The 125,187-nt window shown below is 42.0% G+C and overlaps 4 protein-coding genes across 6 annotated transcripts in view; 2 read left to right on the forward strand and 2 right to left on the reverse strand.

The window, feature by feature from the left end:
* rybpb (RING1 and YY1 binding protein b) overlaps positions 1–5,961 on the reverse strand; it is a 20,910-nt gene extending 14,949 nt beyond the window's left edge. The window contains exons 1-2 of the mRNA XM_037776859.1: positions 5,731–5,961; positions 4,952–5,077 (exon numbers count right to left, since the gene is read on the reverse strand). Coding sequence (XP_037632787.1) covers positions 4,952–5,077; positions 5,731–5,756 — 152 coding nt within the window. The 5' untranslated portion in view covers positions 5,757–5,961. The remainder of the gene's footprint in view (positions 1–4,951; positions 5,078–5,730) is intronic.
* A 27,442-nt stretch (positions 5,962–33,403) lies between these two features.
* Positions 33,404–74,254, reverse strand: shq1 (SHQ1, H/ACA ribonucleoprotein assembly factor). 3 transcript variants are annotated; one of them, XM_037782465.1, is made up of 12 exons: positions 74,111–74,254; positions 73,044–73,210; positions 72,814–72,878; positions 69,241–69,368; positions 68,993–69,151; positions 67,796–67,908; positions 67,602–67,699; positions 58,936–59,093; positions 58,410–58,463; positions 53,123–53,246; positions 46,738–46,858; positions 33,404–34,221 (listed from the first exon to the last, which is right to left on the reverse strand). In XM_037782465.1, the coding sequence occupies exons 2-12, from the start codon at positions 73,184–73,186 to the stop codon at positions 33,618–33,620; spliced, it is 1,767 nt and encodes a 588-aa protein (XP_037638393.1). In that variant the 5' UTR covers positions 73,187–73,210; positions 74,111–74,254; the 3' UTR covers positions 33,404–33,617. The 3 variants fall into 3 exon arrangements, with proteins under 3 accessions (XP_037638393.1, XP_037638385.1, XP_037638377.1); XM_037782457.1 differs by having other exon boundaries at positions 68,993–69,156; positions 69,240–69,368; XM_037782449.1 differs by having other exon boundaries at positions 68,993–69,152; positions 69,236–69,368.
* Positions 74,255–78,690: 4,436 nt separating this feature from the next.
* gxylt2 (glucoside xylosyltransferase 2) lies at positions 78,691–107,237 on the forward strand. Its single transcript, XM_037784603.1, has 7 exons — positions 78,691–79,197; positions 92,494–92,692; positions 94,944–95,075; positions 101,048–101,299; positions 101,638–101,761; positions 102,856–103,028; positions 105,999–107,237. Exons 1-7 carry the CDS (start codon positions 78,887–78,889, stop codon positions 106,173–106,175), a joined length of 1,368 nt encoding a protein of 455 aa, XP_037640531.1. The 5' UTR covers positions 78,691–78,886; the 3' UTR covers positions 106,176–107,237.
* A 2,989-nt stretch (positions 107,238–110,226) lies between these two features.
* ppp4r2b (protein phosphatase 4, regulatory subunit 2b) lies at positions 110,227–120,448 on the forward strand. The gene is made up of 9 exons (XM_037779471.1): positions 110,227–110,380; positions 111,482–111,563; positions 112,658–112,828; positions 115,013–115,106; positions 115,200–115,237; positions 115,348–115,422; positions 115,552–115,692; positions 115,794–116,095; positions 118,880–120,448. The coding sequence occupies exons 1-9, from the start codon at positions 110,344–110,346 to the stop codon at positions 119,257–119,259; spliced, it is 1,320 nt and encodes a 439-aa protein (XP_037635399.1). The 5' UTR covers positions 110,227–110,343; the 3' UTR covers positions 119,260–120,448.
* The last annotated feature ends 4,739 nt before the right edge of the window (positions 120,449–125,187 follow it).

Genomic DNA, 125,187 nt, shown 5'->3' on the forward strand with positions numbered 1-125,187 from the left:
TCGCCAATACCTGATCCCAAATTTTGGGCAGTATCGAACACATTTCCAATACTGGTATCGGTATTGGAACAACTCTAATCTCTATTCGTCAAACTACATTCACTGCATGTTAAATATAACATTACAACAGTGTATGAACAACCTTAAACATACATTAACTTTTATTGGCATTGTACCTGACACCTATGTGAAGAAACCCCTATATCTCACACTGCTGTATAATAGTATATCAGTTGCAATGGTTCAGGTTCTGTGTCCTTTCAGCCGTCTGTGCTTTAGATAAATTGGGGACAATTTAAGCTTGTTTATTTAATCTAGTTGGAGCGCTGCATTTTGCTAACCAGTGAGAGACACCCATTTGTTCTGTTTTATATAAAGCACAGATGGAAGCTACTTGAAATGGTTGACAACAGAGCAACAGCGCATAGATAACAGCACAGCAGTCAAAGACTGAGGTACCTCAAGACTTCCTGTGATCCCCGCCATCAATCAACTTTAGAGGGCTCCTAATGGTTTCTCCCTGGGCCCCGAGGCTGACAGAGGTGCATACCAAACACCACCACAAAGCAAACTGATGTACAGCAACACGGTGTCACGTTCACGCAGCGATGGGGTTCAGACGCCAGAAACATTTAAATATGATAGTGTGCGCCTCACAGGGGATGCTAATGCAAGCCCCTTCTCCAATTACCAAAGAAGCGGGCGCTGAATGCAGAAGGCTGAACACTCGGGCTACTTGGACTTGTAGATTAGCAGCGAGGTCAGGTGCAAAAAGCCGAGTGCTTTCTTGTTTAAGAGTCAGGAGTGGCAGAGGCTAGATTTAGCCTCCTCCAGTATCATGTTACATCACTGAGTTGGACTGGGTCAACAGGTTCGTTAGGCTGCGCTGGGCTTGGGAGAACGGGGCCTCTCCCTGCATGCTGATGCCACGGCCAGCGTTTCGCCCTCGTTAACACACATTCTTGCCTCCATTTGCGCAAATCAGAGCGGCGTGACCCACAGTTACCTAGCTTACCTACCGCTGGCAGGGGGGACAAAGTGCAGTTCAAGCCTCGCTGTCAGCGTAGATCATGTTAATTGCGTATTCTCCATCAACACCTGTAGAAACAGCTGGTGTCTCGATGACTCAGTGCGCGCGGAGAGGGATGGATGTATCGAGCTCAAGGGGGAGGAAATATTCATCTGATCTTGAATATCACGTAGGACAGGTAGGTAGACTCTCGATGACTCAACCTGCAGCTATCAGCCGCGTCACTGCACTAATGTTGGCTGACTGCTACCTGTTGTACCAATAGATTTTCAGGAATGGATGGAGGTACACGTGCAGCTGCATCCATCCTCTCTTCACTACGCTCAGTCAATACAGACTGACCTCTGTGCCAGGACACAGGAAAATAAAGCTTTATTTGGGGACTGTGGAAGGAGATAGCTTCCAGACATTCACACCACTCACAACAAACCATTCATTCAAACAATGCTTAAATACAATCATATCACACTGACTGCACAAATCAATACCTATCTAAGTTCATCCCATCTTGTAGCAAACAGAAACTGATGATCCAAATCAAACTTCAAACTTTGAGAAAAGAAGTGTTTCAACTCCTACCAGCACTAATTAGTGAACGCACATATCCTCGTGCATAAAAGCACATTCAAAGTAGAGCCGCAGATAAAAGGAGCAAGACAAAACATCCACACACAGCCTTAAGTGTGAATCATTTAGCTAAGAGCATGTTGCTCCGTCCCATGCTTTGCTGGAATACATCAAACGGCGAAGACAAGACAGCTAATTAGTGCTCATTAGAATAAGAGGCAACCCCACAACTACACAATTGCATTAATCAAAGGTTAACTATTCACATCAAACAGGAATGTGTGACAACCACTCGTGTGATGTCATGTGCTCCCATTTACCAAATAGAGGCAACTGGGCTGTTGCCAAAGCACAGCGGCAGGATGGCTACGACATGCTCGTCTCTGCTTCCTGCTTTCGCGCAGCAGGCTGCATCATCAGCTGTGGTCTTAAGCTACGCACAGCGAGGAAAAGATCATAGGGGGAGGGGAGCCAGACAATTAAGATTGAGCTTTTGGATTTTCAGTAAGCCAGCGACAGCGTGTTCTCCCCGTTTTTTTTGTGGTGCACCAGTCAGGGGTTGTCAGTGGAGCCACTCATTTTAAAACCACAGCTGGAAAGGTTAGAGTGCAGGGGACTTGTCAACAAACCCACAAATGACTCATCTATCTCTTCATCTCATCATGCAACTGATGACACGGGTAAACAAAGTCGCACCGTGACACGACTTCTCATCAGAAAACATTCCCCCAGATCAGGTGGGGGGTAGGAGGCGTCACATACACAAAACCGAAAGGGAATCCCGTCTTGATGACATTTTGAAGTCATTCAGTGATTTGATCTCAGTTTCCCATAAGACGCAGCCTTCTGCTGACATCATCACAAAATTTATTCTGAGGTAAGCTCTGGGGGGAAATGTCTGGGACGTGCAAAGCCTGTTGCTGTAAATGCTGATATGATTAATCTGGAGACATTTTCAGAGAGAAAAACATGAGTGAATTCACTTGTTTGTGGCAGATTGGAGGTTTGATTAATCATAGACAAATGTGTGGACTGACATTTAAAAAAAACATTTGCTTTTTGTGAAACTGACAAACAGATGAACCTCAGGCGCAATGGGGGAAAAAAGTCTAACGGACAAAGAAATATATAAAAATGCGCATCTGGGATTCATCTCTAATCCTGATTACAAACACATTTCTTAATCTAACAAACATCATCATCCTCCTTTACTGTACATCCACCTCATTCATGTACAATAAATCTGACTTTAAAGGAATCCTACAGGTAGGTGAAATGCACACGCATGCCTTCACCTTGTTTCACTTCCATGGAAGAAAAAAAAAAAAAAGCTTTTGATGCACTGTATAGCTGTACAGCCATCATGAAGTATAGTCCCTCTTCCATCCCTACCACCACTAGTGAAGCAGCCAGCCTATATACCTCCTAGACGAATGCATAAAAGCAATGTTTTTAAGTTGCATAAACTGAGGATGATCCAGACAACGTTTTGCAAGATTTGTCCTTCAACAAGTCTGATGAAACATAATCATCCCTTTACTTTACTGTACATCCACCTCATTCATGCACAATAAATCTGACTTTGTCAGACCTTTAAAGGAATCCTACAGGTAGGTGAAATGCACACGCATGCATCCACCTTGTTTCACTCCATGGAAAGAAAAAAGCTGTTGATGCACTGTATAGCTGTACAGCCATCATGAAGTATAGTCCCTCTTCCATCCCTACCACCACCACCACTCTGGCTAGTGAAGCAGCCAGCCTATATACCTCCTAGACGAATGCATAAAAGCAATGTTTTTAAGTTGCATAAACTGAGGATGATCCAGACAACGTTTTGCAAGATTTGTCCTTCAACAAGTCTGATGAAACATAATCATCCTCCTTTACTGTACATCCACCTCATTCATGCACAATAAATCTGACTTTAAAGGAATCCTACAGGTAGGTGAAATGCACACGCATGCATCCACCTTGTTTCACTTCCATGGAAAAAAAAATGATGCACTGTATAGCTGTACAGCCATCATGAAGTATAGTCCCTCTTCCATCCCCCCTCCACCACCACCACCACCACCACCACTCTGGCTAGTGAAGCATCCAGCCTATACCTCCTAGACAAATGCATAAAAGCAATGTTTTAGTCGCATCCTAAACCCTAATCCTGATTGTAAACACATTTCTTAATCTAAGAAAACATAATCATCCCTTTACTTTACTGTACATCCACCTCATGCACAATAAATCTGACTTTGTCAGACCATTAAAGGAATCCTACAGGTAGGTGAAATGCACACGCATGCATTCACCTTGTTTCAAAAAGATGTTGATGCACTGTATAGCTGTACAGGCATCATGAAGTATAGTCCCTCTTCCATCCCCACCCCATCCCCCCTCCACCACCACTCTCTGGCTAGTGAAGCAGCCAGCCTATATACCTCCTAGACGAATGCATAAAAGCAATGTTTTTAAGTTGCATAAACTGAGGATGATCCAGACAACGTTTTGTAAGATTTGTCCTTCAACAAGTCTGATGAAACATAATCATCCTCCTTTACTGTACATCCACCTCATTCATGCACAATAAATCTGACTTTAAAGGAATCCTACAGGTAGGTGAAATGCACACGCATGCATCCACCTTGTTTCACTTCCATGGAAAAAAAAATGATGCACTGTATAGCTGTACAGCCATCATGAAGTATAGTCCCTCTTCCATCCCCCCTCCACCACCACCACCACCACCACCACTCTGGCTAGTGAAGCATCCAGCCTATACCTCCTAGACAAATGCATAAAAGCAATGTTTTAGTCGCATCCTAAACCCTAATCCTGATTGTAAACACATTTCTTAATCTAAGAAAACATAATCATCCCTTTACTTTACTGTACATCCACCTCATGCACAATAAATCTGACTTTGTCAGACCATTAAAGGAATCCTACAGGTAGGTGAAATGCACACGCATGCATTCACCTTGTTTCAAAAAGATGTTGATGCACTGTATAGCTGTACAGGCATCATGAAGTATAGTCCCTCTTCCATCCCCACCCCATCCCCCCTCCACCACCACTCTCTGGCTAGTGAAGCATCCAGCCTATATACCTCCTAGACGAATGCATAAAAGCAATGCATTTTAGTCGCATAAACTAAAGGATGATCCAGACAACGTTTTGCAAGATTTGTCCATCACCATCAACAAGTCCTGCAGACAAATAGGCTGTCGATCAAAGTTGTCATCCCTCATAAATTGCGATGCAATGCTGCAGCCAGCCAAGCAAGAGGGGAAAAACGAGACGCTCAGACTAGAGAGAGAGAGAAGGAGAGAGAGGAGAAGGAGAGAGCTACATTACCTTGTGGATGTGCCCTTCCTCACATCGCAGATGCTGCATTTGAAAGCCTCGGCTGTGTTCCTGAAGGTGCAGACGCTACAGTCCCAGTATCCGTCATCTGCAGTCTGTTTGGCTTGTCTTTTTGGCCTGACACACATTCAAAAAAAAAATGTTTAAGGTCAAGTTTTTGCAGAAATACCACCAAAAAAACAAAACAATATGCATTAACAAGATTATGCACAAAAAACATTGCATGCATTGTAATATACAGTATTAAAGTGCTGCACTGTGTTGTCATGCATTTTGGGGTTAAAGTCCCTGCAAGAAGAGCTTTAATAAAGAAGCTCCACACTGTCTGATTGCATGGCCAGCTCCAGCTAGGAGGCTAGCAGAGGCTGTGAGGCTGTGAGGCAGGCAAGCGTTGCTAAAAACCCTCTCGGCATCGGAAGCTTAGCACGTCGGCTAACAAATGCAATATCAAACAATGCCAATTTCGACATTGACCCTCCGAAAGGCTTCGTGGAGACGGAAGAGCGTTTCGCTGGATGCCAGGCGTCTCCTCTGAAAAAATTCCCTTTGTCTTGTTAAGTGACTGGGTTTGGTTGTAGAGGAGAGAGCGAGAAGCCGCCATAGTGACTGCTGCACTATTCTAGCTCTAGCTAGCTGTGTGGCACAGCAGCTGAAAAAAGGGAGAAACGCTCCTCTCTCTGTGTGAGAGAAGAGAGAAGAGACGCATCCGAGTAGAGAGCGCAAAAACGCACAAATTACGCATATGTCTGCAGCGGAATGGTTGTATCTACCTGGTAGGGCTCTTCTTGTCGCCCATGGTGGAAGAATAGTCCTCGGAAATAAGCAGAAAAAGGGTGGCCTTCCTTGTTGAATAGTCGGTGTAGTGTGGTGTGAGTGCGTTGGGTTCCAGTTCCAGATCGAGCCGCTGCTGAAGCTGAAGCTTGTTGGCAGACAGGCTCCACTCAGCGCTGGCTCGAGGCACGGCACAGAGACTGACTGCACTGCGCCACGTGACCGAGGCTCAGCCAATCAGAGCAGGAGAGGGTTTAAAAGTCTGGATGGATGTTTTAGCTGCTATTTTTAATAACTACTAGAGACATTTGACAAGACCTCACCTCACCTCAACCCACATGCATGCATGCATGCAGATTACACTGTCTGGAATAATATCATTCATAATCCCCTGTAATAAAAACAAATGTATATAGAAGTTATAAAACACAGAAGAAGAAGAAATTTACAATACACAAATAGTAAAAGCAATTAAAATTAAGGTAACACAGAAAGTAAAAGATACACATTACCACAGGGTTGGCAAAAGTGCGAGTCGGTTCAAAAGTGTGGATTTATGTTTTAGCACCGATTTTAATAACTACTAGAGACAATTTGACAAGACCTCACCTCACCTCAACCCACATGCATGCATGCATGCAGATTACACTGTCTGGAATAATATCATTCATAATCCCCTGTAATAAAAACAAATGTATATAGAAGTTATAAAACAGAAGAAGAAGAAATTTATAAAAAGGAAACAATACACAAATAGTAAAAGCAATTAAAATTAAGGTAACACAGAAAGTAAAAGATACACATTACCACAGGGTTGTCAAGAGTGCGAGTCGGTTCAAAAGTGTGGATGGATGTTTTAGCAGCTATTTTTAATAACTACTAGAGACATTTGACAAGACCTCACCTCAACACACACATACACACGCATGCATGCATGCAGATTACACTGTCTTGAATAATATCATTCATAATCCCCTGTAATAAAAACAAATGTATATAGAAGTTATAAAACACAGAAGAAGAAGAAATTTATAAAAAGGAAACATTACCACAGGGTTGGCAAAAGTGTGAGTCGGTTCAAAAGTGTGGATGGATGTTTTAGCAGCTATTTTTAATAACTACTAGAGACATTTGACAAGACCTCACCTCAACACACACATACATACACGCATGCATGCATGCAGATTACACTGTCTTGAATAATATCGTTCATAATACCCTGTAATAAAACAAGCTGATTGGGTAGATGGGTTAGGGGTTAGGGTTTATGCAAATTTATAATCCCTGTAATAAAACAAATGTATATAGAAGTTATAAAAACACATTCAAAGTGATTTAAAACACAGAAGAAGAAGAAATAAATAAAAGGAAACAATTAGTAAAAGCATTAAATTAAGGTAACACAGAAAGTAAAAGAAACACATTACCACAGGGTTATTAAAAGTATTAATTCATGTTTTTTAAAGTAAAAATATTAAAATACATTTATGTTTTATGTGTTTTCTGTCACATATTTGCCTCATTTGTTACACAGGTACAGTGGGGGTCACATTTTATGATGACAACTGTCAGAAATCCTTGAGGGGTTCCAGGGGGTCCTTAGCAAAAGGTAAAATCATTTATTTTCACTATAATTTCATCCGTAAATAACATAATGACAGAATGTATGACTATTTTTGTCATAGGTTTCATACACTTTCTGTAATATAACGTCTAAAAGAAAAATCAAAACAGATGGGGGACCCTGAGACATAAATCTTATCAAATGGGGGTCAAATTTGTGTCAGTTTAGGAATCCTTGACATCTGTTACACTAATTACAGAATAAAAACGTGGTTGGACAGACACATTTACACTCAAATTCACACATATGGGCAAATTAGAGGGTTCGGGTTCACAAGAACTGCACTTTTTTAGACTGTTGGAGGAAGCCAGAGTAGAAGGAAACCATGAGAACATGCAAACACACACAACAAACCAAGACTGGGATTTAAACACATAATCCTTTATTTTTAAATAATGTTGCAGATCATTTAGGGCAGAGGTTCCCATCACGTCAAGGACCCCTGACACAAATTAGACCACGGACACCCATTTTGTCCAAGGGTCCCCCATCTGATAGGACTTTTGCCCTTTAGGGCTGCCCCCTAGTCAATTAGAGCACTAATCATCGTTTTGGTCTTAGTCAACTAAGATTTCTCTAGACGATTAGTCATACTTTTATCCCTTTTCCATGCTGAATGACTTATATCCAAGAGACTTGCACATCTCTGGTAAATATTTAATGAGGTGCTTTTGTGTGATTCTTTGGGGAGAAACTGAGAGCTGTTGATTCAATCAACTAATCGATCAGTCGACAAAATCATGTGAGTGTTAGTCGACTAAGAATTTCTTTGATTGAGGACAGCCCTATTGCTTTTAGATGTTTTATTACAGAAAGTGTATTAAAACCCAAGACCAAAATAGTCATAAATTCTGTCATTGTGTTACTTATGGATGTAATTATAGTGAAAATAAATTATTCCCCTTTTGCCTCCTCAAGGACGCCTGGGGGTCTCCAGACCCAACTTTGAAAGCCAGCGTTCGGCAATGCCTCCCACACTTTAACTCCATAAAAGAAAGGTCGGACAATTTTCTTTTTTGTTTGTATAAAATTGTCAGAAAAGTGATTTCCTTGCGTGGAGGATTACGCATATCTCTACAGAAGATCTGTTGTCTTTCCTTGTGAATGGTCACATTCAAAAACATTATAAGACCTCAAGCGGTTTTTTTCTCAAGAGCTTTCTGGTTGAATGGGAGGAAGATTCAGCCTTACTAGACACATTGTTTACTCAAATAAGCATGTCCACACAGTCTCTTGATTGATTCAAGACACTAATAAGACACAGAAGACCTTCATTCATTCAACGTCCTACAAGAGAAACTTTTTAATCTCCCCCTCACCCTCCCGGCTCTGACTGAGTCATGGAACGTGTTGGATGCACACACACATCTTGCGCGCCTCCGCTCTGCCCAGGACAAGGCTCTCGGTGGGGGAGACCAAGAGTGAATCATGTAGGCTCATTAGCCGCTCTCCACGGCTCCGGGTCCTATTGTGAATCCCTCGCCTTTTCTGTTCAGAGTGAATATCCGTGCCTCCACATAAGTCTGCCCTCCGCCCAGTGATTACCTTATAGCATGCTGCTCTAATTGAGCTTCATCACGGTGGCCTACTGATAACTACAATTCAGTCAAAACAACATTAAGCCCTGCTTCGCTGGTTCTGTAATGAGTTCCTGGGAAAACTGTCCTTTTTTGTTTTGTTTTAGCTTGAAAGTTATACAGCACACAGTTGCATAGCGAGTGGAGTTCATTTGTATTCAGGATGAGTTCTGATATGGTACATATGTTTTTTTTAACAGACCAATATCTGTGCAGACTGGGATGAAGAACATATTAAAGGAGGAAATACCAAACATTTTCTGAGAACAGCTGGCCTAAAGGTGAGAGAAGTGAACTTGTGGAGCAGATTCTTCTCTCCCTCATCAACTACACCCTCGAGCAAGGCGCTTACATTACTCGCAGACGTATCCGCGAGACAAACAGTTAGCCCTCATTCATTATTTATGAGAGGTGAGTAGCCGAGTTTGAACATTAAGGTGGTGAAACAAATCAGAGGTGAGATACACTGAAAGAATAATTTCATATGATCTGACAGCCGCGCTAATTATGTTTGTGCAAAATTTCTTTCCAGCAGACTCGCGGAAAAGTGGGAGTCACTGTCAGATTGTTGGTTTACCAACAATACAAAACTGTTCAGACTGAATATGACTGCATCCATTGTGTCAAACAGCACTTTGTTTGAAGCACGCGGCAGCCTTGAATACCAATAACTCCAGAGGGCTGCTCGGTGTCTGACAGTAGAAGATTGAGGTTGTACTGCTTCTAGGCATGAATGTGTAAAAACTGAGTAATGTCTGGTGTTTGGAGAACACCCAGGTTCAATCTCTGCTGCAGCCAATATGTCCATCAAACATCACAATTATGTCCATATTGGCACCACCCCATTTAGGTCCAGTGCCAATGTTGAGTGCCAAAACAGGAAGCAGTGTGCACTGAGGCTGCATTCACACCAGATCTGGTGATGAGGCAAACACGCAAGTCTTGCCATTCATTTTGAATGGGGGGTGGTGCGTTTGGGCTGCGGCTGCAGCTACGGCATTGATGGACAGCTGCAGGGGGTGCCGAAAGTCAAAAGTAGAGGCAGAATCAACTTTTGGAGAAGCACAACCCAACTTCACGCTGCGGTGGCAAATTACATATAACCGGCGATCCAGAGCTGTACAACCCAGCCATGAGGGAACAAAAGGCGTTAATCGTCACCGTCAATGGGCCATCAAATTAACTCACCGCCGCACAACCAAACACCTGATCTGGTGTGAATGCAGTCTTAATTAAGAGGGAGTGTGAGGGTCGGGGTTATTCTTGAATATGCGACTTGTTGTCTGACCGATCCAAATACAGAGTTCTCAGTGTGAAAAGTCGGCCATCATAAGAGGGGGTGGAGGTTACGGAGATAGCGCTTTCAGCTATAGTGACCTCAGTTGCTCTCATGAAAAGTGACAGAAGTAGTTGTGTAAAGAATGAGAAAAGAGAGTTTGAGAGAGAAGTGGATGAGCTGGGTGTGAATGTTGGATTGTCAGTTTTAGAAACTTACAGAAAAGTTGCATGGGAGGGTCTTCTGAAGTTATTCGACCATACGACAAGCAGTTCTGATGAAGCACACTGGCAGCTTAAGGGAGGTGATTGGACAGAGTAGCGAGTCAGACTTTCATGCAGAAAAAAGACCAGAGTTTGCATCCCATCACAGACCTGCAGTTACCATTTGCCTTTTATTAACCGTAACCACAAACTTTCCCTAACCTCAACCAAGTCGTCTGGTTGCCCAGCACTACAGTACCTTAGCCACAGTTTATATTTGTCATAACCACAGCGTTTCACTTTCAGTATGCTCAAAACAACCTAGTTTGTACAACGTGCTTTCAAAGGAAAAAGGGTTTAGAGCCACAGAGCCGATACTTGCTTGAATGGGGATATTGACACACACTTCCTGACAATCTATACGAAAAGGGATTGAACTAATTGTGTTAAAAAACATTCTAAAAAGTGTGCTTGAGAGAGAAATTTGAACCCTTTTTACTTACAGTACAAATTCTGATTTGGGAAAGGTGTAGGGGGAGGGATTTTCCAAAGCTGTTCGACCATCCAGCATCCAATTTGGTTGAAACAAACTACCATCTAAACCATACCAAAGTTGCCAGAATTTAAAAAATGTTGGCATTGGATGTTAAATTTCTTTTGACGCTGTTAATCTAGGGCTTTGAAGAATGTGTCAGGTGTACAGTAGTGTGTAGGGTTAGAGTCAAGGTAAATGTGACACATGGTGTAATGGTTGGGGGGTCGGGTGCTATGTGCAGATCACAAATTTAGGCTGTAAAGTACTGATCTGGATTATCATGCCAATCACGGGCTGTACAGAGTATTTTCCAAATACTGAAACCAAAAAGACGTATAAAATGTCAGAAATGAAAGCCAAGCAAGTTCTTTTACTTGTAAATTATAAATAGATATAAGAAATTAAGACACATTCATTAAATCCTAATAGTTTCCGTGCAGTGATCAATAGCACATGAGGTGTTCACAAGCAAGCAAGATCCAATTTTCATGGTTTATGACTCTCTAGCAGACTGGCAGCACAAAAACAAATGCAATTTCTAAAAGAACCTTTTTCAAAGCTCGAGCAGTAAAAGACAGGAAACTCAAGTATGTGGCAATTAAACTTTGCGAGGAATAAACACAAGTCATCTCGCCTCAAGTGCTTCACTTTGAGCATCCAACATTTGACCTGAATCTCAAAACTCCTCTGCAATTTTTCACCAGAAGAGCCCACTGTGTAATTTCAATATGCCACTGAATCATTTAAGTGGGCACAGACACACAAAAAAAAAAGATGCTGTGCCACGTATCTGCCTGGTGAGCACAGCCACCCAGGGAAGGAGGGGAAGAAGAAATCAGTTCCTCAAAATCTCTGTTTGGGCCATTTCGCTCCTTTTACTTGTCCCTCGAAAAACATTCCGAAACTGAGGAGTGGAGATAAGATGGAGAGAGAGCGGAGCCGAAGTGGGAGAACTGGCTGCTAAAAAGGCAGCGGGACAGTAGATTGAGGACGCCCTCTCTCTCTGGCGCTGATCCATACGCACAGAGGAGAAAAGTGACTTATGATTAATCATCTCTCGCAGAATCCCCCAATAACATTCCCCAATCGATACGCCTCGCATGCCAGGAGAGAAAACACGCCGCTTATGAATATGATTTTAAATGATTTAAAGCCTTCTCCTGCCTGTCTGAATCCCAATTTGTGTTTGACTTTTTGTTCAGAATGAGTCTCCTATGGTTTCTTCCTCCTATGCCTACTAATTACACAGTTTATTTTTCTCCTCACAGTGATGCTGCCTTTGTCATTAAGACAGCGAGTCATCTCTCAGCTCTGTCTTGACGACACACTGTTGTTGCGTCTGTCCTGGTTCCACTATGCTGAGATGATTAGACCTACTTGATCTTTTGCCTGCAGATGATGCCCACGTGAGTCCGCCTCTGGGTTATTCTGTCTGTCATTTATTAAAACTAACAGAGCAGCTATGCCTATTTTTTTAATTTATTGCTCTTGACTGGTTTCAAAGAGCCCTTCTGCAATGTTAAACAAATTTACTCTTCTAACAGCACATAACAGCCCTCCAACTGCTCTCTCAGTGCTCTTCACAACGATGTTTGCTTTTCAGCTAAAGCTTTTCATGGATTTCCATGGAAATACAGTAGAAGAACCTCTCAATGAACAGTCAAATATTGACGCTTTGTCACAGCCATTGGCATTCGATACCGCCGCACAAGGCACCCCGCAGCGGCGGTATGAGACGCACCAGGCTTTCCACAATGTAAACCCATCCACGGCAACAGTAAACACTCAGAGACAGTGCTGTTGTGACGTAGTTTAAAGAGCAACAGAGACACACAGGGTGGTGGAAGGGTAGGTGGATGGGTCCATCAAACACAAGGCTTTCATCCAGGAGACCGCTGTTTGTGTCCCGTGCGTTAAAGGCCCTGATACATCAAGCTGACGGTCGGCCGTCGGAGAGTTTGGGGCCGTCGGTGAGCGTCTGTCGGCCTAGTTTTTGCGGTATGTCCCGCACCATCGGCTCTAGTCTGCCCGTGTCAGAGGTTTTTGGCCGATACAGCATGTTGAATCCACAGCGGAGCCCGTCGGTGAGAGAAATCACTCTGATAGGCTGTTCAGCTTAAGCGAATCAGTGCATGAGGAGAGAAGTGACAAAAGCAAGCAAACAAGTAAAGTGAAGAGGAAGAACACAGAAGGCTCTTCTCATTTTTCATCTTCATCTCATCTGATCATTCCAATACACGGATATTTTCACAGCGACATGGCCATCTGAAATGAAGCTAAGTGGTGGGTGAGAGTGGTGTGAAAATGGTCGGCAAACGTTGTTTTGTTTCATGTACAAATCATAACAGCTTGTATATCCGCTGTCATTGGTTTTTACGATTATATATAAGTCTAATACAGACTACCGCAACCTGCTGGTGTGGAGAGTTATTTCCTCTCACGCCAGCGCAGAACATACGTGGTAACTGGCCATCGGCTGTAGACTTTGCGGTGTGTTCGAGTGTAACTTTTTGGCCAAGACAAAGGCGAAGCCCTCTGAGGCAAATTTGTGATTTTGGGCTATACAAATAAAATTGACTTGACTTGACTTGAATTTTGTAATTTTCTAAACATAACTAAGAGGTTTTGTTGCCTATACCTAAGCAAGTATTTTAGTTTAAATCACAACATTAAGCTTGTGTTTACTGCGAACGAAAAGTGACACCAAGGGTTCTGACAAAGCGTCGGTGGGGGCCCAATTGGGATGAGAATGTGTTGCTAACAATTCATGGACAAATGTGGTGAATAAGCACACTTAAGAAAGTTTTCCATTTCAGAGTCAGACTCTCGCTCAAAAAACACAATTTTAATGTAACGGCACGTGATCATAAATTATGTAAAAATAAGCTGATTTCTTTACAGAATAGTCAATCCCAACATACCCATGCACACACACTCTTTCTCCCACCATGTCTGTCTCTTTCTCACAGCCGTCTTCATTTCCATGTCCATGGCTGTGCTGAATGGCTGTAGTCTGCGCTCACTCTTGCGCGTCTGTCCGTGCGTGTTTGCGTGAGTCTACGTGTGCTGATTGTCCAGCAGTCGAGCCCCGGCGGAGCTGTGTGGGATGTGTTGAAGCGTCTACGGGGGGATTGGAGGAAAGGGGGAGGGCGGTTGAGGACACTGTTTCCTTCGGCGGTGGAATGTCTTCATGCGTGTTCCTGTTTGGAGAGGCTGCTCACGGCTCCCAGAAAGTTGGCAGGAAACCACATGCTGCTTTTACACTGGGGCCGATAAGGAGGAGGAGGAGGAGGAGGAGGAGGAGGAGGAGAGAGGAGGGAGGAGAAGAAGAAGTGGGGTTGTGGTGGAGGGAAGGGAGGGAGGGAAGGGTGCTTTAGTAAACCTTCAGGAAGGTAGATTATCCCACGAAATGCTGGCAGAGCTTCGGCCTTTGTGCATGCCTATGTATGTGTGTGTGTGTATGAGCATGTGTGTGTGTGTGTGTGTTAAAAGGGAACGAGGGTGTGTGACAAAAAAAAGCAGCTCCTTCAGCTCTCTCAGCAGTGGGGAGTTTCAATGAATCCGGGGCAGACTCCACAAAGGGCTGCAGAACAAAAGGCCTGCAAGCTGAGAATGTGCAGCGTAGAGGCACGGCCCAATCTCACGCTTTGTTAACTCTCAAGCATAACACTGAATAAAGACTGAGACAATCACGCATCGCTTGTCAATTACCTGCCTGTTGATTAGGAATCTGACAGCTCAACACCTCAGACTGTTGGAGTCATACTTGACTCCAGCAGCTGTTGCCTCCTGCAGGACGTGAGAACACGGAAACGGCACCACCGCACTCTGAGAGCCATTATTTCCAATGAGTTGCATGGTGCAACAACGGCTGCACCCAACCTGGTTGAAACCGCGATCTGTGTGAAAGGGCCTATGATTGTGCGTCACATTGTCTTGAAGTTTTACGAGATTGTATTTGAGATGCAATGTTGAGCAAGCCATAGAGAAAATGATTTTTTTTTTACCAGCAAAAGAGCACATTATTCAGAGCAAACGAAAATAAATTCTTGGCTCAACAAGTTAATTTTCATTTTGTCTCTAATCCAATGGCTAGTAGGATTATCGGTCTCTAGGGAAATAGCCAACACGTTCTCATCCCAACTCGTTACATACCGCAGCTTTGTCATTGCCCCTTGGTGTCACTTTAGGTTTAGGAAAAAACAACATGGTTGGGCTTAAAACTACTACGTTTGTCAAGTGAAAATTAAACTGAACGTTGTGAATAGAGGACACAAACAGCGGTCTCCTGGATGAAAGCCTTGTGTTTGTTGGACCCATCCACCTCCACGCCCACCCGTTGTGTCTTTTCGCTCTTTAAACTACGTCACCACACTCCCGGCGCACGTTTTCTGAGCGTTTACTGTTGCCACGGATGGGTTTACATCGTAGTTAATGGAACGCCCGGTTGCGTTACATACCGGCGCTAAAGGGTGCCTTGTGCTGTGGTATCGAACACGATGGTCATGACAAAGCCTCGGTATTTGATGCCCTGGGAATGAGAACGGGCTGAAATAGCAGTGTCGTAGTACTCGAAATTGGTCTCAAGACCACTTTTTGAAAGTCTCGTCTTGGAATCGGCCATATTTTTTACTCGGTCTTGTCTCGTCCTCAGACAAAGGGGAGTTTGGCTTTTATTTCAAGACCGGTCAAGACCACGACTGCGGTGATATCATTAAACTGTGCAATGTGTGATTTATTTGTTTACATCATTACTGTGATTGCTCATAGAAAACAAAGGGAAATTCCTATACATAAAATTCCCCTCTGCAATGCCCTTTGATTATTCTATCAAGACATTTCTCATGGTACACTTATCCATAGACATATATACAGTATATTTGGCAATTAAAGAGGTGAATGAAGAGGAATCTTCCACATCATGCAGTGTGGGATTTGCACTGGTCTGGTTTTGGTCTTGACTTGGTCTCGGTTTAGGTCGTCTTGACCGCAACACGGAAATAGTTCAGTTTATTTTGTGTTCTCTAGTTAGGGAGCACAATTGCCCAATTTAAATTCTTCTTTGCCTGATAATAATTCCACGACAAATTATTATTAATGTGCTTGAAATAAATGATAGATTTATTCCCATGCCTCAGAATCCAGACGCAAATATAATTAGTGTCTTGACTCATTATGACGTTACACTTTATCACACAGTTTATTATGGTGAATCAAATGAGATAATGAGCCTAATCTTCATGACAGTCAAGCATAAAAGAGACGTGACAAATGAGATTGGATAGCGGGGTCGTCACGGGTCACCGATTTCTACTCCGCAACGCTGCTTTTTAAGAAAGTGGATGGACCAAGAAAAATGGCAAAGACACACAATCTAGTCCACTTTTAGATCTCTGAGTGTATGAGCCTTTTTCTTTACCCCGCACAATACAATTGCATGGGCTGAGCCCTACATGTCCAACCGCAGTCTATAGTAATTCCCACAAGTGCACACACACACACACACACACACACACACAATCCAGGGGATTATAAATCACAGGCACTTGGGAAAGGTTTCAGCTGACTACGGCTGATGTTTATGGTTTTCTATGACTGGATCCAGCTGTTTGGAGCCGCACAATGCCCCGAGAGGCGCAGTCAATTTGGCAGATTAGCGTATTGACAGATGGCGTGCCATCCATCCAGCAATCAATATGTTTTATTTTAATCCCTTCAACTGTTTACTCAAGAATCTGGATGCAGAACGCCTCTCTCCCCAGGCTCCAGCGGCTATTATACAGTAACTCCGCCTCTCCTATTACACCTCCCTCCCTCCCTCCTCCATCTTCTTCTCTCCCGCTAGGAATGACTTTTCTGGCCGTCCGCGCAAAAGCAACACTCTCCCCTCTCTCAGAAAAGCGCAACGGGATATGCTCCCCCTCCTCAAGTAGGGCAGCCAAATCGAGCAATCAGACAAGACATCCATCACTATCCTGTGGGGTGGAGTAAATGACCTTGATGTAGTCTTCACACTCAATTTCAGATACCCTTGGGCTCCATTATGGGGAGATTTAAGCGGGGCCGGCCTTCACATTTGATTCCTACGATACTCTTTGCGATAAGTGTGTGATGCAGCGCGGAGAAAGAGAGTAATACGGGAGGTGTGAGGGAGGACGGGATGGAGAGGGTGAGTCAGCAGGTGATGAAAGCACGGCGGAAAATTAAGATGGAGTAAGAAGAGGGCTCCAGGAGATGAGAAGAGGAGATGGTTGGAAATAGCTGGAAGAGCGAGCACGGAGAAGGTGGCGGTGGCAGTGGATGGAAGAGGATAAATTGTTTTTCAAGGACTTCGTCACACCCTCTCTCCCCCCCCCCCCGAAACAGAGCTCTACCTGAAAAACCAACAGTGCTCCAGGTAGAATAGGCACAATATAAGGGAGGGGGAAAAAAAAAGATCTCAAGAGTGATCCATCACAGCGGCGGCACATGAGTGAATTTAGGCATCTGTGAATGTAAAGCCTGGTGCTCTCGGTGTCTTTTCTACTAGCTGGTGGAGAAGAAAGCCCCCCGCTGGGTGGGTGGGAAAGAAAAAAAGCATGCACAGATGAGTGCTCACCAATGATGTTTGCAAACCAAAAACACACACAGGAATGTGGTGCAACACATCAGATCCGTTTTGACGCAGCAGCAATAAAAAAATGCCAGTTTTGATGTAAAGTGATCGGGACAATGGTTTCCTTTTATTTTCACTCTGATTGATCCTTCCCCTTCCTACCAGTCGGGAGGAATGAGCCGCTGTAGCGCAGAAGCCGTGCACGCCGCGCACGCCGCTCCCCCGGGAGTTCATTTGAGAAACACCACCTGCAGGTTTGAGTGGCATCATTAACAAAGGTCAGATGTGCTCACTGTGAAATTATACACACATGCATTTCTCATTGACTTGTTAATACACCTGATTTCCTTGCCCAGGGTGACAGTTTGCCCTTTGCTGTCTTCCATGGGGAGAGTTAGACACGAGCGCGCCACGTGGGCGCCGTGCACTTGATTTAATTAAGAGGCTGCTGATACTAACACTTTACACATTGGTTAAACAAGCGTGCAAATAAAATCAACATCATTAACGAACCAAGAGGGAAAACCCAGTGGAATGAGGCGCGTTGAGCGCTGTCTGAGGCTGCATCCTCTCATCTGTGCTTTGGAGTTACATTTAACATAATCTTACAATTTATTGTAATTTTAGTTTGAAGCCAAAAGGTCAAGTGATGCATATTATTTTTCTTGATATGTGTATAGCCATTAAAACAGGGCTCTGTTCTTCAATGTGGATGAACTAAGCCATGCTAACGTGATATTGGCCAGCTAAAATGACCGTTAATTAAGGCAGTTAGAGGTTTGATTGGTTAATCTAATTATCCTGTATTACAGTCAACGTAATTAATTAGTTAAATACATTTTGTAATAAAGACAACTGTGAACAAAGGTTTGAGCCAATAGCAGTCTGTTGTTCTGACAACAAGTCCAGATAAACTTTAAGCCAGCCTCAGACTGAGGGTTGAGCTATATGCTAGAAGAGAACTGGTTGGTACAACGTGTTGTCGGACTACGTCGGAAATCAAAAGTGTTTATAGCTGAATGGTCATACTGGAAGGTGGTGTGAACAGCTGGTTGTCAGAGACACGAAAATCCATGAAATTCGGAGATAATGGTCTCTTCTGGAAGATGTTCATAGTGTTGCAATCGATTGTTAACATGAAAAGTGACAGAAGACGTTGTGTAAAGAACAAAAAAAAAGAGAGCTAGAGAGAGAAGTTCATTCCAGCGTTGGAAAGGTGCGGGGGGGAGAGGGTTTCCCTTTTTCGACCATCAAAACGACATTGAGGGGATTAGGATTTATCAAGTTCTACATCTTCATTTTCTTAGCATGCTCGTTAATTAGCTCTAAATGCAAAGTACAGCTGAGACTGAGGGGAATTAGTTTTGCAGGTATTTTGGTCAACAACCAAAGTATTGGAAAATTTCAATATTTTGACCTGATGATGGCGCTAGATGAAAAAATTCATCCTGAAAGTTGATTGTAACATTTTGGTCGCCTAAAAATGATTTATTCAGCATTCGGTTGCACTTAACTCCACCTTCTCATAACTTCTGGTTGCAAAAAAAACCAAAGATGGCGATGGCTAAAAAGCCGAACTCGAGGCTTCAAAACGGCAGTCCACAAAGCAATCGGTGACGTCACGGTGACTACGTCCAATTCTTATATACAGTCTATGGTTTGTACCAAATTTTATAACAATCCACCCATTTTACTCAAAACCACAGATGTCAACCTGATGGTGGCGCTAGAGGGAAGGTCTTGGGATCACAAAAAATCATTTGGATTCATTCTCTGAGCAATATGAATATCGGTACCAAATTTTATGGTAATCCATCTGATAGTCTTCAAGACATTTTAATAAAAAACACAAAATGTGAGCTTCATGACGTTAGAGGAAAAGTCAGGGGACACTAAAGTCGTTAGGACTCATGCTCGGGGGACCATAAATATCTGTAAAAAACATCATGGCAATCCATCCGAGAGCTGTTGAGATCTTATCGTCCGGACCCAAGTGACTAACTGACCTACATTACCAGACCATCCATAGAGCATGACTAAAAGATCAGATTTGTGTCAAATCATTGGCAATCAAATCAAGCTAACTCTGTTAACCACGTTAAGCAAACAGGATCCAGCATTCTGCTCCCTGTGATTTAATACAGGAGGGAAACACATCACACATTTCTCCACGTATATCACAGACACACATATAGCTTATCACCAGAGAGGTCAAAGCACTCCCAGATAAATCCTATGTGTGCATCTCCCTAATGGCCCCCACATAGCATGAACAATCTGCGGTCATAACATTGTGAGAAGTGCCGTCATGTGAGGAGAAACACACCATTAAGAGTCAAGCAGCTGTGTCAGATCAGACTTTTACACAGCCCACTGCTTTGTCATGTCAGGGAAGGTTGCAGCTTGTCCTTGTCCACTGAGGCGAGTGTTTGCACAGTGGAAACAGGCCCAGGGCAGGTTATGTGTGCGGCACTCATCCATGTAACTGTAACATATAAAATACTACACGGTGCTTCCACTTCTCTGCCTTGTGAGCAAGTGTTACATGCTCGTGTGGCTGAGATGCAATCATGGTTACGCAGTGGAACCAGATGCAACAACACCGTGTGGCATCGCAACAACGCTTAAACATGAAATATGACTCATCCTGCAGACGACAGACTGTCACAAGGGAGGATAGCTGCATGATTAGAAGACGATCCACTAGGATCCTTAATGAGGTCACCGTCTAAAGGTCTTTGCACACCAAGTCCGTATTTTTCTTATGCGCTTTTTTGCACAGTGAGTCCGATGCGTTTTATTATTCTCTTAGTTGCAAAAATTCACAATACAAGACAAAACTGAACTAATTACGTGGGTACAATGGATAGAACGAGTCCCAAACGGGGCTATTGAGTGAATGACATAAGCAAGAAGCTATCGTTTAGCTGCCGAGAGCACAATCAAAACTGTCTAATCTATCGTACATCCTTTTTTGCGATCATCCCCGATTCCAAGCTGTTCTGCAATCACCTGTCACAATCTAACTTTAAATTACGCATCTCTGTATTTTTGTATTTCTTTATCGTAAAATGCTTTTTGGATGTGTTGTGTCAGTACAGGATACATGGCGTACAAACGACATGCGGAAATCAAGAAAGGCGTACGTTATTACATGCTAAACGCCTTGCCCATTATCGTGGCATTTATACGTCTTTGTGTGTGAACGGGCTGGTTTATCAGATGCCATTTTGGATTATGATTTTCGGATGCGAAAAAACAGAACGGAAACAGAAAATTTAACCTGTTCCGAAAACTTTAATGACGGACAAAAGTCTTGGAAGTCTGTGTGTAAACATCACTGACACAATGTGAGGTCATATTTAAACGTGCGACAAAAATACAGACTTGGTGTGCAAAGGACTCAAGACTGCCACCCCAATCATACACATACAGTATTCCTATTCTATTTAAACTCTTTTTAATGCACAAATTGAAGGAACTGGCGGGATTATGTTTCACTGGAATAGCACTTTATGTTAACAAGTGACAAATAAAATTCATTGATTGATGTCATAGCACAAAAAAAAATTGGGGGATCATTTGAGAGCTTTTAAAAACACTTTTACTAATACAGGGTTTAAAGTCGCCCCGGATATCTCCTGGAGTTTAGGTTGAAAGCAGTTCATCAAACTAGTTCATCAGGAGGTTCAGGTCAGGTTAGGGTTCATTAGGGTCAGGATTATGGTCTGTCCACTCAGGTTTCCTGCAGGGTCCTGTAAACTGATCCAGTTCAAGTCTGACCAAATAAGAAGGCTTGTGTTGTGTGCCATGTGTTGCAACAGAAAAAGAGAGGTATGCATCCATGGCACCCTCAATATAATGTTGCCAGCAATTGGTCATGTGATCATGCAACAGTGTCAAGTGATCGCATTTTTAGTGATGGCACCATCTGTCAGTCCATCCACCACTTCGGTCCAGACTGAAATATCTCAACTATTTGCTTCATTGCCATCAAGTTTTGTACAGACATTCGTGTTCCCCAGAGGATGAATCCTAATGACTTTGGTGATTTCCCTCTTGAAATTTGGTACAACTGTCCCCAGAGGAACTTTTCCACTGACTTATCAACTTGTCCAGGAAGTCAAAGTTGTTGGTGTTTCCAGTAATTCCTCTGAGGTTGAAGGTAGGTGGAGCTACGATGAGAATTCATTAGGTCATAAAACGTCATCTACCAATAAGAATGATAAAGGTGTAATTTGTCCAGGTCTAACAGGTTCAACAAAGCTAACAGGAGACTCAGGAAGATATCTGTGTGGGTGTTCAGAGGCTTTAACATCTACCAAATGGACTGGCACAACATTTTGTTCAGACATTCCTTGTGAATGATGATGAAATGTTCCTCTGAATTTGGTGATCCTTTGAATTCTTTTACAGCATCACCACAAGGTTCACATTCATGTGGTTTTCAGTGTAGTTTCTTAAGAACTGTTGGGTGGATTGCCATGAAATTTGGTTCAGGCATTCTTATCCACATCAGGATGCTTTGGAATAACTTTGGTGAGCCTTACTTACTTAGGTCAAATCAGGTCATCGTTTTTTCTTTTGTCCAGTACTTTCTTTATGACCAAATACCTGCAAAAATAATAACATTCCCATCAGTTTTAGCTGTACTTCGTGTTTAATGTACCAAATGTTGGCATGTTAACACACTTAACTAACAAGGTCAACATGGTAAACATTATACCTGCTTAACACTAACATTACATTAGCATTTAACTTAAAACACTGCTGTGCCTACAGCTTCACAAAGCCGCTAGCATGGCTGCAGACTCACAAACTCCTGCATCTGTCGGGAAAACCTTCAATCCAGTACCGAGTCTCAGTGAGCACCAGCCTACTTGTTAAATGATTATGAGCACTTATGCAAACTATAAATACTGACAAAAAGATGGTGATAGGTAGCTGACCAGACAGCTAGTTAAATGTCTAAACACAGAAAATGATATGATGGATCAGTGAAGAAATGATCCGTTCCAAGTCAACAGGCAGCTTCCAAATGTGTCGTGTTGTACTGCGTAGCCTACTACTGAGATGGCTGAGTCAGAACTGTAGAGGTAGGTTGGTTAGATTACTAGTAAGAACCAGCCATGTAGCCTCCCTTGTTACAGTATGTTACAAAGCTCACTATGTCATTGTGACTCAACCTGTTATTCTGAGTCAAACAAATCAATAAACAATGTGGTGATAAAGTAGGGTGAGTAACAAAGTTCCTTGATTTAAGGTCACAAAATACTTGAATAACAAACATGGAGATAATTTGTACTAATGATGCCAAACAGACGAAACAATACAGCGAACAAGTTGACAGCAGCACAGCATACTTTCCCTATTTGGTCCTAAATAGACATCATCTCACAGTTTGGAAGATGACAAGATGCTCGTTTTCTCTCAAAAACGGGTGTCCAGAATCGAGGTCTGTTCTTGATTAGAGTCGTCACGATGCCGTCTGTCACATCCTCCGACAGAATGGACGGCTGTGACACTGCCAAGATGTACATTTCCAAGAATGAGGCTGTTGGCACTAGACTCTGCTATATGTTGTACTCCATCTCTCTCTTTCTCTCTCTCTCTCTCTGAGATGAATACTGAGAATCACATACTTTGTGATTTATTCACTGCTGCCTTTTCAGCTTTTCAGAGAGGAAATGCTGAGCACTTGTCAAGCTCCTTGACATGTGCGCAGTACAAGAGTAAAATAAGTGAGGTCAACTCTTCAAAAGAGATCTCGACTAGCGTCGCACCTACACTTATTAAGTGGAGAGAAATTCTTGATTTCCCTTTGAAAAACATGCTTTTTAACATGTTGTTTTCTTTTTTTATGATGCCATGTTGACACCACAACAATGTCACAGCCCCTCCTCTGTGACACCTGCCTGCCAGGTGTGAGTGTGTTTTTATTTATTTTTTTCTGCCTGTCAGTATGAGTGACATGTGCTTGGTACGTTTTGGTTTTGTCTGTCTGTTTGCTTGTTCCCCTCCTTGTCCTCCTTCTCTCTCTCTCTCTCACTACTCACCTGGATGTAATCTGCAATCAGCACACCTGCCCACCATTGAAGCCAGCTCCTCTCCACTTCAATGTGCCACGCCCACGCTTCCAGCTCCTGCTTGTGATCTTGACAGTTTGTTTCCAGTTTATCTGTTTGTTTGCTTGCCTGCCTGCTCAACTCCACTAACTGCTGCTCTCCACCCTCAAGGGAAAAACTTACCAGCCACTTCAGCTCATCCAACCCGCCTCATCCTGCCCACCTGCCAGCTCACATCCCCGGAACCACCTTTTCCCTTACCACGATCAACGCCAGCAAGCATTATCCAAAATCTCTTGTTATAAAATACCTGACTTTTCCGTGAGCATCTGCATTTGGGTCCCGCCACAAAAACCCCAAAGACAAACATTTAATGACAGAAGTTTATGCATACACCATCGCTACAGTGTGTAAAGGAATATTAAATATTGAGAAAAAAATATTTTTCCTGAAATTACTAGCTCTTAAAAGTCACAAAACAATTTTGTGAAATACGCTTTCTTGCGGAGGGTAAAGGCTTTTGCACACCAAGTCTGTATTTTTCGTACAAAATTGTCACATGTTTAAAAATGAACACAACCTTGCATCCGTAAAGAAGGCAAAAGTTGTTGTTTGACCACTCAGAGCCACCGTACATGCAAATTATCGAAAATGGCATCTGGTAAACTGATCCACTTCGTCTAATAGTGAATCTGAACACGCTCGCATTCCGACAGCCGCGCACTTCAATCAGGAACTGCCCAGTCTGTCCATAATAAATGTCCTTAATCAAAGTCACCATCATAGAGAGGGACTATGTATCCTCATACAGCAGTTCGTATGATGTCTTATGAAAAGTTATTCCTCATTTTTCGTGCATTCTCCTACAAATGTCCAGCAACGCGTGTCAATGTCCGCTTGTTGCACGCATACGGTCTTTTCAAAATAAACTACCTTCTTATCAGGATACAACTTGGTTAGGTTCAGGCAACAAAAGTACTTGGTTAGGTTTAGGAAAAGATTGGGTTTGGGTTAATATAACGACGGAAGTGGCGTTACTTTAGTACGGAAGTTACGTGACAAAATGTTGACTTGTGGTTTCACATGGGTACTGACAGCGGTCTCCTGGGCGAAAGTCCAGTGTTTTTGGACCCACCCTCCTCCTCCCAAGGGGCTTTTTTTGTCATTCTTTATACATACAAATTGATTTTTTGGGATATATCCAATTTACAGTACATTTCTTTTTGTAGGTATAGCTACAAACGGTGTATGAGAACAGCCTGAGAGGGGCAAGATGCAAAACAATCTTAGTAATAGAGGGAACAGCAGACACTTTCAGACAGTCTCTCCTCAAAAAGGCGTTCATGGCGTTGCACTTGGTTGTACACACGAGTGACAGAAATATTAGAGAGTAGAGAGGACACCTGGCCAATCACTGAGAGGGCGCTCTGTCAGATTGTCACTTTCATAAAGTTACAAATCTTGTCGAACACATGCAGCCCCCCGATTCTTAGCACTTAGTTTGACGCGTACTGACAAGTGATGTATAAATCAGCAGCCTCGGCTTTATTCACATACTGTACGAGAAAATATTTCTCCTTATTTCAAACACCTATGCAAACAACCTGTCAACTAATATCAGACTTTTGTTGCACACCTTCAGAGAGATCAAAGTCTCCACTCAGCACGCACACAGTAATCCGGCGCCATTTGGACTGGCTCAAGGTCAGTTAAAGCAGCCACTCTGCCAGGGTTCAGAGGTCAACAGCCCTTGTGTACAAGCAAATGGATCCACCGAGCTTATCAAGAGTTATTTAAGAGCAAGCCGGTTATCTGATAGCTTCCTTTCTCTTTTAAAGTGCAGAGTCACTTTGCTCGCAGCCAGCCTGCTGCAGATAGTTTTATTCCACATTATCGGCTCTTATCTGATCTGACACTGTTCCTGCAGCTTGACGCAGCATTAACATATAACATGCGTATTCCATTGCTCTGATGTCAGGAAAATCCACCGAGCTGCCAGTCACGTAGCGGCAGATGTCGACGCCAGAGCCTTGGCCCCACATTCTGTACACTTAATGACACTCTAGTCATTTTTCTGCGTTTTACTCCTTGTTAACACACTCGCTGGAATGTTTCATTAGCCCCAAGTCTGGTTCTTTGATGAGAATCAGCAAGAAGTCTTTCAAACTAGAAAGACAGGAAGTTCAGACAGACGGCTTTTTTAAAGTCGTGCTGCATTGACAGTGATTCCCCCCCTCTCCCTCCCTCCTCTCGTCTCCCCCTAAGCCCCCGTGTTTTACCCTCTCCGTTGATGCCGTGTGTCAGCTGGAAGGCACGGCGCTGAACCATGCAGATGTAATCTACACCTCTCCGTGCCAGAGAGCAGCGATTGAAACGCGGCGGGCGGCCGATCCGTGACATGCTGACAGGATCGGCATAGCGACACATGTGTGGGTATCTGCTTTCATGTAACACATCCCAAGGGAGGGGGGGGGGGTGGAGGAATATGGTAGGAGGCCAACTCTTGTAATGTGTGTAGGGGTGAAAAGGAGAGGCGCTGGAAAACGCTGCACGACTGGGTGGGACGTACGCGGGCTGGCTGACACCACGTTAAAGAGATCTGCGGAGAGGCAAAGCTGGGTGGAGATAAGGAAGAAGACCACCAGTGAGAGGACGAGGGGGAGTGTGTGAGAGACAGAGCATGAAATGGAAAGAGCAGGTTATGCCGGGTACACACCACGAGAATCAAGCCGATTTTGTGCCCAATTCCCCCCCTCCTGACAATCATCAGAAAAGCCCTGATTTTTGATCTTATCATCCCAGATATTCTTGTGGTTTGAGGTGTGTTAAGAGTTTTTTTTTACATCCCCCGATCGGCTCGGAAGTCCATCCTGGCCGCTTCGATCTCAAATCGTAAATATAAAACTTGTTCGATATTTACGATCGGATATCCTGTTGTGTGTGTGGGGAACCCAGAGGACAGCTGATGACGCAGTCAGGTGGAAAAGACTGACTGAAGATGTAAGGACAACCACCGCCGTCATTGCGGCCGCAGCTAATGCAAAACGTGAAGCATAAAGTGGTAGTAAGATGTACCTCAGGAATGGAGGACCAACCTGTTGATTGGTGGCAACAACGCAAGTGTTTTATTTATCGTGTCTCCGTGACTTCATCCATCCATCCTTCGTGAATTGGAGTGGAGAGAAGGTTGTGTTGCTCTGGCTCTACCTGTTTGGCGTGGAGAGGAGGACGTGTTGCTCTGGCTCTATCTGGTTGGCGTGGAGAGGAGGACGTGTTGCTCTGACTCTGTCTTTTGGGGACGAGAGGATAGGTCGTGTTGCTCTGGCTCTATCTGTTTGGCGATGCCGGGAAGCTGCTTGACATCCTCCTGGATCCACCTTCTCACATATGTTCACATTAGATGTATTATTTTTTGTCATATGGATTGTCTATGTTGTATTTTCATCATGTTGTTACTCTGTACACACGGCATCTATTGCACGTCTGTCCATTCTGGAAGGAGAATCCCTCCGCTGTTGCTCTTCCTGAGGTTTCTTCCATGTTTTTCCCTGTTAAAAGTTTTTTTTTTTTGGTTAAGGTTTTCCTTATACGATGGGGTCGTACTGTAAAGGAATGAGGGTGTCGTATCCTCTACAGATTGTAAAGCCCGCTGAGGCAAATTTGTGATTTGTGATTTTGGGCTATACAAATAAAATTGACTTGACTTGAATGACTGTTAGTGTGTGCTGTGCTGTTTTGGCCAAATCGTTGCTCTCCACACGCTACAGGAAAAAAACTGTTAAATCTAAAATGACATGTCGTTATGTGTGGGGTTTCCCACATTTTCAAAATTTGTTAAGATTTGAAAAATCTTTTAGCAAGGGCCAGCCTTTATAGAGAGCGCAATGGACTAACTGGGAGGAGAAGGAGAGCCGTGGAGGTGCTGTAGATGAAGAACGGCAGGGTGGAAAGTCCGTGTGTTTGTTTGCTTATAGGGCATGTCAACAGAAACACCAGAACTGAGCGAATTTAGAAAAAAGGAGAAGAAGAGTGTGTTTCTGTGTTTACACGCAAGCAGAAGCTTTTATCTGTGTCGAGAACCTGTGTCGGCAGCGTCGGGGGAGCTCGTCTGCAGAGCGCTCGGGGAGCATGAGAAACCTTTGTTCGCCGTCTGGTTGCAACATGCTAACATCCGTGAGGCATCATTAGTCTGAGGCTCTATATACTCTGAGCCAGGAGGGGCAGAAACGTGGACTTGACATGAGGGCTAAAGGGCACTGTCCCGTGGAACAAGGCAGAGCAAACACGGGCGCTGCCTCGGAGGTTCGGCTCAGAGGTTCCCCCTCTTCCTCTCTTCTGACGAAGCTTCTGATCTGCTCGAAAAGGAAAACATCAAAGAGCCGACGCTGATGATTGCTCAAACTACCGCGCCTTGAAATGAAGTGATACACCAAGCAGCTTGTTGACACCGAGCAGAAGAGCTTTTTGTTTTGATTTACCATTGTGTGCCGCTTTGTTTCAGGAGTCATAAAAAGAGCCGCTCAGTTCCACGAAAGCAGAGCCGGGATAGAAGGCGAATAAATATACAGCAGCCAGAAAGCAACAGCGTTCGGTTTGTTGTTTCCAACTCCCCTAGCACTTAGAGGTTCCCTCCAGCACATTCTCTCGCTGAAATATTAATCGTGTTTGACAGCTGTTTTAGCTATGAAAACAAACACGAGACCGGAGCTTTTCTTGGAAAGCGCAGACACATACGCTCGAGCGTGGACTGGCTCTGATAACGAACAACTGTCGCGGGTAAAAAAAAAAAAAGGAGAACGCGGGACTCGAGACAGCGAGCACAATGTGGAAGCAGCCTCATTAGAAATGGGCCGTTGTTCGCCGGCCGTGAAGTGTTGACGAGCTGCGTGTGCATCTCAGCTGTCACGTCCTCGGGGTGTAAAGCTTTGTGATGCACTTTGAGTGGAGGAGTTTAAAAATGTACATTCGGATGTCAGCGGGTCAAGTGTGAGGGAGCGTCATGCATGCGTGACTCTTCCTCTATCTTAACACCTACCAACATCCCTGCGACTCCAACGCACTTAACAAGGTGGTACAGCGATGAGAGGATTTCTCGCTCACACACACACACACACACACACACACACACACACACAGCTCCAGCACGGCGGAGGCAATTTGCAGCATTAAGCCGCCTGATAGCACATGTCCGCCGAGAGTTAGGGAGTGATTTAACGGACATTGCTCACACCAATTAGAGTGAATCAGCCAAGCGAAGCTACTGACGACAAGTGGATGCCGGCGCTGTCAACACGCAGACACACACACACAACACGCGCGCTCCCACACACTGCGGAAAAAGGGGGTATTTCGCTGTTTCTTTTGTGATTAAGAGCATGAAAATAGCCCATTTAGATAATCCCTCCCTGTCAGCGCTGTCAGCCTGAGAGACACTGACACATCCCATGCACTCGTTCCCTTCATTACCATACGCCAGTCATTTCAAGAGGGACCGACTACAAAAGAGCGAAGAATGAGCCGAAGGGAACGGGCCACCTGCTTCCCTTTTTTCGGGAGCGACGGAGCCGCTCCTCATTTCTTCGCCGGGCCAAGCCTGGAGCGACATGACACAGTACGGAAGGCCACAAAAGGGAGAGCCGACCGAGCCGCGCCAGGCGACACGGCCCGGCGAGAGAAAGAGGGTGCACAAAAGGATTTTCTATTTGCACGCCCATTGGATGGATGAAGGGGGGGGGGGGGTCAGGCCCTGGAGAGCACCTGATTCATTTCTTCTTGAGGGCTATTAATCTTTTCAAGCACCAGAATCACTTTGCCTCTCAGGAACGGGAGAGGAGATTGAGTTTTCTATTACAATCAACCAGAGGCGGTGTGTGTCGCGGCGAGCGGGGGGGCAGCGACCACGCTGTCCTTGCCGCTGCCTTTCCCATTTAAAACAAAAACAGGAGGGAGGGGGACGGCCTACATTATCACATTAGTGACATCATTTTTTAATTTCTGTACACGGCGGGGCAAGCAAGGTCACAGAAACACGCACGGCCAAATGGTTCACGTAATCTCCACGGACATAAAACCTGAATGGTTTCAAATGAGTCCACGTGTTAGTTCATACGGTCAAACTCTTCTTCCCTACACATTCAACAGATGGCATTTGTACAAGTAAATAAGTCTTAAGCCTCTCATATGACTTGCTTTTAGCCATGATCAGATCGTTTTTTGATGCGTTTAAGAGGCTTTACGGACGTTCCATACGTTGAAGATGAGGTTGAAAACTCTCATATCTGTTAAATATGAAGCCACAGCCAGGAGACGATTAGTCTGACTCACCGGATGCAGACTAAGTCTGCCACTGGCCGCAAATCTCACGCAGTGTTGCCAAACTTGACGACTTTGTCGCTAGATTTAGCGACTTTTCAGACCCTCTTTGGGACTTTATTTCTAAAAAAGACTAGCGTCAAATTTAGTGACTTATCCACATCAGGGGAAAAAGTGAGAAATATATTCTATTGTAATTCATTCCCAGGCATTCTGCTCGGAGTAATCACAGTCCACTCCTCTTCTGCCAACAGCACATGGTGTCTCCCTCTCCTCCAAGCTTTATGCAAATGATGCACGATGATGTCATCAATATGCAAATGAGCATATAACATCATTTGGCAACTTTTGGAGCTAGTGCTAGATACTTTCCTTGGAAAACAGTTGGCGACACTCATCTCGCGCAGCATTCTCCTCTCTTTCCGCTATCTATTTTGCGTTGCTGCATCCTGGGCTTAGCGCCGCCCAAGATGATTGTGATAGGTTTAAAGAAATACAAACAAGCCAGAGTGTTTTCTTTTAATCATTCTATGCCAGATGGGTGGAGCCAGACCTTTCTTTAGCACTTACACAGCGCTGTGGAGATAGGTCTGGCTATGAGAGACTAGGAAACAGTTAGCTTAGCTTAGCATAAGACTGGAAACAGCCACCAATTCTGTCCAACAGCGAAAAAAAAAAAAAATCCACAGAAGCTCACAAATGTTATATGTTGTTTGTTTGATCCTTACAAAAACTGTAGTGTAAAAACAACACAATGTGGTTTTACTGGGAGGTTTATGTGACAGACTATTTCTTGGCCGGGTGCAGTGACTTCCTGAATTCTCACTCATTTAGTAAGCTTTAGCGTCGGCTGTACACCAAAATGTTGAATTATTCCAAAGAGATTATTTTGTCAAACTATTTCCAAGGTCAAGAATGAGCTCCGGCATGCAATGGTTACTTTTTTTATATAATCAAAATATTCTCAAAAATTCTCAAGAAAGATACTCTGGTGGTGGCCGGATGATGACCCGTCCTCCAGCATTTTACCACAACATCCTCCAGGAACATATAAAGTATGCAGGTATGCATGTGAACAATGCAGCTGTTTGTCAATGCGTCTATATGCGTTGGCAAAAAGCAGATATATCACAAGCCTTAATAGCCTTTCCTTATTAGACATGTGCTCCTGCTAATGGGCTAATTACCACGGTGGCCCACATGAGTCCTGAACACATTACTCCACTTTCTTAGACCCTTGGGGGTCAAAGGGCGCACTCACTACACGAGTAAGGGGGCTGATTTATCAAATCTGAGTCAAAATAGAGCATAGACATCACATTTATTACTGCTCTTGTATAATTTATCAGCCGCGTTCATTAAACCGCGGCCTCTTCTCTTGAAAAATGTCCGTCGGCGAGGAGCATTAATTGCAGAAGAACCGAGTGAAGTGCCGAGGCTTGGCCGCGGATCCCCCCAGTCGGGCTCCGAGACGTCTGCACTAATGGGGGGAATATGGAGGCCACTTTAAAATGAAAAACGGCAAGAGAGCCCGGTGTCACTTAATCAATGTGAAACCCCAGCGGGGGGCGGAGGGGGAGGGGAGAACTGCCTGCGGGGGCCGCCGCCGCCGCAGTCCCTGGACTCATGTCCCCAGAACGGAGGGGGTTTTAAATGGGCCCGCTCTCACCATGTAACTCATCTCAGTCACAGCGATGATGGCGCTCGCTCCCAAGGGGGTGTTGCAAGGAGGTTGTCTCTTCTTGGGAGGTGCTTAACAACGCCATCCATCTCGGTAACACAATGCTACAGACACCGCCTATAAGGAGTCATCATCACCGCCGGCTCCTCCTGAGCTGCCTTCATTCATGCAGGAAGAAATTCACCTTAAAAAATAAAAGCCTGAGGCAACAGTGTTGATCTATCGCTCCCTCAGCCAGTTATGACCCATTAAAACCCCACAAATTCACCTAATTTGGGTCATTTCTGTATTTTTTCTCCGTCGATTACGGTAATCAACGTAAACCCACTCATGGGACACAAATTCAAATTTTATTGCAGAGTAGGTGGATATTGCCGCTGCCAGCGTCCGTGCACGTCTCCACGCCTGAGCTGGCCACAGTGTCAGCGAGTCTCCGCCGCCGCCTCGGGGCCCCGGGGTGCTCTTATCTCTCAAACAAACGGCTCCCCGGCGCCGCAGCCTCGCTCGCAGCCCCTCATCTATCTGCTTGACATGTGCTTCCTTGTTTGTTTTCTCTCGCCTGCTAGACGCGGGGCCGATGATATTGAGCTGTGTTGACGGCGCTCCTCCATTCGTGCCAGATGAATCAATCACTCCGGCGCGCGCCGCAGCCCCCCCGTTTAGCGCCGACAGACTCTTTTCCACTTCAATCAATGCTTTAGGAAGAGGTTAGTGCTTTTCCTTCTGTTTATTAGGAAAAGAAAAGCTCCCTAAAAGTAGCTCCGAAACCACTTTGTCTGAGAGATATACAACCATGGACGATGACAAATGTTTGTCAGCTCCCTGGAAGGACATAACTGATGGTTTATTGGAGCCCAACATGGACATGTATTGACTGAATTTGATAATATGGGTATTAGGGCTGTCCCAAATAAAACATTTTTTAGGCTTTGCGGCTTCCGTGACAAATATTTGAAGGAATTCGAAGCTTCGCGGAGCGGCGTTGCGCGGCAGGCTGACATGTTCTTCTGTCCGTCTCCATATCCCCCGTTTGATAACTAATAATAATATTAATCTTGAATAACAATAATGTGGGATTATTCCTTATTTCATCGGCTATTTTGGGATTTATACATTATTATTACATACTTATATATATAAAAAACAAGGCAAAAGTGAGCATGGCTCACATACCCCCACTCACTGCTTGACCCCTACTGAAGTAGGACCAAAGGTTTTGCCCTTTAAGAACTAATGGAATTAGTCTATTCAGCACGTCTAGCTCGTTATTAGCTCACCTTCCTCAAGTCCAGGATGCCCAAAATTGTTGAAATTTTGGATTTCTAACCCCCAAAAGGCACAACTAGACCACGCTGTCAACCAGCATACCTAATTTGAAGTTCCTAAGTTAAATAGTTTCCGAGTTCTGCTCCGGAAATGAAAGTGTGACACGCGAACGGACGGATGGAAGGACACTGCGAGCGCTATATACCCCCAACCACGTTGTCGCAGGTATAATAAAAAAAACATATTCAAAACGAAGCATTCGGGTTGGCCCTAATATGGTAATATACTGCACATGGTATATACTTCTACACTAGTAAAATGTCTAGTTCACAAACTCTGTTGAATCACTTTGAATAATTAAAAAGGAGCAGAAATAATTCATATCAAATCAAACAAAGTATGTTCAGAGAGTTAAAAATATTCTTGTATAGCATGAAGGCAGCTTGGATATAGAGATAACACACGAGACGAGACAGAAGAAAGACGCCTCTAATTCTTCTTCTATCCTCTAATGAAATAAGAAAAGCACTCACACATGCTCATTAAAACAACCACATCAATATGAAGTATTTTAATGAGGCTTAGCAAGTTCATATAATAAAGTCCTTCAGAGGAGAGTTGAAGCTCTAACAATCATATAAAAAAAAGAAGTCATTTAAAAACAAAAGTCACATTTTCTTACATCCCTTAGGCGGAGGAGTTCAACAGTTAAAAGTTCATCAAGTGGCTTTAAGGTTCCACAACATTGTCAATCAGCAGATGAAGTCACTCTCATCCGGATCCTCCCGTGTCTGGACGATGAGCAGAGGGTTTCTGCGAGGACTCGGCTCTAATAAAGTCCCACCGCTGCTGCTGCTCCTCCCAGATGTTGCTTCTGTTTGAGCTGCGGCGCCGTTCGCCTGTGAACACGCTTCGTAGCTGGAGTCTTGAGAGATTTTCAGCTCCTCCGCCATCCGTTCCCCCAGCTCCTGGATCAGCTGTCTGCAGCCCTGTGACGCTGAGGGGAGGGCGTCCACCTTCCTCTCTGCTGAGAAGAGTGTGGGCTCCTGGGGGATGGGAGAGGCAGCCTGGATGGGTTGGGGCTGTAGAGGGTTGTCCTTAGACGTCCCTCCTCCTCCCTCGTTGGATCCGGTGCAGCCTTGCCCTTCAGCCTCAGATTCCTCGCTCTCATCGGACGAGTCGCTGCTGCTGCTGCTGTCACTTTGGGAGTCGGAAGCTCCCTGCTCTTCATCTTCTTCCTCCTCCCCCGCCACCATCGTCGCTGCTGCCTCTAGCTCCTCAAGTTCCAGCTCCAAGTCTTTTTTCCGCAGGGAGGCTTTTTGTAACGTCGCGGCCAAGGCTGACATCTTCTTGGACCTGTGAAGATAAAGAGTGGGAAGTTAGGAAAGCAATTTCACTTTCCTCAATAAACCTGGTGCGTGGCTACGCAGAGAGGGGAAAATAAAAAGAGACATCAAACTTCATCAGTGGTACCCGAGAGAGAGAGAGAGAGAGAGAGAGAGAGAGAGAGAGAGCGAGAGCGACTGACTGATCGACTGGCTCTGCGTACTAAAGACATAACCACAGGATAACCATCTACAAATCTAATACCCATTAACCATATCCCATTCTCATCTGAATGCTAAGTAGACCGCGATTTGCCGAGGCGCGGGGGGCTCAATGAAATATGGAAATATGGATGTTTAATAATGTAGGGAGATGAGCCGCGCTGATACACGGGGCTCGGGCTCTTCTCCTCCCCCACCGCTGCTCTCCCTGCGAGAGGTGATAAGAGAGAGGGATTACAGCGAGAGGCAGACCCCTCCCCCTCCTCCTCCTCCTCCTCCTCCTCCTCCTCGGGTTCGCACATGCAAACACGCGCACACTTTCACCTCGGCATCCCTGAGAGGCTAAGCCAACAGTTTAACGGCTGCAAGAGGAGAGGGATCGGTAACAATCAGAGGAACCTTTCACATCAGAAGAGATTTGATTTTAATATTTTAAAGGATTTTTAAAAATGATTTCAACAGCGGCTGACAGGTCCTGAGAATCTGATGGAAGCCAGAGATCCTTATAGTGGGATTTTTTTTATTTTAAACTGGATAGTTTACCCAACAAATCAGGCTTCAGAGGGAACTAATAGAACAAACACAAACACATTTCAAGAATAAATCCTGCAGGATGGAGGCAGGGTAAACCCCCGAATGGCCCGACAGATTGCAGTTGTGCACAAAGTCTGACTGCAAAACAGTCAACAAGTCTGGGCGGAGAATAGAGCAGTGCAGGGATGACGTATTTTTGTAGGCCAACTAGGAAGTTAGCATTGTCCTGGTTCCATCGACAGAAAGCCGATGGGGTTTCTCCATTGGGTTTTGGAATATTGCAGAAAATAAACTCTGTGGCAAAGAAACGTATTTACACATTTTGTTCATGAGATAATCCTCACAAATGAACACCACTTTTATGATTTTTGAAGCGTGAATGCAATCGGCAGAAGTAAAAAGCTAACATTAGGCTAAAGACGAACTACACCACGGTCGCATGAGCGCGAGTATAAACAACGAGGCTGTAAAGGAGGGCGAGTCATCGCGATGACGTTTAGTAGTCTCATTTAGTCACTTGTTAGCAACCGCCTTTTTAAAGACACGTTAAAGCTTTAAAATTCATGAGTGGGATATTTATTGACGTATTTTATATTGTAGAATAAAACATTAAAATCTCTTAAGCTTGTGTTAATCACAGACTTTATTTCAAGCATCTGACCAAAAACTAGTTCTGTCAATTGATTATAATATTTAATTGCGATTGATCACATGGTTGTCCATGATTCAAATTAATCAAAAAAAAAAATTATCTTTTCAAAATGTACCTTAAAGGGAGATATGTCAAGTATTTAATACTCTTATCAACATGGAAGTGGGCAAATATGCTGCTTTATGCAAATGTATGTATATATTTATTATTGGAAATCAATTAACAACACAAAACAATGACACATATTGTCCAGAAACCCTCACAGGTACTGCATTTAGCATATAAAATATGCTCAAATCATAACATGGCAAACTGCAGCCCAACAGGCAACAACAGCTGTCAGTGTGTCAGTGTGCTGACTTGACTGACTTTCATTTTCATTCACATATCTTGAGGTCAGAGGTCAAGGGACCCCTTTGAAAATGGCCATGACAATTTTTCCTCGCCGAAATTTAGCGTAAATTTGGAGTTATTTAACCTCCTTCACGACAAGCCAGTATGACATGGTTGGTACCAATGGATTCCTTACGCTTTTCTTCACTCTAGCTTTAAAATTGAGCCCGCTACAACCTAAAAATCGCAAGTGGCATTGATTGAATTGAAGAAAATAATGACGTTAAAACAAATTTGCATTAACATGTTATTATGGCGTTAACTTTGACTGCTCTACTATGTATATATTTGTCACATTATGTTTTACAAAGTTAGAAAACCAATATAGAAGTCAAGCCTGATCCCAGTCACTTCCACACAGTGAGGCAGACAGATTATTAATTAAACATTGCTATCGGCCGATACCCAAAGCCCAGGTATCGCTATCGGTATCGGGAATGAAAAAGTCGGATCGGTGCATCCCTACTGCAGAGGGGACTAATAGAACGAACAGAAGCACATTTTGAGAATAAATCCTGCAGACTGGAAGCAGGGTAAGCCCCCGAATGGCCCGACAGATTGCACAAAGTCTGACTGCAATACAGTCAATAAAAGTCTGGACAGAGAATGTCTCCACGCTGCAGCTGAATGTCTCCACAGATCGAGATTAAGAGAACGCCCTCATAAAGCAGTACATTAAACAATGCCCCCCCCACCCCCCGTCCTAAAGCTTCAGTTTTATAGTTGTGTCGCCACAGAAGACATAACAGACTCCTTGAAGAGAGAGAAGGTGTTTTATTGCTGATGAATGTCCTCCTACAAGGCCCCCTGTTTGTGTAGAGAGCCATCAGATTGTTGGGAGGCCCCCGCCTGCACATTATTCACGCTGGGAATGCCCGCCACGCTGCCAAAAACTTAAGTGGTTGCTATTCGTCCCCCAGCGCGGTTAGGGCGTGTGTGCCGCCCCTATTGCCATGGTGATTACAAGGTGACCTCTGCGGGTCACTGCGATTCAGACTATGTCCATTCAGGGTGGGATAAAGTGTGTGTGTGTGTGTGTGTGTGTGTGTGTGTGTGTGTGTGGAGTGGCTACTCTTCCGCAGCCATTCACATTTTCACACTGAGCTCCCGGTGCCCTCTCTGGCCCAATTAACCCACTGCTGAGCACCAGGACGGCTCCTCATTACCGTCGCAGCCCTAATGAGCTCCCCATTCTGGCGAGTAAAGTGTTTATGGAAGCAGCGTGCAGGGGCTGTGTATTCATTTAAGACCTCAGGAGGGACTATGTAAACAGATCTTATAGTCGAGCACACGGAGAAAAGGAATAATCTGGGGGGGGATGTGGGAAAGGAGGAGGATGCCCATTCTCACACGCACCTTAATCCAAAAAATGTTTTGGCAGTTTTCTCGGTCACAACGTGGCAGAATTTTGAAAACAGTAGCCAAAGTCGATTTTTTTTCCAGCTAAGATGCTCGGGCAGCTTGCCAGCTCAGAGTGGAGAAAAAAAAAATTCTTGAAAAGTCTTCCCCTGTGGTTTCAGTCACGGTGCTGTGAGTGCGGCTGAAATACATGATATTCTCAAGCTACGGAATCAGTAAATCCGATCAAATAAAACCCACAAAATACTTTAAAGAAAAAAGTATATTGAGGAGGAATTTTATTGCTTCTTGCATTAAAGGATAAATATTTATCCTTTAATGCATTTCATTGATCCCACTGACAAGTATCGTTTGTGTAGCTAAAGCCTGATATAACCATAGAGCTCCTATTAAAAACACATCAGTGAGCCACACTGTTGCGCTGGGTGACATGTTCCTTCATTACCACAGTGCCCAGCTGTTATAGGACATAATTTAGCCTGATTTAACAATATAAATACATTTAATTGACCTGTTTTTAATGATTTACGTCTTCAGTAGGAAGGCTGAGTGCCACAGACAGGGGAGGGAAGCGATCATTGAGATGAAAGACAAAATAATTGCTGCCGTGATCACTTTAAAGAGTTGTAAAATCCTCTCTGATAGTGTTACAGTATAGACCGCTGTGCAACGTTTTAGCATTGGAGAATTCTTCAGATTCCCGGCGCTCAAACTGGACTTGGATTGTATTTCATGTTCACTGGTACTTGAAGCAACACGATTTGATTTTCTTTCACCACTAGTCAGCAAGCAACAGTTTACCATATTCATTGTCATCCTTTAGTGTGTAAAGCTTTGATTCTCTGCCTGAACCCCATTGGGCCCAAACCCCAGTAATTTCTCAAAATTTCCTCGGGCTTGAATCGGGTCGGAATTGCACCACAACCCTGTTGTTGTTTATTGAATGCAGACCTCATAGTCTGTGATATGACAGTTTTTGGGCTGTGCTGAACATATTTTTTCTTTTATTACAGTGGAAATTCAGATTTTTAATCTGGCTAGGGCCCAAAACTGCTGCCATAGTTCGGACTTGGACAGAAACTATGCAAGTAAATGTAGGGTCTGGCCTGGTAGGGAAAGTCATTAGTTTTCCAGGTATTTAGTCATGAACCAAAGAAACTGAATTTTTGACCTGACGATGGCGCTAGATCAAAAGTTAAGAGAACACCAAAAACATTACAATTTATCCTGAGGGGGAGAATGAATGTCTGCACCAAATTTAATGGCAATGCATCACCCAATAGTTGTCAAGACATTTCGGTCAAAACATCAAACGTGAACCTCATGGTGGCGCTAGAGAAAAAGTCAGAGGATTAACAAACTCATTATGATGCATTCTCTGGGGACCACGGATATCTGTACCAAATTTCACGCCAATGCATCCAATAGTTGTTGAGATATTTCAGTCTGAACTGACCAACATTGCCATCCCTCGACCATGGAAGTGAGTCTGCTTAACGTCTGTGCAGGGGATGCTAATTTTCCAATTCATACAGCAGCACATAAATGTACCACACTGGCAGACTTTCCAAATCAATCTGCGCATTATAAATTAAACACGAGTACTGGAGACACCTTGCTTCATCTCTATACACAATTGTCTGAAGATGTGAACGACAAAAAAACACTGCATTCTCTGGAGTCCAGTTATTCTGTGGTCTCCGTGTGTGAAAGCCACTAAAGACAGGCACATCTTTTTTTAAACAATGACAAATGGTCTTTTCCCACAGTGACTACAGGATATCAAGACATTAAAATGTAACCATCGACTAATGATGGCGAGTGTGCGCAGGCTGTATGGAGCCTGTTTAGGTCCCGGGCTCTATAAAAGCCACGTGAGAGCATCCTGTAGCGAGGCTGGGGCAGAAGAGCCTCCTGCAGCACAGCCACTTCAAAGACTGCCCCGTATTCTCTCTCTCCCCCCGTGGGAAGTCATTATTGAGTTAGCATTGGGGAGAGGCGCGCTTGTTTTCTCTCCCCTCCTTTGCTCTGTGGTTGGAGAAGCTCGGCCTGCGGTGAATACAAAGGCTGTGTCCAGAAGGGGGGAGGGATAATGTTGTACACAATCCAGTCATTACTACACCGCTGTTGTGGCTTGCCTTCATTAAACTGAGGAGGAGAGGCTTTTTCAAGGTTGGAAAACTTCTGGCGAGACAAAGACGCCTCCATCTGCCAAAGTCTTTAGATGAGAATGGGATGTGTGCGTGTGTGTGTGTGTGTGTGTGTGTGTGTGGAAGAGCCGAGCTGAATTACAATCTGACATTTCTTTCATCGGGCTCGTGTTCATTGAAAGAGCAACTCATTCAGCACGTCTGCGCTCTTGAAAACATCGCAGATAAAGCTCGTCCTCAGATGTATAAATCTGTGTAATATGAGCAGCAGATTTCCTCAGTGTAACACTGCATCCTTCACTAGCCGAGGGGGATAAAAGCCGACGCTGGGAGATGTGATCCGTCACTGTGACTGAACACTGGAAGGGTCTGAGGCATTGGATGCCACTTCGATTCCAGAAATGAGAAACACAGATGTATTTATTCAACACGCCAGTGTTCCAGTTCAGACTTACAGCCGCCAATGAAAAGACTTATTGCACTGTACAAACACTAATTCGTCATAAATATCTGTTGACTGTCAGGCACAGGTATGGATGTTTTTTTTTTTACAACCTGGGTTTGCAGCTTCAAGGCCTTAACACAACGGGGGACGTGACCAATAAATGATGCACAAAATACTCGCCTGCATGTCTAGGGCTTTTGTTGTAAAAGGTAAGAAGGGTGGATCTGGTCTGCGTTGCCTTTGTCAAGGTTGAAAGGAGTAATAAAGTTTTGCCGTCTTGGTTCGGATTACAGAGTGGAGCCTGCGTGTTGCCGTTTCATAAATGTAGGTGCAACTCAACCCGTTCCACACAACGTTGATTGGTTGATGCCTTTATTCGCGGTGTGAAAGCTCAGAAAAATCGACCATGTTCCGGGAAAACTTTGCTTTTTCGACGCCTAATATTTGCGTTCTTTGTGAAAGAAGGACAAAAATAACAGTTCAAAAATGCGAGAATTAATAGCACTAAAGAAAAACGTGTAAAATCCTTTAAATGTTATTCCTATCACTTATGATAGGATGATAGATGATTCATGATAAAACGTCAACAATTTAATGACAGACCTTTAAAGGTAGAGTGTGTAGGATTTAATGGCATCAAGCGACGTGGTTGCAGATTGCAATTTGCAGACTTACTTGGCCTTACCGTACTTACAGCAGTTGTGCAAGCACAGTGTTTTTAGCAGCAGCTACCGGCGTGGCTCTGGGAATGGCAATCTTACATGGACGGTCCAACATCATTTTTGAATAAAATGTCTCGACATCTATTGGACGGATTGCCATGAAATATTCTACAGACATTCGTGTTCCCCTCGGGGTGAATTGTAATAACTTTTTCGATCCATGTTCAGCCATGTTCCCACATCTCAACTATTACCATAACCAAGAGAAAGAATGAACAAATCTACAAAAATAAGACTCAGTTTTGTATTTTAAAAAATGTATTTTCCTGTAAGGCTTTGGGTGTGGTGGAGCACACGAAGAAGAAATGTGGACGGATTCTTAAAAAGACAGTTTCTGTTATATGTCCCACATCATCATTTAAGTTTAAAGGTCAAGTTGAAAATTGTATCTACAGTATCTTCACCATAGCAGGCTTTTGTTTGGTTTCTGTTCAAACAATTCATAGCCCTCAGGCTTGGATTTGTGTGGGTTTCTTTTTTTTAAACATTGCAGTTTCTACTGTTGGGATCTTTACTACAAACTATATTCAGCTCATCTGTTTTTACTGTCTCCTCTAACCTTTTGATTTATGTAATCCCTCAGACATTAAAGCCCTGAAACTGTATTAATAGCTGTTCGGCGTGTCTGTTTTATATTCAACTGTTAATATCTCGTTTATATCTCTGAAAGGGACAGGAATTATGATGTTAGGAGCAGCTGTTTAATCAGCATCTGTTCAGACAGAAGAAATCCCTTCACTGTAATCGATTGTAATAACTGGAGTGGGCACTCCAAAACTGGATGGAGGAAATTATGCAAACACAGTGTGCAAGTCTGTGTTTAAGATGAGCCTGTGTACTCAAGACAAAAAAGCTGGAGTGGGCCTCACGCTGGGAGGAAATCTGTACTACTTATCCCTGTTAGCTGGGAGACATTTGCATCTTTGTTCTCCCCAGCGGGGGCCTTTAGGATCTCCTTCAGAGCCGCGGCTAACATCTGATAGAGCCGCTCCATTATCCGTTTCAAAGCCCCCAGGACGGGGCATTTGACAGTTGTGTGTGACGCTGCCTGGTGGTTCCCATCAAACATCTGGTTGTCACATAAACCACAACATAAGGAAGCTGCCAGGCTTGGCTACGGGACAATTCAACCATTTTCTCCCAGCATCACACCACAGAAGTAGCCTGCGAACACCTAATTTTAATTCTCAAAGAAAAGCCCCCGAGCACAAGTAAAATGAAAACACCTATTACGCCGAGTAGCCGAAGGGAAAATCTGTGTCATAAGTGCCTTGAGCTTTACAAAGAGGTGTACTGAGGTGAATTGGGCAGCCATGCACGACAGGGGGGGATGGGTGTTAACACCACGCCACCATGCACAAGTGCATTCCCAAGGCGTTTGACCGCAGGTCTTCGCCGACATGCTGACCCCGTAATTGACCCCGTTGTCCCAGTTGTTGGAGCTCCAGATGCTATTCCCCGCGGGGGAGCTGCTGTCAGAGCTGCCGACTCTCCGCCAGCGGCCATTGTCGTGCAAACAATGCTGAGGACGAATGAGAAGAGGGAGGAGGAGGAGGAGGAGGAGGAGGAGGAGGAGAGCGTGTAGAAATCCTGAGGGCGGCTTCATCCTCCAGGATGGTTTCGGAAAAAAAGAATGTCTACAACTTGTTTTTTTGGCAGCTTCCTTTGTTGTTTTCATGCAGTGCTGCACACATTTGTTCCTCCGTTGTACTTCCTTTCTTCAGTGAAAACAACACCCATTGTTTTTTTTTTTTGGGCGACTGCTCACTTCACACCTCCCATTCACAACTATTTGAGTCCATTCAGCTGTTATGGTGCGAGGCTCGGTTTATCCCTCAACCATTTCTTGTCAATTTTACAGTCTCTGGAGCAATGTGCGATTTTCCAACACCCACATCTAAAAGGCCCAGACACACCAAACACACATCAGAGAGCTAGCGATGACAAAGGCCGCCTGTTGTGTCGCCTTACGTCGCCTTTGTCTTGGCCAAAAAGTTGCACTCGAATTTCGGTCAATTCAGCATGCAAGCCAACGAAAAACGTGCCAATTGGCCGCCAAGACATAGGCGACGTAACAGTCGGTCTTCATCGTCGCTAATTCTTTGATGTCGGCTTTGTGTGTCTGGGCCTTCACTTGTTTGCTTGCTTCGCTCACTTCCGTTTTTCTTCTGATTCATTTAAGCTGAACAGCCAATCAGAGTGATTTCTCTCACCAACGGGCTCCGCCGACGATTCAACATGCTGAATCAGCCAAAAAGCCTCTGACAAGGGCAGACTAGTGCCAACGGTGCAGGACAAAAAATTAAGCCGATAGACGCCCACCGACGGCCCAAAATGTGTGCGTCAGGGCCTTTATAGACGAGTTACAGATTCACTCCACGAAAGAGAGAAAAAAAACACACGTACATAGAACCAGTTTTTTCCTTTTCCACTAATGACTTCATATGGAAACATGAATCTCACCTCACTTCCCTCCTCTTACACGAACCCTGGAGCACCTCACTTGTATGCTGCCATGTTTTTTTTCCCCCTTCTAGAATCTAATTGACCCAATTAATATGGGGTTGTTAGGTGGTTTCAAGTGAAGCGGCGGTGAAAAAAAGGGAAGTTGTAGTCCTTCTGATTTAACTGGAGGTGCTGCAACACGACACCGGGCTTATAAGCTTTGTCTGTGCTGGCTGCCGTGAATCTGCGTTGGCCTCTCTCCAAGCTTTTTGGATAAAGGGAGAGACGACGGAGAGAGAGAGAAAGTGAGGCGACTTCTCTTCGCAGTCCAGCAGCTCTGCAGGGGACTTTGGCATCTGAGGATCTCCAAACGCATGCCCTGAAACTAATAGACTGGAGACTGCAGCGCTGCTCCATTTGAAAAGAATACTCTCTGCTAGCAATAATTGGGATAAGTTAAAACAAGTTTCCATCAAGGGAATGTGTGTTAAAGTCTGGAACAATGACCACTGCGGCGAAAAACAAAGTGAAAACAATGTGAAGAGCAATTTGCTTCGAGGTTGCACTCTTGATTTCAATGCGCGGGGTTGTGCTCGGTGTGTCAGAGTAAAGGGGAGCGCCTGCCCCGAGGCTTAAATCACAGTGAAGTCTTTACGAGGTTGTAAATTTGAGACCGATGTCTCGGCAGTCGGAGGAACTTTAGGAGTAGAAATGCATGTGGGACAGTGAGGAGATTAAATAAATCAACCCAGCCAACAAACATCCATTAATCGCCACGTCCATCACGCGCAGCCCGATCGCGTCTGCCTCGGCGGCTGCCGCGGAGTGACAAGATACAGGGATTGCACCGGGGGTATAGATTACATCTCATCTTACCGCTCGGCTCCCAGAGGCGACTCACTTAGCGGAGGATGACAAATCCCGTGCGAGCAGGGGAATATCTTGCACTGAAGAAAGCAACGCCTACGCTATCTGTCATCAAACCTGTCAGACGACACAAAAGGGGCCGCCACAACAAACCGGATACATGACGGGCGGAGGTTGGTCTGTGGAAACCGCGTTCGCTCCCAAACCTCAGAGAACACGCCTCGCTCTCTCCTGCGCTGCTTTGCATTTTGACTGCAGGCTCCTTTTAATGTCACACTCCCAACACGGGAACAGTTTCAGAAACCACAAGTGAAGACTGCATGGAAGACCCGTACTGAAACTGAACTGGTTGCTCTTTAAAGTGGTTGGAGATAGAAGTGGGTTTTATTACATGACAGCTTATATTAGAGGATTAAAAAAAAAAAGCGAACTTCTTCCTTTATTGACAGGCAAAAAAAAAAAACAGAAAAAGGAAATGTAACAATTCAATCACAGGTCGCTGCTGCGAGAGCGCGAGCTAATCCATTTAATGATCGATGCAGGGTGAAGTAGGAGTCAGCATGTTAGGTCAAGCTGACATTTAGTTCCAGTGTACAGCGGAGGAGCGGAGAGGAGGAAGAGCAGGGAGGGGAGGCAGCGCTCCTCCGGAAAGAAGAGACTGATTGAGTCTTTCAGTGACTTGACAGAAGCTCCGTGTGCTAACAGTAAGATCCCTCTATCTTACTGTGTTGCACCCTTTAAAAAAAGTGCAATTGTGTCTTCTAAGAAAGACAGCTTTCCCACCCATTAAAAGGTATAATATGTAACTTTTCCGCATTGAAATGTCTAAAAAAACGACTAGACCTATGTTATATATTTTGGTCGCCTGTCAATGGCGTCATATCCCCTTTGTGCATGCATCAGCGTTGTGGTTGTCTGCCAGAAGCTGTCATAAATGGACTTTTTATCCAGTTTTAAGTTACATTTTTACAATGTTTTTAACCATATATTTTAACCGGATGAAGGAAATCGGGCAACATCCACACTACTAATGTCTTCGTACACACAAGCGTTTTAGCACCGTTTTTGGAATAATCTCCGTCCATACTAACACGCCCGAAAATGCATTTGACATGACCGTTCACATACACATGTGTGTGCCGGTGTAAACAGAAGGTGGTTGGAAAATACAACGGATTATTATCCTATAGTAAAAGGTCTTGTTTGATACTTAAGATCTTCCTCTATCTTTCCCACACGCACTATTACTATAGTATATACTTGTGTCTTGCTCTATTGCTCTCTCCGTCTTTTGTTACAGTACGTATCCACAGGATCTGTCCTTTCCACGCTTCCCATTCATTGTCTATGTAAGCAGCCGTGCAATGCATTCTGGTAGCGTAGCGGCGCGTTTGGAGAGACGGACCGTCACGTTGCCTGCTCCTCATTTTCATAAAGTTGAGGTCTAGGCTACTTCATGCAAATTAGGGGCGTCCAGCACGACTCTGGAAACTCCCAAAAAACTTTTAAACTAACCGTTGTCGATTCAAAATGAAGACAGATTCAGCAAATGCACGGTTTATTTCTAACATCAAATCTTTTCAGAAACACATTTCGCTGAACTGTTTTCGTAATATACGAGAAATACGTTTCCAGACGAGCCGCCATATTGGTTTCGGTTTGAAATCAAAGAATGTATATTGCCAAGAAGTGAAAGTCAATTGTTCGTTCCATTGCAACACCAGCGGCCAGCTGCAAAGGTATGCCATTTTGGACTGAAAGCGACTACCGGACGGCAGTAAAACATCCGAAATGGCCTGTGTTGAACAATAAAATATTATAAATATAATAAGCTTTTTCAGTCCAAAATGGCGGCAGCGGCTGTTATCAAAAAAAATCTGGAGATTCATCTCTTTGCTTCTATACTCTTTGGCTGGGAGCAGCAGCCAAAGAGTGAAAGCGTTCGTCCAATCAGGTGGTGCCTAGAGGCTATCCCTCGCGGCATCCAAAAATGTCCATGTACCATTATTGTTTTTAGGGGAGACCCCTAGTGGCAGAAAATGACATATTGTGCATTTAAGATTCCTGCACCCGTAGCATTTTTAAAAGCACAATTCAAGACTTCTGTTGGAAAAATGTAGAAATGAGAATGTGAGGAGGAGGAGAGGGAGGAAGGGGGGGGGGCACTAAATCCCTGCAGACCTTTTATCGTGTCTGCATCTGGGCGCCGAGCCTACAACATCAGGCACACATTTTTCAACTGGGCTTTTTCCAGACGAGCACACCACTTGGCTGAACCCTGGCCAAGAGTAAAACAGAGCTCATTACTGAGCAATGTGCTCGCAGGCTTCACATTTGAAATGTGTAAGTAATTGTAGAACATGTAGTCGTAGGAGGAGAGAGAGCCATCGAACCTATATCATATGGAGAAGAAAAGGGCAGATTTTGTGTGTTTGGCTTGTGATGCTGGATGGTGAAAAGCTTCACACGCATGTGTGCTCTTAAAAGTTTCATACGGAGTGAATCTGCTGAGTGACTCTTTTAAAACTCACTGATGGTACTTTTGACGCATGATAATGGAGACAACGGAGATTGCATCTCTCTCGCTGGCTCGGTCACTGAATTGGACCTGCTGTGACAAATGACTCGTCTAATCCTCTCCTCTCTAAAGCGCTGATGCATCATGGGGGCTGAGTGGCACTGAAAGTAATTCTCTGAAGATGAAGGTCTCTGAGGTGTGTGCACATGGGTTTATTTGTGTGTGTGTTGTTGGACTCACTTGACCCTCTGGATCCAGATGCAGTAGTCGGTGATGTACAGATCGTTCAGTATGTAGGCCGGCTCGTTCTCTCGGAACACTTTGTGAATATCCAGCAGGCATTTGAGGACACAGGCTTTCCCTGGGCACAGCAAACACACACCGTAGCAGGCAAATGGAAAAACAGTGTTATTCGCGCTCGGTATTAAGGATGACAATGCACTCCAGCTGCTGGCAGAGACGCAGCGTGCATCTAAAGGCTCGCAGTCATTGTTCCATACATAAAAGCCGAGGTATACGAGATCAGAGGAAAATCCCAGCGAGCTGCAGAGTAATTTGATCCGTGCGGTTTAAGAAGAGTTCCTGGTTAAGACGTGGTACGTCTGAGACAAAAAGAGCCAAAGAAGACAAACTCTATTTTTGGCACTCGATCTGTCAATTTAATGGTGGCTCTGCTCAGACTTTCTGTCAAAAATGTGTTCGCCTTGATCTGTTGAAAATAGCGCTGAATGTTTCTGATGATTTTTCCACTTGACAGCTATTCAAGTCTGCCCATGCTGCATCATTATGGCGCTGATCTGAATCGTTGTGATCTGACAAACATAATGGTCTGATTATTATTTTTTATTATTAAATCCTGCAAGGTAATTAACTGTACATGGCATTAAGTCCAATATAGGTCACTTAACTACACAGCTTGAAGCTTTAAAATGTCTCCGTCGTTGTCTAGCAACTCATGAAGATGAAGATAATTCCCTAAAAATCTTGTCTGGTCTTAAACGAATGAGTGTCAACTTGTCAAAGCTTTCTAGCCCCGAGGGAGCCGAGCAAACAAGAGCGTATAACACAGCTGCAATCTTATTGTGACGATTCCTAGGTATGGATTCGCCACCCACTCTGACTCACAGCTTAAGCGTTTAAACTATTCCAGTAGATTTAATTTTGCCACTTCTCAAAAACCTGCTTAGAATTGGCATGTCGTGATGTAATGAAATATGGACACAGCTACAGACAAATGTGATACTGCTTGGCTCATGCTCAAACAGAACCGTTTGTTCCCCCATCCTGAATGCAAATGTCTCCTGCTTAAAGAAGGTGTATTTTATGAAACTACATTTTTGATGCTTTCAGCACCAAAAAAAACAAAATTCCATTCACCTCCATGGGATTGGGTTGGAGGCGGCAGAAAAATCAAGATACATCTCTCAAAACTTTGGCACATAAAACTGCAGCTATCTGCAGAGTTCTTGTGGTCCAAAAAGGGGCTTTTGAGGAAATCTGTGCTCATTGGTGACGTGGGTGAGCCGATGTCGTAACAACTTAGAAAAACAGATACAGCTTATAGTTTTGTTGACGTTATGTCAGAGACGTGTATGTATTGTGTTGCAGAGATATCTACTGAAATGAGCGTGCTAACCAGCTAGCCCCGGCCCGTGCTGTCTTGTTATACCACTTGAAGGGACTCTATGTAACAATGAGAAATTGCTTGTTAACAGTGACACCTGTGGCCATAAAGTCAACGACAGTCAGCGTCCTGTTGCTCGCCCCTGTGCTTGTGTTTGTGTTGAGTCTGAGTTGTGGTGGGGGTTGGTCATATGTTGGCGTTAGCGGACTCCATTTCCAACCAAACGTTAGCTATGGTTGCACATTGTTGGCCATGTAGCGGAGCTGAAAATAAAAGGCACTCTGAAGCACGCATGACGTCACATCCGTTGGATTTTCCTGGAAAAAAAACGTCCTGCATTTTTCACATTAAAATCAGTCTACAGGCTGATGGAGAAAACCCAGAAAGTCATGGAAGGTCTTGTTTTTTACGTTCGGTTACAACTTGTTTAAAAAACGTTTAAATGTGTAAAAACTTACATACAGTTCCTTTAAACCTCTAGAGGTGATAGTGAGTCACTGTAGCGTCTAGCCTGCTCTCAGTCCAACATTAGAGGACGAAGAAGTAGAGCTGCCCTGAGGGCTTGTCAATCACGTTGAAGGTACATGCTCCATGCACGTTTTGATAGTTTCTTTATTGGATTAAATCTGACTTTCAGTTAGCAGTTAGCTTGAATTCAGCCAGCGGGGCAAACCCCAGCACCAGGAGTCTGATCTTGGTGACCTTCTCGACTCCTCGCCGGATCCGCAAACTTTCTGTTGCTGATGTTACACAGCTTAAACCCAGTGCTCCACCATCCCGCTGTGACTCCCGCTGCTGTAGTTTCTGCCACTTTGGATTTAATCCAATAAACAAACTATTAAAACGTACCATACAGCCCCCCGGTTAGTGTCACAGTAAACACAAAGATGGCTAACGTGAACTATAGGCCGACGCCACACGTGAATATCATAAGACACCAGCGTTATTTTGACCGGCTCTCAGAGTTTCAGCAGTTTGGCAATTTTGCATATTCTTGCTCTGCTGTTAGTTAGTCGTTGGCTTTTGTATTTTCATAACTGATGACTCTAAATTCAAATTATATGGTCCCAGTAGTAAAGATAAAATACTGCCTATGGAGCAGGTGGCCAGATCTTACACAGTGCATGCTTAAGCTAAGTTAATGTGGATTTTGTGTGCACAGGATTCCTTGTGGTATCTTTCAGCATGTGATTGCAATTAGTTACAGAAGCTTAATAACTATGTAAATAAATCTTCTGCCAACCAAAGTATGTAAACTATCAAACATGTTTAACCGTGGGAGCTTTTTGTTACGCTGCATGTGACATGGTTTATGGTCGACACCTGCACTTTGGAAACATGTTCATTGATCGTTTTAGCTTTCAGCACCACACACACATCACACAGAACCTCAATTTGTTATTCTGACAAATGACTTTTCCCTGAAGCCCACAGCGAGCCAAACCGCCACAACACTTCTCCCTCCAATCGGGCGTATAAATAGCGCTATGATGTGGCCGACAGTCCTCCGAGGGCGAAGAGAAAATGCTCCTCGGCACCTCCGCAGAGCCGGTTGGCATTGTCCAGAGACATTCCAGCCCAATCAAAATAAACTGCGCACTCCCAGCGAGGAAAACCTTAAACAAACATTTGGTTCTCGTTTAAGCATGGGATCGTACGCAGGGAACTCTGCCCTCAAATTCAGGACTTGGATCATGTTTAGGCAAAAACACACACTCGCTTCCAAGAGTTGACTTATTTCACAGAAAAGATTCATGAGCTGTTTGTAGAAAATCAGGGCCAAAGGTTGCTCTCAGTTCAACACTGATATTGTTGGTGAGATGCCCAAGAGAGCTGAGCAAGGTGTGTTAATTTGGTAAAAGCAGGTTATCCAGTAATTATAACAGCAATTATTTCATAGCTGCTGAATGAGCAGGCTTGCATAGATGTAGCAGTGGGTGTGAAGTGGACCAAAAACAAAGCCTGCTGTGTCTTCTGGACAAAAATGCAGAAATTCCAAAAACTACAGAGGCAGCACAGTGATAGTTGTTTCACCCCATTTCATGCTTTATTTCCATTTCAATTGGTACGTCAAGATTAATGTTCCTCCAGCTTGGAATCTATATCTTATTATAGAAAAACTGCAATTACCGCCTCATGGGTGTTTTCCTCCAACAACCAGTCAAGTTGCAGTTTACATTCATGTCTGTCCAAAATGTTGCCACTTCATCATTTTGTCCTATTAGACATTTGTGTAAAATTGTCATAATTAGCATATGAACTCTGTTTTGTGAGGTCACAGTGACCTTTGACCATCAAAACTCATCCTTGAGTCCAAGTGGACATTTGTGCCAAATTTGAAAAAGTTCGCTCAAGGCGTTCCTGAGATATCACCAGAATGGGACGGACATAAAGTCACAGTGACCTTTGACCTTTGACCACCAAAATCGAACCAGTTCAGCCTTGAGTCCAAGTGGACATTTGTGCCAAATTTGAGGAAATTCCCTGCAGGTGTTCCTGAGATATCGTGTTCACGAGAATGGACCGGACAGATGTATTGGACGGACGGACAACCCGAAAACATAATGCCTCCAGCCAAGGCTGTCGCCGGCGCGGAGGCATAAATACATAAATGATACATATCTCACGTGACACTCGGACCCCCGTTGATGTCATTTTTCAGTCTCACAAACTGGATCAACACAGAACGTTAACGTTAGGTTCTATCCAATCTCTCTGTTGTCCGTGCGATGTTTCTGATTCTTACATAGAGTCCCTTGAAGACACAGATCTCTTCTTTACATTTAAACATATAACAGTATGTCTTTTTTTATTATCGGAAAGCTATCGAACAAGGTTATCCACAATTCCAATACTTTTGCTCCGAAATAAATATGCAAATGAGGTGATTATTTTGTCCTTAAATCTTCATTTGCAATGAAGTTGCAGTCATGTTGTGCCCGCTACCGGTTGAGCAACCGCAGCCTTCTGAGTATCTGGTAGGTAAGTCCCCTCCCCGCTCTCCTCTACCTGCCCAGTAGCTCTTTAGTTACAGCGAGTATTCTCAAGGAGCTCCTCCACTTGCTTCCTGAGGGCTGTTCAAATATTTACCCCCGGATAACATTTCCTCGAAGGGCCCCAACCTGTGCGCCGCCGTTAATGGGTTTGTTTTGCTAATACCTATGAATGTTTGCTTTCACGGCCACTTAAATGAAGTGCCTCAAAACTGGAGCGTGCATTTCCATTTGCTTTATCCTGACAAATTAATTAGTGTGTAAAGTAATGCTGGGAGGAAACACGCCCTCAGACACACGCCAGGCCGAATTACTGCAGTGTTACAGTTCATTAAGGAAAAGCCCTTTCACTCACACTTCCCTAATGCTCGCAAATAATGAATGTTGGGAGTCGTGAGTGAAAAACAAGAGTGATATAATTTCATCCTTATGGCGGAAAGAGTGTTTCGGAGGTAGGAGAAAGAAGGTGAGGGGAAAGAGAGACTCCGACTGCCGTTTCCCTGGCTCTCTTGATCAACTCATCTTCCTACTTAATGAGGCGCGGAAATGCTAATCTGGAGCTTAAAAGGCCTTTAATTTGCTGTCATTTACCAGCGTTAAAATCATCACAAGCTGGATAATCTTGGCCCTCACACATCCTGCGAGTGTGTTTACACTGCTGAGTTTCATCTATCCGTGGGGGCTTTTGATTTAAAGATTACTCCGGGCTTTGAGATATCAAAGTCAACAGTCCGCTCTCGACTAATCCACATTTCGCTCCCAGGAGGAGGTGGGAGTGGGGCCACTCTCTTGTTTGGCTGGAGGAATATTACTCTCAAAACACACAGTGTGCTCATGAGCCACTTTCTCTGAACTCGGTCGGTCCAGCAGGCTGCTTCTGCTCGACAATGCACCGCAAAAAGCACCCTGCTAAAAAAGTCAAGATGTCTTTCTAGTAGGGCTGGGACAATTCACCTATCTCCCAATTCAAGACTGTCACGATGCTTTTTTAACACTAGACCATGGGAAAACGTTGAATAATACACTTCTAGATACTTTTACTTTGGAAAATCTCTAAATTGATCCAGTACAAATGTTGATTTTCAGCATGTATGTAGTCAGAAATGTCCTGAAGTCAAATATATCAGTCATTGTCAGCAATTACTTACTAAATTCTTTCCGGCAACCCTAAAAAAAAAATCAAAGAATAAAGACATTTCCCTCACAAATAAGTGTCATTTTCTTTTTAATTTATATAATTACATGTAATGTTTTATACGTATAGTGAATATAATCAATCAATCTTATTTCTATATATGTATTTTGTATATACAGTTCCCTTTGTTAACACCTTATTTTGAAAACCGGACGTAGTCACACATGCATACTTCCGCTAACTTCGCCAAGTCCCTCTCGAGCTCTCCTGTCAGCTCCGTTCTCTTTATACATCCATACTCAGCTCCATCGGGGCCGTTTGAATGCATTTAACATAAATGTCAGTATATGGGTGCTTTACAGTTGTAGCGTCGGCCCACTTGACCACGGAGATGAAAGCGACAGCCGGCTCAACCGCACATTACCGCGATGCGATAACGTCCCCTGTACGTGACAGAGTTAGCATGCAGCTTCAGCCGTGATGTCTAGCTCTGCTTTTCCTGGCAATGTGTGAAACCCAAAGTGTTTCCATACTTTACTGGATGTGTAGTGTTTACCACGTTGGATTTAAAATGTGAGGGTGCAGGTCGTATCCACGCGGAACCTCCGACGTTTCCTACTTTCTCATTTTGGCTCGCTGCGGTTTGTTTTGGTTGACGGATACGGAACAGATATGACGTCACGTTACTCAGACTGCAACAATAAAAGCCGTAACTTCCTTCTACCTCTGCATAGACTCAAATGAAGCAAATATATCGATTCTGGCATTAAAAAAATCAATTCGGAAAATTGCGATGCATAGGCGAATCTTTCATTCACGATGTACGTATGTGTGTGTGTTGGAGGGTTGATGGTGCAGTGCTTTTTGACTCACCTGACTGCAAAATCTTAGTTGTGTCACGAACAGCAGCAGAAACCATGGAGAAGTGTCTGTAGAGTGGGTAGCACAAAACCCTCCGTCCAAATGAAACCAGGACGTCTTGCAAGGAGCCGTACGTCTGCAAAACACGAGGACATGAAACTCAGAAAGCTATCCAGCACAAAAACAGACCATGTTTTTATTCAATAAGAGAAGGAAATGGAGATGAAACTGACAGTACAGGTTTGGTTCGGTCATATATTTCAGCCCATGAACATTTTTCATCCTCTCCTTTTCTTTTTTAAAGACCGGCTCCCATTGGTGTGCACCGCAGTCGCTGGTGTGCTAATTACTCCTAACTCATTTATTGAGCTGGCAAAATAGGGGGCTCACAACTCTTAAACACCTCTGCAGCCCCGGCCTGTTAATTGCAGCTCGCTTCTCTTTAATCACTGCCTCCACTCTCAGATTTCTCTCCGCACTAATGGACACGCAGCCCGGAGACAGAAACAGAGATTTTGTATCTCACGTTTCTTTCTCTTTCTCTTCTTTTTGTGGCTCGTTAAGGACGTGTTGCGAGCTCCGCGAGTACGTGTCATCCGGGATCATGCTCTCCCTCGGGCTTGTTTAGAGTGTAAATAAAGTCTGCTGCTGCAGGGAGGTGGGAGGGGGGGAGGGGAGAGGACTCGCATAGTCACACCAGCGCAGTCGGCTGAGGACAAGTAAACATGCAGCAGATGGAGGGGGAGAGGGGTGGGATGATGGGTTGTAGGGGGGGGAGGCGGGGGAAGAGAGATAGACAGTGAGAGTATAAAAGAGAGAGATAGCAGAGAGGGAGAATGGAGTGAGGGAGCAGGGCTGATTCCAGCGGTGACACACAGACAGACAGGCAGTCAAAGACAGAGAGGAATCTATTGTAGAGCACAAGGTGAAGGGAGGAAGAGGAGGAGGAGGCGGGGAGCGGAGGGGGGGATTGAGCGAGGTGGCTTGTCAATAGGAGCCGACAGCTCTGCCAGCTGACTGACGAGCAGTAAAGGGCTGCCAGGCAGGTGGAGACTGTTCTTTACTCCACAGTCACCGCAGCGGCAAGACAGCAAACTGCGGTCAAGGTCGAGGCAACCAAACTCCCACCGAGCAGCCTCATTGGCTCGTTTATAATTAGACTGAGTTGCCCAACACATAATGAGGTCACTCAGGGACACATCTGTAGTGTAGTGTGTGTGTGAGCTCAAACATGTGGCATTAATGAAGGATCTTCTATTCAAATCTGTCTAGGAACTGCTGTCACCGAGAGCCTGAAACTACTGGCAACAACAACAACCCACAACGCTCCTCTTGAGCACCAACAATAATAGGATAAGATACAACAGTATTGAGCACCAAGCCTGGTCTACAGAAACAAAAGCCTTCATTAACTGCTAATAAGTGTCAGCTGATATGTGATTTATGGTTGTTCGTTCAGAGGCTACGGCATAACATGCGCCTTCTAAAAAATGTGTCTACACTTTGGGGCTTCCTTGGCTTCAGAGATAGAGTTGCAAAGTGGAAGGAGCTATTTCAAGAGCCCCTGGTTCCCAAAGTAAAAGTCCCACGACTCACAGTTGGAGCACTTCTACAGCTCGGATCAGCATGAAAGTGCCAGTTACAGTATCATTACAAAAGATTAAGAATTGCGTTAGAAAATATTTGGTTCTTTGATAAAAGGTCGAAGGTACAAGACTGCGTACATTTGGAGGTGGACATTAACTACGATTGAAATGTTTCTTGCCGAAATGCTCCCGTTTCCCATCAAAATCAGTGCATGTATGCAGGTTTTTTTAAACACGGGAAATACGCTAAATATATAGACGATAGACTCCTTTCCCATTGCGAGTATGCCGTGCCGTTGCACTAGCCTTTCTGTGTTTTTTTCCTGATGTGTCACGTTCAACGTCACAGACGCACCGGCCGGCCAGCACCGGAAGCGGAGTTAGAAAACAGTGAAAATGTTGAGGTGGTTTCTCCTTTTTGTTTATATCTGCTACTTATTCAGTCTCTCTTTCAAACTCCCAAACTATTGATCGTTGGAACAGTGGAAAGTCTAACAAAGACGGTTTTGATGAAAGTTTTATTTGGTTTCTGTCAAGGTTGAATGCGTTTTTACAATGATGAGGTGCGAGGTGAAATGACTGTTGTCTGACTGGAGTCTGGTGGTTTTGAGGAACAGGTTCAATATTAATAAACTTTGAATACTTTGAATGGCGCTCCGTGCAGAAGCGGGTGCAGGGCTTCAGGGCTCTAAGGACTGAGTCGAACATGCTGCTGGATGATGGATATACTAACGCTACAACCAAACTCTTCCTCACATCCCTGGAGTCAACAAGCGCCAAGCGGTTTCTCAAGAACGCCGCAAGCAGCAATTTCCAGGAACCTTTCCGAACGGGCATTGCACTGGTTACTGTAAACGCATGGTTTCCTCTACAACGTGACCTCCACACTCAGCTTCCTAGAGTGGAGGGATTTGAAACAACACTGCAGCGTTGCAGAACGGACAGAGAAAAAACACACTTTCACAAAACTATTCCTGCAAAAGATATTACACCACAGAAATGTTAAGAAGCCAAATTTCTGTCGCCACCATCCCCGTGATTAACCATTCTGTACGTCAAGATATTGTTCTCACGATACAGGATCCTGTTCCAAGAAGCTGGTGCACTGAGTAATCTGGATAACTGTGCTGAGTAAACTGTGGATCCTCCTCCAGTCTGTAACAAGGTCCAGGTCAGGTTTTACTCAACGAAAATTATCCAGATTACTCAGTGTCTTCTTCTTGGAACAGACCCTAAGAATCAAATTGAATCTGTATTCATGTTTTCACTGAGGAATAAACACTTGTGCAGTCATCTAAAAAAAACAAAAGGAAAATGTAATCACCATGTAAACAACTGAATTGTGTGTTTGACTGAACAGAAATACTAAAATAAGTGATAATAGAGAGCAGTAAACAACAGAATAAAAGGTGTAATGAGCCGGGACCAAACAGTGACTGTCAAAATAAAGTATCCTTTCAAAACACTAGCCCTAAATGCAGCCATCATCGCCCCAGCAGGAGGGAGAGATTTAACCATTTCCTGCTGTTTTGGCTCGTCAATGTGGAAAGCAAACTTCTAGGAAATTATCTAAAAAACACCAGTGGAACCCAATTTTAAAAATGTGTCCTACTATTGTGCACATGGGGTAAGTTGTTAGACAACATCAGGGAACTCCTATTTCTAATGCCAGTCACACACACGCTGCACACTCAATTGGCTGTCTAGTGGCAGGTTGTGAGCAGACAGACCACACACACACACCCTATCATTTGCTCTTTGAATTGGGAACACCTGTTACCGCTGTTGTACGCCATCCAAGTTCTAACGATTAACAACTCCCTGTAGTTCGCATCGCAGGCCTCGTGTTAGTGACATGAACAGATCCTGGACCTGGACTGTTCACTTCAGAGTCTCTAATGTGTCTTCAAACACCGATGCAACTGTCAACATATTTACACCGAGTGAAACCATGTGTGAAAAGTCTCACAGACGCATTCACACGTCAATAATCACCTCAAGAGTCTCTCTAATCATTTTATAACACATCCAACCTGTAATACATCCAACCCACCCGCTGCCAGTCAAAACAAGCTCGTTGAAGTGCTGCTGCGGAGCCGTGAATTACGAGAGGATTATAAAAGAGATATGTCCGTCTGACATTCTGCCAGTTGTTTATTATTAGCACAAGTAAAGTCCACTATATAAACAAAGGATAAAGGAGGACGATCTGCAGGACAGATAATAATGCACACAGTGCACTTTAATAGACTAAGCTACTTTTTAATATATACACTGGTTTTACTGTATTCTACAGCTTATTCTGCATTTTAGTCTTTTTTTTTTAAAAACTCTGTATGTCAGTTCTCATCCCGCATTATATTCCATATTTGAGATTTCTTATCCCCTGGTCTCTATATCTCCTATATTCTATTATCCAGCACTATATCACTTTTTGCACTACATTCACATGTTTAATAGTCACGTATCTCAGCTGTTACCCTGCACTATATTCACTTTCAACAGTTTTCTTCATCTCCTGGTATTTTTATATCTGGTATATTTTTTGTACTTTGCACTTTTTTACTGCCTTTTTACTAACATGTTTTGCACTATGGAACTGTGATGCTGGAAACTTGAATTTCCCTCGGGATCAATAAAGTTACTATCTATCTATCTATCTATCTATCTATCTATCTATCTGTCTATCTATCTATGAGGTACTGTTGAATAAACTTAAACATGTGACTTTCCACAGCGTCAGTACTGGCGATACAGGAAAATCAAAAAGCATCAAAGAGCAGTACGTAAGCCATTCAGAAGCTGAAAACATGCAATATCATCCAAGGGGTTTTATTGTCTTAATTGGGATCAATGGACCAATAGTATTTCTTTAGCCCGTGAATTTAATAATCCAATCATTAGAATTTCTAAAATATAATAAATAAATGATATTCATTTTCTTTATGTTCCTCAAATTTAAAACTTGAACAAAAAACTTGTGGACTGTGAAAACTAAGTTTTTTTCTTATCTTGTTAAGAATGCTCTTGACCACTCGTAAAATGTTCTCTTACCTAACGCCAAATTCACACCAGGCAGCGGCGAAATGCAGCTCGCCGCAATAATTACATTTTTCTGCGGCCGGGAGGCGTGTTCATGTGTTTCAGGCGAGAAGAAGTTCTTTGTAACACAGGTCAACATGTTAGTGTTTACCGATTGGGTACTGTGGGTATTCTATCGCCGCACTTCACCGCTAAAAGTTAAACTTATTTCCAACTGTTATTTTGGCCGCACTTTGCTGCAGAATCAAAGGGCCGCAGCTCGCTGAGCTCGGGAGCGGCCGCCCGCAGCTTTTCATTGACATTGTATGGCAGCTTGGCGCAGGCAGCACCTAACGCCGCTCTGGTGTCAATTCAACGTGAGAGAAGAGCAAGAGTTTCTTTTCTTTACAATTTTTCTTACTTTTCCAACATAAACCTTTACTTGAAGATTAAAAGAATTGCCTCTGTGAGAAAGTTAGCATTAAGATACAAGGCAAACCTCTCAACTCCAAAAACCTTCTGTCTGGCGCTGACTAGGATACACTTCAATAGAAATCAGGCCCCGTTTCCACCATGAACTGTCTCTCTATTTCCCCCCCCTTCCTGACAAATAAGCATGAGTCTCTTAGCTGGCTAGTTGAAACTAGGGATGGGGATGAAACAGAACATCATTTGGTCCTTTGTTCACTCACCTCCAGCCAGCTGAGAGTCCCGCTGAGTTTTCTGATGGTCCACGGTGACTCTACCTGCAGATGAATAAGGGGACCACTTATCACCACAACAATAACAGACAGGGAATATACACTATAATTAATTCTGCTTGGACAAAAGCATGTTCAGAGTGAAGAGCAGGCTGCAAATTATTTGAAACAAACTAGGGGACTTGTTCTAGACTCTCTCTCTGTATTAGAATAGCCCATTTACATATGATGGATTTTGTTTTAATTCAGCTCTCTGCCGTATCAGATATCAGTAGTATTTCATTCACGCATGCTATGAATCAGCCCCGCTCACCTTGCCTCTCTGCAGCTACCTCAGAGGAGTGACACAAAGAGGCCCGGACTGAGCTCTTGGATCTGCTGGTAATCTCTTAAGGCTCTGAATGAAATGGAAGGGGGTCTAAAGGATTTGAGGATAGAGGGCTTTGTCATCCAAGGCTAAGTGCTGCTCAGGAGGAGTCTCCTCTTCACACACTCACACACTCACTCACTCACTCACGTTGTGCTCTCCCTCTGTAGAGCGCGCCTCATAGCAGTAAGCCAGCAGGATGTCCACCAGGCTGAGCCACACTTGGTGACGGGACGTCTTGTCCAGCAGGTAGGAGCGGTTGGTGAATTTTCTCAGCTGCTCCTTCTCGTCGGCGGTGAACGACACAGCTGCACGACAACAAGGGAATTTACAGTTAAGTGTTTGATTTCAAGTCGCCACGAGTCTTTGTTGTATTCGAGACACTGAACTGCAAAAGGATCCTGTAGTGGGTATGAGAAGCAGCGGCGGTCAGGGGGGAGGAGGAGTTGCATTAGCCACGTTTCCACCGCAGGAACTTTGGCCCGGAACTAGGAACCTTTTAAGGAAACGCATTGCGTTTTGACAGTAGGGACTAGGGTCTAAATTAAGTTCCGCGGACATTTTTATGGAAGTTTTTATTGGACTTTATTATTTGTAATCCACAGAAGACAATCCACAAATGTGTACCATGATTTCCAAATATTTCACTATCAACAAACATGTATTTTTGTGGATGTGACTTTACACAGCACAAATACAAAAATACGTTTGTGGGTAGCGAAATATTTGTAGATCATGGTACATATTTGTGAGTTGTCTTCTGTGGATTACAAATATTATCTACAGATCTGCTGTGGTACCAATTGGACAAAATTCCGTATACAAACAGGAGGAAAGTTACAAATGTCATGTGGCCCATAAATCCACAGGAATGGATCTACAAATGCGCAAATATCATTCCACGTGTAGAAATACACAAATGCGTATATATCACTTTACATGTAAACCTTAAAATACGTATTTACAGAGTAAGTTATGCGTATTTGCAAATCGTCCTTTATTTTTTGTGGATGTGACTTTACACAACACAAATACAAAAATCCAAGTTTGTGGATAGTGAAATATTTTGAAATCGTGGAACACATTTGTGAATTGTCTTCTGTGGATTACAACTAATAAAGTCCAATAAAAACTTCCATACATTTTACCTCCAAAAATACCCCGGTTGGGGGATAGCATTTTCTGAAAGTACCGTGACTTTCATGGTGGAGTTTGCAGGGATGACCGTCGCTGATTTGTAAAACACACACACACACAGTGCCGCTGCTTCAACTGTACCGCTTCATTCATAAAACAAGGAAGTAGTCTAGTATTGATTTAGGACCATTTAAGGGCGAGGGGAGAACATTTTTCTTTGTTTGATAGCATTAAAAGTAAAGTCAGGCTTTGCTGAAGGCTTCGAGACTCATTAATACAGAGAGAAAAAGAGAGAGATTGCGAGGGCGAGTGGTGGAAGAGACAGACAGACAGCACGGCAGTGCTGTGAATGACACACAGAAAAGTTATTTTCTGATTGTTTCACGGCGGTTACGTTCTAAAGCTTTTGCCTAATCATTGTAGGTCTTTAAACCACGGTGGAAATGCGGAAAACAGTGGGCTGAAGGAACCTTTTAATTCCTAGAAAAGTGGTTCCAGGGAGTAAAAGTCCCGGGAACTTTTGATGGAAATCTGGCGATACACTTCTTTAGTTTGCACTCATAAGCTTTTGATGCAAAGACAGACACACCACCCAAACATCATTAAGTATCAAGAGAAAAGGCTTAATGTTTCATTAAAGGTACTGCTGTGATAAAAACAGCTTAATAAAGTGGGTTTAGTGTCCTACGTCTTTAAGATGACGTCCACACCAAACTGGCTGAATCTGCATCATTTTCTCTCAGTTTTGGCCTTCTGTCGACAATAACCCACTGATTTCACATCCAAAGCTGAAACACAGATTTCACATTCTAGTGAGAACAGAGCACTTTTGGAAAACAATGACGTGATGGTGAAGGGTTAAACGCTCTGGACTGAGATTCTGGTATTTCCTGTGAACTCACCAAAATCAGCGGGGAGCCTGGATTTGTAGCATGTGTGTGCACGTCTATGTGGGAGAGCCTGAGTGTTCACCAACTGAAGAATATACCGTCTCCAAATCTCATTAACGCCACAATGCATCGTGTCATCGATGTAGTCCGACCTTGAAATGCAATTATTATGGTAATATAACAGGATCAACTGTCCAGCTGCAGGTGGTTTTCACTCTGAAAGGAGCGGCTCACGGTCCAGCTGTGCGGCAAAACATTGTTTGGAATAAGTGTGAACAAAGTGGAGGGCAAAAGGTGTAAAACACAACTATGTTTAATCACACTGGCGGGACGGAGGCTCCATCTCCACATCAGAGTGCAGAGCGGCTTTCATCAAGTCGACATCGAGTGCAGGTTATAGTCTTAACGTTAAAACTAAACGTCCAGGAACAATTCTACCACAGAGTCAACGAACCCAAACAGCTGCATGAAATGGATTTTCCTTTTTTGCCTTATGCCGGGTTTATGCTCGCCGTAGTGTCCCTAGCACGAGAGCCAAAATTGACATCATATAAGATAAAAGAAAATAACTTAAAGGTCCCATGTTGTCAAAAGTGAGATTTCCATGTCTTTTTTATTATAAAGCAGGTTTAAGTGCTATATAAATATTAAAAAGTAAAAAAGTATCAAAACGCTCAATCTATGGAGAAATACACACAGTCCGTATTCAGAAACTGTGCCTTTGAAACAAGCTGTCAGGATTTATGTCCATTTGTGATGTCACAACTCTACAATATATATAATATATTTATATAGTTTTAAACATATAAATTCTAAATGTGTCCCAGTTTATTTCCGGTTGCAGTGTATGTGAATGACATCAGCTGACACATCAGGAAGTAAACATGGATCAAAACTGTTGCCTAGCAGCGTAATTCCTCTGAAATGAGCTAAAACGGAGCGTTTCAGACAGGAGGAGAAATACAGGCATATTCAGGCAGACAGTATGAGGAAAACACTTTTTTTTTTTAACATTAAAGCATGTAAACATGTTGTAGTAGAAACATAAAATACAAGTATGAACTTGAAAATGAGCCGGATATGGGACCTTTAAATTAAGAAGTAAAATAATGAATTGGAAAGACGACTTTAATTGCTTTAAAAGCAGGAAGTCTTCGGGAAATCTACATTGGAGTAAATATTTCAGCCTAATCAAATTGTTTCCAAGATATTAAACCTTTCAACTTTTGTTTAATTATAATACATTTAATACTTGACTCCTTTTTTTTAGAGGGATTGTATAAAGGTGATAAAAGTATGTCTGGAGTTTACAGTTAATTACAACTCCTCCTCGGCATGGAGGAGTTTGGTTTTATGGCAGTAGTTGACTTCTTTTGTTTGTTTGCCCTCTGGCGTTTCAGAGAATCCTGCAGCGAACAACGCGTTGAGCATAAACGCCTTTGTGCGTCTTCATAGCTCGTGTGCCATCTGTGGAGGCCCGCGCCACAGTGCCTCCGGCGAGTATGAACAAAGTTTAACCACACAGTGTCAGAGCATACACACCGCTAACGTGGATACCTGAAAACTGTGATGTGGATGCATGTAAACTACGATTTTTAAAAGTTATATGTATTTTCCTGTGCTTCAGGTTCACACTGTTTCCCACATATTCACACCAGCAAAAACCCGGTTTCTACAATTAGCCTATGAACTGATATAGTGGAGCAGCTGGGGGCAAAGTGCCTCGTCGAGGCGCAACATGACAGGAGGAGTTGATGAGCAGCAGAAGGAAAAACAGGCCAAACAGGAAGACATTAAATTAGGAAAATTAGTAAAGCCAATCCCGTTTGGACATGTTTGACAGCTGAGCGACTACAAATATAAACTTCCATCATATGAAAATATCTCAAAACCTCTACTTCGCCGCTCTCTGCAAATTCTCTAACTGTTGCCTTTTGAAAGAGACATCTGCTTAATGGGGGATCTGTGACAAGCCTAATGGGGCGACACAAACAGACTTCAATCCCATTTAAGCTATCTGCGGCGTTCGGTATTGAAAGGCGCTCTGGATGTCTGCAGGAGGAACGCGCTGCAACTCAACTGCTTTTTTTTCTTTCTCCCAGCAGCTTATAAAACAGCTGAAAGCAATTGCTCTCTGCATGAGGAGAGGAGAGTCCCTGTACTGAGATGTATGTGCAAGACGCACTGCACAAATACACAAACACGGGCACACTCAATATACACACACACACACACACACACACACACACACACACACACACACACACACACACACACACACACACACACACACACACACACACACACACACACACACACACACACACACACACACACACACACACACACACACACACACACACACACACACACACACACACACACACACAGCGCTTCAGAGTGATCTCTCTGGCTGCAGTGGGAACTTGGCTCTGCTGGGAAGGAGATTCCTGCTGCATTACGTCAGCTTTTAGCTCCCTGCAGGCGCTACCTGAGTCCCTCGCCGGTGCAGCTGCGGCGGGGGAGAGCCGCAGCCGAGCAGAACTCACACAGACACACGTGCACGTGCACCCTGCACACACACACGCTTCTTCAAACACTTGCAGAGACACACACACATAGAGAGAAGATTTAAACACACTAACTTGCACAAGTAAACAGATATGCAAGCGAACGGCGAGGACGCACAGGCACTCGAGGGATAAAAATAGACGCATCTAGTATACAAATGTTGACATAACGCAGCGTTTCTAAAAGCGTGTTTGTGGATCATCATTCACACACAAATAATCCTGGAGATTTCAACGGCTGTAAGTGCCGTCTGTTCCGAGGAAAGATGTTGCACAACACTCAGATTTTGCAATTAAAAACTGATATTTAAAATGAATAATAGTAACATCTAAATGGTGACAGATCACCAACCCTCTTGCAAGTTGGACTCATGATGCTGATATATTCCTCATTAAACCTGCAGTAGGCAGAATGTTTTTAGCATCATTGGGCAACAATTCCATAATAACCTTTCAGCATATTGTAATTCAAGTGTTCTGAGAGAAAACTAGACTTCTGCACCTCCTCATGGCTCTGTTTTCAGGCTTTAGAAAATCTAGTCTGTGACGGGAGACTTTGACCAATCACAGGTCATTTCAGAGAGAGAGAGCGTTCCTATTGGCTGTTCATTCAACGGAGGCAGCTGTCAATCACTTGCAAACTCCGATCAAACGTTCAAATTAGGCAGCACTGATCAAATATGAATCAATATTGTGTTACTCTAATGCCGGGGAGTCAGGGGAGAGAAAATGTAAAAAAACGCATCAAAGATCCACAGTGCCTGGAGCTCATTAGACAACACCAAGGAGCTAGCTGGTGGGCGGGGTTGTGTCTGAAATTTTTAAATCTGATCGAGATCAATGCCAAAAGGCCCTAAGACACCAAGCCTAGTTTTTTCCCACAGTGTCCCGCATCATCGGCTCTAGTGTACCCGTGTCTGAACAGTACACTACAAGATGTTTCTGAAAACATTTGAGGTGAGAAATAGGCATTACAGTAACAGAATATTGATTCATATCTGATCAACGCTGCCTAGTTTGACCGTTTGATCGGAGTTTGCGAGTGATTGACAGCTGCTCAGAGACGGCAGACTACAGCTCTGCTCTTACTGCTTGTTTTCCTCCGGTCTGTGAAATCTTGCAGATGCCGTTAGGAGCACCGGAGGACACAGAGGGACATGATTTTTTCAAATTTACCTGTCTCGTGCACTACTGTCAGGATATGGCGACCGTTTTATAAAAATAACTTTAATTTAATCATATTTGCTCCAACCTGCCTCCCCCCGGCTTTAATTCTTTTCCATTAATTCTGCAGCCAAACCGGTGACGGGGAGGTTAGCAGACCTGATAGATTTACCCAACAGCACGTCCATTCATCTCCGCTACGGAGCCAATCAGCTCTATCGGGCATTAGCACACAGCGCATGAGGGCTTCTGCTGATTGCAAATTAATTTCTGACCTAATTCCTCCAGTTGGAACGGCAGCCTGGCTCTTCACTGCTCTCTACAGGTCCAGATGGCCGGGTGGCGTGGAGTAAATATGCTTTGTCAGAAATACTGCTGAGGGTTTGGAAAACGCTCCTCGAAAATTTCACAAATGCAAAAGGTCGGCATGCGACCTTGGATGGCAGAATTCTGCACACACACACACTGTGATCATGTCAAGCATCAAATCAAAGGGATATTTAACGACGCAGTCTGCTCAGATTATAAACTCTGGGTATCTAACTTGGTCAGATTTCTACAGCCAGCCATAACAATGTGCAGCAGGTAGACAGAGACGGAGCTGTCAGCACCATTTAGCCTGGACCAGTGTGTGAACGCAGGCCTCCAGTGGACAGCTGTGGCCTGTCAGTGTCCTGGCCCCGACACCGGAGAGCACACAGAGGGGCCAGTTTCTACTTCATTAGCACTTGTGTCCACAACCATCTGTCAGGTGACATATATATCAGACTTAGCAGAAGCAAAAAGGAGAGAAAAAAATCTCACATGGAGGAGTCGTGGTCGCCATTTTAAAAATATACGACAAACAGTTAAAAATCACGAGCGTGCTTTTTGAGATTTGATGGCAAACCGCTTAAAATCTCGCCATTCTTCACACTCGGCTGAGGCTAATGCTATTTGACCTGTCAATCAAGCCATTAAGTTTAATTTGGCCCATTTATCTACGCCCGGGCTCCCGACTGAGGCACTCTGTCTTAGAATGCAGAATGAGGCGAGGGAGCCGGCGGGGCTACGGGGAGCCGTAATGGTCTTCGGAGGCTAAACTCAGGCTGCGGCTAATGGCCTTTGCATTGCTGACTGATGGCTGCTCATCAGCGACCGGGGGGCCCTCCTCACGCCGGTGGAGACCGTGACCCGGCAGAGCCCTCCCTCCTGCGATAATGCTATCTGTTTAATCTAAATCCTCTCGCAGGAGTGCGACACCCAATGCACTACACATAAGCTGTGGCTGCGAGCCACGCGCCCGCTTAAACAGTGGAAGTGCTGGAATTAGCAGGCTGTTAGAGGAGCCGGATGGCACAATTAAATAGTCTCTCGCAGTGCCGGGGCTTCACGAGCTATCGCTGCTATGAAAGGAGAAGTGAAGCTCCAGCCAACAAGCAGCACGTCTCAATCTAAGTGAATGAGCCATTGATTTGAAAAGGATGGGAACTCATTAACGCAAAGAGAAAACCTTGGGAAAAAATATATTGAAGACTAGGGCTGTCAAAGTTAACGCATTTTCCAAGGTGTCCCTTGACCTCTGACCTCAAAATATGTGAATGAAAATGGGTTCTATGGGTACCCACGAGTCTCCCCTTTACAGACATGCCCACTTTATGATAATCACATGCAGTTTGGGGCAAGTCATAGTCAAGTCAGCACACTGACACACTGACAGCTGTTGTTGCCTGTTGGGCTGCAGTTTGCCATGTTATGATTTGAGCATATTGTTTGATGCTAAATGCAGTACCTGTGAGGGTTTCTGGACAATATTTGTCATTGTTTTGTGTTGTTAATTGATTTCCAATAATAAATATAGACATAAATTTGCATAAAGCAGCATATTTGCCCACTCCCATGTTGATAAGAGTATTAAATACTTGACAAATCTCCCTTTAAGGTACATTTTGAACAGATAAAAAATATGATTAATTTGCAATTGATCGCGATTAACTATGGACAATCATGCGATTAATCGATTGACAGCCCTATTGAAAACACAAGACGGTAGAATTATTGGTCTTTTTTCTGAGTTGTCACAGTCTAACTCAGCAGATGTTTAAACTGGTCAACATGCAGCAGAGAGAGATGTAGTGATTAGGGAAGGTCCAAGTTCAATCTCTCATAATGGAAAGTGTCTTTCCTGTTGAAGAGCCCTGAGGCGCTCTGGCAGGGAGCTCAGCTCTGTTGCTTTCCAGCCGACCTTCCTCCAGAAGAGGCCAGTGAAAAGACTCATGTGTCCTTTGGGAATTAATATATTGTCAGAGAACAATGTCAGCGCCCTGCAGGCATAAATCCCTGCCAACACTTTCTCCGTTTCTCTGCATATACACTATTTCAAGTAACAATATATATACTACTAACTAGTGGAAGTTTTGGAGGAGTACTACTGGGGATAGTAAAAATGGTAAACAAGAGTATTTTTAACTTGGTAAAGTAATATCATCAAACAATGCATGATTGCCCTCTCAGTTATCTGCAAATTCATGCCACCTTCTGGTAGCCTTCAGTCACTACTTTGCTGGTTACTTTTAATTGCTTGAAAAACTGAAATGTTTTATTATTTATATTAACATGTGGTATTTATTACACTATGAAGACAAAACTTTATTTTATCTTTTTATTAAATCATTTAATTTTTTTGAGTTCGTTTTTCACCTATAATTTGTCTGTTCACTAGAAAAGAGCACAAAGCACAAATTCATGCTACTGTTTTTTTGGTATTCCTTGTTTGGAAATAGTATTCTTTGTATGTCAAAAAAGTCCTAAAAAAGTCATAATAAAGTCGTAGTATAGTATTTTCAAAAAATATTAATGTCTATTAACTGTAAATTGGTGGCAAGCATATACATGTATAGCTGTCTTTAATTTCAAGGTTAGGTGGGTTCCTATTACAAGCCCTAAGGGTTTGTTTTTTTTCAATCCACCTGTGCATTTATTTATGTATTTTATTTTATATCTCTTCTCTTTTGTTTTAATTTATTTCATGCACAAATAAAGAACTAAAGATTATGAAAGGATAACATGAACTCACCAGCTTCTCCCTCCTGCTCCGTCGAAGGACTCAGCTTTTCCCACCACGGCCTGAACTTCAGCAGCCCCTTTATCTCATCGTCCTTGAACATATCAGCCCTGAAATTACACGTAGATGTCAGCAGACGGTACAGAGGGGGGGGGCAAAAAAACAATGTTTTAGTGTTTCAGAGGATTTGACTGTGATAAACTCACAGGTAATGGTCGGGAGAAAAAGCAGATGCCTCTGCATCCAGCCGTGCCTTCCTCCTGTCGGCTGCTGTCGTTCCTTCTGGGTTCTTGTTATCAGTCACATCGCTCAGTTCCTCCTGGCAGGACAGACCACAACATGTTAAATCTGCAATGTCATCTTGAAGTTTAACTCTGGTATTTTTCAACCTGGACTCTATTTTCCGATGTTTTTGTGTCTAAGTGACTGTTGGGGATGACACTTTTCATAACCTTTCCAATAATCTTGTCAGACTCTTATAATATCAATCTGAGCCTGTCAGTGGCAAAAATAAACACTTTTAGTGGACGGAAATTGACGAGAAGGAGGAGTTGAACCGAAGGATTATATTAAAGCCTGTTTAGCAAGATGCAGGACTGGAGTTGAGAGATGACGCGTACGACCGGATTGTTTCACAAATAGCCAGCTTAAAAGCAAATTTGAAATCATTAAAAAGTTAAATCATCATCAGACGATAGCTGTTGGGTTCCGAGACTGCATTTCCCCAATGGGTTCCCCCTCTTTTACTCTCCACACGGACTGGGTGCGCTCCTTTTCATACAACTGGGGCACAATCCGGCAAGAAGTGATGATGAGCGGTGAGGGAGGAGCATACCTCTTAAATGGAGAGGAAGACATTTGTCGGCGGGAGGAGGCGTCTCTTTAAACAAAGCATGGATCTGTCAGAGCGATCAAGGTTTATTGTGTCATTAATTGTTGAGGAGATAACGATGCTACAGAGACAAAAATCAAACCAGCAATCACCTGCTGGCTGCTCTGCTGTGTGTTAAATATATACTGACTTTACTCATCAATATGAGATTGCACTGTTGCTTGGCATTAAGATTTACCCTGTTGTGTTTGTATCAGCCCTGTGATCGAGGTAGGCGTACATGCTGCTTTCACCACTTGAATTGAGCGAGGCATCCGGTGTATGCGCCGGCTGATACGCCTTTTAAATAGTGTGCAGACTCTGTCTACTCGGCGCACCACAGGCGTACGCCAGCGTTGTAATTGTGCGGACCCACTGTTTCCCTGCATTCAACCAAAGCGTACTTGAACGTGATCGGTCAATACTACTAGGACTACAAATGGAAACTTGAACGCTTCCGGTACCAAAATCATGTTCCATGCCTGCAGATTCTACATGTGAATGCAGAATCTGTTTATAGTGATGACCTCACCTGTAATCTTGCGAACACTCCAGACCTCTGATTGCCGAAGCCATATTTCTGCTGGGCTCTCAGCTCCTCCTCAGAGCTCTCCTTGTACACCTCCTGCTCAACCTGCCAGTCAAACTCTTCCTCATCTTCTTCTTCATCATCATCTCCCGCACCTTCACCGCATCCTTTGAAATGTTAAGAAGTTATGGTTGGCTCCAGATGAATTTCATTATTTATTTAATTAAACTGATGTAGAGATTTGACTTACCTGTGCTTAAGTCCTCGATCAGTGGTTTCGCTGAACGTGAGCCTTTTGGGGCGAGGAGACTCGTCAGCATCTGGAGTCCTTCAAAGTGCTCTCCAGCTGTTTCCTTTGGGACCCGAACAGTGACGACACCTGCAGCAAGATGAAGGGATGTTTATTAACCACTACAGAGCTCCTTTATAGAATAATCCTTTGTGATTTATGAAATGTAATTTAACTATACCAATGATTTGGTGACAGCGTCTCAAATGAGAGCATTTGCTTACTTTTTGAAATATTGTGAACTGAATACTATTCCTGTACATGTGCATCCAATGTTTATTGTCACAAATTGTACATATTGCACAGCACATGGTGAAATTCAGCTACTACATTTAACCCATCCTTGTATTTTATGAGCAGTGGGCAGCTACTATACTCCACTCCAGCTACCAGCCCACACTCCGTGCTTGGTCCGTGTGGGGACTTGAACCGACGACCCTCCGGGTCCCGGGCCAAGTCCTAACTGACTGAGCAATTGTTATTGAGATATGAAATGACCTACAGTATATTGTAATAGGAGATTTTGGCCATATCGCTAATTCTAATACTAAGTTGAGAAAGAAATGACTAAATGCTCTTTAGAAACTGACCTGCGATACGTCAGAAATGATGATGACCTGATGACTCACAACGTGTCGGAGGAAGAGGACAAGAAAAAAAACATAACACAGTAGGAAGTCAATGATCAGTTTCCTCATTTTTGTTTATAAGAAACTGTGATTGATTGCCTTTTTGTAGTCGTACATTTTAATTTGAAAGTAACTATCTCTTCATAACAAACAATAGCCAATCAGTGTGGCCACCTGTGCACGCAATACTATTAAAAACCAACTAAAAAACTATTAAAACTAAACAGGCAATAACATGATTGATGATTACACTGATTTGGCCGCACCACAGAGAAAATCTGATGGTCGCCTGAAGAGCTCATAAAATTTCAATGCCCCCAAGTGTTAAAGCTTAGATGTGCTTTACGATGGGAGCTGACTAATTGCTCGAGTTGTGGGCCTTTGCAGAATGAAAGAGCCTGAAAGAGGGATCTTAATGATTGCTCATTATAAGTCTAAACAAGGACACTCATTAGCGGAGCTTTATTAGCAGATGTTACAGGCTTATTTAGACGCAGTGAGTTGACTGGGGCCACGCTGACAGACGGGCGACGAGGTGTCAGAGTCCATAAGGCAGATGTCCCCATAAAGACAACTTCATTAGAACTGATTATGTGCAACACAAAGACAGATCACAGTGACAGACAGTAGTGTATAGACACTAGTGTACGTTTCATTTGCTCGTTATATATTTAAAGAAAATCCTACATGAGCTCCCTGTCACTGTGAGAAGAGATATTAAAGGCAGCTTGTAATCATTGTGACATTACAGATGGCTCCAGTGGCCCCGATGAAATAACATGATCAGCTGGTTAATTTGCTCTGGCTGATTGACTGAAGTACAAACTAAAGACACTCCGGGGATCAGTCACTGTCTGCAACTAGAACCAGTCAATTAAGAAGAGGGACTGGTCAACAATATCATGCAAAGCTAGGTTTTTATAAGGACCAGGATGTCTAAAGTTTCCAATTTGATTTTAATTAAATATTAAGGCTGTATATCAGTTCAAATAGCTAATCGCGATTAATCGCAAATTAATCGCACATTTTTTATATGAGATTTGTCAAGTATTTTACACTCTTATAAGCATGGTAGTTGGCAAATATGCTTGCTTCATGCAAATGTATGTAGTTACACAAATTTCAGGCATCCTGGTGGCTTTAAGACACAAAATACGGCTATTAGTGCATTTTACAACTTTTATGACCTGATGATTTAAATAAGAGTTATTCAAGTGTTTGTACTTGGAAAAAAATATTCGTTGATTCACAGACGTCTCTTTCCCAATGTAAGTCTATGTAAAAAAGTATTTTTGGGCCCAATGGCACCATGTGACAGACTCGGAAGTTGTGCTTCCACGGTTCGGCCACTGTGTCAAATTTGCTTCAATGGCCGGCGCTCTTCCTGGAGGCTTGTGTTCAATCCCAGCCATGGACCTTTGTTGTAAATCATAAGCATGTCTCTGTTTCTCCCTGTAGCTCCCATCTGTATCTTCACTGTGAAGCTATCCTATAAAAGGTTACACTGTTTTTTACCCCCCCCCCTCTTCAGCATACAGATGACTGTAATAAAATACAGCTCAATATGTTGAGATAGCATTTGTACAACTTAGAAGAAAAAAAAAAGATATAGGAAAACTGTTTTTCCCTTGTTGAAAGAAAGGTCAGCACATTGTGACAAACACCGGAGGGAAAAACAACAGTTGTTAGATTTTAAAAACATATCCTATTACTTGTTTCTGGGTCATTGTGTTGACAAAAACACAGAGAAATCAAATTAATGGAAGATATCAGATCCTCCGATTCTCTTGCCTTCCAGCGCTTCTCTGGCTCAATGCTCACATAGTGATGCTGATATTCTACAGTATATTGCAGTGGATGACAGACGGTGAATCACATCATAGTTTTAATCAACAGCAGGAACTTTAGAGCAACCTGAGAGACTAATTGAATCATATTTGATGAAATAAGAAAAAGGTAAGTTGAGTGTTGGAAATGTGTATGAGAAACGGCTTGTTCATGAGCTCTAACTGTCATATGAATATTTCAGTTTCTAAATGTATCGGTGCTGTCAACCTAATTATCTGAATTACTGAAGGGATTCTATTAATTTTATTTTGTCTCTTGTTAATTTATTTATTTATGTATTGTCGTGTTTGTTATGTGTATTTTTGCCTGTATTAAATAAAATTAAAATAAATAACAATAATAAAAAAAGTTGTGTGCATGCAAAGTTTACATTGCTACTTAGAAGCCACAATATTGCAAAAATAAAAATAAATTATAATAATAAATAAATAATAAAAAAGATTTTGTGCATGGTAAATTTACATTGCTAATTAGAAGTCACAAAACAGCAAAAATTAAAAATAAATAAAAAGGTTGTGTGCATGCTAAATTTACATTGCTACTTAGAAGCCGCAATATTTAAGAAAAGAAAATAATAATAAATAACAAAAAAGGTTGTGTGCATGCTAAATTTACATTGCTACTTAAAAGTCGCAATATTTAAGAAAAGAAAATAATAATAAATAACAAAAAAGGTTTTGTGCATGGTAAATTTACATTGCTACTTAGAAGCCACAATATTACAAAAATAAAAATAAATTATAATAATAAATAAATAATAAAAAAGGTTTTGTGCATGGCAAATTTACATTGCTACTTAGAAGCCCCAATATTGCAAAAATAAAAATAATAAATAAATAATAAAAAAGGTTTTGTGCATGCTAAATTTACATTGCTACTTAGAAGCAACACTATTGCAAAAATTGTGCTCCGCTTAATGCAACAGCTGTCAGTGCATTTACTGAAATATCTCAGCAACAACCATTTTGTTATGTAACATCACCATACATCTAATATGACAAGTCACGTTGTTTTTACCGCCATTGTATGTGTTATCATCATATAATAATGTGACCTACCTTTATCAATGTCAAACTTGGCATTTTCTCTCCCATCCTCCACTATTCTTCCAGGAAGAGATAATCTGAAAACAACAAATACCAACCCAGACGGTTACAGTCACTCATAACAAAAGACAAACATCCTCTTTGTTTGAAACTATTTCTATTGAGACACCCCATGAATTACCTTCTTTCATCATCCCCTTCTTTCATCCAAGCTAGTTTTATGTGTATTTTTGTTAACTCACCTGAGAAAGTATGGCTTGGCGTAGAACTTGAAATCAGTTCCATCAATGTAAAGGTCAAACTCTGATGTTCTGGTGTAGGGCACGCGGATGCTGAGGATCAGGTACTCTGGATCTTGGCTCAGGTCAAATGCAGGAGTTATCATGATGACTGCTGGTGTAATACAGACCTGTAGCATCAATGACATCAGGAAGAATTACCAGTTAAAATGCATAGGATTGCATTCAACATCAGTCTGCCAGGCTGTTATTGCATGGTGGCCCTGCTGACTATAGCATGCCACCTTGTGGTTGCCTCTATTACATGTTGTTGTAGTTAAACACAAGCAGCAGCCCACATGTGGCACACTGATAGTGTCAACAAAGCTTGTGTAAAACATAAAGACTTCCAAGCAGCTATTTACAAAAGGTGTCTTTACTTTGTCTTAACAATAGCTTGTAACCTGTTCCTTCCATTCTCTCTTATTTTGAAAAACCTTCACACCAAACTGCATTCAAAAATCTAGACATTTTAAGAGATCTTACTTGTTGACAAACCTGTGCATCTTTCAAAACATTCTTTAACCCATTTTACTAAATATAATAGTCTGTATTTATGTTCGGCATACATCTCATCTACCTAGAATAATGTTTAAAATATATTTTGCTGAAAACCTTATGGAGCTAACGTTATTTTAGCGAAGGAAGTTGGGGGCTAAACATGCATATAAATCATCAAAAGTGTAAATAAATAGCGTTTTTATTGGCCTAAATGTATGCCGAATTAAACATTAGACTCTAACAATCAGAAGACAGTGTGTAGTTATCTATGAAGCGATCACATGTGTCCATGAGCTTTATGTCAAACTGAATACACGTGTTTTTTGAATGAAGTTTCGCTTCATGGCTAGCTCGCTAACACATGATGGGTCTCCTCGTGTTTCTGCTAACAGAGCTAGATGACAGATTACCGTTACATAACACTGCTGTCACTCAGATACATGTTGATGGGAGTGGACTGTTTGAATCACTGAAGTGTCAGTCACTAAAACACACATTTAAGATGATAGTTTATAAGAATAGAGACTCACCAGATAAGCAGAGTTTCCCAACAGGCTTCACGTGCAGCTCTCTGATGCAGCCCATGCTTTACCATAGTACTCTGTGTAGACTGGCAGGAACAAATGTTTCATAGTTTTTTCACAAGACAGATGTTTATGGACAATAAATACAATAAATCAGCTTCTGTCAGTGTAGCAATAAGAATAGTTTTATGTATTTTACCAGGAGTGGCACACTTTTGTCCCTATGTTGAGGTCTCATAAGGGTCCTTGTGGAGGTGACAGATGGACAAAGCTAAAATGCAGATTAGTTTTCTTACTTTCACAAGCGAATGCATTATTTTAAAATACAGAAAAACAAACAAAGTAATAACATCTTAAACATTCATTAAAGGGACTATTTGTAACTTTCAGAAATGCTTGTTAACAGCGACACCTGTGGCCGTTAAGTCTACAAAAGTCAGCGTCGGGCTCACGCTTGCTCGCTCTAAATAGACATGAACGAGCATCGCTCAAAACAGTGAGGCGACACACGTCAGCTAAAACCTCAATATCACTCTATATTTCAGCTGCTTGGCAGTAATGTTAGCTGACAACACAAAGGCCTCTCCATGAATCACTGCTGATCCTAGTGTTGGCTTTTCCTGCTGGCTGAAGCAGGAAGAGAAACGTTATCGTCTCCGAGCACGCCCGCAGGGAGACACTGGCACCCACTGATAATGTGTCTCGCTGCGGAGCCCCGTCACTTCACAAGACACGGGAAACCTCTGTTGGTCTGGAGGAGCTGCAGCATTTATTTCTGCACAAACGTCCACTGTACATTCACTAGATATTCTCAGAGCTAAACTAACTCTTCTGCAGTGTGGAGTGAGCGCGCGTTCACGTTTAGAGGTGGAGCGAGACAGCGAGAACGCGCGCTGTGTGAGTGAAGGCAAGCAGGCAGAGGAGGAGAGACTCCGGCCACACGCAAGCGCGCATATGCGAGCTTGCATGTGTCCCAACCCGGTACATTTATACGCTTAAAAAGTTACAAACAGTCCCTTTAAATGTGAATATTTTCTGGTTTATTTGCTCCTCCATGACAGTAAACTGAATATCTTTGAAATGTGGACAAAACAAAACATTGGAGAACGTCATCTTGGGCTTTGGGAAACACTGATCGACATTTTTCACCATTTTATAGACCAAACAACTAATCACTTAATCAAGAAAATAATCAACAGATTTATCGAAAATTAAAATAATTGTTATTTGCAGACCTACTTTAGGCTACTACATCTAAATTACTAGCTACAATCCAGGGACAAACTTTTTACTCTTTTAAATGTATTTGACATCTTTAGTTACTACTCTGTACTTAATATGAGTATTAGTAGTATTAGTATTAGTGTGTCTGTCCATCTGTCCATCCGTCCTTCCGTCCATCCGTCCTTCCGTCCATTCACATTTTCGTTTCTGGAGTGCAACTCGGAAACAATTTAACTTAGGAACTCCAAATGTGGTATGATGGTTGAAAGTGTGGTCTAGTTGTGTCTTTTGGGGGTTAGAAGTCCAGGGTGCCCAAAATTGTTGAAATTTTGGCCAAAAACTGTGATTTATTTCGACTTCAATTTCGTTTCCGGAGTAGAACTTGAAAACTATTTAACCTCCCCACACCTCCCTGGGGAGGAGGGGGACAAAGGAGGACGGTCTACAGGACAGATAATGCACACACTGCACTGTATTAAACTGAGTTACTTTCTGGTTTTACTGCATTCTACAAACAATGTACAGCTTTATTCTGCACTTTAGTCTACTTTTTTAAAAAAAACTCTCTACCTCAGTTCTTATCCCGCATTATATTCCATATTTGACATTTCTTAATATCTATATCTCCTATATTTTACTATCCAGCACTATCCATCACTTTTTGCACTACATTCACATTTTTCATAGTCACGTATCTCAGTTGTTACCCTGCACTATATTCATTTTTAACAGTTTCTTCATCTCCTGTTATTTTTATATCTGGTATATTTTTTTATACTCTGTTTTACTTACTTGGATATTTTTATTAATATGTATCTATCTATCAATCTAACTTAGGAACTTCAAATTTGGTCTGATGGTTGACAGTGTGATCTAGTTGTGCCTTTTTGGGGGTTAGAAGTCCAGGGTGCCCAACATTGTTGAAATTTTTCCAAAAGGGCAAAACCTTTGGCCCTACTTTAGTAGGGGTCAAGCAGTGAGTGGAGGTATGTGAGCCATGCTCACTTTTGCCTTGGTTGGTCAAAGTCTTGCGTCACAGGCTAGATGTTTTAAAGCCTGAAAACAGAGCCATGAGGAGGTGCAGAACACTTGAATTACAATACGCTGAAAGGTTATTATGGATTTTTTGCCCAATGATGCCAAAAAATATTCTGCCTACTGCAGGTTTGAAGGTCCCATATTGTAAAAAGTGAGATTTTCATGTCTTTTATATTATAAAGCAGGTTTAAGTGCTATATAAATACTGTTAAACAATCAACATCAAAACGCTAAAATATACGGAGAAATACACACAGCCCGTATTCAGTAATTGTGCGTTTGAAACAAGCCGTTTGGATTTCCGTCCATTTGTGATGTCACAAATATAAAATATATATAGATCATTATACGGTTTTAAACAAACATTCTAAATGTGTGCCAGTTTATTTCCTGTTGCAGTGTATGTAAATAACATCAGCTGACAGGAAGTAAACATGGACCCAAACTGTTGCCTAGAAACGCAATTCCGTTGAAATGCACTAAAACGGAGCATTTCAGACTCAAAACTAGAAGGGACAGATGATTTAATAGACATTTAAAGCGGCAGTAGACAGAACGTTTTTTGCATCATTAGGCAAAAATTCTATAATAACCTTTCAGCATATTGTAATTCAAGTATGATTCGTCCCATATCGTGCTCATTTTCAGGTTCATACTTGTATTTTGTGTGTCTACTAGAACATGTTTACATGCTGTAATGTTCAAATAAAACTTTATTTTCCTCATACTGTCTGCCTGAATATACCTGTATTTACCTGAAACGCTCCCTCCTCCTCTCTGGCAGACATGAGCGGCGACCCGTCGGCCTCTAACACCCGCAACAAGTCGCTCTCACCATGCGGATGATAATAAAAGTCGTAATATTATAAAGTAGTAATTTTACGTGTTATTTTCTTTTTTCTCGTAAAGTTCCGACTTTGTTCTCGTAGTATTCCGACTTTTTTCTCGTATAGTTACGACTTTATTTTCGTAATATTATGACTTTTTTTCTCGTTAAGTTAAGACTTTATTCTCGTTATATTACGACTTTTTACTTGTAAAGTTACGATTTTATTCTCGTTATATTACGTCTTTTTTCTCGTAAAGTTATGACTTTATTCTTGTAATATTACGACTTTTTTTCTCGTTAAGTTATGACTTTATTCTCGTAATATTACGACCTTTTTTCTCGTTAAGTTATTACTTTATTCTCGCAATATTCCGACTTTTTACTCGTAAAGTTCCGACTTTGTTCTCGTAGTATTCCGACTTTTTTCTCGTAAACTTCCGTCTTTACTTTCGTAATATTATGACTTTTTACTCGTAAAGTTACGACTTTATTCTCGTTATATTATGACTTTTTACTCGTAAAGTTACGACTTTATTCTCGCTATATTACAACTTTTTTCTCGTAAAGTTATGACTTTATTCTCGTTATATTATGACTTTTTACTCGTAAAGTTACGACTTTATTCTCGCTATATTACAACTTTTTTCTCGTAAAGTTATGACTTTATTCCCGTAATATTACGACTTTTTTTCGTAACGTTATGACTTTATTCTCGTTATATTACGACTTTTTTTCTCGTAAAGTTATGACTTTATTCTCATAATATTATGCCTTTTTACTCATAAAGTTACGAATTTATTCTCGTAATATTACGACTTCTTTCTCGTTAAGTTATGACTTTATTCTCGTTACATTACGACTTTTTTCAGGTAAAGTTACGACTTTTTCTCCTAAAGTTACGACATTATTCTAAAAATATTATGCCTTTTTTCTCGTAAAGTTATGACTTTATTCTTGTAATATTACAACTTTTTTTTCTCGTTAAGTTATGACTTTATTCTCTGAATATTATGCCTTTTTCTCTTAAAGTTACGACTTTATTCTCGTAAAGTTACGACTTTATTCTAATAATATCATGCCTTTTTACTCGTAAAGTTCCGACTTTATTCTCGTAAAGTTACGACTTTATTCTAATAATATCATGCCTTTTTACTCGTAAAGTTACGACTTTATTCTAATAATATCATGCCTTTTTACTCGTAAAGTTACGACTTTGTTCTCGTAAAGTTACGACTTTTTTAAACGTAATATTATGACTTTATTCTGGAAATCTCAGATGTTTTTTCCCTTAATGTGGCCCTAATACTCCGTAGTAAATTTGCACTTGGGCCCTCACTGCATTAGACTTATATACTATATACTTATATATTTTTTTTTGCCTAACATGTCTCTGTAGACAGTGAAGGTTGCTCAACCCTGCCCTAGGCTACATGGTAATCACACTATAACAGTGCGGCAGTACCACCATCATTACGGTAAAGCGGGAGAAGCCCCTCCTCCGCTGTGTAATCCTCCATGGACGTGGAGAGAAGCTCCTCTCCGCTCTCCATCATCATCATCTGCAGAAGAAATGCGAGCGGGGAGCGGCAACAAAATGTCAACTGGAGCTGCTCTCCCTCTCCCTCCTCCTCTCCAGCAGACATGAGCGGCGCCCCGTCGGCCTCTAACACCCGCAACAAGTCGCCTTCACCATGCGGATCCACTGCAAAGTAGTTGTGATCGCTTTGTGCTTCGGAGTTTTCCTACTTTTGTACTTTTTGGGGGGCAACGCGGCGGACGATGATCCGCTGCTGAGAGAAGTTGGGGAGCAGCAGAAGCAGCAGGAGGAGAAGGAGGAGAAAGAGGAGGAAGACAACTCTTCTCGGTCTTCCTCCAAACAGATCCGACGAGATGTGGCTGCAAAGTTGGCGAAGAAAGCATCCGCCGTGCGTAAAGAGAAAGAGGCGCCTCCAAAGGGACGCAGAGAGAAGATCAACAGAGGAGCCAGCGTGAATGCAAAGAGGTAAAGGGGGGAGTTTGTTTCTTTTTCTCCTCTCTGTGTCCATCTCATGGCCTATTTCCATTTGTGCATCATCAACTTACTTGTTCTCATCTTTTCCTGTCGTTAAGGAAGTTAAAGAGTGTTTAATCTTTGCTTTTTAAGCAGAAATAACCTACATTGTGCTCAAGGACGCTGTGGCTTCACAATAGCACTGATCTGTCAAAGAGGGGACACTTCCCAACATGCATATTATTGGGCATAATCTGCTGCTTGGATGCATTTTTATATCCTTTTTTTTGTGTGTAATCAGAGGGGCTGCTCAAATGTCTGGCTAGAGAGCATGACTAATGTGATTATGTGGAAATATCAGCAGAGAGGATGGCACACAATAGCACAACATAATGATAAAGAATTACCTGACCTCTAAATCTGTGTCGATGTGATGGTTTCCTCCACGCCTACTTCCATTTGTGCATCATTAACTTACTTGTTCTCAATACTGATCCTATTGTTTTCCTGGTGTGGCATCTATATACTGCCTTTTTAATACAATACACAAGATAATTTGTGCACCAGTACATTTTTGAAAATATCAGAATATCAAGCAAGAGAAAAAATGACACAATTTGTAGAAATAAAGCCTATACAAATTCTCCCAAAACAGCATAACATTCACAATTTCCTCCTAGCTCTCTACTCCAGTCTTCCTATTATGTATCTGAAAATGAAACCTGAGAATCCATATTTTCTTCCTCTTTCCATCTCTTCAACTGCAAGGGACTACCTCATCATGTGGGTATCCGTCTGTAGACTGCACCTACACCTTCCTTGTCGTTAAGGAAGCTAAAGAGTGTTTAATCTTTGCTTTGAAAGCATCCTTCCTCCATCAAAAACAGCCTACATTGTGCTCAAGGATGCTGGCTTCACAATAGCACTGATCTGTCAAAGAGGGAACACTTCCCAACATGCATATTATGGGCATATCTGCTGCTTGGCTGCATTTTATGCCCTTTTTTGTGTGTGTAATCAGAGGGGCAGCTCAAATGTGTGGCTGAAATGTGAGTAGAGAGCATGACTAATGTGATTAGGTGGACATATTGGCACACAATGGCACAACAGAAGGATAAATACTTACCTGACCTCTAAATCTGGATCATTTGACCCTTTGGGGGCCTTTAATTCAGGCGTTAAAGAGGAGGGGGTTAAAGGTCACCTTGAGAGACATAAATTGCAATTAATAAGGAGCACAGAACGCCTGTTAAAATGATTACACTGGTGAGGAGATTACTGGAAATGACAGAAAACGGACACCCATCCTGTTGGCTGTCCAAATGTGCCAAAACAATCTGTGTGTGTGTGGGAGTGAAAAAAGCTTGTCAGGTGTGATTTTCCTCTCTGGACAGATAATAAGAGGAGCTGCATCCTGGCAGATGATCCGATTAAGTCACCATCCTCTTTGTCAGATTCAGACAAAAGGCAGTTTGTGTCAGTTGCTATTTCTGTTCAAGGATGGGAGCAGTTTTTTTTTTTTTTTATTCCTCCTAGCTTTTTCTAATTTCAGCCTCACACATCCCTTTTTACATTTCCTCCCCACCGGGCTGAATGCCAGCAGTGCCATAATAGCCTCGACGTGGCCGTGGAGATACCAGACGGGGCGGTAATATGTATTCTACTCCAAAAGCCAAAGACTGGAGGTTGGGGACACTGTTCGGTAGATAAAAGCCATCAAGGCGTTACATTGAGAAAGGACCTTTGCGTCCTCCCAGACGCCACACTCCTCCATGTGTGCTCAGCGCTGATAAGGGGAGATGGGGTGGAAAGGGTCACCGGTGGCCGTAAAGAAGAAAAAAAAAAAACACTAACAGGTTTGGAAAGCGTTCAAGACTGACTGCTGCGATTAGGTGGAAACACTCTGAGCATCTGGCCAAAGCCTCCAAAAAAAACTTTCTCCTATTTAATTGCATGAGCTAATCAGATGGTTGGGAGTATAAAAGACGAAGGAATCTGAACAATAGGGTGTAGTTTTTCTCGTAAAACACATATAAGCTTTGGCAAAAAATAGCCACTGAGAGCGGCAACGATTATTCTATTAGTTGACTATTAAATTAATCCTCAAGAATTAATCGGTTTGAGTAATTTTTTTAAAGGTCCCATATTGTAAAAAGTGAGATTTTCATGTCTTTTATATTATAAAGTAGGTTTAAGTGCTTTATAAATACTGTTAAACTATCAAAACGCTCAGTATACTGAGAAATACACACAGACACAATTGTGCGTTTGAAACAAGCCGTTAGGATTTCTGTCCATTTGTGATGTCACAAATATACAATATTTAGACCGTTACACGGTTTTAAACGTAAACATTTTAAATGTGTCCCAGTTTATTTCCTGTTGCAGTGGATGTGAATGACATCAGCTGACAGGAAGTAAACATGGACCCAAACTGTTGCCTAGCAACGCAATTCCATTGAAAAGCACTAAAACGGAGCGTTTCAGGCAGAGGGTAAATACAGGTTTATTCAGGCAGACAGTATGAGGAAAATAAAAGTTTTTTGGAACATAACAGCGTATAAACATGTTCTAGTAGAAACACAAAATACAAGTATGAACCTGAAAATGAGCACGATATGGGACCTTTAAGGAAAAGTTGACAAATTCTCTGATTCCAGCTTCTTAAATGTGAATATTTTCTGGTTTCTTTACTCTTCTGTGACCCTAAACTGAACATCTTTGAGTTGTGCACAAAACAAGACATTTGAGGACGTCATCTTGGACTTGAGCTTCAATTTTCTGACGTTTCATTGACCAAACAACTCATCGATTATTCTAGAAAATAATCGACAATGAAAATAATCATTAGTTGCAGCCAACCTGTACTACTGCTCTGTTAATATGGATCATAGGGATAATAAAGTATACACAGAGGGCTGAATGTTTGATTTTAGGGTTGCCCGTTTATCGCCTCTATAATAATCCCCATTGTCTTTAGCATCAAACACATTGTGTTTTATAGGTGTGTGTCTTTGCTGTTTGACTCTCTATTCAATCGTAAATGTGAGCGGCGGCAGACAGATTTCCTGTGCAGCATGCCTAATAGACAAACATCCCTGTTTTTCCTAATCATATCATTTCCTCTCGACACATCACACTACTTCCTGTGGCCAAAAATATAGAGAATAGAGAGCGCTCCATCTGTCCCCCCCACACCAGTGATTCTCAAAGTGGGGTCCGTGGTATACTCTGGCCGGGGGTTTTGCAAAATAATTAACTAAAAATCATAAAATTGTGCTATATTATTAAAGAAGTGCAAAGATGGGGACCATTTGTGCCAATAAAACAAGCATATTGTGTCCGTTACACCCACCCACGTTTGCTTTGGGCCAATAGAAACTCTGATATGATTGTGACACACCGCAAGAAGTTCATTATTTTTGAAGTTGAAACACTAACTGAGAGTCAGCTTTAGATTGGTAATTTTATATATCTGGATTTATTATGACTATGTCAGTCCTGCTACTGTTCATTTTCTGAAAGTTTTTAAGGTCAATTACTTGCAAAGTATAAATACGATGAAGTTAAGTCCAAGTTGAGGATCAAAATGACCCTCTGTGTAAAAGTATATAAGTGATATTAACATGATTCAAATTGAAAAGTGTTTCTCTTTATTATTATGAAACAAGTCTGAAGTATTTAGGTTGAAAAGTTGTATAAAGAGATAGTTCCAATGGCGTCTAAGAGTACAAATGGTAGTAAGCATTATACTTAATCGGTGTTACTATTATGAGGGTGTCCTTGGAAAATTTTCTCCTCTAACATCGTTAAATTAGTGAAATGATAGAAAGTTAATCTATAACAAAACATTTGCTGGTTCCAGATTCACAAACATGCTTCAAAAACAGTTTTTATATTGTTTTAAATTGAATATCTTTGGGTTGTGGAGTATTGGTCGGACCAAAAAAATCTATTTGAAAATGTCCCCTCAGGCTATGAGAAATTCTGCTGCGAATTTTCCACTTGTTTTGAACATTTTATACACTGAACGATTAATCAATTGATTAAAAAATATCACCATATTAACCCTCTGAGAACCCACAACAGACCCGTTTTTGTCTTTTTTTAGGGGGGTTCAGGGGGTCTTTAGGGTGAGATAGCAGGTCAGCGGTAGATGTCACATAGAAGTGGTGTACATCATCTGAAAGCTGGGAACCTTAACATTAATTTGAGATGCTGCTCAGCACTGTGTGTCAAGTTGTTCTAGTCATAAATCAGAAAGAAACATTGATTGAAATAACTTGTGAAAGTGCATAAGGGTTGAGAACATTTTGATTGAAGTACATGATGGTCATTCCCATGCTCTATTATGCCTCGTAAGTTTTGGTGCTAAATTTAACAATTTTTTACCACTCGAGAATTGATAAAAATGATCAGTAATCCCTCCAAAATACCACATTAAGACAACGAGACCTTGAGGAACACCATAGTAAAAGCCATGCTTTGATTTGGTATCAAAAACTTTTGACATTTTGAGATTTCTGCAAGAATTGTATTTTTCAGCGATTGGATGGCGAGCACGTCTGTTCTGGAAACTGCTCAGAAACCCCCTTATTGTCAATCTACCTAGGAAAGCCATCCATCCCCTGAATGCTCTAGATCTTTAGTTTTTGTCTGTAAAGTTTCATGAAGCTGTGATTATCCTAGAGGTCACCACAGGTCATTTTATACAGTGATGTCAAGTTTAAAAAAACAGTCTTGCGATATGAGATGGCTACTATGGGGACTAACATCATCACACATGAATACAGTTGGGCTCATTGGATCCACAAGAGTCTCAGTTTTACAGTGATACCCAATTTATGTAATTCCAAGACTGTTTAGTTTAGTTTTACCCCAGTATGCAGAAATATTCAAATACACCATTTTAGAATAGGCGAAAATAACACATCTGTACTGCATGCAAAAAACTGCATGTGATTATCATAAAGTGGGCATGTCTGTAAAGGGGAGACTCGTGGGTACCCACAGAACCCATTTTCATTCACATATCTTGAGGTCAGAGGTCAAGGGACCCCATGTGAAAACGGCCATGCCAGTTTTTCCTCGCCAAAATGTAGCCTAATTTGGTAAACATGTCTGGTACCAATGGATTCCTTAGGTTTCTAGATTCATATGATACCTTCTAGCTCTAAAACTGAGCCCGCTAAAGCTTCTGAAAGGCACTAAAGTCGTTCGGGATCACTGGCGATCCCGCTGGTCTCAGAGTTGACAATGAAAACAAGTATTTGTTGTAGCCCTAGACATCACAACCTGTCACGTATAATCCTCACAACAGATCCTTTACCCGTAAGTCACACATTCCTTCTCTCCGATCTCTTTATTACCTCCAGTATATGTTTCAAATGCAGAATAATACAGACGTAGCCCCTCTATCTGCTTTGTTACATTGAATTAAGGCCTGCATCTACAAGATTAGATAGGCATAGATACTTTGTGTTGAAACAAATCCCTTGCCCCGTCACTTCAAATACAGTTCAGCAGCGCTCCTCGCAGTAAAGAAGTCACTCTCTCGCTGTGGCATTATGCATAGCTATAAAAATGTCATCTCGCATGACTGAACACTCTCTCTGCTAGGAGTGTTTTGAAATCTCCATGCTTGCCTGCGTAGCCCCGACGTGGTTGGAGGGGGTGCTGGTGTGAGCCTCATCAGGGGCAGTTAAATCTGCCCGTTAGACGGGCTAACTCACTTTTAATTTACTAGGGAATGAGTCATAGAGGGTGTGGAAGGAGGAACTAGAGAGACAGAGAGACGTGCATAGGGTAAAATCATTTCTAAGAAGCAGGATTTGAAAGTCAAAGCTTAGAAAGTGACAAATCACGTACTGTACTCCTGGACGATAACCTTTTTCTTAACAGTTACAGATCCAGCAAATGCTGAAATGATTGATTGATTGAATAGCCGATCAACAGATCAGATTCACCAGATGCACCATAGACAGAAGTAGTAGTCAAGGTGAGTTAGTCCGAATGTGGTGATTGGGGTTGCCAATGAGATAAACACTCAACAACCACTGCCCTGCGCTGGGAAATAGGACCTTAACGCAAAAATTCTCCGCAATGATGCACGTTGCTTTGCAGGCTCACTTAAATGACCTTACCTTGCACGGCAGCTGGATTCTCACGATGTGACGAGATCACGTGAGAATCGTGGGATCACGCGGAAATCCATCTCGTTCAGCGTCAAGGGTCGGGTCTGGAAGGTAACCCGCAACTAACCTTGGTCAATGCCTAACCTTGACCATCTGGCAAGAGATGTTCTAGCTACGAACGATTTAAATTGGTTTAGGTGTTTGAGGCGACACGGAGGAGAGGCGATTGTTCATTCTAAACAACAATAGCGGCTCATAGCGTACATCAGTTATATCAGAGCTGGAGAGTATTTCTTTACTGAAATAAGAGCAAAGAACGGCACTGGATGCTTTTCTCGATGGAAAAGATGTTTTCGCTCTTCTCCTGACTGACTTCGGCAAGAGTTTGATTGACAGATGGTTCATCCAATCGCCTGCCAAGTATTTTTTGGAAGTGCCTGCCCTTTTCCAAACAGTTTCCAATGACGGCTGCTCAGATGGTTCTGTGTATCAAACCATCTGACGGATCAGGTTATAAAAGACCAGCTGTAGCTTCCACATTTGCATTTGCCATGCCAAAGACACTCTCTGTATGAACTATACATCCATTTTGGCTAATTCAAGTGTATTAGTGTTCAGTACTAACTCGATGTTCGATATGTGGGCTTGAACTTTTATAGCACTTCTTAGATCTCTGATTTTTTTTTTGGTACATATTTCAGTGATATGAAAGTAAGTCCCTTTTATAACGTGCATGTAAAATGTCATCAAGTTTAATGTGCACATCTTGGTCGAATAAAGAGTTGGGCTTGACACATATTGAGGGATATTTGGCTTTAGGCCTTTCAGCTGGACATCCTGATGAGTGTAAAATCTTTCCATAAGGCTAAGGGAATGAAAACAGATAATCTGGTTCCCATGGAAGCTTGAATCAGCTGGCTGTGGCTACATCAACAGCTATTTCCTTCCGACCAATGGGCAACTCCGGGGTCTGAAAAGTGAAGCCAATGCTGAAGTGCCTTAAACCTGCATTCTTTCTAACAGCCAGCAGGGGGCGACTCCTCTGGTTGCAAAAAGAAGTCTGATTGTATAGAAGTCTATGAGAAAATGAGCCTACTTCTCACTTGATTTATTACCTCAGTAAACATTGTAAACATGAGTTTATGGTCTCAATCGCTAGTTTCAAGTCTTCTTCAATACAGCATGATGTTCATTTAGTAAATTATGGTCCCATTTGGAGTCAAATAGAACATAAAGCAGGGGATGCTTTAGGGCGTGGCTACCTCGTGATTGACAGGTCACTATCAAGGCGTTGTCCGGGTTTTTGTCTTACAACTTTAACCCTTTCACAGTGTGTTTTCAATTCATGAAAGTTAATTATAACCTTTTTGGTCGCCAAAAAAGGTCTTATTCAGCATTAGGAGGTACTAAGCTCCACCCTCTTGTGTCACTACTGGTTACAAATAACCAAGTTGGCGACGGCCAAAACGCCAAACTTGAGGCTTCAAAACGGCAGTCCACAAACCAATGGGTGACGTCACTTTGACCACGTTCACTTCTTATATACAGTCTGTGCTTCTGAACAATCAATCACCACAGATTTGCTGAAGTTTCTGAATCTTCTGTGCTTTGCCACGTCTTGGCAACTTGTTGAATAAAGTGCAAGCCATGAATCGGTCTGAAGAAGCATCCATAGGTTTCACCGTTATGCGATCGAACATTTTGTGCTTTTAAGAGCTGAAATCAGCTCTACCCTCCTTCCTATTGAGGAAAGACATGATGGGAACATGTTCATTTTAATGATCTTGACACCCCGCTGGTTCAAAACCAAAGTGAACATGTAGGATACAAGTCCACCAAATGAGCCAGTTATATGCTGATTAATGAAATGCCTTCAAGGTGTTCTTTGGTGTAGTTTGTACTCTGGCTCTTCACTCTGTACATGTACATTTTTCTTTGACATTATCTTCAAAGGTGCTGCTTCTTTTTCCTCTCCTCCTTACATGATTTAAAAGGGTCGGCCGTGGCGCTTTGTAGGCAGAGGGCTCCTCGTGTGCTCACTCTGCTGCCAGTAATGAATTCAGTTCTTTTTGTGCCTCTTCTAGGCTTTTTTTGACTGCTTCCAGATGTGGGGAACAGTGCCATGACACAAAACATCATGTGTACAGCCCGTGCTTTACGCAACAGACATTTTTTTTCTTTTGTCCCTCCAATTTTTATGCGGAAATCATTTCAAGGGCATTCTTTTTGCATGAGTAAAAGTGCCACGTCATTCCATCCCACCGTTTAGGAGATATGGATTGCATTTTCTGCGGGCAAAAATAGGAATGTGTGTTCAACAACCTTGACAGAGCAGCATCGGGCCTTTGAAGCGTGGCAGACAGATTTCTCAGCACCTTCTCATTCATCCTAATCTGCGGTTCATCATTGTCCCTCAGCCATGCAGAAAACGAAGTGTCACGCTTGGAGACTGCCCCGCAAAAACCCACCTGTCAAATTTCACTCTTCTCTGTTCCCCTTTCCGTTTTATGGTTGCTTCATCCTCCGGGCTCAGAGGAGATCCGTGCCTTTTGGAATAAACAGTCTTTAGTCGTAAAACCATTTACCTTCCACTGTTCTCCAAAATAACACTCCTCTGTTCCTTTTTGCGTCTCTCCCTACGGCTATGACAACACTGATGTTGAACATGTTGTTATTACAACCAGCCCCATGCAGCGCGCGCATGTGGAGGACAAGTAGATCCTCAGCTTCAGGCTCCTCCATTGTACAAATGTTTCCGTATCGTGGTGGGAGATACTCCGCACCGCTGAGTGTATTTTAACACCACAGCAGCACCAGCTCTGCAGAGAGAGCACATTTTTTTACATCAGATAAAGGACCTCCTTGCCTTTGAGCGAGGAAGAACAAAGTCTGGTGGGAACTCACAGAGCTACAGAAGTAGTAGTGTGTGTGTGTGTGTGTGTGTGTGTGTGTGTGTGTGTGTGTGTGTGTGTGTGTGTGTGTGTGTGTGTGTGTGTGTGTGTGTGTGTGTGTGTGTGTGTGTGTGTGTGTGTGTGTGTGTGTGTGTGTGTGTGTGTGTGTGTGTGTGGTGTTGAACAATATGAAGGCAACAGATGTGAGATAAATCCTTGATTCTTCACCTTGTCTATCTGACAGGAGGATGAATGTGATGATGGGCTATTTTCCTGAATGCTTCGCTTGTTTCTTCTGTCTTGATTCTCATAAAGTCCAAGATGAATATCTGTGCTTCCTGACATGTTCATGTAGAGACATGCTATTACTGTTCAACAGTGACATGTTGACAGGTGAGGAGAGCTTACATGTGCCGCTGTGCTCTGAGACTGGATGCATTTAGTCACAGGCGGAAGTGTTTTTTAACACATCTGTTCGCTCAGTACGGGGTGTCTGTGGAAAGTTCTCTACCTGAATTCATTCTGCTGCCAGATTCTGAACAAAAACACACTTTAAAGTGAGACTTTCTTACCTTTGACGAAAGACACAAAACTGTTACTGTTTTGCTGTTGCAGCCTGACTTGGTATGGTACGACCAGTAGGCTAGATTATGGTTAGAAACTTTATATAGCCGGTTTGCTGAATAAATCTTTTCTACTTGTGCTACTGTTATATTATGTTTTATCTAGGGCTGTCAATCGATTAAAATATTTAATCATGATTAATCGCACCTTTTTCATCTGTTCAAAATGTACCTTAAAGGAAGATTTGTCAAGTATTTAATACTCTTATCAACATGGGAGTGGGCAAATATGCTTTCTTTTTGCAAATGTATATATATATCAATGACAGATATTGTCCAGAAACCCTCACAGGTACTGCATTTAGCATAGAAAATATGCTTAAATCATAACATGGCAAACTGCAGCCCAACAGACAACAACAGCTGTCAGTGTGTCAGTGTGCTGACTTGACTATGACTTGCCCCCAAACTGCATGTGATTATCATAAAGTGGGCATGTCTGTAAATGGGAGATTCGTGGGTACCCGTAGAACCCATTTACATTCACATATCTTGAGGTCAGAGGTCAAGGGACCCCTTTGAAAATGGCCATGACATTTTTTCCTTGCCAAAATTTAGCGCAAGTTTGGAGCGTAATTTAGTTTTGGTTGGTACCAATGGATTCTTTAGGTTTTTCTAGTTTCATATGATGCCAGTATCTTCACTCTAGCCTTAAAACTGCCCGCTACAATCTAAAAAACTCAATTTGTGTTAATGCAATATTATCACGTTAACTTTGACAGCCCTAATCCTAACCTTAACTCTTCGAGACCAATGCCTAACAATCTTGCGAAAGTGGTGATTCTCTCTCTACCGTTACATAAACAATATAGACCAATGGGTCCCTTTGTATTTCCTGTTTCAATGTTTGTTAATGCAGTAGCGGACAGGAAGTAAACTTGGACCAAAGCTGTTGCCCTAGCAACAGAATGGCAATGAAAAGGAGATTGCATCGTGTTATTTCAGACGGTTTGTTAGCAAGCTCGGTAGTTGTTGAGTGTGAATGACCAACGGTTGGCAGATAGTGAACAGTAGCTAGTTGTTATCTTCCAGTCTAACTTTTAAGCACATAATATTGTTTTAAGCTTATGACTGTAACATCTCTGTGAAGCAGCAGGTCCTGTTAGTCTGTTAACGCAAGCTAACATTAGCTCAAGCTAATACAGAAATGTCAGATCTGTAACATATCAAAATATAACATTGTCAGACATGACTCTAGTGACAACTATGAAGTTGTTAACAGTAAATATAAAGCCACTTTAAAAAATGTATGGAATGAAGTATACTGCTAATGTAATACATTACTTCAGTAAATGTGAGTTTAATTGGTTGATTTGTCTAAAACGAGCCAAGTTTACTTAAAAATTGAAGATGTTGGTTTGAAAAAAAGCAATTGCATAATTTTATGTGATTGCATGTGTAAAAACAACATAGATTTGTGATTATTTGATTTAATATTATGTAGATCACCCATTAAATTGCAATCACAATATTGGTCTGAAAGAATAGTAATTATGAAACTTGCTCAAGTAGTTCAGCCCTACTTCTACTTCCCTTTTCGTTCTACTACTGAGTCAATAATTACATGTTGAGCAGCTGAGCTTTGTTCAGATACCTAAAACTAAAATTGCCAGTTGTTATGTTGTCATTGAAATCTGTCAGGCTGAATTACAGAGACGTGTGTATAACAATGCACAACACATCATTTTCCATTTGATGGAATCACGCAAACAGAAAAAATTGGTGTCTTGGGTTTTGAATGTTTAATATAAGCATGATGTCGCTGCAATGAAGCGGATAAAGGCTGTGTTTTTGTACAAAAAATTGTTGAAGCAAAAGGGAATTTGAAGGAGCAAGAGGTTAATAACTACCATAGTTACAGCAGAAGGTTTAGGGTGTTCAAGTTCTGTTTTGTAGGCTTTTCCAATTATAGGGGGAAGTGCTGAATTACCATGTCCTTTTGGGGGTTTTTGTATAAAAATGTCCAATGGCATATAAGTATTATATATTACCACAAACTTTGAGTTTTGGTTACCAACCTTTAAAATTCTACATTGGTCAAATCTAATGTGGAGGTTTTAAATTTCAGTTTCTCTTTCAGTTCCTTCACTTTGTTTTGACTCAGCTTGGTTCAGTGCATCTCTTGTAGAGCACAAATTGCTCTTCACAAGCTCTGCAGCATGCAGGACAATTTACAGGCGACGAGTGAAGGAAACGAGGTTTGTGTAATCAGTGATTGTCAGCAGATCCAAACCCCCTCCACTTTCCCCACACATAGCCTTGGCCCATTTAGAGATGAAAACATTGTTTTATTCTACATCATTTGTTCAAATGAATGGGGCCCATTTGTATCTCTCTGTCCTCATTGTTACGTTGCATTGAAAACATTAGGGCTGTCCTCGATCAAAGAAAGTCGACTAACACTCATACGATTATTGATTTAATCGGCAGATCTGTAAAACTGAGTTTCTCCACAAAGAATCACACAAAAGCACCACTTTAAATCTTGTTTTTACCAGACATGTGCTCATAAGTTTCTTGGAAATAAGTCATTCAGTAGGAAAAAGCATTAAAAATGACTAATCGACTAAAGAAATCTTAGTCGACTAAGACCAAAACAACCGATTATTCAACTAAGAGGTGGCAGCCCTAGAAAATGTACTCAACCCGGGGGTCAGGAGATGATTTCAGGGGGTCGCCAGATGGTTGTGTAGAAAACAATACAAGAACATATTAAAATAAAACAACATGTCTTAGACTGGGAATGTTGTTTTTACATTACATCGCCTGTACCAGTGGTATAAGTTGCCTCAGAATAGATTTTGTTGAGTGTTTGTGAGTCAAAGAGTCAAAGTGTGCCTGCAGATGAGTTTCTGATGGGGGTTTTACGGCAGGTCAGGTGGAGAGAAAAAGTCACGGATCGCATCAAAAATCCACAGTGCCTGGAGCACATTGGTTAACGCCTAGGTGCTAGCTGTTAAAAATAAACAAAACTGGCGGGTCGCAAACACCAACCTGATTATTCTGGGGGGTCACGACTCGAAATGATTGAGAACCAGTGCTCGAATGTGTCTTTGTTCAGTTTAAAGGGGACCTATCATCCATACCTGTATTTCGGGTTTCTACTAGAACATGTTTACATGCTTTAATGTTCAAATATCGTTTTACTTTTCTCATTCCGGCTGTGCTGCAGCACCTCTTTTCACCCTCTTCAAACGCTCTGTTTGAGCTCCTGCCCCCCTACCCAAAAAAAAAGCCCAGTCTGCTCTGATTGGTCAGCTGGTCCACTCTGTTGTGATTGGTCAAGCAAACCAAACTCTACGGACTCCGCTTCAGCTCCGCTCTAACTCTAACTAGCTTTGTTTGAGGACGTGCCAAACTAGCTAAAAGTGTGTTACTTGGTGACATCACCACGTTACAGAAGAAAAGGCGGGACTTCAAGCGAGGCAGTTCAGGAGTAGTGTTTCAGTGGGGGAAGAGTAACTCCGTTTGGCGTGGACTTTGGGCTTTGTAACTTTGCAGACCTTTTACATGCACAAACATCTATATAACACATTAAAGGAAAGGGAAAAAGCACATTTCGATAGGTTCCCTTTAAATAATATATTGTACATTTGTACATCTTTTCTTGTACGAGACTGTCAGCACTTCTCATCCGTGTCTTTTGCATGTCTGTTTCAGCAAACCGCGGAACAACGTGGGCCGACCCGTGACCAGGCGCAAACGGGTGGAGGAGGTCATGCACCTGGCCGTGGTGGCCTGTGGGAGTCGTCTGGACGAGACGCTCACCATGGTCAAATCAGCCCTCCTGTTCAGCCTCAAGAGGATCACGTTTCACATTTTTGCTGAGGACCCTTTGGCCCCGCAGTTTGAAGAAAGGGTAAGAAAACCTCCAGTGGCCTGATGCCCAAATATATTGTATACGGTGCAGGTTTTTACAAGAAGGCACACGATGAAACGTGGAGACTTATGGAGCTATAAGCGGCGCTATTTTCGGCTTATTTTCTATGCATAGTTCTCTAGTGAGTCTTCTGACTTCTGATTTAATCCAGCGCATGTTAAACATCCTCCCCTCTCTTTGTAATAGATGATATCAAGATGAGAGCAGTTTTAACTCTGCCTCTCTCTGACTGACTCTAGTACAGACATATAACCCTTTTATCTCAAGGCTGCCGAGTAATTTATCACCAAGACACCTTGCTTTTTTTCCTCCAGCACCATGCATCACTTCAAAGTCACCTTTACAGCGGCGCCTGGCGTGATTTTGATTAGTTCCCCTGATATTGTAACTAACAGTCTATTAACATCCTTTCTATTAATGGACCTTAAACAGCACCTAAAAGCACCTTGAACAGCTTTTAAATCCAAACCCTAAACCTGCGAGCTTGCCGTCGTGTGTAGGGTGAATCATTGCCATGTGTTGAAAATCCCCTCGTGGGAGACGGGGGAGTTGTGGTAGTCGAGGCCGAGATAATAGAGCACATATGCTGTGTATATGTACAGCATGGGGCTTACGTCCAGCCGCAGCGTAAAGAGACATGGTGAATGCGTTTGTTGAGGGAGTTAGAAGGTTTGTCCGTAATCTCCTTTGATTTCTTGCCTTCGTCAGCACAAACGCTGCCAATTGCCTGCGGCGCTCTTTCGCTCCTTTCAGGGCCAAACTGTTAAACCGATGATTACGGAGCGACTCGGCGCCTAACAGGTCGAATAACACAAGCTCCGGCGATGCACTGTGGAGTTTAAGAGGGTGCCTTCACTTGTTTAGACTGTAGCTTTTTAATCAGACAACAGCTGGCAGCCGCGTGTGTCTCATGCAGAACCACACACAGCACCACGAGACATGACTTCATTGTTTTAAACGGACGTCTTTTTTACGAGACATTTTATGTTGATACGTGTGTGAAAAGAGAGAGATTAGCTCTCAGAATAATGATTGTTTATATATAACAGCTGTTTCTCACACCACTTTTTTCCATACTTGTCCTTTTAAGGCAGTGGTTTCCAACCAAAGATCACAGGGGGTGCGCCAGGATTTGTCTGCTTGGAGGTTGTCAAAATTAGATTTACTGACTTACTGGATAATTTATACAAAAGTCTGTATATATATTTATTTAAAATGATATATTATTTTGCTACTTAGTAGGCCACATTCTGTTTAAACATGGTATTTCTGCACAGTTGCAGAAATACCGGGATTAGATTAGATTAGATTAGATTCCAGTGGCGGCTGCGTAGGATTGTTTCCGACCCGTGTGATCCAAACATTTACAATAACTCCAGAGCGTTGTAAAGTCCGAAAGTCAAACTTTGTTGGAAAAAGATAGGTGTAAACATTTCCAAAATTCACAACATGTTTTTATCTAATGCAATATTCTGTTTCAATCCATATTTGTTGCTGTTTAGCTGACGAGTTCTATCCCTTAAAACTGAAGTAGGCGAGATTGGAGCAAATATGATTAAATTAAAGTTATTTTTATTAAACGGTCGCTATATCCTGACAGTAGTGCATGAAACAGGTAACCTGAAAAAAATCATGTGCCTCTGTGTCCTCCGGTGCTCCTAACGGCATCTGCAAGATTTCACAGACCGGAGCAAAACAAGCAGTAAGAGCTGATCTGAGGTCTGCTGTCCAGCTGCCGTCTATGAGAGCCGGCTGTCAATCAGTCGCGAACTCCGACCAAACGGTCAAACTAGGCAGCGCTGATCAAATATGAATCAATATTCTGTTACGTTAATGCTAATTTCTCTCCTCAAATGTTTTCAGAATCATCTTGTAGTACGCGGTTTAGCTGTAAAATGAGAACGTTTGTGTCACGGGAGTCATTGTGAATTATCTTGAAGGAACGTCAAGCTACCGCTCGCTTTACAGTGCTGGAAATCCATTCATCTTTGTTTTGACTGAGTTTAGTTTAGTCAGTGAGGCTTTTACTGCTAAATTCATCGCAGCACGCAGGTTGTGGTTGCTTAGTAACGGCGACATATGCACAACCCTCCCAACATCTTTGATAATAGGATGAAAGCAGCACGGCTGGCGTTCTCCATACGTTATTAGACGCTACATGTGAACGGCTCCTAAGAAGTCCATTAGACACTTCCTCTGTGTAAAATGTGATGTGTTGCTTTATTTCCAGTTGAACAAGTGGCCCCGCGCCGTCTCATCCAAGTTCCAGTACCGGATCTACCCCATCACCTTCTCCGTGGGGAACGCTGACGAGTGGAAGAAGCTCTTCAAGCCCTGCGCTGCTCAGAGACTCTTCCTCCCCGTAAGGCTGCAGCACTTATCTCCTCTCATATCCTCACCGTGCATAATGTCATTAACCAGCGTTAAGAAAAAAATCCATTTCATTTCTACTTAAGCAGCATTTCCTTACCCTTTTTTATTGTATCCCAGTGCACGGTTCTAGTTAATTACTTGTGTGATTATTGATGATTTCACACTTTTTTCTGCTGCATTTACTTAACAAACAAGCCGCCTCCAGAGACTGAATCCAGTGATTTCATCAAGTGAAGACTATTGATTTTCTTTTTCTGCTGGTGTTCATTGAAATAACAGCCAGCTCACTAACCATGTAATGAACATATTGCAGGTCAGACCGATCCATATGTGATTTCTCTCGCTGCAAGGCAATCAATCAATGAACATTCACTTTGTCAAGAATACCTTTTGAGAAGCTCGTAGTCTTTCTGAATTACGTGAGGATTTGTCCGTCCTGACTCAGTTCCATTACGTAATTCTGCAGATGTTTTGGCAGTTAATGCTGCAAAAAATCAAATGCACCTTTTTATGTTGAACTCCTTTAACACCAAGCTCTCAGGTTTGTTGAGTCAACTTAAGACTTGGGTCAGACCTGCACATATGTTGTGGATCCTCCAGTGAAAAGTACTGTAGTTTGGCATCTCTTGTTGGCCTTTTCCACTGTGGGAACTCCATGAACCGCAACTTAAAGGGATAGTTTGGATGTTTTGAAGTGGGGTTGTATGAGGTACTTATCCATAGTCAGTGTATTACCTACAGTAGATGACGGTAGTAACAGACAGGAATTACAGCAGGGAAGCAAAGCAACATACTGCTGTGGACAGGGCGGCAGCAAAATATATTTTAGCCACCTAAAAGAAAGGCCCATCTAACCAAATCAGTATCAGTTTAAGTGTACGCTATATTTAGAATGTTTTCGTTGGTTTACCTTGCCGTCACAACATGGAAGCATGTAGTGGAGTAGAAATATATAGTAGCATTAAAGGGAAATACTTAAGTAAAGTAAAATAAAGTACCTTGAAATTGTACTTAAAGGTCCCATATGTTAAAAAGTTGAAATTTTCATGTCTTTTTTTAAAATTTATTATAAAGCAGGTCTAGATGCTGTATAAATACTGTGAAAGTATTGAAACGCTCAATCCAAATACAATAAGTATACACAGTCCGTATTCAGAAACTGTTCCTTTGAAACAAGCCGTCATGATTTGTGATGTCATAAATCTACAATGTATAGACAATTTCACATTCACAAACATTTTAAATGTGTCCCAGTTTATTTCTGGTTGCAGTGTATGAGAATGACATCAGCTGACAGGAAGTAAACATGGAGCCAAGCTGTTGCCAAGCAACGCAATTCCGTTGAAATGCGCTAAAACGGAGCGTTTCAGACAGAAGGTAAATACAGGCATATTCAGGCAGACAGTATGAGGAAATTAAAGAGTTTTTTTAACATTACAACATGTAAACATTTTCTAGTAGAAACATGAATTACATGTATGCAACTAGAAATGAGCATCATACGGGACCTTTAACTGAGCTAATTAGTGAACTGATCAATAGGTCAATAGGTCATGTAATAGATCAAGCTGAGGGTGAACATTAAGAACACCCTCTGCTGGACCAGAGGGCAAACTACAAAAAGGTCAGTTCCTCTCATAGATTTCACATACATTTCTAATTGGAACAGGTCATTACAGTTTGAAAATGGTTTTTTTTCCCACGAATTTTGAATAAAAAGTGACAGCCATATTTCCTAGTAACATTCAGGTCGCGTTGGTATTATTAAAATCATGTAACATTTCCAGTAATGAGCTATTTTCCACATTAAGTAATGGGCTGGTGCAGCCAAACACTGCATCACCATATTCATCAGGAATCAGGTTTATTTCGCCAAGTATATACATACAAGGTATTTGACTCTGTTTTTTATGCAGCTCTCTCAATGTACTTACACAGAATAGAAATAACAGAATACAGACTACAATAATTAAAATTAAAATAAAACAAAATCAGATATCTTTATACAAGTCAAGTGTCCGGGAGTTGTAAACAATACAGTGCAAAAAATAAATACTGGATGGATGTACATGGACCAGATGATTATGTACAGTATGTACATGTGGAGATGTCTGTATACTGTATGTACACTGAGTAGGATATACACCAATCAGCCATAACATTAACAACATTAAGACCCCTGACAGGTCAAGTGAATAACATTGATTATCTCGTTACAATGGCACCTGGCAGTGAGTGGGAAATATTAGACCGCAAGTGAACATTTTGTCCTTGAAGTTGATGTGTTGGAAGCAGAAAAAATGGGCAAGCGTAACGATGTGAGCGACTTTGACGAGGGCCAAATTGTGATGGCTAGACGACTGGGTCAGAGCATCTCCAGAACTGCAGCTCTTGAGGGCTGTCCCGGTCTGCAGTGGTCAGGATCTACCAAAAGTGATCCAAGGAAGGAAACCCCGGTGAACTGGCGACAGGGTCAGACCCGAGGCTCATTGATGCACGTGGGGAGCAAAGGCTGGCCCGTGTTGTCCGATCCAATAGAAGAGCTACTGGAGCTCAAATTGCTGAAAAAGTTAATGCTGGTTCTGATAGAAAGGTGTCAGAACACACAGAGCATCGCAGTTTGTTGCGTATTGTGCTACGTAGCCGCAGACCGGTCAGGGTGCCCATGCTGACATAATGTTACGGCTGATCGTTGTATATTTACAGTGACATAAAGTGACAGGTGAAAAATGTGCATTAAAGACTGTAAGAATTAAGAGCAACAGTGGATATTTGGTGTTAGAGGGTTATTGACAGTGTTTGACTGATAGAGTGTTCATCAGAGTGACAGCCTGAGGGAAGGAACTGTTTTTGTGTCTTGTTGTTTTGGTGTCCAGTGTTCTGTAGCGCTTCCCAGAGGGGAGAAGCTGGAAGAGGTTATGTCCAGGGTGTGAGGGTTCTGCAGTGATGCTTCCTGACTCTGGAGGTGTGTAAGTCCTGGATGGAGGGCAGGCTGGCAACAATGATAGTTTTGTTTTCTCTTGAAGTAAACTCATACAGTCTGTTCTCCACCAGATTCTTCACCTCCCCATGTTCTGAGTCAGGAGGGAATCAGGCAGCGGGCTTGTTAGATAGAGGGGGGGGAACCAGCAGCCGGTCTGTCTCGAGGGACCTCTGGAGGTCTGGTCTGGGGGGGAGAACTGGTCTGGTGCCAGTCCCGTTTTCTCTCTCTGCTCCTCTCTACCCTAATGTGGGTAGGACTCTTTCATTATTCAATGATACTGACATTTATAAGTCATTACATGAGAACGTGAAAGAAAATCAATATTAGCACCACTTCATTTTGATTTAACAGCTTTCTATATTGTTTAATCAACAACACTAAGCGATAGTGTTCTTATAATTCTTTGTGGATTTAACAACACTCCCCACACACAATAGAAATATACATGATTAATTTAAGGTCTTCATGGATACGAGCTTCAAGAGAAAACTTTAGAGTGTAACCACAGCACCATTTATATCGACAGAGAGACCTGTGATCTCCTACTCACTCCACAGTGGCTATTACTATTATTATAGCTACGGATAATACACACATAAAACGAAAGCAGTGGGTTACTGCTCCGTTTGGGCTTGTTGGTATCGATTGCCGCTTTGTCACACACACCGGCGCCGGCTCCTCGCTGCTGTCAGCAACATAATTCCAGCAGAGCCAGCTCAGTGCGGTCGAACACACTGCAGCTTGGTGACGTGGTCTCTTACTACCTACCACTAATCTCAACCCATTGGCTTTAAGTGCTTCTGTCTTTATTGACCCTGCATCTCAGACTTCATCATCCCAGTTAGCTGTGTTGTAACTCTGTCTGCCTGTGTTGCATGTTCTGAATGGTATAAAGTACACTGTGTAACAGCATGTGCTACACAGTGAAGTGTTACATAATGTCCTTATACTATATACTGGGAAGTCATATGGCTGTCTGAGATATAGTTCAAACTCTCAAAGTTCCTCAGCTCTGAAGTCTGGCTGGTGGTGAAATCTCGTCTCAACCAAACTGGCCGAGACTGTAATTTGTCTGCCGTGCACTGACAGCTCAATTCATCAGTGGATACAGGAAATAATTGTCTCATCTTCAACTCATCTTATTGTTCTTAGCAGACGGTGGATTTTCTTCTCCCACTGAAGCCCACTATTCAATTCAATGCTTCAATTTGATGTGAATTCTAAGATGCTCTACCACAGATCACTTCCTGACTTTATTTTTTGTTTTTATCACATCATTATTATTATTATTATTATTATTATTATTATTATTATTATTATTATTATTATCATTATTATTATTATTATTATTATTATTATTATTATTATTATTATTTTACTCTAAACTGTAAAATCCTAGGTAATCAACTCTTTCTGAATTCCTGTAACTGGGGAAATTGTTTAATGTTGAACTATTTGTAAAGTCCCATAAATCACACTTTTTCCACACCCAAACATTTAGCTGATCAGATCCAGACTGAACCTCATGAACCTCTTGAACTTTATAGTTTTGTTTTGTCTCCACGCCGGCGACAGCCGTGTCCGGAGGCATTACGTTTTTGGGTTGTCCGTGCGTTCGTCGGTACCGTTCTCGTAAACACGATATCTGCAAGAAATTTCTTCAAATTTGGCACAAGTGACCACTTGGACTCAAGGAAGAACTGATTAGATTTTGGTGGTCAAAGGTCACTATGACCTCACGTCTGTCCCATTCTCGTGATATCTTGGGAACAGCTTTATCAAATTTGGCACAAATGTCCACTTGGACTCAAAGATGATTTTGGTGGTCAGAGGTCACTGTGACCTCACAAATGTTTAATAGGATAACATAATGAAGTGATGACATTTTGGACAGATATGGTTGTAAACTGCAGCTTGACTGGTTAGCGGAGGCGTACAACAGCGAAGCGGTAATTCTCGTTAATAATAGAGATGTTCTAGGAATGTAGGAATTTCATGGCTGATGAGGACACAATAATTATCTGTGTATAATGAACAATACCAATAAAATGATCTATAATATTAATCTTACAAATGAAAAAATGTGAAGAGGAAATATACATATATATATTTTTAGACAAAACAAGTTTATTATAACCCCGTGACAACATAGTCGGAGGGTATATAGTGCTCCGCGTGTCCGGTATGTGAGCCATGCTCACTTCTGCCTTGTTTTTCTAGTATATTTAGAGAGCCGTCACCATCCCTAGAATAAAGAATATATGAATGCATTCTAAACTTGTTTGTAATAACCTTAGTTTATTTTAACTAATTAATGCCGGACCATATCTCCTTTTTGACAAGCTGGACAGATGGACATTGTTGCTGCTAAACAGCTCCATTGCTCTCTTATTGACTGTCAGTCCAGGGCGATAGGAATCTTTTCATTGGGCAAAAAACTAAGAAAATATATTTCCTTGGCTTTTTGTTCAAAATAAATACATTTGAAAGCAATATGTTATATGCATGTTAACACAATAAACTGAGACAGTGAACATGGTACACATTACACTTCACAACCATCAGCATGTTAGAACCGTCAATGTGAGCATTTAGCTCAAAGCACATCTGTGCCTCAGTACAGCCTGAATCTGCAGGGTTCGTTTGATGTTGAATCCAACGATTTCCCCACTCAGACATTTAGTTGGTCTGATCTGAACCCCTTGATGATTTCTGCTTACTTTATAGTTATGTTTTATTAATATGTCAGTGGCTGTCTGAAAGAGCAAGCTGTTTATGCAAAAGAGGAGGTGCACCTAACATGGTAGAGACGGTGTAGTATGACACTGTGAGAAAATAAAGTATTTGACACCATGTACGTTTATTTATTTAACTTCATTTTTGAGTTTTACATGGTATAATAATGCCCTTTCTAGTTCTTTATATGAAATATTGTGGTCATAAATATTCTAATGATGGCTGTAATTGTGTCCTCCCAGGTCATCCTGAAAGACGTGGACTCGTTGCTCTACGTAGACACCGACGTGCTGTTCCTGCGGCCCATGGATGATATCTGGAGTCTCCTGAAGTCCTTCAACAGCACTCAGCTGGCAGCGATGGCCCCGGAGCACGAGGTCCCGAAGATCGGCTGGTACAGCCGCTTCGCCCGCCACCCTTTCTACGGAGTCACGGGGGTCAACTCCGGCGTCATGCTGATGAACCTCACAAGGATCCGCAGCACGATGTTCAAAGTAAGGTGGAAACACGGTGATATTTTCCCTCACACTGTGATCAGTAAAAAAAGGCTGAAGTGAGCTGTGATTCTTCCCTTTTGCATTCTGAAGGTTATTTTCTTTGAGCTCCAGTCACAGTGCTGTGAGTGGGCCGCGATTGAAGCTTTCTGATTACCGCGCTTGAAGCACAGACTTCTGCCCTCAGAACTCAATTTAGCAGCTCTTAATACTGCCAGCAGATTGCAAATGGAAGTGGGGAATGTAAATGTGCCTCTCCTTTGATGATGTGTTTTTGGAGAAAAAAGATTGCTCTTGAGCTGTTTAGCGAGTGAATGTTGTTGTTGTTGGTATTTCAGAACAGTATGATCCCCAGCGGTCTGTCATGGGAGGATATTCTACATCCACTCTATCAGAAGTACAAGAACCACATCACCTGGGGAGACCAGGACCTCCTCAACATCATCTTCCACTACAACCCAGGTACACCCCTTGTTAGTGGTCATCTATAATGATCATATAACAGATTATAATCACACTGAAAACACATTATGTATCCCAGAAGGAGGTTTCAAATTGGCCCACAAAAGGCAGAATCAGAATATCAAACTGTGTACATTTTGAATTCACCATCAACCATCAAGATGTTCACATGACTTGTGTCTTATTTCACCGTTGGTAAACCAGTCCACATTATGAATCTGGATTAGTAAACAGCACACCAGGCTGCACTGTGGCTGCAGGCAACAGCAGGCCTCAGCGTGAAGACTGAGTTCCAGCTGCAGCGGCCAGATGTGGGCATTAAGTGCTCGGAGCTACGGTGGAGCTGGCATCGCCGGTGTTTGCTTGAAACCAGAGCCAATGAAGTGTTTGTTTTACACGGTGCGGTACATGAGCTCTCTGCACTCTCCAGAGGGATTTTCAAGTTAGTCCATAAAGCATTGTTCCGGTTTCTTTCTGCTTGTTCTGATATCAGGGAAAGCTTCTAAATACTGTGATCTCTCCTCAGACCAGGAGTTGATGGAGAATCAAATGGATTCATGTGGTTTTTAAGTAAAAATGTGAAAAAGACGTCTGTATATTTGTATGTTATTTTTTATTTTTTTAACCTGGTACTATACATCATATATATAAAAACCAGAGCTTATTAAATATGTAAGAGATAATGTACAGCAAGGCAGTCATTGTTGTGAAATAAACCCCGACTTGCATCACCCTGAAGGGGTTTATTTCACAACAGTGACCCACTAGCCGTACATTATCCTGCTTATTACACGGCTACTTACTTAAGAAATCAATAATTTGACACAAAAAATGTTCCTCTAGAGTCCTAGGTCAGAACTGCATCCATATCAACGGTCTGTTATAAAGAAATAACACATGTTCTATACTGTCTAGTTAAAGATCTCCATCCAGATTATTTTTTATGTGTCCTGAGGAATCAAACTAACAATCTACCAGCCTTTTGAAGCCTTCATGAGTTACTGTCCTCACTGTGTCCTATAGCATTGTATTTACATGAGATACGGTGTTTGGTTTTATAAATAGCAATGATTTGCTCTTGTTTTTTCCCCCAGAGTGTCTCTTCATCTTCCCCTGCCAGTGGAACTACAGACCAGATCACTGTATGTACGGGAGTAACTGTAAAGGGGCTGAAGAGGAGGGCGTGTCCATTCTCCATGGCAACCGGGGCGTGTATCACGATGACAAGCAGCCAGCGTTCAAAGTAGTCTATGATGCAATACGTGAAGTAAGTATCCCTGAAGGATATATTCAAGATTCACTGACACAATATGGTATTGCTGCATAGCGCCCTCTGTCGAAACCTAACAAACAGTGCACGGTGGTTTGTCATTCAATGTCATAACATTAATGACTGTTTCATTAGTTTTTAGTAAAAAATTATATAGTTAGTAATAAAATTATATATATATATATATATTTTTTTTTTTACCCAATAACTATGATCAGTTCTCGTCAGAAAGTTCTCAAATACAACCGGTAAAGGTTTAACTAATGTAGGCGGGACCCACCTAGGCTCTAATGAAAAGAATGAGCCACGATCTGATTGGACTAAACCCTCAGCGCTGGAGATACTGGGTCCGCACTATTACCACACCGGTCTTATGTTGAAGTCTGTTCCCCGTCAAATAGTGTTTCCCTCCTGTTAAAATGATAGCGCCCCGCTCGGTATTTCGGGTTAGGGTTAAGGGTCGGTTCAGGTTTTAGTAGGGAGAAACACGTATTGACAGGAGACGCTCAATTCAAGCAGCGAAAGCAGCTTGCACACCTACCTCGACCACATGGCTGATGGAACCACAACAATGTTATTACAGCTGAATGAGCGAATACGATAAAATATACTTAACATAGCAGTCAGCAGGCGATCACTCTGACAGATTCATGCATTGTTTAAGAGAGATAGTAAGAGATATGCTCCTCCCTCGCCGCTCGTTATCACTTCTCGCCAGATTGTGCCCCGGGTGTAGGAAAAGGAGCGCACCCAGTGTTTCATTGCAGTAACAACGCGACTGTTTTCTTGCAGAGATAGTGTGAGGCGTTACCACTGCTTTATTACTGTGACTCGCTAAAGCCACAGATGAAACGATTAGTCTACAACGATGCACCGTGTGGACTAGTGGTTTTGATAGTTGACTATTCTGTGAAACCCCTAATACATATATATATATATATATAATACAATAAAAACATGTTGAATTCTGGGTAATTATTTAACACTGCATGTAGTAACTGGAGGCGTTGCCGTGCTGACTAAACACGAAACACTCAAATAACGCTAAATGATATTATATAAGTGTGTGTGTATTATAAGTCATCAACACCTAATCAGCTTAGATGGGAAACAGCAGTTTTCATTCATGTGTATTTATGACGTCATTACTAGATTCATCCCAAAAGACTGGCTGCAATGAAATAGAGCATTTCACAGCAGACCCGTTACAGCAGAAACACACAAAACCCAGGTGTAACTAATCACATTAACGATGGCTGCCTTCCATTCAGGTGTGTCAGCTCCAGGGTGCTGCTGTTATCCATCGTTAATGTTGTTAGTTACACCTGTGTGTGTTTCCTGCTCTGGCACATCAACATATCTGCTGTAAATGAGGTCGACTGAGGAAGACTACTGTATAATGAATAGTATTATGATATATTAGTATTCCAGTAATAAGCCCAATTTAGTATATAATTGGCTTTGATTTGTTAGTGGTTTATTAAAGCAAATGCCAAGTTATTTAGAGTAATGATGAGTATGATGTGGCTACAGTGGATGCAGCATTAAGACCTATACTGCTAATTTTCCTACTTAGCCTCTCAAACTTATTCAAACCCAGTAGTGAAAGTAGAATGAAGTTCTTGCCAGTACTACTACGCTACCCCAACTGTCATCGCTTGACATTGTTCTCCTCCCACCCCCCAGCTTCATGCATCCCTGAACACACCATTCAATGCCTTTATGGTGGAGAAAGAAATTAGAAACACTTGACGTCATGTATAGCAAATTATTTATTGAAATGGTGAAAGTGCTACAGAATCATTTGTAAATGTTGCCAAAGCTTTTCAAGTTTTGAGTTGTTGTTCCGACTGGGAGCATTCATGTGAATTGGGAACTCAGATTTCTGATTATTCACACATCACATGAATGCAGCACAATTGCCCTATCTCTCAATGTTAATGAAAGTGAAACAGTATTGCCACATGTGTCAACAAATCCAGCTGTGATTAGGGATATTTGATACACCGCACAGTTGTACCGGCTGGGATACATAACCTACAGTAGTGCACAGAGGCCGTTTCCATGGTCGCCACGCATAACGCCTGGCGTTTACTCGCGGAGCGCTTGTCTCCAAGCGAGTATGCAGGCGGAGTGTCTCTCCCTGTCTGAAAAGGCCTTAATGTACAAACAAACAGACAAATCGAACCGAAAACATAACCTCATTGGCGGAGGTAACTAACTGAATGTTGACCTAATGTTAGCGTTTCTTGTTGGAAATGTGATCGTGAGTGACGGGTTGTATTTGGGTTTTGGCAGCTGCTGACCCCGGTGTTACCCCTGTTCAGACCATATGGGCAATGTGAAAATACCTAAAATATAGAGGAACAAATACACTCTGCATCATATACTCTTGTTTACTATTTAACCAGGTAAAAAGCTCAATATAAAGTCCAACTCTGTGCTTCCTAATACAGTCTGACACGTTTAGCCTAGCTTAGCCCAACAACTGGAAGCAGAGGGAAAACTGTTAGCCTAGCCCTGTGGAAAAATACACCTCACAACAAGTGCAAAGCTATTGATATTAATCTTTTCACTTGACTCTGGGTAATGCAAAAATGTCCCAAAATTGTGCACTGTTCCTTTAATGACTCCGGCTCAGAAAAGGAGCAGCTTTGAGTATTTTCTCTGTGGTACAGATTCTCTCTTGCTTGCATTAAACAATCTGGGTCAGTTTTTAAATTTAGAATTTGTTTTCCCCGGCTGCAGAGTCAGTTCCCCCCCTGCTCTGCTGAGATAAGCCTCTTAAAGACGAGCTGGGTCGTAATTTATGATTAATACGGAACACCACCACCGCCCCTCCTCACCCCTGCTGACAGAAATGTGTAAATACCATTTAGTCCGTGATATGTTCCATTAAAAAACTATCAAACTCAAATAGCTTTTGAGATCAGAACTGACACATGGACAATGACTCTGTTCCTGCAGTATCCCTTTGAGGACAACATGTTCCAGTCGCTGTTCTACCCGATCCAAACCAAGTTCCTAGACACAGTCAACACGCTGTGCGGACGGATTCCTCAAGTCTTCCTCAAGCAGATAGAAAAGACCATGAAGAAGGTGTTTGAGGATACAGTGGTCCGACATGTTAAACCGCACAAATAAACTGATGGAGAAACGGACTCCCTGTTTTTATCTGACGACACCGAGGACCATGTTGCTGTGAATTATGTGCCGTACCAGCGTCTTCCAGACTGAACTGCCGGCTCATGTGTTTGCAGTGTATTCAACACTTCCTGGAATGGTCTTGTGAACATTATGACCCTCTAATGATGGTGTGGGTAATAAGCCTAGAAGCATACAGTGCTGGTCAGTGATGCCGTAGAATAGGTTTGCCTTATTGCCGTCTTAAATCTTTCACATTCAAGTTATGAACGTCGATGAAATGTATGAGAATATTGGAAAGCTACGGTGGAAAAAAAGACTGCATGAATTCTTTTTATCAAGAATTATGAAGGTATCTGAAGTAGTGGGCGAAAAGCAGAATTTAAGGTGTCAATTTTAAGGCATTTAACAAAAGTATCTACCGTCTTTATTTTTCCTCATGAACATGGTAAAAACAAAGTCAACTTTGGACTTTGGAAAGCTTTACTACCTGAAGTAGTAGATTCATTAACCGCTCCTCTAAAATCATGTGAATGTTTTACCAGCAAATAACTTGAAATGTGAGCTTGTGTGTGAATGAGAGGTGTTACGAGTCTGTTCTGCAGTTGCCAAATGCCACTGACAGTATTAAAAAACAGCACAACAGAGGAAATACGGATTTTTACGTTACAAGCCGAATGTTTAAAATGCACTTTCAGAATGATATTAGGACTGGATGGTTGTCTGTACGCAACATGTCCACGTTAGATGCTACGCTGTCCGAGTGAAAACCAAAAGTGCTAGCATTTAATAAAAATAGTGACATACAACAGCTGATTATGTGCCATATAAATATTCATGTCTGCCATGTTTACTATTACAGGAAAATGAGTGGTATAGACGTGTGAGTGTGTGTGATTGAGAGGTTGTAATATGATGTATGGTCTGTTGTGAACACATGGGTCACATGTTTTCGCAGCATTACTTTCAATGTGATGTAATGATCTGAATATATCACTCAAACTGGAAACTGAACGTGGCTGTACAGTCAACATGTGTTTCTAAATAAATCAATGCAATGTACTGAGTCTCATATATGCAATTTATGGGGGGTTGAAATATACCAAAGCAATACATATGGATGAAATGAATTCTTCTGCACAAGTATATACTAATTATGCAATGAGATAAGATGCATTTTAGGTGCACGCTGTTGAGGCCTGACTAAAGGTAGGTAACTGCTGGATCACAACACAAAGATTTGTCTTGACATAAACATCTGCATTCATATTTAGTTTGGTTTGATACTTAGGGGAACAGTGTGTAATATGTATCTGTTAGTAGAAATGGAATATAATATTCATACTATGTTTTCATTAGCGTATAATCATCTGAAACTAAAAATTGTGTTTTCGTAACCTTATAATGAGCCCTTCATATCTACATAGGGAGCGGGTCCTCTTCACAGAGTCCACCATTTTGCTCCACCATGTTTCTACAGTAGCCCAGAAAGGACAAACCCAACACTGGCTCTAGAGAGAGCCTTTAGTGTTTTTACGTTACCTGAAGGCCACCGTAGTTCTCCGACACGCTTGTGAAACTGCGGTTACATGAGCTGCAGAGTGCAAAACTGTGGTAATGTCAGCCGCCATCTGACTTCCGGTGCTCCTAAGGTAGTGTTATTACATTAAGGATGGCCTCTGAGCGAGGCGTATTTCGTTTACCACGGTTTTGCACTCACTGGCTCACGTTACAACAGTCTTGGAAAGGGAGGAGTGAGCCGAAGGGTACTCTGTTGGTTGCAATCTGCAACCACTCTACAAGTTGCCACCAAATCCTACAAACTGAACCTTTAATGTGATAACATAGTTGTTTTGAAACTGGAATTTCACTGAACTTACCACTGTATGTGTTTCACCAATGACTCATAGTAGTAATATAAAATATATTAATGTTTGAGGGGAAAATATAACGGGTTGAGGACTCCCCCCAGCCTTAAGAGTTTCAGACAAATCCCTTAAACAGTTTCAGTTCCAGTTTCAGAATCCGTGTCAGGGGTTTTACAACAAATTAGCAGAACCAATAAGGCAGACTTAAAAGAACGCTCTTAGCGATGCAAAACAAGTATATTGGCTGTGATATTAAATTTTAAAATGCCAATTCACTTCTGTGTACAAATCCCAATGTTGCAGAGAGCATTGGTCAATATTGTCACTCTGTTATTAGCTGCTGTTTGCCACTCTGTAAGGACCGGTTATAACACAAAAACACAAGGCCCATACTTTAGAGTATGTGTAAATGTTTTGAACGAATTCACATCATCAGGTAGGCAGATGTAAAAGGGAGCAGAGTAGTGTACAGATGGTCAACATGGATATAGTATATCTATTGATCAGCAACTTGAGTCTAGAACAACATGTAAAGAAAGTAGTCCAGTCGTATTTTTATCAACTAAGAGATATCTTTAAAATTAAATCAGGTCTCTCTTTCAGAATATGGAGAAAATTATACATGCTCTTATATCATGACGTCTCGATTACTGTAATGCCTTGTATACTTGCTTAAACAATCGAGCAACAGAGCAGCTCCAAATAGTTCAACACTCTGCAGCTACTGACCAAAACTAAGCGATTCTCTCACATTACATCAATTCTGGCTTCACTTCATTGGCTCCCAGTCTCTTTTAGAATTGATTTTAAAGTGCTTTTAATCACATACAAAGCTCTGAATGACACCGGAGTATATAACTGTCTTCCACTGAGCATCAGATCAGCTGACTCTGTCACGACTTTTAAATCCAGTCTTAAAACTCACTTTTATAAAATGGCTTTTCCAATCAGCTGAATTTGAATCTTTTGTATGCTTGTGTGCTGATGTGTGTGTATGTGCATATGTAATTGTATGAATATGTATATGCTTGTTTCCTTATTTTCCCATTCTATTTTTTTTTTATTTCATTATTTATGTTTCATTGTATTCTGCTGTCTATGATGGGAATTTCCTTGGAAAGCACTTTGTGCTTTGGGCTTGAAAAGTGCGCTACAAATAAAATTAATATTATTATTATTATTATTATTATTATTATTATTATTATTATTATTATTATTATTAATAATAATAATAATAATAAACAAATATCAATCAAATACTCACATATACATATTTCTATGTGTGGTATATATAAAAATAACTTATGATAACTAATATTTTTATATTTAAATATTTACTACTTATTTACTTTATTTACTACTTATTTAAAACAAATATCAATGATATACTGTATATATAAAAATAACTTATAATAATAATAATAATAATACAATAATAATAATAATATGTTTATATTTACTTGTATATTTACAATAATATATAGTAATATAAATATATATATATATTTATATATATATATATATACTCACATAAGCATATCTCTCTGTGTGATATATATATATATATATACAAATACAAATAACTTAATAAGTAATATTTTTATATTTACATATTTACTACTTATTTAAAACAAATATCAATCAAATACTCACATATGCATGTATTTCTGTGTGATATGCTGTATATATAAAAATAACAAATAATAATAATAATAGGTTTATATTTACTTGTATATTTACAATAATATATATATTATATATATATATATATTTATATATGTATGTATATACTGTATATATAAACTCACATATGCATAAATCTATGTGTTATATATATAAAAACATGTTATGATAACTAAGTGAGTAAACAGTAAAAAAAAAAAAGAAAATAGATATAAAGAAATAGACTGAATAAGTGGTTGGGTTCACATTCTTGTACATATGAATATGATATATGAAATGTTGTAATGCATGGAATGTAATGATGATGAACATTATTAATCAATGTATTGCTACATTATCATATATATATTTAATGTATCTATCATTATTTTATTCCATACAGGTAATTACTCCACAGGGCTGTGTTGCTCTGTTGTCCCAGTGCAGCAGAGTCTCTTATTATCTGTCTCTGAGCAGTGAACAGTGAGCAGCAGAGTGACGTCACGGCGCCACATGAAGCTCCTCCTCCTCTCCTCTCTGCTCGTAGCTTCGTTAGCAGCAGCTAGCAGTTAGCATCAGCTAGCCTCCAGTCGTCTGCTCCACAGCCTCTAGACTGACTGACTGACTGACTGAGGGCGATGATGGAAGTGGACTCGCTTCAAGAGGCGCTCAGAGGTCACACCAGCTTCTTTCGATAGTGTATATGTTTATCTCGACCACGTGTTTTACGTTTTCTTCATTAATGATGTTATTATAAAATAAAACCGGATTGTAGCTCACATGCTAACGTAGCTGCTAACTAGCTGCTAATCACGGAAATGGTTAGCTAGCTGCCTGATTCATTAGCTAACTAAAATGCGATGCTTCTCTTTATCCGTACTATTGAACATAAATGTATTTGACTTCACTGTTCGACAGATGTTTTAGTGTGAGATTGAATAACTAACCAGTATCACCGGTTGTTGGTGGACCACAGTTTGCCGGCTACCCTTTTGATGCTAACTCAACATGCTAGTTGTAGCTAGCAGGTGACCTAGCTAGATAGTTAGCATCCACTAGACGTTATGTAAAGAGCTAATTAGACAATATGATCTGCGTTCAGCCAAATAGAGCTGCATAACAAGCTTCATTTAGTTTCCCTAAGGCTTCAGGGAGCTCTCAAGCTTTATAGTGGAGTAATGAGTGTGTATGTGGGTTTAGATGGGTTAAATCAAAGCCTCTCTGATCAGACTATAGTACACAATGTTAAAGGTCCAATATTATAAAAAAGTGAGATTTTCATGTTTTTTATTATTATAAAGCAGGCTTAAATCCTATATAAATACTGTGAAAGTATCGAAACAGTCAATCCACAGGGAAATACACAGCTGGTATTCAGAAACTCTGCATTTGAAACAAGCCGTCAGGATTTCTGTTCATTTGTGATGTCACAAATGTACGATATTTAGACCCTTTATACAATTTTTAAATGTAAAACATTCTAAATGTGTCCCAGTTTATTTACTGGTTGCAGTGTATGTGAATGTCATGACCTAAGCTGTTGACTAGCAATGTTAATGCAATTCTGTTGCAATTCTGTCAAAATGCGCTAAAACGGAGCGTTTCAGATAAAGGGTAAATACAGGTATATTCAGGCCAACAGTATGAGGAAAATAAAGGTTTTTTTTTTAATCATTAAAGCATGTAAACATGTTCTAGTAGAAACACAAAATACAAGTATGAACCTGAAAATGAGCATAATATGGGACCTTTAATGTTTGTTTTCTCTCTCCTCAGATTTTGATAAGAAATCAAAGACGGAGGCATCTCCTCTTCTGGAACAGTTTCTATGTCATGTTGCCAAGACTGGAGAGACCATGTAAGTGAACATATAGCAGGCCTGATAGATTATCCCTCTTTACTAACGTTACTAACAGTTAAAACACACATTATTTACACTATGACTGTATTCAATAACCTTTGTACATGGAGCAATGTTTATACAGAGTTTGGAGAATCTATTTTTTCATAGTTTGATGTCAGTGTAACTGTATTTTCATGCCTCTTCTTAATCAACATGTTACCATAGCCTTACTATTATTTTATTTATTATTGTCCTTTATTTAACCAGGTTAGTCCCATTGAGATCAAAGATTTCTTTTACAAGGGAGACCTGGCCAAGATAGCAGCAAGACAGTTATAGTGAAAGTAACAGACAACACGTTTATTGCCAGGTGTAAAAGGTATACACTAGGAATTTGCTTTGGTTTTGTTGGTGCAAGTCAAACAGTATAATAACAAAAGAATAGATAAAAACGTTAGAATAAAATAAGAATAAAAAAATGTAACGTCACCAAAAACCATAGAAACACAAAAAAACAAGAAAAACAGCGCACACCAACTCGCCGAGGCAGCCGTAGTTGGCGCCAGAGCTTTAAACTCATTCAAGGTAACTTAAGTTTTGAAGTTGAAGATCAGATTGTACATTATTCCAAGCAGTAGGTGCCAAAAACCTAAAAGCTTTCTTTCCCATTTTAGTCCGTACTTTGGGAACAACAAATTGCAAAATGTCCATAGAACGATTATGGCTTCCAGTTTTCCTTTTTAAAAGAGAAGACAAGTAAGAAGGAACTAAACCCAGAATGCTTTTGTAGATAAACACATACCATACTATGTTACTAATGTCAATAACAGTTAAAACACACATTATTTACACTATGACTGTATTAATAACCTTTGTACATGTGAGGTCCTGGAACAATGTTTATACAGAGTTTGTAAAATCAATTTTTTCTTAGTTTGATGTCAGCGTAACTGTATTTTCATGCCTCTTCTTAATTAACATGTTACCATAGCCTATTTGACATCCAACCATAGTATGCTTTTGTTGTCCAATTTTGCCAGTTTTTCCTCTATTTTCATAACCTAATGCTAAATATGCCACGCCGTATTCTGCTTTCCATTTTCCTCTAGGGTTCAATGGTCTCAATTTAAGAACTACTTCCTGTTTAAATTGGAGAAGGTGATGGATGACTTTAAAGCCTCGGCACCTGATCAAAGAGGTCCTGCAAATCCCAACGTGGAGTCAATTCCATTTGAAGATATGAAGGAGAGAATCCTGAAGATTGTGAAGGGATACAATGGGTAGGTGACCAGCTAAAGAAGCACATTTCTGTATGACTGTAGTAGTGGCAGGCTGAGATGCCAGATGGAGCTTGTCTGGTTCCCATGATGACCAACACACACCATGGATAGGTGTCCTGTAGATCACCCTATCTGCTACACAGATATCTGTAGTCTACAACATCCTGTGTTATGACTTTAAATTGCCATAGTATTGCTGATTTTGACATTTTTGCTCAGTAGTACCACCTAATCCATCCCAAATTGTATGGCGAGGCCTGGCTCCACTGAATACATCGTTCAAATCTGCGTGTATTTAGTGTTGTTATAGTAATTTTGTGTTTTGTTTGTGATAAAGACCAGGGATGGATTCGCAATCACTCCCAATTTATTATGTATTGCACAACATTAACCTCATTTTATACGAGTGTCTGAATTCTTAGTGTGAAATTTATGTCCTACACAGTGTCCTCCAAAATTCCCACAATGGAACCGCCAATACTCCGACAATGCAATGCGATGACTGTCAGTGATGATGCAAAATAATGATTCATAAGTGACACAACTCTCAATTTACTTAAGCTCACTGTAAGCTATTCACTAACACATTTTTCTCCTGCAATGGTTATGATGTAACACAAGATAAGACCTGTTCTCTGATCCATTACGGTATAAGATGTGTTGATACACAGACTAGAGACCCACAGCAATTGAACAGAACTTTACACAGTAAGACTAAATATAATTTGGACCCAGCCCAACTCGGGTCCAAGGTCCGATCTCAGTTACTGGGAACCGAGCAGAGCTGTGACACCTTTTACATCAGACACTAACAGGTAAAAGGAAGTGTAAGGGATCCCAAATGTTTTAAATGTTTTTAAAAGGTTGGATGGACAGTAATGTACTCTGTTAAAGTAATAGAGCCAAAACAATAAATCAGAAATGCAATCGTCAATTCGTGCAGGATTTGCTCGTCATTCATTTAAAAAAGCTGCCAAAATAAACTACAGAGTGCAAAGGTCTGGTAATCATGTAACCAGAGTTCTTCCTCCTCTTGGGTTGGTTGGGATGACTCCTCCTGCTCTGTATTTACAACTTCACTCTCCCCCATGTCTGCCCAAATCACATTAGGCTCGTTTGAGATGAACTGCGCCTCGTCTGGAAAGTAGACGAGTTCAGGCGGCAGCAGCAGGGGGCGGTGACAAAAAGCTGTGGTCAAGTCGGACCGTTTCCAGCCGTTTCCAGCAGCCTTCAAAGAATTTACAGGAAGTCACAGGAAAAGTTACATCCTGTTAGATCCGCTCTGTAGGCTACTTGTAGTTTGCAGAACGTGTTCGGATTTATTTATATTTGCTTGTAAATATATGTGGAAATGTGCGTGTATCTGGCATCGGATTCTATCCTTTATTATTTTTTATGTCTGCCTTGTAAAGCACATAATGAGCACTTGTTTTAATAAATGCTCATAAATAATCTTCATTATTATAATTATTATTATTAACCACACAACAAATGTTTAACAGATGAAACCTTCGTTGCGCAACATGAGACTAATTGCCTACAATCTAGCGTTAAATATTACAATTACACAGAAAGTTCAGACTTGCTACAACATGTGTTGTTAAGAGCCAATCAGCTCTTTGATCATGCGACAGCCAGGTGTTTCCCACAATGCCCTGGGTCTTGCAGTCGGTGGAGAGCAACTGTGGCGCCTGGCTCTAAAAACTGCGGCCGCCGCGATCTCGTGAGGTTATCGTTGCTCACGTGTGCATGACGTCGGGAGCAAGTTGGACACAAATCTAACCGGCATGCATTGCGCGTTGATCGATTCGGCGAGGCTGCTGGACTCGCGAGATCACGTGCTAATCACAAGATCACGCGAGAATTGCTACTGCGGTGTCAACGCTTTTGACAAATTTCTACCGTCGCACGGTATATACTGTTATGTCGCCCAACCCTATCCCAAACTCAAATATTTGACAACTGTTATGTAATCATGCTACAGTATACTTTATATTTTTTCCTTTCTAGTGCCTGCTGCTGTGATTTCTCTCCCAAGCTCTCAATATTCCTGACTACTTAACAAATTGACCAACTAAAAGGATGGATCAGAGTGTTAGGCCAAATTTCTATAGAAGACCACCTAAATGACACATTTTCTATTCACTGTATATTGAGTCTGTTGTTTTTTTCCCTTAATTTTAGAATTCCATTTACGATCCAGCGTTTGTGCGAACTGCTCACAGAACCCAAGAGGAACTACACAGGAACAGAGAAGTTTCTCCGGGGGGTGGAGAAGGTACGTCCAAAGCAGCGTGGCTGTGTTTTAGCTTAATTCATTAACCTGCTGTCACCTGTTTTCACTCATTTGGGCATTCTTGTTTCCCTTTAGAATGTAATGGTGGTGAGCTGTGTTCATCCAACCTCAGAGTAAGTGTCTTGTCCAAATGAAACACTTTTTTTGGAATAAACTAACTGAATATGAAGTTTTTGGAATTATATTTTAAGAGTTTTTTTTTTTTTTTAACTTGCTTGTGCAGGAAAAATGGATGCAGTGCTGTCAACAGAATGAATGGAGTGATGCTTCCTGGGAACACATCTGCTTTTACAGAGAGGTTGTGTTGTGGGGACAGATTAAGTCCTTGATCCTAAAGTTCACACAAATTACAGCAGATGATATTTTTCATTATTGTTAATGCTTTTGTTTATTCCTTTTCTCTTTTTGTTTGATGGCTTTTTATTAGGAAAGTGAACGGCCCTGGAACACCTCGGCCGCTGAACCGACCGAAGCTGTCTCTGGCCCACTCGCTAGCAGCTAATGGCCTGCCAGACAGCACAGACAACAAAGACCTCAACACAGAGCAAGAAGACGACAAAGACTCCAGGTATGTCATGTGTATAACGCACCAGAAAACCTCCTCTCCGTGTTCAACATAAACCCACTGGCATCACATTTGTATCTCACTGACTCCTCTTTGTTCGCCAGTGAGGTTTCGGCGTCGGGAAGTTCCCTGGGGAGCTCGGTGAAGAACAAACACCCAGAAGATGAAGAAGAGGACATGGAATCCGAGCAGCAGGAAGTGAAGAGACTTAAGTTCAGCAAGGACGACGACGAAGAGGAAGATGAGGAGGACGACGAGGAAGAACAGGAGGCGGACACACTGAGGCCTTTACATGCCACCTGCGTCTCAAAAGAGGCAGAAGCCATGGTCCAGGAGGAAGAGGAGAAGGTCGGATACAGCAAGGAGAATGAAGCCTCCAGCAGTGCTGCTGCCACTGAGGACCAAGGTAGGGTTGTGGTTTGTTTTTATTTATTTATTTATTTATTTTGTGTGTGTTAATTGGTAGTTGGTTTGTATGGTATGGGTTGTTCATGCTACACTTAAAAAGCTGAGTTCACTCAGGTAGGCTATGGAAAACTGAAATCACACTCATTTGCCAGTTTATTTGTTACAGGGGTGTTATACTGACAGTTTTTTTCTATTATTTTGTCCACCCTATTCATATCAATGTGGATAGGCTTAATAACAGAAACACCTTTCTCTGTATGACAATACAGTTCAACAGCACCACAAACCTCCAACATGATCATGAAGTTGATTAAACACACCTCTAAAACAACACAAACTGAACATTATAACCTTCATGAAGGTGGAATCTATTGCAGGACTGTTGGAGTAGGTGTTCCTGATAAACTAGAGGTGAAGATATGAAACCTGTATGTCAGGTTTTTATTAATTTTTTTTTAAACCATCTCACCTGAAAAAGCAGATCTGCATATTTAGATTTCTGATTATTTCCCCAGTTCGTAAACATGCATCAAAACTTTCCAACGTGAGAACAGCCAAAGGCATTGGGGTTTGAGCAACATTACTTGACAGTGTGCCAGGACCTCGGCGATGACGGTTCATTACCATTACCAGTTGATTTTATTTAAATTCTCGTTAATGTCAAGTCAGTGCTGACATGTCACATGTGGGCTCCCTATGTTTTCATCTTTGTATAATTTGAAAGATGGAATATCATTTTGTTGAACCTTTTGTAAATAAGTAAGTTGAAGTTATTTGTATAGCACCTTTCACAAATACAAAATCACAAAGTGCTTTACATTAATAAAAATAATACAACAAGTCAATATTAAAAGTAGCGATGACAGCGCAGGGCTGACGAGCTATAATCACATCAAAACAAACAAATGAGGACAGAGACGCATAAACAAGTAACTAGTTCCTCATACAGTCAAGAAAAGACCAATAAAAGCAATAAAATATAATATAACTATAATAAAAGTAAAATGGAGCAGTTATTCAGACAGATTAACAAAAGCCCGACAATAAAAACGTTTTCAGCTGCTTCATAAAAATGTCACAGGAGTCTAGAGATCGCAGCGATAGGGGGGGACGGCATTCCATAAATTGGGTGCGACAGCTTGAAAGGCACGGTCACCTCGGGTTTTATAGTGGGTTTGGGGGGCTGCCAGAAGTTTTTGGTCAGAAGACTTAAGAGCCCGATTTTGTTGTGTTTTGTGTACAAAGGTTTGCAGTCGGCACATTTTCCACGAGCAGCTCATTTCAAACTAACTTTGTAATTTCTCCCATCTCGTGCTACATTGTTGTATTTGCTGCATGAGCACTTAGGTGTCTCGACGTATTGTGACTTTATGGCATTTTCACATTGTTGTGGTGACGTTCCCAATGAACAAAAGTGTGTTTCCTGTAGCTCTGTCACTTAGTGTTTGACTCGCTTAGCTGTGGTTTGGTACAGGCTCATTCCAACTAGCGCTTTCAGTGTTTTAACATTCAGCTTCCTGCAAATGTTCAGTGCAAAATAAGCACAAGTTGAGCTTTCAGTGTTTTAACATTCAGCTTCCTGCAAATGTTCAGCGCAAAATAAGCACAAGTTGAGCTGTTACTGTGGTTTTCTTGTATTGTGGGAAAATGTTCAGGTAGCCGGGTTGAGATTACTATCATATTAAAACCTAATGTGGGTCATTTTCAGACTTGGGATGTTATATGTTAGGAGGCATATTACTCATCAGCCTCTAGGGGCTGTTCTGAATACAATTATTGGGCTCTGGAGCTGCGATAGAAATCAACAGCGAATATTCAGAGCGCTTTAACCTCTCGGTTAGCAGGCAGCACGGTTTCATGTCATCAAAGCAGCACAATTCCTCCATCGCACAATTGGAGGCTTCCCCCACACATGCTTTTTCATAGAAGTATGTGTCATGGTGAGTGCTGTTTTTACGCCTCTTGCGGGCCCACTCCCCCTATGCGGCGCCATTTTGAGGCTGCTGCGTCTCTTCTCCTCATTCCCACTCTGTGTGTGAGAGTGTATACGTACCTCAAAGTCACGTTTGCGTGCCCTTTCTCCCTAAACGGTGGCGTTTTGAGGCTGTTGTCTCCACGCATTAAGCACCGCCGATCCCGGCAGTGCCCTGCTGCAAGCCCTGCAGCCTGCGGAGGCTTCCTCTCTGCCCTTTCGGCCCGAGCCTCTCTTGGGTTTCACTCCAACATAAGCAACGGCGGCGATGGCTCTTGGCTCGTCTCCATGACAAGACTCAGTGGGACTCTGCCAGACATTTCTTGGCTGAGGTGGACAGCATCACGCCGCAACACGTGTATTTTGGTTTAATTAAAGCCGTTCATTTTTAAGGATTCAGTTATTCTACAGTATTATTGTTTGTATTATTTGTTATTAAATAAGAAGCATTTTCTAAAAGGTCTGGTGTGTTTTATGCATGTTTGTAATCCTGAGGGGTTAAAAAAACAAAAACAAATTGATAATCAATGACTTGCCCAACAGACGAATAACCAAATAGTCAAATATTTAGGTCCAGCCCGATCAGTCTTGTATAATGTATTATGTATTATCCTTGAGATAGTTTTGACTTAAAATATGTCTGTAATGTGGATTTAATGTAGCTTCTCTGCAATAATGAAAGCAAGTTTGCTGCCTGACAAGAAGACAAGCAAACCAGTCATTCATCTGTCTTAAATTGTCTGGAAAGATTTGGGTCACGAGGGCTAAAACATACTCTGGTGTTTTTTAACAATGCCTTTCTCACGACAGAACCAACAAGCAGCACGCAGCCCGAGGTGTGTGCAGACTCCGGTCCGGAGGCGGAGCAGGCCGAGAGGGAAGTGCCGTGCGGCTCCCAGGAGGAGGGCAGCGACATGGATCAGACAGAGCAGCAGGCACCCGCAGGCGTCCTGGAGAGCCCCGAGACCAGCAGGGACAGCGAGGAGAGCAACGGCGACCCAGTCAGCAGCAGCAGCAGCAGCAGTAGCAGCAGTGGTAGCAGCTGTAGCATAGAGGAGAGCGCAGAAGCGGCCAGAGAAGACATAGCTCTCGCTCCCTCCAGCAGTACGACTGAACCTCCTACAGAGGGCGCCATGGAAAGTGCCACCTTGAACACTGGGACCACGGAGGAGCCCATGGAGCAGGACTAGACTGAAGGCCCCCCCTGCAGCCGTGTGTGACCATAAACCAGCTTGTCCTTGAATCCAGCTTGACTTGTCAGTGGGAATGAGGATAACTGCACCTCGAGACAGACGCCTCGCCCCACTTTTTGGACACTCCTCCAAAATGGCTACCTGGCATTGATGTGGGCATACAAATAAATTTTCATTTGAAGTTTTTTTTTTTCCTTTTTAACTGGAATATTTTATTGAGCTCCTTATCCTCTGGTTTTAAGTTTCCCCTGAAAGGGGTTGGTTTCAGCAGCCTTCCTCTTGGCTGGATTCTTCTTTTTGTGTGTTCAGTGGGGTTGTTTGGATGCTGAGGTGGTCTGGTTCTTTTCTTATACCACTCACTCACGCCAACCATTTGGACATTGCGACAGGGTTTGGTAGTCTACGTTTTGTACCCTTTAAGCCTAGTGTACCACACTACCAGGGTCAGAACAGAGCCATACCAGCCCCTGATTATTTATGAAATTGTTCAAAATATGAGCCACCGCCACCATTTCTGTTCCTGACTGAATCGAGCAATGATCTGAACGAAACACCCCACGACCACTATATTGTTACTCCACCAAGCTGTCGAGAACATGCATTGTTTTAAATTTTTTCTCCATCCTTATGAGATGGGAGACTTTTTTTTTTCATTGTGTCCTTATTATATTTTAACCATTTTTTTTTTTTTTTGCAATGATACACTACCAATCCCACTAACAATACAATGACATGCTACCTTGTTGAGGCGTCTTCTGTAAAATGATATATTTTGGAAGCATAAAACCACCATAATTTATATGATCATTTCAATTCAATTAGTTATTTTGGAGTATTTTTTTTTTTTTTTTTTTTTTTTTCGTCTGCCAGTTGTAGTTTACAAAAACCAGCTGTACAAAGTACAAAGATGACTTCTGCTTTCTTTGTATCGTGATGTCACCATGTTGTTTCACCGACCGATATCCAGAGCAGTTTCTGGTTCCAGTTCTACACCTGTTTTCTGCAGCTGTACTTTTTGATATTTAGAATTTTAAATTTCTGTAAAGTAGATTTTTGTAGATTGTAATACAGTATGTGTTCACTGCCTTTGTGAAACCATATATAATTGTATAATTTCTGTGTATACTCTGAATGCTTTTGCTTTCAGTGCGGTATTCAGAAACAGCAATAAATGTTAACATTTTTATGCGTGGTGGTCTTGATTACTTTTCACACAGCATCACGTTTATTCTGTTAAAGTGTGTGCATTAACGACAATTAAGAGCAGGCTCGTTAATGTTATTAGTTGCACCTGTGCTTTTCCTGCTATGATATGTCAAAACGTCTGCTGTGAAAAAGCCCATTTCAGAGTCGTTAACTCCAATCCTTTGGAACTACCTATTTTCTCTACCATTATTTTGGAAATTAATCTTAGACTCCAGCAACACAAACCTCTGCTGTGTCACAATTCCATACTGCATACTAATTGTTTCCAGTGTGTACCAGTGTGCTACTTTATTGTGTTGTATTAATAGGTAATGATGCAATAGGTGGGAACAGACACCAAACTGCAGCTTCAGAGCATCGCTGCCAAATAACAAATCTTAAAGCAAAAGCAAAGTGTTTTTCAAAGAATGTAAAACATTGTTTTACGAGAGCTTTCTCGAGCCGTCTTGCAATTTTTACAGCTGTTAGTAGCTCCTCTTTATGTTGTCCATTGCATTGTGGGACAGTAGTGTACATCATCATTGGCACACTCAAAAATCAGATGTTTCGTCGTATGCAGTGTTAATTTTGATAATGAAAACTAACGAAATATGTTCGTCGACCACCTTTTTTCTTTTTTTTAAAGATTATTTTATTGGGCAATTTCAAGCCTTTGTTGATGGGACAGTGGACAGTGGACAGTGGATAGTCTAGAAAAGGGGGCGATATGCGGAAATAGTCACAGATCAGATTTGAACCCGGGCCGCCGCGGTTAGGACTCAGCCTTGTTATAAGGGCGCCCGCTCTACCAACTGAGCTACCAGGGCGCCCAACGATGACCTTTATTTTATGAAGAAGACGAGACGACATAGACGTCATTAAAAACACTAACTTGATGATATGAAACATGCAATGTTGTTGACGAAAAAAAGTATAAAATAAAGACTGAAATATAGTATAGAATATATAAACTTTACTAAAATCTCTCTTTATTTTCATCACCTTCCACCTTCTGTTCCCCTCTCTCAATATGTGACTTTTTGGAGTAAAGTTATTTAATTATTATATCCTTATATTATTAAATATTATAGTTAATTATATAGTATTTAAAAAGAAAGGAAAAACAGTTTCTGTTAAGATTTTCTCTCAGGAGCATCTCTAACCTGTCAGAGGTCAAAGGAATAATGATTTGTAAGTGATGACAACACAAGATATGTTTGGCAGACGTCCTCTGTATATAAATATATAAAAAACTTTTTGTCACCCTCCACCTTTTCTTCCCTTCTCTCAGTATGCGACTTCTATAGTTTCCAGTGTGAACTCGACACAGTCCAAACCCTGGTTAGTATCATATCCTGTATGAAAATGAGACACTCCCAGAATACTCTTACTTGTTAAGTGCAACCCAGCTCCTGAGCAGCAGAAAAGATGTTTCTCGCAGACATTTTGACTCATAGCTGTAAAAGCACATGTCTAACTACTAACATTAACTATGGCGATAGTCCATTTAAGATCCCATTAAGCCGTGTCACGCAGCCAGCATGCACAATACCAGGATCACGGCAATAACCTAACAATGAAAAGCAGCCGATATTGATCTATACACCTGTGTTTGACATGTTATTTTACCATATAAATCCTAGCGTAATTAAGCTGTTCCTATCAACTCTGATGTCCATAAGCACATTATTTCTCCAGGTAGCAATGGTGCCACAAAAATATATTTATATTTAGAAAGAAAAGAAAAATATTTTCTTCCAGGAGCATCTCTGACTCGTCAGAGGGCAAAAGGAAGCATGATTTGTAAATGAAGAAGGCGATAGTGAAAGAAGATAGTGAAACAACACAAGATGTTCTTGGCCCACCATCTGTTCTGGGGCTCCGGTCATAATCAGAATATACAGAGGGGCGACCTTTCGCCCGTTAGATAAATACCCAATATCGTCTGTCACTGCTGTCTTTTGACTGCTGAAATTTGCCCAGGCTCTCCGAGGAAATAAAGAAAGTGGACTGCATTAATCCGTGCTGCACTGTTTTAACGGTGAAGACTTTTCTCCGGGGAAACAAATGCCAGGTCAGGAGGGATATTAAAAGCAGCTTGACACCGAATGATTTTGAATCTGACCCGAGCTTTATGAACGGCAGATGATGATATGGACAGAGACTTTTAAGAGACATCTGTGAAAAATGGCCAGTTGGCTTATCACACAGTTTATATATAGTTAACTCCTCACTTTATGTGTCATCATGCACTTGGAGATTTTGCTTTGGGCTCTACATTATATCTTTGCTGCCTTCTGTGTCTGCAGCCGCAGGGAGCAGGACTCTTATTAGCAGGGGATAACATTTTAGAAAGGTAAATACACCGGCCTGTTCGCTGTCAGATCCGCAGTAAGAAAAGGCTGCCTGTGGCCTCCCTGAGAAGCAAAAAAAAACACATCAAATTAAATTCAAAATGAAAGAAAACACTGCAGGGACATTTCTTTGCATCCCAATTGTTTTTAGAATTATTCAAAAATATTATAAGACACTATGGATGTTGGTGTTTATTGTCCAAGTCCTATAAATTGCCTGTTAGTAGGTGGTATGCATATTTAATTATATTACGGCTGTCAAAGTTAATAACATGTCAACCCAAATTTGTTTTAACGCCACTTATTTCTTAAATGCATTAACACAACTTGTGATTTTAAGGTTGTAGCAGGCTCAGTTTTAAACCGGCTTAGCGATTTTCAAAGGGGTCCCTTGACCTCTGACCTCAAGATATGTGAATGTAAATGGGTTCTATGGGTACCCACGAGTCTCCCATTTACAGACATGCCCACTTTATGATAATCACATGCAGTTTGGGGCAAGTCATAGTCAAGTCAGTACACTGACACACTGACAGCTGTTGTTGCCTGTTGGGCTGCAGTTTGCCATGTTATGATTTGAGCATATTGTTTGATGCTAAATGCAGTACCTGTGAGGGTTTCTGGACAATATTTGTCATTGTTTTGTGTTGTTAATTGATTTCCAATACTAAATACATATATACATTTGCATAAAGCAAGCATATTTGCCCACTCGCATGGTGATAAGAGTATTAAATACTTGACAAATCTCCCTTTAAGTTATTATATTTTGAACAGATAAAAAATAATTTGAATATTAAAAAAATATTTGAATTGATTGACAGCCCTAATAATAATAGTGTTAGCTGCAGAAAGTGAAGCCTTTGATCAAACTTGTCAGTAAAATAGCTATGAAATTAAACTCTTCCTCATTTGCTTCTGAGCCCCCTCTGGACTACACTTAAAACCCCGCCGTATGTAGTTATACTTGAGTTTCATGCTTCACCACCTGCCTCAAGAGAACTTTTAAGTGGATCTGTGGTCAGCAGTATAGTGCATACCAAATCAAACTAAGTGTCTCGAGTCATCATGTTAAGGGGAAGCACTTCGGTGTTGGACACACTCTGACATTGACAGGATTAAAAGGACATCAAGTCTTAAGAAAGTCATTATAACATAAGAGTTCCTCTTTTTTAGTTGAGAGATTTTGAGTATATTAAAGTAGTTCAACAGGATTGAAAGTTCACAGATGGAGCAGCATCTGCACCACCGGTCATGTCCTCTCAGACGGGGCAATCTCCGTGTCATCCAATAGAGGGTACTGTTTAGTTTCCAAGCCAGACCAAACGTGCTTTGCCTGCCCTCTGAAATCAGGATGCACACCGAGTCCTCCTGCTGCTACTGGTGAATGCAGGCTGTGACACATTCAGTATGCCTCCTTCCTCATACACCGCCTTGAATCGCCTGAAAAAAGGCACACACAGACATCATGACCTCCTTCAGCTTCATCCAAGCGCTGCCCGCATGATGAACCCTCCGCTTGTGCTCGGGGAGTCTGTGAATGCTTGTGAATGAATATGAGGTGACATAACCATCTTTTTTTCTTTATTGTCCCAATGCCAGTTAGAGTGTTAGTTTCTGCTGCCGCTCGGTTGAACCTGTGACACATTTATCACGCCTCTTCAAAAACCACAGACATCAGATCAACTCCCACGCGTCTCATTTCTCACGCTTTTATCAGGACGATCTGGCTTGTAAATACTAGCTTCTTACCTTGTGGTGAATTCCTACTCATGCCATATTTGTTGAGAAAAAGGTGAGATTTTCTCTACATTTCCCAATAGGTTTGTTAGTGCTGAATTTCAGGCACAAGCAGATCCAGGATCAGGTTTGTGGTGGGTGGTCGGTGTCAATGTCAAGTTCCATTATTTGGCACGCAGCAGCGTCAAACATTCTGAGCTACTCTGACAAAATGGCAAACACCAGCAGTGGGTGGGACGCTGTTCAGTGTGTTGGCAGGCTGGGGGAAAAACATTTATTTTCCCTGCACCTAAAAATGGAAGCAGCAGGGTAGGCTCCACCACAGGAGGCCTCCAGACAGACTTCACAAGCACCGCTTAAGCAAAGTGGGGACAGTGAGAAATACCACCTAATGTTCTGAAATGGTTAGAGGAAAAAAAAAAAAGGTAGAGATTCAATTATTGTGACGTCCAGGCTCCAGTGGGTTTGAGGAGTGGATTTTCATGTGGCTCGGTGAGGGGGCGGCGCGCTCTGCGGGAACCGACCTCAGGTGGCTGCTGTTTGAATTTCCACTTCTCTGTCAGAATGGCATCATCATCATCACATAGAAAGAAAAAACTGTGAGTGGAGGGCTGCTTTGATTTAGCCGGTCTATTTGTGTCATTGC

The sequence above is a fragment of the Sebastes umbrosus genome, chromosome 1, assembly GCF_015220745.1.
Source record: "Sebastes umbrosus isolate fSebUmb1 chromosome 1, fSebUmb1.pri, whole genome shotgun sequence".
NCBI lineage: Eukaryota > Metazoa > Chordata > Actinopteri > Perciformes > Sebastidae > Sebastes > Sebastes umbrosus.

Bases quoted from the DNA above. Each gene is read 5' to 3' on its own strand.
- shq1 (XM_037782457.1), bottom strand. From the start codon at position 73,186: ATGATAACTCCTGCATTTGACCTGAGCCAAGATCCAGAGTACCTGATC. The intron at 67,700-67,795 runs GTGAGTTTATCA...GTGTAATTTCAG, and splicing joins TTTTCTCCCGACCATTACCT to GGCTGATATGTTCAAGGACG. The intron at 58,464-58,935 runs GTGAGTGAGTGA...ATTCATCTGCAG, and splicing joins CTACAGAGGGAGAGCACAAC to GTAGAGTCACCGTGGACCAT.
- gxylt2 (XM_037784603.1), top strand. From the start codon at position 78,887: ATGCGGATCCACTGCAAAGTAGTTGTGATCGCTTTGTGCTTCGGAGTT. The intron at 92,693-94,943 runs GTAAGAAAACCT...CTTTATTTCCAG, and splicing joins CCCCGCAGTTTGAAGAAAGG to TTGAACAAGTGGCCCCGCGC. The intron at 101,762-102,855 runs GTACACCCCTTG...TTTTTCCCCCAG, and splicing joins CATCTTCCACTACAACCCAG to AGTGTCTCTTCATCTTCCCC.
- ppp4r2b (XM_037779471.1), top strand. From the start codon at position 110,344: ATGATGGAAGTGGACTCGCTTCAAGAGGCGCTCAGAG. The intron at 111,564-112,657 runs GTAAGTGAACAT...ATTTTCCTCTAG, and splicing joins GCCAAGACTGGAGAGACCAT to GGTTCAATGGTCTCAATTTA. The intron at 115,423-115,551 runs GTTGTGTTGTGG...GCTTTTTATTAG, and splicing joins ACATCTGCTTTTACAGAGAG to GAAAGTGAACGGCCCTGGAA.